Below are 109,042 nucleotides of genomic sequence, written 5' to 3' on the forward strand. Positions count from 1 at the left end.
TCCCATGAGAGTGACAGCACATGTGAAAACTACCCCAGAGCAAATCATGCCTCAGAGAAAGGGACAAATGACCTATTTGCATGTACACACGTATGCAAACAAAGGCACACAGAGAGAGACAGAGAAAGTGCAAAGCCTCACAAGTCCCAGAACGAGAGAGAGCTGGAGCTGCAGGAGAAAGCGCTACCCACGCACAGCAGGAATGACCTGCAAACTCGGAGCACAATTCACTCGGGCTGCGCTGGAGAGCAGGAGAGAGTGTGGCTGAATGAGACGAGGGAAAGGGGTGTGAGGAAGTCAGAGAGACAGACATGTGGAAATGAAGAGACACTGCGAAGGCGCCCAGGGCGGGAGCATCACTGACTCGGCAGGTGAAAGGTGTCCACTGGCTGAGGCAGGTCGGTGGGTACATGGAGATTGGAAGTCACGCAGTGAGTGAGAATCCACACAAGGAAGCAGTCCCGATAGAGAGGCACCCCTGGTGTGATCCGTGAGGAGACACACGGATACTGACGCAGTGTGACACACAGGGAGCACCACGTCAGAGTGAGCATGGAGCAACAGGGAAGGGGAGAAAAGAGCAGACTTGGACTTGGAGATCCAGGGAGGTCGATATGGGCCCAGAGGGCCAGAGGATAAGCACGGGGAACCACCCTGAACACTACATTGTATGGGAAGTCACCCTGGAAAACTAGGGGACAGAGTCCTTGGACCCTATAGGGAGCCCCCAACTCCCACAGCCCTATGCAGGCACATGGACATACAAGTCCAGGTCAGGAGAGCGTCCTCTGCCCAAGATGGACCATGAACAGTGAGCAGCGCCCTGTTCAGAGAGCAGGCGGAGCACGAAGAAGAATAACACGGAGGTGACAGGGGGTCGAGCAGGAGGCTGCAGGAGCACCTGCGAGGTGGTGACGCAGGGGCAGAGCGAAGCACACCCTGTCCTAAGAGAGTGTCCAGACGCCAAGATGGGCACCCACAGTCAGGGTCCCTGAGGGGCCAGTGGGAGATGAAGAGGCAAAGGGGGTTGTGGGATGTGGTGCAAAGGCTGGCTTGAGAATCATGGTAGGTTCAGAGTCGCTCTGGTCAGCTGCAAAGGAGGGTGGGGTAATGTGGCAACGGAAGCCATCGGAGCCAGCTCCGTCTCCGGCTCTTTCTGTGACTGAATGGGGAGAGGGGACAGGAGCCGAGGAGGAATAACAGGTCAAAAGACAAAGTCTCCCCTCAGGTTGAAGGAAAGCAAGTTTTTTTACTATTTGCTAAGAGGATCCAGGAAAGGCAGGAAAGGATGACTGTTGCCAGGGAAACCGGGGGATGGAGGGAAGAGGAAAGCAAGAAATTGTGGCATGAACATGAAGGTGGGAGACAGAGCAGACAGGGGTGGGGATGGGGGGGGGGGGGCTGGCTTTTTAGCCCTGGAGATGGAGGAAAAGCGGTGGGAGAGGATGAAGTCTTTGGTCCTGGCTTGGTAAGTCTGTGCTGCTGGTGGAATCACCAAGGAGGATTGCGAAGGGACAGTGGAGACCCAAGTCCGGGTCTTGGGTTGAGGGATCTGGGCGGGAGAACAGAAACAAGAGCGGCTTTGTGTGGACGAGGTCTCTCGAGTCCCGGCTGTGCACCAGAGAGCTCAGGAGCACGTGCGGAGGGATGAGGACAGAACCCTGGGGAGCACTGGCAGGGAAGATGGGGAGGAGGAAGAAGCTCTGAGGAAGGAGTCAGGTCAGACGCAGGCTGGTCACACACAGGTGTGGCGTGATGCTGAGGGTGTCTTTGAGACCTGGGGAGTCCCTACCACCTCGTCAGCGCACGGAGAGATCACTGAGCTTCCTCCTCCCTGGGCTCTGAGCCCCACAGGACACAGCCTGGGGTTTTGGAACTCTGGTCCTTAAGAGAACACTCAATGGGCAATGGTCAGAGGAGGAATGGACCGATGCAGTCATCCACGCATATGACGCTGTCGCACAGGATGAGGGGATGGGGGCTCTGGCAGGCCCTAGTAGGGAGAGTTGGCAGGGAGGGGGAACAGATGGTCTGCAGGTGATTAATCAGGAGGAGTCAGAGATAACTCAAGTCCTGGCTGCGACATCAGGAAGGCAGAGGCATCCACGGTAATGAAAACAGGAAAAGGGCTGGTTGATGCGTGGAGATGAGGAGATGGAGTTTGGGGCACCTGCGGAGAAGCCCGGCCAACAACAACTCCCAATGTGTGACTCAAGAGGGAGAAGGGCGGGGGCAGGAGGAGGTTGGAGGCACTGACGCAGGACAGAAGGGGGGCTTGTGCAGGCAGCAGGGACAGGTAGAGAGGAGAGGGACCAGGGAGGAGAGGAAGAGAATCAGGCAGACAGACCCTGATCCAGAGCTCAGGAGGGATGCTATGAACAGGTGATGGATAAACAGGCAGGTTCACACTGGTTTCCAAACACCCAGTGAAACTCAGACAAAGAACAAAACTCCACAAGCCCCAGAAAGACACACACACACACACACACACACACACACACACACACACACAGAGCAACAATGACGCACAAAGTCGAAGCAAAATCCAATCAGGCTCCTCTGGAGAGCAGCAGGAAGTGGAGTGGAGCGAGATGAAGCGGGAGGCCGGCAGGGCAGGGATGGTGGGGACATCAATACAAATGTTCGCAAAGGAGGAGAAGGTGGGGCCCTGGGGCGAGATGCAGGCAGATGCAGAGTACATGCGTGTGTGCCCTCAATACTCGGCTCACAGGGGACCTGGCGCCTTGGGGTGGGCGGCAAGGAGCAATGACGCATTCCAGTAGAGAGCCTACAAAGATGGGGCACAGCTGTGACCCCCACACGCGTAAACCGAGACGTGACCTACAGGGGGAGGGCCACGTTCTGGAGGGAGGCAGACCTAGAGAAGCAGCCGCATGTGCGTGCCCTGCGTGCTGTGGATAAGTTCTGGTGATCGCCCAGAGCCCGAAGGCGGCAAAGAGGGAGGCCTGCACACAGGTGCTGGCCCAGGTGCTGTGGCGGTGACGAGGAGAAACACCCCCAGCTAGAGGAAAGCCACCCCAATGCGCTCAGCGTAGAACGATCCTCTGGAACAGAGTTTAAAGCCAGGGTGCCTTCCATGGTCTGCTGACAAACGGGCCCTACAGGAGAGGGACACGTCCCTGCTTTGACCACTGCCCATGGTGTAAACTCTCCCATCCTGGCCAATTCCCAGCTGCCATCAATGAAGGCGGTGTTGGGCAGAGGTGCCCATGGTGGGCTCACAGCCGATTGCAGCACACCACCGACCATGCATCAGCTTGCTCCCAGAAAGAACTCCAAAGCCATCACTGGCTGAAAAGGCCCACTGGAGAATCTAGGCACAGGGAATGGCATTTCTGCTTAAAAACCACTCACCCACCTCCCGCTGTAGAGCTCCAACCAACTCACAGTCACCCTCCAGGACAGTGCGGAGCTGCTCCGTAGGGTTTTGGAGACTGGACCTCTTTACAAGGCCTGATAGCCTCTCATCTTTCTTCCGTGGAGGGGCTGGCGGGCTTGAACTACCAACCTGGCAGTTAGCGCTTAACTCATTGTGCCACCAGGGATCCGTTGTTTAAAAACACGCCCCTGCCACACAACAAGGGGGCAACTCGCTTTTCATCTAGACCAGAAGCTCTGTCCAGGGCATGTGGGTGAGTTCACACAGAGCGGGGCACAGTGGCTTCCCCTGGAAGAGGCCGATGGGAGCAGGGAAATGTCCGTCTTTTTTGTCAGGCAAAGACCGTGGTATTCAGCCTTTTTGTCTTTCTGCCCATCTGTTCTCCCTTCCAGTCACAACATCCCTCAGCCCTTCCTCCTCTGTTCTGACACCCCCAGAAAGCAACCCGGTCCAGGTTCTGCCCTCACGCAGCTCACGGCCTGGAGGAGGACAGAGATGCTTAGAAACAAACCTACTCCGTGCCTGGGCATGGAGGAGTCTGCACCCTACTGGGTGAGGTTCCCAGGGAGAGGCTTGGCAAAGGCTTCTTTGGGGCGAACACTGGGCATGCCCTGACCCTGCCTGACAGAGTCCTTTCTCTGAAGAGAGTGCCAGGTATGGTCAGCAAGTGGCCCTGGAAAGAGAAGACCTCCCCCGGCCAGGACAGCAGCCAGAGCGGGAACACAGATCCAGAGAGGGGGACAGAGCAGAGTTTCTTCTGCCCCAGAAACAGAAGAGGGATAGCAGAGAGTGGGAGGAAATGCAGGAGCCAAGGGAGGCGAGGAGGTCCAGAAAGCAGGGCAGACACCCCAGCTCTAGAGGCCCTTAAGGAATGAGAGGAAATGGGCTGTGGGGCTGGAAGACCTCATCCCACCACCCAAACGAGGGGTGAGGGGCTGCGTGAGTTGCGGGGGGCTGCGGGTTGGGAGGGCAGCGGCCAGAACTGAGCCTCCCTCCCAGTTGTTCCAGGGACATGGAAGCAAAATGTCTCCTCAGGTGGGAGGCGGGTGGGCTTGTCCACCTGCTGAAAGCGTCTAAGGCGGGAGGGGGGACGGAGACAGATGTTGCCAGAGCAACTAGCTTTGAAGGGGGTGAGTGGAAAAGATCAAAGGAGAGGATGAAAAGGGGGCTTTGGAAGAAGACTCCGTCTTAGATTGGAAGTGGCGGGGTTTTCTGTGCTGAATTGGGCGGGGGTGTGCAGTGGGGAATTCGTTGTTGTGGACCCTTCGTGAGGGGTACGGTTAGGTACCCGTGACTTCAGCAGAGGGGCCTGAAGTGCATGCAGAGATGCGGGAGCCTCGTGCTCACGTGCACTGCGGCAGAGCGTGATGCTCAGAGGGACAGGAAGCTGTGGGATGCACCTTACCGCCCCATGTTCCAGCTGTGAGTAATGGACCTGCTTCCTCATGGGCTCAGCTCCACGGGCGCTCAGTCTGGGTCCTCAGCAGAGCACCCAGTAGGCATTGAATGCGTGCTTATTGGACAGCGGGGAGGAAGAGAACAGGGGGGAGTAGGGGTGTGTGCGATGATCCAGGCAGGGGGTGCTGAGGGGCTGGGGGAGGGCACCTCAGCAGGAAGTGTGGAGGTGGGCTTTGTACAACAGGTGAGAGAGGAGTCAGAGAGGACTCGGGCTCCTGGATGCTGCGCCTCCGCCTCCGGAGGAGGACAGTGAAACTGAGTGTTAATGAGACCAGGAAGGGAAACGCCATGGGGTGCGAAGACCTTTTGTGAAGTTCCTGGTCTGGGCTTGTTTCAAATCTGAAGCTGCAGCAGGGGATGGGATCTAGGAGGTAGGATAGGAAGCGGGGTGTCAGCCTGAGGAGCAGGGGTCCCAGAGACCTGAGGTTTGAGGGGAGGTGGGGGAGCAGGAGTGGAGAAGATGAAAGGAGAGGGCCAGGTCGCAGCCTGGAGTGCAGGGATGACTGCGTGTGCCGATGGGGAGGTGGACAGAGAGATGACTGTTATGATCATGACCCTGACTGTGCCCTGGAGAAGTGAGTCAGCCGCACGTGCACACACACACACGTACACCGACACATGTACACACAGTGCAATCGAGATAGAGAAAATCCTGTAAGGGAGGACTCAGGATGGGTAGCAGGTCCAGGACCATGTCCATGCGTACTCACGTGTACACACGCACCCACTCACATACTTACACAGCAGAGACTTGGAGCAAAAGTCAATAAAATCCCATCTGGAGAGAGAGCTGACAACAGGGATGAGGAAGCAGGCAAGACCCTCTGGAGGACAAGCAGGGAGGAGGCACAGGTGCACAGGCCCCGAGCAGTACACACACACGCTCTCTCAAACATGGGGACACCTGAAGAGGATGGGGTGGGGGCTGGAAGGTTGCTGAAGATGATCCAGAGGGACAGAAATCCCAGATGAGGGAGGTGACCAGACATGACTGACATGTCAATGTTCCCACGGACAGAGAGACAGGCCGGAGGAACACATGCATCATGGGTCAGATGCTGGGAGCCCTCTAGCATATACTCTCCCATAGGGGAGTCCCAAGACAAGCCCGAGCGCTTGATGGTTGACAAAACTGCAGTCAGACGAAACTGAGATGTGATTAAAAGTGTAAGATGCACACAACATTTCAAGGGCCCTCACAAAGAAGAAGAAGAAGGCCAAAGGGCTCATTAAAAACTATTGACAATGATTACATGTTGAAACAATTGTGTTTCGGATATAGAGGGTTAAGTAAACTGCTGCATTAAAATGCATGTCACCTGCTGTTTTTCCTGTGACTCTGAGGATGTTTCTAGAGATACATATGGCTTGCCTCTTTGGCTGACGTGACATTCCCGGTGGATGGCACTGGCTAGGACTTAGCCGAGAGAGAGAGAGAGAGAGAGAGAGAGAGAGAGAGAGAGAGAGAGAGAGAGAGAGAGAGAGAGAGAGGCCGAGGACAAGGTGGCGGGGGGAGGGGGGCCTGGATGGCTGTGAGAGCATTATGTGCGACGGTGGGAAGGTGGAAACAATCTAAATAGCCATCAAGGAGGCAGCAGCTAAGAAAATGCTCGTGCCACTCTCCGCGGGAGAGCCCGCTGTGGATCCGAAAACTGACATGTTTCCTACCAGCTGCCTCGGAAAATGAGTGAAAACCCGTCCCAGAATAATCCACTTCCAGGAGCATTGAGAGAGAGAGAGGGGAAATCCCTAGAGAACATTCAGCTCCACAGATCCATGGAAAGGAGTGCATCGAACTCCCACCCCGCACTGATCCCTTGGGTGCCTGCTGAGAAGAAGGGCTCTTGGGGGGGCTTGGATCTGTGTACGAGCCCACAGAAACCTCCATCTTGTCTACAATATGTTGATAGGTAAAAACAAACGTGTTCCTCTGTCACTTCTGTAATGAAAAGTTAGGTTTAGGGAAAATGAAGGAGAAAGCAGAAGAGGAAGAAAAGAGACACAGCTTCTGGGTGTCCATCTGTCCGCTTGTCCTTCCTTTTGCCCAAATCAACCACAGCCTGGGGAGGGAAGTCAGGCACTGTCACAACCCTCAAAACCTCCAAATTGGGCAGGAGAAAGACCCCCCCCCCCATCCTAGTGTTTGACCCTGGGATGGGGGGATGTCACATGAGCTGGATGAGTCCCCGAGAGACTGGAGTCAGCAAAGATTTCTTCAAGAGGACGGCGTGCTCTTCCTGAGGAAACCTTGCAGGCCAGAGAGACAGGCATTCCGGGCCCAGATACGGTTTGTGTAAAAGTCCAGGGTTGGGAAACAGACGGGACTTTTTAAGAATTGCAAGGGGTTCCCTGCGGCAGTTGGGAGGCAAAGGGGCATCGCAGAGAAGGGTGAAGCCGGAAAAGTTGGCAGCACCTGATCCAGAAAGACTTTTAAGCTGACCCAGGGGCACAGACTTGCCAAGGCGGCCAGGTGTGCGCTTTAGAAAGCATGCCCAAGCACCTTACTAGAAGTTGAACAGGCGGGAGGAAGACGGGAGGCCCTGGACGAAGCTGAGGCTCCTGTTCTGGTAAAATCTTGATGGCCTGGCTGGGGGTGGCAGCCAGCAGGAGGAGAGGCTCAGTTGCCAAGGAGGCAGAGAGGCTGGGCTGCAGTGGGATTGGGGCAGCGGGTCCAGTCTATGGTTCTGACATGGGCAGTTGGGCAGAAGGGGAGGCAAGCAAGGTACCGATTTGGGAAGTGGGAGGGAAGGGACCTGTGACCATGCTGGTGTGAGAAGGTGCTCACAGATGTCCCTCAGATAGCTGGCTCTGCAGAAGAGCTGAGGAGGAATCCCTAGGCTAGTTGGTGTGCAGACAGAGCGTCACCTGGGTCAGGAAACCACTCCAAGGGATCAAGCAAAGTGGAAGCAGAGAATGAAAAGAAAGACCAGGTCCTGGAAGCAGTTATACTGAAGGGTGGGTGGAGGCAGGCAGATGCAAAGGAACCCGACCACTGTGAACTGATTTTCAGCAAGGTGTCAACGAGGAAAGCACAGTGTCTCCAACAAATAGAGCTGAGACAACTGACTACCCATGTGCAGAAGGAAGTGGGATCCCTGCCTCATGCCGTATACAAAACGTAGCTCGAATAGGTCCTAAGCCTCATCGAAGAGCTAGAACTAGGATATCTGAGAAAGCGTAGGAGTAGCTCTCCATGGCCTTGGGCTAGACAATGACTTCTCCTCTCTGACACCCAAATCACAAGCAGCACAGGGGGTGGGAGGTGGAGGGCAAAAGCAGATCAATTAGAACTCAACAACATCTTTAAATTTTGACTTCACATGACACCGTCAAGAAAGTGAACAGAAGGGGAGCATATTTTTTTGCAAATCACATTATCTGGAAAGAAACTTGTATCCAGACCATATGAGGAATTTCTACAACTCAACAGTAAAAAGGAAACCCAATTTTTTTTAATTAGGCAAAAAGTTCAGAAGAGATCTTTCCTTAAAGAAGATACACAAATGCTCAGCCAGTACCTAAAAAGATGCTTATCGTTCATTAGTCCTTGGGGAGATGCTAATCAAAACCACTGGGCGCTAGCACTGCCAACCCAGGAGGAGGCTAGGATCCCAAAGGACATGTGTTAGCAAGGATGCCGCGGAAGGGGACTCTCCGCACACTGCTGGTGGGGACATGAAAGGGTGCAGCTGCCAGAGAGGACAGTCTGGCAGTCCCTCGAAGGTTAACCCTGGAGTTACCGTGTGGCCCAGCAATTCCATGCCAGGGTGTATCCCCAAGCGTAATGACGATGGATGCTTACAGGAAAGTTTGCCCATGGACGCTGATAGCAGTACTCTCCACAATTGCCAAAGAGCGGAGGGAAAACCAATGCCTTCAACGGACAAGCGGATGAACCAAATGGAGAACAGTCGTTGTCAAGAGAGAGGAATGAGATACCAATACACACAACCACGTTGACGGGCTCTGACAGGACGCTAGGCGAACGAAGCCAGTCAGAGCCAAGTGCACTGCAGCATTTCGTGGGCATGGCGTGTCCAGAAAGGCAAATCCACGGAGACAGAAACCAGATGTCATTGCTTAGGAGTAAGGGTGGGACAGGGAACTGAGGGACGACAGTTATGGACACGGACTTTCTTCGTGGGGTGATGAAGCAGTTCTAAAACGGCATATGGTGATGGATACTCGACCCTGTAGACGCAGGACTGAGCAAATCCACGACCCTGTAAATATACGAAGGGCCCTTGAATTATACACGTTAAATGGGGGTGAGAGGTGGTGACTTATGAAGCAGTTAAAAACAAACAATCTCTGCCCGCGAGGCAGGAGGACAATCATGAACAGACATTGTCCCCAGAGGCAAGAAAGGAGAGAGCATTTAGAGGTGGGTCCTCTGGTCAGAGGCTTCTGAGGGACCGAGTGAGATGAACAGGAACCAGGCAGGTGTCTGCCAAACTGATGGTCAGGGGGTGCCTCCCCAACCCCATGGATGCAGTCAAAGCTCCTGTCCCCTCCCCAGCTTCTCTGCAGATGGGAGCAGAAGAACCAGAGTTAGGTGGACACAGGGTCAAGAACAATACAGAGTTCACGGCCTCGAGTCCCTTCCAACTCATGGCAACCTTGTGGAACTGTCCCGGTGAACTTCTGACCCTGTGACCCTGACAGGAACAGATGCTACAGGGAAGCATCTCGGGGTTTGGGGCTGCTGGCCTGGACGTTAGCTGACCAGCTCATGACCCCACTATGCCATACGGCCAAAGGGGACCATCTTATTTCCCTGGGAGAGAAGTGAGGGTGTCCATCTAGCTGGGGGTGCTGCCTTGGGGAAGGAAAAGGAATAGGGGAGAGATTTCGTGATGGGATCACCAGGAACTGGTAGAAAGATGGGAGGTGAGGAGCCACGATGATTGGAGGCGGAATCTAGGTTTGTTTGTTTGTTTACCCCAGCGATGGGGCAAGGAGGAACACGGATGAGGGAAGGAAAGAGGAAGCTCTGGTCCTACACTGGTGAGCTGGCCCTGGGGTGGGGGGTGGGGTGAGAGTAGGGGGACGAGGGAAAAGGAATGGCCAAGGGGGGCCTAGAATGGGGCCGGGCATGGCTTTGCGGCAGAGCCAGGCTGGATGGAGATGAGGCAGCCATCTGCCTGTGGAGGTCTCTGGAGGCCTGGTCCTGGGTGACATCGCCCCTGGGAGAGCTACAGAGGGAGAGGAAAGAGAAGGACACAGGCTTGGCCTGCACTGAAGCCAGGTTGTTGGTAAGAGGATGCAGGGTGCAGAGACGGGAATAGCTCCCAGACAGACAGGCAGGTCTGTCTCTGTCACTCTCTCTCCCACCCTCCTCTCATGAACCCACATTCCCACCCGCACAGACAGCAAGTACCTCAGAGAGGCAAAAGTTTGCGCCTCATCGATCATGCCTTCTCGTTGTGGGTTAACTCTCATTGTGTGATCACTGCCTTCACGTCGTGTGTTAACTGTTAAAACCTTGGGTTCTGAGGTCCGTGTTCTCAACAGAGAACTACCTCAAGGGGCGGTCAGTTGGCTTTAGAAAGAGGAGTGGGCTGGTGGATGGGTGAGGAATGGAGGGACGGGGTCCAGGCACAGGGTTCCTATAACTGGGCTGAGGCAGAGCTTAGGGGATGGAGAGGTGGACTTGACCTGACCCTTAAGAACTCTCAGACTTAAGACTGGTTGTTCCTGGCTGCAGAGGTGAGAGGGGACACACATCTGGCAGGACAGAGGCGACCCAGTGGCACTGACACCGTGCGTCAGGTCCAAGCCAAAAGTTGGCAGTCTGGGCTGCAGACCGGGCTGGGGGCTGGGTTTGCACAAAGGACGGGTGAGCGTATCCAGGGTGAGGGTGAGTGTTGAGCGAGTCCTTGTGGGCCCTGAAGTGTGAAGGCAAACGGAGGAGGCGGGGGAGCAGGGGAGGGACCACAGCGGGGCCAGACAGACAGACAGACTCCGGCACTAAGCTAGCTAAACATTTGAAGGACACAGAAGGGCAGATAGGGAAGCCAGTGAGGAGCCTCAGAGAAAAAGACTCGACCCACCTGTGTGTGTGTGTGGGGGGGGGGGCGGTGCGGGAGGGTGTCATATGTTTGAAAGGAACTTACCTGCCCCGGAAGACTCCAGGCTCACTTCGGTTTTACTTTTCCTCCTATTTTTTCCTTTTCTTCAGGCACTCAGACCAATATTTAGGCCCAAGGTTCAGGAATCGGAGGGTTGGTTTTTTGTTTTGTTTGTAAGACTGCAAGCCGTCCCTCTCGTGCTTTGCTCCTGTGCGTTGTGGTTTTCAGTTTGGTTTTTAAAGCAGCAGATTGTGCGTCCCTGCAGAGTCGGCGGGGCGCAAAGATCGGGCCTCGGTGCCGCACCGGGTGAAAGTGCTAAGTGCGGGCGGCGGTGTCGAGTTACTGGAAGGAAGACTAAAACCAGATCAAGGAGAGGCTCAGGTGTGAGCACTTTGTCAGCCATCTACCTGATAGTTGAGATTGCCTCCGCGGAAAGAGATTGGAAACCGGAATCAGGGGATGAAACCACACAGCATCTCAGGGCTTTCGAGCAACGCCACCAAAGCTCCCACCAAGGAAAGGGCCGAGGGGAAGAGCGCCAGCCCCAGCACGTGCCCCCAGCAGGAGGGACGCATGGTCTCGAGGTTCAATAAGCCTCCTCTGGAGAGAGGGTGGGCACACCGGTGAGCATGATGGAGCCAACAGCGCCGAGAGATGAGGGCAGGGAGGACGGGTGGTTTTCTCGGTGCTGCGTAGCTTTGGTGGTTGTTTCTGTGGGTATGTTTCTCAGCGGATGAACCCCAGGCTCGATAAATCTGCAGAGAGGGTCACTGGACGAATGGTTGCTTGGGGGTATGGCAGGGAGGTTGGGGGGACATGGGGAGCTAGCAGCGATGAGTACAAGACAGAAGAAAATGTTCTAAAATCGACCGGTGAGGACTGTAACACTTCCTCATATGATTGAACTATCGAATTGTACACTTAGGCGTATTATATGCCAATAAAACTTTTAAAAGTTAATAAATCATGGATTCTTTTTTTATTGTTGTTTAAATCAAAAAGATGTGGAGGTGGTAGGGAATCCAGTCTGACTGCCGGGCACATAGTCACATGTCTGTACCAACCCTCCTTAACAATAACCCTGCCTTACACATGATACCTGGGAGATTCCATTGTATATTAGCTGAATGGATGGATGACAGATGTGGATGATAGTGGTGGGTGGGTGGATGAATGGATGGATGGATGGATGGATGGATGGATGGATGGATGGATGGATGGATGGATGGATGAGGTAGCCCAGAGACTAGAAATAAAGCCTACCCCAGTGTCCAGACCTAGTGGCGTAGTGGTTATGTGGTGAGCTGCAATCTGTAAGGATGGCGGTTTGAAACCACTGACTGCCCTGCAGGAGGATGGGGCTTTCTACTCCAACAGATATGTAAGATCTCAGAAACCCACAGGGGCAATCCTACCCTGTCCTACAGGATGGGGTTTGTTTTAAGTATTCAGACCGAGAAACTCCTGGGCACCCTCCTCTCCCGCCTCCAGCTCCCCCTCGGACTTTTCCCTCCCCTCTGGGAGTTTGGTCCCACCGGCTTCCATCAGTGGCACCCCTGCCATGTGGCTTCTGATTGGGTTTGGCCAACCAGGTGCCCTGGCAGAGGAAGTAGATATCAAAGGTCAGACAGCTCCTCTCCAGGAAGCGACCTTTTTGGTGACTCTCTCTGCCTCTAGTTTCTGGTCATTCCCCACTTCTCATCCCTTAGAATGGTGGTAGGCGTGGTCAGTCTCCCAAGGACAGCAAACGGCTCAGGGTTCCTCTCCCCCCACATCTGGCAGTGTGTCGTGTTTGTCAATAAATTGTTCTTGACTGCTCCTAAAATTGAGGTGGCCCATCTCTTTCCTGTTGGAACCCGGACGAACACAAACCCACTGTGATATGAAGAGAATGCAAATAGAGAGACACAAACATTCTGTGACACGGGGTGTGAGGACACGGGGTGTGAGGACCACACCTACGACTTGGAGATCCAAGGAAACCGACGGGAGAATGCACCATCTCTGGAAGCCAAAGAACAGTGATCGGAGACGCGGGAGGAACCCAGGCGCCCTCCTGTCCCAGCAGCTGAGGGTCGACCAGGGCCCAGAAAGCAGAATGGGCCCCAGTGCCATGGTGCTTCGGGGGCAGAGGGAGATGAGAAGTGGCCTGATCCGGCTGTTTTGTCAAGGAGCAGGCTGGAGACCCTTGCTGAGAGATGACAGGGCGTTAGGGAAGGTCCTCAGTTAGAGAGGCTGGGCTGAGAAAAGGGAGAGAAATCACCATCAGCATCTCAGGTTCCTTCCCCTGCTCATCTGAAGGAGAGAGACTGGAAGACCTCTCTCTGCAGGTGGGAGTGAGGCCAGCGTGTCCACCTGCTGAGAGGTACCCGGAGGGGAGGGGAAGGGAGAGGAGAGAAGGGGAGGGGCGGGCAGCTGTGATCAGGGAGCAGTGCTGCCAGGGAGGAGGCAGAGAGCAGCATCGTGGAGACTCTGCAGTGGGTTTGAGAAGACAAGCAGGGGAAGGGAAAGGGGTGGTCAGACTTCAGGCTCCAGAAGTAAGAACCGAGGAGTGGGGAGGCTTCCTGAGTCTGCGATGCCGATGGTACAATCAAGGAGCGTTGAGGAGCAATGGGCCTTTGGGGGGACAATGAAGAGAGGCAGCATCTGTAAGGAGGGGTGTCTTTGAAGTCCCAGGGAGAGATAAGGGATCCAGGAGACCTCAATGAGGGAAAGGAGAAGCAGGAGGAGAAGCCAGGCTGAAGAAGCAGGAGGTGGGAGAAAGTTCTGGAGAAGTGGCCCAATCAGACAGCACACACACTGGGATACTCAGTGTCCCTTGGAGTTTGGGGTAGGCCCTATCACACTAGTCTGAGACCACGTGCAGTGGGTCCTGATGTCCAGGCTTGTTGATGGTAGGATGGATGAGTGATATAGTTATCAAAAAGATGATGACTAATCTGTAGCAGATTGGGTGGGGAGTGGGGCAAGGAGGGACTGCTGAGCCCCCCAAAGGAAAACTTGACAGGAAAGGAGAACAGATGGCTGGTGGGTGGCAGAGTGGAGTCAGAGATGACTCTTGCTCCTGGCTGTGCAGCCCCAGGTGGCAATGACGCTCCGTGCTAATAAGAACTGGAAAGGAATCATCCGGGGGGGCGGGGGGGGCTGGGAGGGAATGGGGAGATGGGTTTGAGGCACCTGTGTGAGGCCCAGTCCATGTGCCGAGGCTTGGTGGCAAGAGCAGGAGAGACGAAGCAGGGTCTGGGCTGGGGGTGCACAGAATGACTCTGAGCTCGCCTGGATTATGCCTAGGCCGGGAAGGTGTGCAGGAAGAAAAGACAGAACAGACAGACCCTGGCCCTGAGCTCAGTTTGGAGTCCCTGAGCAGGCGTGTGGATGGAGTCAGTGAGAACTGCAGGGAGAGTGACAGCCAAGTGGGACCCTGCCTCAGAGAGGGAAACTGACCCAAACACGTGGGCACACACGCACACACGCACAGCAGGTATGATGAACAAACCCAGGGACAAGTTAAAGAACCGCCCTCAGGAGAACGGACAAGAGCAGAGCTGAAACGTGCTCATTTGGGGGTGATCCTACGGGTATTTGAAATACCAGTGACATAGCTTCCAATGTCACAGCAACACACAAGCCACCACGGGATACTACATTAGCAGACAAGTGGTAGACATATTTGTATATCCGTAATGATTTTTTTAACAACAACAGAAAAATCATTTTCGTTTCATCCGGGGCTATATTGTTAGATCCTGGATTAAAATGAAAATTTTTGTGAAAACGTATAGGGGAAGGGTGGTCAGAAATGGAGCGAGGACTGATAAAGGACAAGAAAGAAGACAAGATCTGGAGACAGACACGCCCTCCGTCTGCCTGTCTGTTCTTTTTCCCCTGTCTGTCTGTTCTTTTTCCCCTGCAGTCACAAACACCCTTCAGCCTCTCCCTCCTCTGACCTGACATCCAGAGAAGAAACCACACACACACACACACACATGAGTCCAGCACGCAGGGCTCCCAGTCTGGTGAGCTGGGGGACCCAACCCCTGGCATGCCTGACTGTTCCCAAGGGAGATAAGCTGGAGCCCAAGGGGAAGGAGGCCCACAGGCCCCATCAAAGAGGACAGGGTGCCTTACTCTTGACGTGGGTTTGGGAGGGAAGGGAAAGAGAGCTTGCCACTAGTGAGATGAAGCCACGGTCCGTCTGCAGAACCAGCCCCCCGGTCAGGCATACGGATGCACCGCAGAAGAGGCTGTGGACCCGGCAAACAGGGAGCCCATGCCTGCGCTGCTGTGGGCATCGTGGACCGGGGCAGCGAGCACAGACCAATGGTCCCTCGTCAGGTCTTCTGAAGGGTGAGACAGACCAGGAGCGGGTGTTTCCTCACAGGATAGGGAGCTAGTGCACCAGCTGAGAGTACCCAGGAGAGAAGGGCAAGGCAGACTATTGCTAGGGGCGCCACATTGGCCGTGAACCCAAAGATAAACAAGGGGAGCGGCTGGGTGGAGAGAGATGCTGGAGGGAGCTGGCAAACATGGGACCTGGTGCTTTGGAAAGTGGCCTAATGCAGCGGCTATCAGTAGGTTGATGTTTCTCTTTGACACTAGCTTGTGTGACACAAAGGGATTTCCTGAAGCCAGCCTGGCTTTCACTCGACCTTCTTTGACCGCCCCTCAGGCCACGGTTTAGGGCGGATGGGTTACGAATCTGGAAGGGTTTTCAAGCTCTGTTGTTTGTTTAATCTTAACTTTATTTTTAAATTTTTATGTATGTATTTCCTTTTGTCTTTAGAATATAACACACGCCAAGAAAAACAAACTCTCTGGAGCTGCGTGGCTCAGCTCATGGAAACAGGGACAGTAACCCCTGTGTCCCTGGTTCTTTTGTTCTTCATCTGCCCACCCAGCCCCCAACCTTTCCTCTTTACCATCCTGTCCCTTCCTGGTTCCCCTCCACCCCCCCCCCCCACACACCACCACCCTCCCCCCAGCCCTGTCATTAAAGTCTTTTCTTTTGATGGGAAAACCATGTGTACTTTTTCCTTCAGAGTGCTGGTGTCATAAAAGATGTAGTTTTATGAGGCTGGCTACCTTTGCTGAGCATGATGCCTTCCAGTTTTGTCCATGCCATGAGGTGTTTTTAAAGGCTGCATACTATTGCATTGTGTATATGTACCCGGCTTTGTTTGTCCCTTCCTCTACAGATGGGGCGGTTTATTGTTTTCATCTTTTTACTGTGGTACACAGTTCTCCATAAACATGGGTGTGCCGGTGGCTTTTCCTGTTTGGGCCTCGATTTCTCCAGGACATCTACCAAGTAGAGAGACTGCAGGGCCATCGGGTGTTTGTGTGTGCGTTTGTTTAAGGAAACACCATGCTGATTTGCACAGTGCTTATAGACGGCTGCAATCCCACCAGCAATGTGTGAGCCTGCCGATCTCGCCACAGCCTCACCAGCATGGGTTATTTTCTGTTTTGTTTTTTTGTAATTTTGCTTAGAGTGACAGAGCATGAGGTGGTAGGTATCTCATTGTTGTTTTAATGTGTATTTCTCTTATGGCTAATGTATACAAGCGTTTCTTCTTGTGGTTATTGGCCACCTGGATGTCATCTATAATAAACTGTATATTCATGTCCTGTGCCCATTTTGTAATTGGGTTGTTTATATTTTTCTTCTTAAGGTGTTGTGGTTTTCTATAGATTTTTAAAATTAGCCCTTTATTTGATGTAGCATTGCCAAATATTTTTCCCAATCTGTGGGTTCTCTTTTCACTCTTTTGATGTAGTTTTTGGATGTTCATAACTGTCAGGTTTTTCGGAGGTCCCGTCCTGTTTGGCCTTCGATGGTGTGGGTATTTTCCATTTTGTTCGTTAGTGAGTTTACACCTTGGATCAGGGCCTTTCTACTGGTTCCCTGGTTTTTCACTGATGGTCCTGATGGTTCTTGGGTTTACAGTTCGGTCTTCACTCCACCTGGAGCTGTTTCTGGGCATGGTGTAAGGTATGGCTCTTGTTTCATTCCTTGGCAGGTGAAGATTCAATTTTTGCAGCACCATTTATTGAAAAGACTGTCTCTTCCCTATTCATGCATTTTAATCCTGTGTCAAACATCAAGCGTCTCTATAGGTGCTTGGTTGTATTTCTGAATCCTCTGTTCTAATCCATTATACATGTCTATCATTGTACCAATCCTGAGATGTTTTGAGTTAAAATTTAACACCTTATAATTTGTTCTCCCTTTCGGCCCATTTAAATTTTGTTCTAGTTTTTCTTCTTTTTGCTTTCTTTCAATTGAGGATATTCTGTATTTTATTTTGTATTGTGATTAATTTTACTTTATTTTTGTATATTTTTCTTTATATGAAACCAGTGGTCAGATTCAACCAGTTCTCACCAGTTCAGCAGAACGAATACCAAACTCTTTGTTGAGTTCAGTGAACCAGTTGTGAAATGTCACGTATGCTCAGGCTTCTCAGTAAGGCAGGTGGCTGTGCAGTGACCCAATGTGGAAACCACAAGCTTCGCAGTCCTTCCTCTCGGTTAGCACTGCCCTGCGCAATAGTGGGTTCTAAGCACCCGTAGTAGTATCCATTTCATCTATAGATATAAAAATATTAGGTGGAAATATGCTTGTACTGTTTATTTATTCATTCCATAAAACCCAGTATATTTTTGATAAAATACTACATCTTAATTCCCTGCATCAGTAAAGAAGCATACAGAGAGGAAGCGTGCCAACCAGCCAGGGGGTGATGCGCTGTCATTTGTTTCAGCCTTGCGTTACGCCCCAAATCCCCATGAAATAGTGTGAGTGAATGAGGAAATTGCTGAAAGTGTTCAAAGAGTTAGAAATAGTGTCGGAACAATTGCCATTAGTTCAGCAGCAGCAGCAGCAGCAGAATGGGGCTTTCCACAGATGAACATGTGTTCAGATGAGAGAAGTCACCTGTTTCTAATATGTCCATCTAAGTGGCTGCCTTTGGAAGGCATGGGGCCCTCCTCCTACCGTGGAAAGATGGCTGAGGACAAATTACATAGCCGATGATTCTTGGATGAAAGCAAAGAATATTACAGGCAATGATGCCAAGCAAGAAGCAATATGGAAATCTCTAAATAACAGTTTTAATGTTTTTTTCTTTTGTTGGATATTATTTAACATTTTTTCATTATATTTTAAAACTCTTATCATCTAGTTCTATGTGCCTCTTCTATTGGTCTTATCGAAGGACTATTATTTGTATGATATAAGAAGCTACCTTTGGTACTTTTATTCTTAAAATGGTCGTTAGGACAGTGAACCAGTTGTTAAATTATTTTAATTCCACCACTGTAGACAACACAGGATAGGCAAATCAATCTATAAAGACAGTACTGAATAAATAGGTTATGGCGAGGGAGGTTGGGGGAAATAAGGCACTAATAAAAATGAGTACCAGAGAGGAGGACCTATTCTACAAGGAACTGGAGTGATGGTTGCTCGACTCTTTTTAATATATTTAAACTAGTGAATTGTACGATAGATGAATATGTCAATCACCCTGTTCAAATGAAAATAAAAGAACAATTGGAGATCAAAGGGTGGAAAGAGAAAGTGGTATGGATTTCCAGTCCTGGATCTGGGGCTGGGGATATGTGGTGATGGGTGAAGATCCCAGAGTGCTGGATCCTGGCTTGCTAAGTCTAGGATTCTAGGGTACCCACGTGAGGTCGAGGAAGGGACTGTAGAGATGCACTAGGCTGTGAGCAGAGGGGCCTGGAGTGGACACAAAGGCAAGGTCGCTTCTTATGGAGAGGGCCTCTGAAGCCTTCTGCATGGACAGCAGGGTCATGGAACCTCATGGACAGAGACAACAGTCCTGGGGAGCCCCATGTCTGGAGAGTCAGAGGAGGAGGAAGGTCTGAAAAAGTGACCAAGCAAATAAGATAGGCATCTATCACCCTAAAAACACACCAAGCAATCTGGTGCTTTCAGAAGTTCCTAACACATGCCTTGCATTGCAGTGATAACTAGTCTGTCTTCCCCGTTAGGCACAGAGCCCCTGCCGGATGTAGCCGATGGTTTTGAAACTTATGTTCTCTCCAGAGATCCAGTGAGTGGTAGTTCAAGTTTGTTGGTGGATGGATGGATGGATGGATGCTGCAGTGGTCCAGGCTTCCAATTTCTAGGGCTGGACTTGGCCTGATAAGATGGGGAGGAAGGGCTGAGCAGCTTTGGGAGGAAGATTCTACAGGAAAGGGGACAGATGGGTGTGGGCGGTAGGAGAGTGAGGAGTCAGAGATGACTTGGGCTCTTGGCTGCGGACCCAGGCCGGCAATGACTCTCGGTGCTAATGAGAACAAGGAGAGAAACACGCTAAGGATCCTGAGATCATGCAGTAGGCTTGTAATACACAGAGGTACCAATGCCAGCAAGAGTTGGCTTTGAGTTTTCAAACTGTGAGCAAGAAGGGAGACCAGGCTGCAGAGACGTCCGCACCAAAGTGAGGGTGAGTGTGTATGGAGAAGGAGGTGTGGGTCATGTACAGGGACGAGGAGCCCCAAGGTGTGGGGGTAAGTGGAAGAAAGAGAGGCAGAGGACAGTGGACTCCCACATGTACACACACTCACAATGGACTAGCCCGGGTCCTGACATGGAGCAGGTGCTTAACAAACCTTTTGCGGAAGAATCAACAAGTAGACGGGCCACTGCACGGTCCTCTGCCATCCTCACGATTGTTCCTGTGCTTGAGTCCACTGTATCAGGCCGTTCTCTTTTTAGCTGCCCCTCAACTTCACCAAGCATGATGTCCTTCTCCAGGGCCTGGTCTCTCTTGGCAATAGGTCCAATGTATGTAAGATGACGTCTTAACATCCCTGCCTCTAATTAGCCTTCTGCCCTTACTTCTTCCACTACAGATCGGTGTGTCCTTTAAGCAGTCCACGGGACTTTCAATATTCTTCTCCAACACCACAATTCAAATGCATGGATTTGCTTATGGGCTTCCTTATTCAATGTCCAATTTTCTCACAAATATGAGGTGATTGAAAACACCATGGCTTGGGCCAGGTGCACCTCAGTCCTCAAAGTAACATCCTTGCTTTTCAACACTCTGGAGAGCTTGTGCAGCAGATTTACCTGATGCAACTCTTTTTTTTTTTTTTTAAGGAAAAGCCCTTTATTACAGATAGCAACTTTTTTTCCCTTTTAATAAATCATTTTATTGGGGGCTCGTACAACTCCTATCACAACCCATACACAATCCATTGTGTCAGGCACATTTGTACATCATCATTTTCAAAACATTTTCTTTCTACTTGAGCCCTTGGTATTAGCTCTTCATTTTTCCCTCCCTCCCCCATGAACCCTTGATAATTTATAGATTATTATTTTTTCATGTCTTCCACTGACCTTTACTCACTTTTCTGTTGTCCATCCCCCTGGGAGGGGGCTATGGGTAGATCATTGTGATCAGTTTCCCTTTTCTCCCCCTACCTTCCCCTCCCCACTCCTGGCATGGCTACTCTCAGGGGGTTATCTGTCCTGGATTCCCTGTGCAACAGCTCTTTCGAGCTCTTGACGGCTGCTTCCATGAGCATCGATTGCGGATCCAAGCACGACAAAATCCGGACAATTGCAACCTTTGATCTTGATGTTGCCTATTGGTCCAGTGGTGAGGATTTGGGTCTTCTTTACATTGAATTGTAATCAGTAGGACTCCTCTGTGGAAAGACAGGGGGTGTTGCTGAGCCAGATGTAGACAGAGGCAGTGAAAGAGGGGTGAAAGGCCCCTCAGGGAAACAGCTGGACGACAGGAACCTGGGTGCAAGCACACTATGCCCACACACACTCACATTCTCACTGGTGCCTTGGGTCATGAAGGGCTGAGAAGGAGAGGGGGAAGGCAGTGGATAGGGAAGGAGACAGATAGAAGGACTAACCCAGAGATGGAAACTCCAGGATGGTTCAAGGGTCGGGTTAGCCTTGGCTTCTGAGAATGTCATTGCGGATCTGGGGAAGACTGAGGAGGGACCAGGTTGCTGGAGAGGTGGGATGAGCTCAGCTTTGCACCTCTTGTGTCTGAGGTACTGGTTAGGCCTTCAAGTGAGATGCTGGAGTGGAGTTCAAAGACAGGGAGAGTTTGGACAGCTGTATGCAATACTGTGTCCAACCATCATCTCGGGTGACTGTGTTTCCCAAAGTGGGTGATACCGACCCCTCCGGGAACTGGGACGCCTAGCGGGGCTGCAATAGCAGGTGCCTATCCTGGATCCTAGATTCCACAAAGGTTTTGTTCCTGAAAATGCATTTGAGAACCTCATAGTGTAGATCAAGAGAAGCCAGCCACTGGGGCCTAGGGAAAGCAAGGGGAGCCCGGGAAAGAGCCAGGAAGGGAGACAGGCGCGTGCCATCTCATGAATGCCAAGAGAAGTGAGTGTGTAAAGATGGCCGAGTGATCCCTTGTGCCCGGCTTTGCTGCTGGTACAAGAAAGGTGAGGCTTGAGAACTGAGCGTTGGGTTTGAAAAGATGGGGGTCACTGGCCATCTGTCTAAGAGCTGTAGCCAGGAAGCAGGGAGAGACTAACTAGAGGAAGTGAAAGAAAGTGAGGGCCCTGATGGTGCCGACATCTGAGGGTTTAGCTGCTGATCCAAAGGCTGGAAATAGGAACCTAGTGGTGGAAGAAAGAGGTAGCAGTCGGCTTCCATAGAGATCACAGCCTTGAAAGTCCCATAGGGGAAATTCAACCTTGTCCCATTGGGTCGTGAAGAGGTAGGGTCTACCTGGAGGCCACAGATCTGGTTTTCACTTGTAAAGAAAGAGTGGCTGGGGGGTTGAAATCCAACATCTTGTTGAGATCCAAGGCAATAGGTGATGGCTTGGGGGACGGGGGGGGGGGGTGGTTGAAAGAGGGATTTGAGAGTTGGAGTTGTTCCTGTGTGACAAGGTCAAGGGTGTGATGGTGGCTGAGGTCAAATGGAGGATAAAAGAGTCACTCACCATTCAGGAGGTCAAAGTCATAATTTGGATGTTGAAGTTAAGAAGTATGGCCTGTTTTGAAAATGATAGACAAATGTACAAAAGTGCTTGACACAATGGATGGATGGATGGATTGTGATAAGATTTGTACAAGCCCCCAATAAAATGATTTTTTAAAAGGGGGAACCATATTCTCACTAGAAACTGCTAAATTCCATATAAAATATGGAGCACCAGTTTACAGACAATAAACATTAGCCCAAATAAGAAAAGAGGGAAGAAATAAATTAGATGAGATCTACCATATTACCTCAACTTATTTTCTTGGGTGAGAAAAAGGTTTAGTAAAAGTTAGCAGAACCTAACAATTTCCCTGTAAAGAAGTATAGGAGAAATATATAATTCAATGGAAAGAAATCAAGACATGAGAGCAATAATATAATTAGCAAGCACACTTCATAGCTGCCAGTTTGTGGAACTACTGTGGTGACTTGAACGTTCCTGTAATGCTGGAAGATCTGCCATTGGTATTTCAGGATTTCAAATACTGGATCATCCATGATAGACAGGTACCAACGGGGCTTCTAAACTAGAAAAGACTAGGAAGAAAGATTGTGCAATCCAATTCCAAAAATTAACCAATAAAAAACTTAGGATCACAATTTTTAAAAAGTAGGGTCATAAGACAGGACTAGAGCGAAGACAATGAACCAGGAAATAGTCTTATTTACTCACCCAAGGACTCCAGCAGCAGGAGTACATGTGTGTGTGGGGGGGGTGGAGGGGTTGCTATGTCCACTTTGCGACACATGGAATGGTAGGCATCTGAAACGTCTAGCAAACATCTACTCGCTCAGATCTGGATCTCAGCAAAGAAACTCAAGAGTCGACAGTACTTGAGTGGTTACTGAAACCGCAGATAAAGAGGGAGAGTAAAGAAGAAATCCAAAGGGCTAGGGCACAACCGGTGACGTGCAGATAGCACAACCTCGCTTGCTGAAAGCAAGGAGGACGTGAAGCACTTGCTGATGAAGCTGGGGGATTGGAGTCCTCAGTACGGATCATAACTCAGTGTCAAGAACACCACGGTCCTCACAGCAGGACCAATAGGCCACACCACGATAAACGGAGGAAAGACTGAAGTCGTTAAGGAGTCTGGCTTGCCTAGATCCACGGCTGATGCTCATGGAAGCAGCAGCCAAGAGACAAACGGTGCATTGCATTGGCAAACCTGCTGCACAAGACCTCTGAAGCCCAAAGAAAAATTCCTTCACTTGAATAACGGTGCTGGCAAAAACTATTGAAAATGCCAGGGACCGCCAAAAGAACAAAGACATCGGTCTTGGAAGAAGCACAGCCAGAATGCTCCTTAGAAGAAAGGATGGAAGGACTGCATTTCACGGACTTTGGACGTGCTGTCAGGAGAGACCAGTCCCTGGAGAAGGACATCATGCCACGCTTGGTAAAACGGGCATGGAAAAGAGGAAGGCCCTGGGCAAGCTGGATTGACACAGTGGCTTCAACAAGGGACTCAAATATAAAACAATTGTCAAGATGGTGCAGGACCAGTGCTTTGTTCTGTTGTGCATGAGTCAGAACTAACCGCCCACAATACCTAATAACAACAGAGCACAGCCCGGGGATGGGGCCGCGGGGGGGCAGGAGTGAGACTGGGCTTCAGGCTTGTGCAGCACAAAGGTGGAAGTTACTCCCACACAGGAAGTTTAGGTGGAAGCCAGACTTGGCACATTGAAGTCAGGGCTTATTTAGTTTGAGTTGCCCATAAACTTCTGTGGGGAGAGGTCAGATGCTTACAGACATCCTCCCCGAGGGCAGTTAGTCACCAGACTACAGGGTAGGCCAGCTCCCTGCTACTGGGGACAATAAACTATTTCTCCCTGAGGTCTGCGACCAAGCGTTCACACCCTACCAATAATGGTCTCTATCAGCTGAGCCAGGGAACAGGCCAAACTGGCTCTGTGACATCCAAAGTTAAGTTGCCATCCTAAATCTAGGATCTGCCCATCTTGTCACATGTATAACCCCAATCCCTCCTCTCCCTATTGCATGTATGTCCCTAGACCACCCCCTCTCATTACTGTATTACCTATAGCACAACCCCTTCCTGTGATGTATGTCCTCACCTGTAATTAGGGGGCTAGCATTAAAGATTCTCTCTCTCCCTCCACGTGGACCATCAAGCGGGGCTGAGGTGAGCATGCTACTATGAAACGTGTCTGACTCCATTTATTTCAATACTTCTCTTCTATCTCTCATGCTCTGTATAACTTTACTATGATCTTTACTTATTAGCACTGTACAATTGCGCCTACCGGACCCGTAATGATGTGTTAGGGGCTGGCTTCCCCTGACAAACCTCCACTCAGAGATGTCTGGGATTCAGGTGTTTGCTGTAGGTAATATCATGGAATTATCAGCATACGGCCTGCTGGATTTTCAAGTCATGCAACTGGATGAACCAATATACCCAAGTGAGTGAGGAGAGAGAGAAGATAGCGAAAAACTGAGCTCCCTGGTTCACCATCATTTCACCAAGACTCAGAAGAGGGCCCCTAGCTCATCCCTAGTGGTCAGTCTTTGAGGAAGCCGTGGAGCAGTGTGTCCTGGAGACCAAGTGATGTGGAAATGCTGCCAAGAGTTGGAGCAAGACAAAGACTTGAGATAAAAACGCCCATGAAGTTTGGCAGCAAGGAGGCCCCGATGACCTTGATCAGAGTCAAAGCAGAGAGCTGTTCCCAGTGGATGGAGGAAGTTGAGCTAGCTGTGGGCACGGGAATATGTCCCCAAAGCTCTTCTTAAAGGGAAGACAGGAATGGGGAGCACCGCCAAAATGGGAAAGGTTTGCAGCACGTGCTGGCTGGAGGGAGCTGAGACAGTTTTCAAAGGGTAGCCAGGTCTCCTCAAATGTTGGAAACGTCAAAAACCACCGAGCCAAAGGAGGTAGAGAAAGGGAGGGGACAAAGAAGAGGATGAGGATGGGGCACCCATCCGGCTGTTCGCGCATCCATTCGGAACATCGTTAACAACAGCGACCCCCTGGACCAGGGCTCACGGCTCTGGGCTGGGGAACTGGTGCACCCAGCGCTGAATAGCTTTCCAAAGACCATCTCCTCCTTGGACACCAGCTTTGTTTACAGACGAGGGGACTTGGGATGGTGACAAGTGTTTGAGTAGGGAGGGGAGGGGTGAGCATGGAGGAGGGGGCTCAGGGAGGGGGTCGTGCTGCGGGAGGGGACCCAGAGGGAGAGTCAGCAGGAGGTGGGAGCAGATGGTGGTGGGCGGAAGGAACAGGAGGAGTCCTGGATGACTGGGGCTCCTGGCTGCGGCCCGGCGGGTGGGAACACCCAGTGCTGGTAAGGATGAGAGGAAAACAGGAGTGGGGGCGGCGACTCGAGGCCTCTGTGGAGGGGCTTTGTGTGTCCATTCTTGAAGACCATGGGAAGAGACTGGGGAGAGTCAGCCCATGGGGGAGAGGAGATGCTGGCTGGGGAGAGGGTGAGGCTAAGGATGGACCGAGAGGCCCCGGCAGGGAGACGCAGACAGACTCCTATGGAAACACACGCACTCTCCCAGGGCCCTTGGGAGGGCAAGGGGAATGCTTAATACATATCCCTCTGAGAGGACGAACAACAGAAACGTGGGTGAAAGGCAACAGCAGATGGTGTAAAATATGAAAATAAAAATTTATACATTATCAAGGTTCATGAGGGTGGGAGGGTAGGGGAAAAAGAGGAGCTGATATCAAGGGCTCTGGTAGAAAGAAAACATTCTGGAAATTATGATGACAACATGTATAAATGTACTTGATACAATGGATGTATGGATTGTTATAAGAGCTGTAAGAGACCCCAATAAAATGATTTATCCAAAAAAAATCATATCCTTCTGAGAATGACTCTGGAGCCAAACTTCCTGGGTTCAAATCTCACGTCGACTACTTGCTATGCTTCCTGAGGCAAGTCCTTTCCATTCTCAGACTGCTGGTTTCCCGTGGATAGAATGGGGATGATGGCAGCATCCGTGGGAATCCCTGGGTGGTGCTAAGGCACCCGTTTGCTAATGGACAGATTAGTTCGGGTCCATCCAGGGCTCCTAGGAGGAAAGACCTGACAATCTACTTGCAAAAAAGTAACCACCAAACCCTGGTACTGGGGCACGCGTGAGGTTACCGTGAGTTGGAACAGACTCAACAGTGACCTCGGGCTTGGGGGTCGGGGGATGTGATGTCGCTAATCACAATGTCATCGGTTCAAATCCACCAGCCGCTCCAAGGGAGCATAATGAAGCTGTGTGCTTCCGTGCCAGTGTGCAGCCAGGGAAACCCCTCATCGGGTGAGTGAGAACGGACCGGGAGGCCATAGGGTCTGTTGTGCCCTTGCCCTTCAGCGCCGCGCAGGGAATTACCGCAGCCTGCATTTCAGCACCCAGCGCTGATGCTGGCACGCAGTCTGCACGGCGAGGGGACCGCCTGCTGTTTGGGGCCTCCTTGGGCGCTCTGCCTTGCGCACCCACAGCCTTCTGGAAGGCAGGCGGACAATGACGCGTCCAGAGGCTTGCTTGGCCAGCCAGGTGTACAAGAGTCCAGAGAGGAAGTCACTAACTGACGGGAGTGGGGGGTGGGAGGGAGGGAGGGGGGGGCAGAGAGGGGGGACTTTGGGTTGGAGGCCCTTGAAGGATGCAGAGAAGTTCCCCGAGTCTCCAAGGAAGGTGTGTCCATTCTTCAGCTCGCCTCCGCCTCCAGCATCCCGCGGGCCTTGCTGACAGCCAGTCAGCCTGGTGCTGGGCGGTACAGCTCAAGGCCCGAGGAGGGTCTGCGGGCCAGTCTGGCCCTGGTGTAGCAGCCAGTCCGGTGGGGGCGGCAGGCGTGGCGATAGGGCAGGACACGGGAACAGCCTCAACCAGATGTGTGCAGGGAGCCACGGGAGTCCCCGCAGTGCTCACCTACAGGGTGACAGCCAGGGCACCAGAAGGGAGAAGAAAGAGGACCACAGCCAGGGCCAAGACTGGGAGAGTGAGAAGCTCTTATGTAGTGCCCCCCCCCCATCCCCACCCCTGGCTTCCTGGCCAGCATCCCCTGGCCCCACCGCTGCTGCAGGCCTCCCTGACTGCCTTCACTGAATCGTTTGCTGACTAGCTGCCGGTGGTCCCTGAAGAAGCACCCCTTTCTACTGTCACCCAGCCCCGCCCCACCCCCACCCTCACCCTCTGCCTCTCACCATCCTCCCTCCCTCTTCACTTGCTGCCAGAACATATATTACCAAACTTCACCACTGTGGCAGGACCGCCCCCTCCCTCCACACCTTGCACTAGCAAACTGTGGCCCGTGGGGTCAAACTCAGAATTCCTTCTGGTCTCCAAAACCTGCCCCAGGGGCCACAGTGGCTCCCCTGCCCTGGCCCCACAGCCAAGATGCCCCCTCACTGGTCAGCTCTGGCCTCTGGGGACCAGAATGAGTTGAACTCATCTCTGAGTCCCCTGCTCTGAACCCAAGCTAGGTTCCAGCCCACGTGTGATGGGTGCAGGTGGGTGTCTAAGCATGTGTGTGTATTGCAGGACCTGGTACAAACTCCGATTTCTCCAGAGGCACGTACTCACCACACACACAGCACTACCACCACCACCACCCCTGCCTCTGTCTCCTCTGCCTGGCTAGCTCTCTCTCTCCCTCACCCTGGCCCTTGATGGGGCGGGTACATCCCCAGTTCCCCGCACTATCCTTGACTCTGAATCGCAGCTTCCTTCTATGTGCAGTTGATGCTGTGTGTCTGTGGTCTCTGTCTCTCTCTGCTTCTCCTTGCCTTTATGGGTCTCGGCCTTTCCTGCTATCTCTGTGTCATTTTACTGTCTGGTTTCCTCTGGCTCCCTCTGGGCATCTCTGTTCTCGCCTGGAGTCTCTCTCTTCCAGTTTGGGCCATTCCTGCTCCTTGCAGCCAGTCTGCTTCTCAGTTGGACACCAGCAGCCCCCTAGGGCAGGTGGGGGCGGGGAGGGGCCAAGGCCAGACTGTCTGCTAGGTCTGCCTGCTGAGGTCTTTCTCCCCAGAACCCCCCAGCCCACCCCCACACTTGTCTGCTCTTCACTGCTGCCGCTCTCTAAAGCCGAATTCCATTCCCTTCAGCTCCAGGGGTCAGTCCTGCTCTGTGTCGGGTGTGCAGCCACAGGTCTGCCGGCCTGGCCATCTGTCTGCTCTCATCAGGCCTACTGTCTGAGTCGTGTGACTACTAGCCAGGGGCACTTACTAAGTGCCTCTGAGGACAGGGGAATCGGAGAGGGTGACCACAGCACAGTCAAAGCGCTGATGCCCGAGCACTGACCCACCGTGTCGAGGCTCACCCTGCTGCCGCTCCAGTTCAGAGAGGAGCACACTGAGGCTGGATGGTTGAGCCCCAGCAGGAAGGAAGCTCAGAGCTGCCTGGCTCCAGCTGGAAGTCCTGCTGCTTCTGCCACCTCCCCACGCCTGCCCTGCTCTGAGAGCCAGAGCCGGGCTGGGGCCCAGAGGGAGACCAGGGCCAGCAAGAGCCCCAAGCTGCTTCTGGGTCAGGGTTGAGGAATCACATAGGTCACCTCCTCCCTCAGTCCACCGGGGAGCTGCCCAGAAAGTGGTGACAGTGTGAGGGGAGGAGGGAGGAAGCACGCAGGGGGCCGTGCTGGGTTGTGACTAATGATGGGTCCACAGGCAGGCGGCTGAGGGGCCTGGGGAGACCCCAGCTGGCTGCAGGGAAGGAGGGTATGGAGGTGCCATGCATGGAGGATGGTGGAGTCAGCAACAGGGAAGGGGGCACCTAGCCCACCCCACACAGTACCTGCAGGCAGAAGAGAAGTTATCTGTGGAATGAATGAATGGGCCCACAGAATGAAGATGCAGACTGGCTTAGTTGGAGAGGAGAGGGGCCATGGTGTCAGGAGAGGGGTCTGAGCCCATGCTGCATGCCTGGCACTATGCAAGGTGTCCTTTACCTGCGTACCCTACGCCCCACCCCCAGCAGAGTCTCACACTCTTAACACCCAGATTTGCAGGTGAAGACGCTTGGGCTTAGAGGAGGGGCACCTGCCTGGGGCCACAGTAAGAGTTGAGCCCAGGTGCGTCAGACACTAGTGGTGGAGTACTGCTAACCGCAAGGTCAGCAGTTCAAACCACCAGCAGCTCCTCCGGAGAAAGACGGGTTTTCTATTCCCATAAAGAATTCCAGTCTCAGAAATCCACAGGGGCAGTTCTACCCTCCCTATGGGGTCACCATGTGTTGGCATTGATTCATTGACAGAGAGCGTTTGCTGTCAAACTCTGAAGCTCATTTAACTGCATCCAGGTGAGAGACAAAGGGGGACAGAGACCAGCAGACATGGAGGGCCCTGGAAGGAGCGGGACCTCTGCAGAAGGAGATGGTGCAGTTGTCTGAAGAGTGGTGGGTCGTGGGTCAACTCAGGGTGAGGAAGAGGTTGTGAGGGTCCAAGCACTGAGTGGAGGGTATCGGGACCCTATGTCTTTAGATCAGACACCCTGGGACCAGGCACACCTGGATCTGAAACCTGATCCAGCCTCTTCTCCTGGTGTGATCTGGGGCAAATGCCTTCCCTTCAGGAGCCTCCGTTTCTCCCGCGTCACATGGAGCTCACCGCGCTGTGAAAACAGCCCTGGCCGTGTGGAGAGGGCTTGGTCAGCCGTCGGGTGCATTTGCTTCCAGGTTGCACACAGCTGTCTTCTGCTCTCTATGACTCCTGCTGCCACTCAGGCCAGTCTCCGCTCTGCCCCCACACGTGCGGCCACACTAGTCCTTGCGGTCAAGTTAAAATCCAACCCTATCCCTTTGGAGTGCTGGCGGTGAGGCGAGTCACATGTTGGACTGTTAACCACAAGGTCAGCAGTTCAAACCCACCAGCTGTTTTGCGGGAGGAAGATGAGGCTTTCTGCTGCCATAGAGATCCACTGTTTCGGAACCCCCAGGAGCAGTCCTAGCCTCTCTCTTGAGGGTCACTATAAATTGGAATCAACTCCACGGCAGTGAGTTTGATTTGGGGTTCGGGTCCCTCTTCTCCATCCCGGGGGAGCCCCTGCTGGGATAGAGGTTACGTATTGGGTCGTTAACTGCGAGGTCAACCGTTTGAAGCCACCAGCTACTCCCAGGGAGAAAGACAGGGCTTTCTACGCCCGAATGGGGAGCTGATGACAGTGAGTACAAGAATGAAGAAAATCTTCTAAAACTGATTGAGTGGTGCTTGAAAACTCTTCTTGGTGGGATCGAACTATTGAGTTGTATGATACGTGAATTATCTACCAATGAAACCGCTGGGGGGTGTGCAGGTAGTTACAGGCTTGGAAACCCCCTGGGGCAGTTCCACAGGGGGAACCGGCAGTGAGTTTGGTTCTGGTTCTCTGCATCCGGGGACCCTGCCCCCGACCCAGCCCCACAGCACCTACAAGGAGAAACACAGGTGAAGGCAGGTCCCTGGGCAGAGGGAGGCCGTGGTGGCTTTAGCATGGAGAGCCCCAGGGGGCAACAGTCTGCCTGTTCCCTTGCTTTATTGCACGCAACACATTGAGAAGAATGGTCACATCTGCCTCTACCCGGACCCAATGAACTTCCTGTCTGGACTGCTCTCCAGGCCTACCCAACCCCCACTCCCCCGACCTGGAACACCCACCATTTAAATTGTAGGCAGCCATCCTCGGGAGGCTCCGTGGCTTCTCCTGAGAGATTTAAATGAACCTGTTGTTTAGACACGAGACGTTCTGCAGCAGGCTTCCCGTACCTTCTTAGAGGTCACCATACCACCTTCGTCCTCTGTTTGGAATCGCCCTATAAGCTTATGTTAAACACGTCAGGTTTCCTTGTTCCAATAAGCATTTGGGGCAAATTAATTGACACGTATCAAATTTGGTTCCCTGGATGTCCCCCTGCATGGCCCGCCCCTCATCTGGAGCCGGATAAAGCCCCTCTGAGCCCAGACCTTGGGTCCTCTGTCCGCCTTCCTCACCGAAGGCCCCATCCAGAGACGGTCCAGGTTTTTCTGCTGTGTCTCCACCTGCACTGCCTTCTCCTTAGTAAGTAAGCTCTTCATCCTTAAGGGGCCCGAGGGCAAAGGGCCTGAGGACACAGGCAGGCTGGACCCAGCACATCGCTGCATTCTGGGGGAGGCGGCAGGAGGGCCGGGGGGCAGGGCGGGGAGATGGCTCCTCTTCAGCTCTCTCTCGGGGGATTTCTTTGCTGGTTCATTCTCTCTTGTTGGTCCTTTCTGTCTGTCTTCCTCTCTGTGGCTCTCTCGCATACACATAGCACCACGAGGGTCTGAGAAAGCTCCATAGAGGAGAAGGCAAGAAAGGCGAGGGAGAGGAGCCAGACACTCCGACAAGGACACGCAGGAGGGTCCCATGGAAGATCCACCGGCCATTTTGAAGGGATGAACCAGAGAGGATAGAGTGGGAACGAATCTGCAGGAAAAGACAGCCACGCTCCCCATCCCCCTCCGCCCACCCCCGAGTCCGTACACATGACGGGGAAAGATTGCGCAGAGCCCCCAAATGTGAACCGTGAGTCACTGCTCCCTGGGTGGTGGGATTACAGGAAATTTTTATTTTATATCCTTCCGCACGTTCTTGTTTTTTTCCACACCTTTTCTAGCGCGAACACTCATTACTTCTGAAGCCAGGGGGAGCACAATAAATGTCATTTCTAAGAGAAAGAAAATGTCCACAGAGGGGGACAGAGCCTGGCAGGGCTGCGGGGAGGCAGCGAGCTGCGGGGAGGTGCGTGAGCATAGGCGGACGCCTGCACGTGTACACAGGCACACACACATGCCTCAGATGCACTCACACAACACGCCACACACACGCACATGCTCTCAGGGCTCACCCCCACCCACGTCCACACACTTGGCAGGCCGGTGCTCACACATTCATACACTCTCAGCCACACACACCCCCTCAGGCTCACCCACGGCCACGCACTCACACATTCTCTGACACACCTGCACTCACACTCATTCCCATAGCACCACTCCTTAGGTTCGCAGACTGAGCCAGGAGAATGAGATCCCAGAATTCTCTGAGCAAGAAAGAGGGTAGGAGCCAGGGGCAAGTGGGGAGAGAGGCCCACAGGGAAGGCTGGAGCTGGGGGGACAGGCACGCAGGCACCCCATTGCAGCCACCCTCAGCGGGCAGGGATCTGCGTGTCTGACAGACAATCAAGAAGATGCTGTTCCATCTTCTGAATAAACAAAAGAACTTATGAATGGGAGGGACCCCCGGAGACGATGTCTGGGAGGCAGGGAAGGGGGCGGGACACACGCACACGGGCACGGGCACACAGTGGGAACACACAGAGGGGCACACACACGGCACACACAGGCAGGGACTTGTGGAGGTATGTGCGCACACTCACGGGAGGGCGGGGGGTGGGGGGGAAGTCTGCATGGCCACTCCAGCAGGCTGCAGGGAAAGCAGGTGGGAGGAAGAGGAGGCAGCGGACAGACAGGATACTGGGTGTCAGACACACAGGCGCAGGGGCACCAGCAGAGTCGGGGGCAAGAGACTGCCCCTCCCACAAGCACTCAGTGCCTGGGGCAGGCGGCTGCAGAAAGGGTCTATGCGTGAAGGAGGGAGGCTGTGGGGCACCCTGGAGTCGGAGGGGCTGAGCATGGACCCCTGGTGTGAGGAGGTGCCCCACTGGCAGGCCCAGCTCAGCCCCCTCCCAGCCCCTCCTCCGGGGAACCAGCCGGGGCTCTCCTATTGTTTTCTCAGGCTTTCCTTGGCGCACAAAGATGGATGCGCCGCTTCTGGAATGGGAGCTGGGAAGGCACGTGCCTCGAAAGAGAAAGAGCAGAGAAGGGCGACAGTGCAGGGCGATGGAGCTGAGTTGGTGGACCGCAGGCCGGCCGGCAGCGGGAGCACCAGCCATGCAACCTGGAGGGGTGGCACAGGGAGCCACGGGGAAGCGAGGAACAGGGAGGCTGTGAGCCAGGCGAGGGGAGGCTGGCTGGACCCCCAGCTCACACACTCCCAGCCCCCTAGGGTTAGGTGGGCTCCCCACTGTCCACCCAGATCTGGTGGCCGAGGAGGGACAAATCCAGGAGAGTCTGGGAGCCGGAGACCCCAGCGCAGGGCCTGGAGAGGAGGGAGCAGTTGGTCACCTACCGGGCGGGGGACAAGGGTTGGAAAGACCTGGCAGACAAGCTTTCAAGTTGGGAGAAGGAAGGGGAAGGGAAAAGCTAGACCAGAGCTCGAGGGCCCGGACACAGACAGGGGCTAAGGTTTGGGGGAGTTGCCTCAGGTCCCTGTTGGGGCAGAAGCAGGGAGCTGGTGGAGGGGCCTGCAGAGTCCTCCCAAGGCAGGGTGGGCTGGCTTGGCCTGACCAGGAGAGCTGTTCAGAGGCCAGTCCCACCACTACCACGCCGCCCCAGCCTCCTCTGGAGGCCTGACCTGGGTCCCTCGGGGGTCCTGGGACTAGTTCCCATGAGGCAAGGGGGAGTTCGGGGCTGGGGTCCTCATCAGGACACCCCAGGGGGGACGAAGACACAGCTGGGCGGGGGGGGGGGGAGCAGCAGAATGGCAAGCTCTCAAGGAAGATCGTCTGTGGGTTCCTGGGCAGGTTAGGGGCACTCTGGTGCTCACGCTCTGGCATGTGTGTGCACGCGTGTGCGCCCATATGCACACACACACACACACATACGAGAGGCTAGACTGGGACCGGGAGAGGAGGAGAGGAGGGTGAAATCCATGTCATGAGACAGAGGAAAGCAGGGGCACATCCTGGAAAATCACAGAGAGGGAGAGAGAGAGTGGGCATGGGGATGGGGTCAGGGAGAGACAGAGACATGAATGGTGATGGGACGAGAGAGACAGTTAAGAAGAGTTGGTAATAGACAAAGAGAAGGAGAGCCAGAGGCAGACCACTAGAGAGAGAGAGAGAGAGAGAGAGAGAGAGAGAGAGAGAGAGAGAGAGAGAGAGCAAGCAGGATGCAGGGGCTATGCACAAAGCCAGTGCTGATTTCTGTAGCACCTTAGAGATAGAGAAAGAGCGGGCTGAAAGCGGAGGGCGGGGGAGGCGGGAGGTAGAGCGCCACACCACTCTCTCTCTCCCTCAGCCCAGCACGCTGGAAAGGCTCAGGGGGTGTTGATTGAATGGCGAGATGAATGTGCCAGTGACTCACAGAACCAACTCCAAAGTGAGACCCAGCAGAGGGGCGGGGGCGGGGAACAGGCAGGGGGCCGTTCTCTCTCTGTGTGTGTCCACACGTTCTGAGAATGACAGTGACCCCAAGGTCCCAAGAAAGAGAAAGTGAGAAGTGTAGTGGGCTTCGACAGACAGACAGACAAACATCGACAGACAGGCAGGCTGTGTGTGACGCAGTGAAGGACACCCGGCACTACAGGGTTTGGTGTTCCCAAAGAGCACACCCAGAGCTGACAGTAAGACACGACAGACAATCAGAAGGACCAACAGACACACACCCACAGGCTGGGAGGACACAGAAAGACAGCTGGAGGGGCAGGAGGAAAGGCCAGGACACACATGACCTGACCGGGCCTCCCTCTCTTCTTCCCTCCCTCCTGTCATCACCCATGGGTTCCCCACAAACACACACCTGCCTGGTCCTAGGGCCGACCCACTCATAGCTAGGCCCCCAAGAGGGCTCTGGACTGGCCGACGGACAGGTGGACGCCAGCAGCACACACTGGGGCAGGAGGTATTCTGGAAGCCCTTCCTGGCCCAGAGGGAGAAATGGCCAATAGACTTGGGGGGTGGGAGAGGTGAGGGGTGGCTGGGGGGCAGGGGAAGCCCTGGGGAAGGAAGGCTGGGGCTGGAGGCCACAGCACAGAGGGCAGGTTGGGTCAGGAAAGAGCACTTCCAGCAGTGGAAGTAGCACATGTAGATGCCCAGAGAGGAGAATGTCAGGGAGGCGTGGGGGTGACCTGGGTGGCAGGTATGTGGGAGAGAGCAGGGACCAGGCTCCAAGGTGAGGTGATGAGGTGTGAAGGGACCTCTGTCCAGGGCTGAGGCCTGGACTGCACCTCAGGGTGGAGGCCGGGGGGCTGGGTCCCAGGGAGGGACTGAACCAAGGCATGACAGTCGTGTGTGTGTGTGTGTGTGTGTGTGTGTGTGTGTGTGTGAGAGAGAGAGAGAGAGAGAGAGAGAGAGAGAGAGAGAGAGAGAGAGAGAGAGAGAGAGAGAGAGGAAGGGGCTGCTTCTGAAGACAAGTGACCTGGACGAGGGGAGTGGGTGGAGGCAGCACAGAGGTGACCTTGGCAGGTAGCTCAAGAGAGAGGCAAGAGAAGCGTGCCAGGGTTCCACGCCATTCCCAAGGGTGGCCGAGAGCGTCCCAGGGACATGGGCCCAGAGAAGACAGCACAGCTCTCGGGGGAGGGGGTGTTGGATGCACAGGAGATGGCTCTGCAAGCCCAGGAGAGGAGCGGGGCTCTTCTGGGCAGCAGGGAGGATCCATGGATGCAAAGGTATAGACCAGGCGTCCTCAAACTATGGCCTGAGGGCCACATGTGGCCCACCAAGGACATTTATCTGGCCCACTGGGTGTTCTTGCCCCCTTTGCTTTTTTACTTCAAAATAATGTGCAGGGTGCATAGAAATTTGTTCATAGTTTTTTTTAAAACTATAGTCTGGCCCTCCAATGGGTCTGAGGGACAGTGAACTGGCCCTGTTTGAGGGCCCCTGGTATAAGCACATGAAGGCATGCAGGGTGGCAGGTGTGCTGGGGCAGGGCTCGGGGGCTTAGAAGCAGCAGGGCTGAGGGCAGCGAGGACTGTCGTGGAGAGAACACAGGGAGCTGTAAAGGAGAGTGTCCCTTCAGAGGGCCACTCCTGTCGCAATAAATGAGTCCTCATGCCACCTCAGGCTGCTATCCACAAAATCTATAGTTCAAACCCACCAGCTGCTTCTCCACAGAAAGGTGAGGCTGTGCGCTCCTGTAAAGAGTTCCAGTCTCGGAAACCCTACAGAGCAGCTCTGGCCTATCGTGGCAGTTGTGTGGTTGTCATAGGACATCCATGTCCACAGCCTGAGGCACCTAGGGGTGCAGAGGGGAGGCAGAGTCCTCCAAGTTGGAGCCTCTGAGGTGATGGAAGTGGGGGGCTGGGGGTAGAGGGACAACTCAAGGGAGGTCTGGTGGCCAAGGCCTCAGGAGGTGGGAACCTGTCAGTCCCAGGGGCGAGTAGGTGGGGATGGTGCCCTGAGGGCTGGTAGACAAGAGAAGTCCCTTCCCTGCGTCTTGGCAGATGAGACTGTGGTTCCGCACCCATCAGGCCTCGGCAATTAGATCGTTCCTCCAGTCAGTCACCGAGTGAGCACCTACTATGTGCCAGGCTCTGTACTAGGAGCTGGGGACACAGCCCCTGCCCTCCAAGGCTTCCAGCATGCAAGGCCGAGGATAAAGCAGTAAGCCAACACATTCGGGGATGACAAGGAGAAGCCATGCTATGGTGGCCAAGCTCTAGGGGCAGAATCACGACGCATCGGCTGCTAACCGCAAGGTCCAAAGTTGGAACCCACCAGCTTGCTACTCCCGTAGAGTGCCCATTGCAGAAACCGACAGGGGCATTCTACCCTGACAGATAGGGTCACTGGGAGTCAGCCCCACTCCACGGCAGTGAGTCTGGCTTTGTTGCTGTTGGCATCGTTCTAGAGCTGCAGTTCTCAACCTGTGGGTCTCGACCCCTTTGGGAGGGCGAATGATCCTATCACAGGGGTCGCCTGATTCATAGTAGCAAAATGACTGTGATGAAGTAGCAACGAAAATAATGTGATGGTTGGAGGGTCCCCACCACATGAGGCACTGTATGAAAGGGTCGCGGCATGAGGACGGTTGAGAACCGCTCTTCTGGACAGAGTGGCCTGGGGAGGTCTCTGTGAAGAGAGGCCCTGGAGCTGGTGAGGGAGAGGGCGGGCACCTCAGGCAGAGCCAACAGCAAGTGCAAAGGCCCTGCGGTGGGAACAGCATGTTGGCCTAGGAACAGTAAGGGCAGCGTGACTGGAGTGAACCGGATACAAGGAGTGGGTGGGAGAAGGATGAGGAGGTCCTCATGGCACTTGCTTTGGGTTTGGTCCTACGATGGGCCCCCCTGGTGGGAATGGACCCCCTAGTCAGGCCCAGGGAGAGGAAAAACTAAGGGCCCCTCAGGCCCAGCCTGGCCCCTGCAGGACTTGCTGACAGAGGAACCCGATAAACCTTGGACGTTCTTCCCCCGCTGCCCCCCCAACTCTGCAGCAGAGAGGCTGCAGGAGGGGCGAGAGTCAGGAGATTTTACAGAAACAGACGCAGGTCTGACGCATGAATCAAGAAGGAGAAAGCCCCAGAGAAGCTCCGGGGAAGGGGGTGGGGGTGTCAGGGAGCGCGGGCGCGGCGAGGCGAGACCCTCACACCACCAGAGGCTCTGATGACGTGCAGTATGTACACACGCACACGCCAGCCCACGCGGGACAGCCGTGTTGGCCACGCTTCACGGGAAGTGTGACGCAGGGCTCTGCTGGCTGGCAGGAGAGGCCTGGGGCACGGGTGATGGGAAGACCCCGACAAAGAGAAGGGGGGTAGGGGAGATGTGCAGCAGCAGGCCAAGCGATGAGCCTGAGACCCCTTCAGAATCATAGAGAAAGAAGGACGGGCACCTGGACAGAATCACCCAGATAGACACAGATCCCCTCACACAGGTGGGGCTGACCAACACTACACACGTACCCACACGCACCGGGACAGACACACAAAGAGACCTGTGGACAGACACCTTGCCACACAGCCAGAGCCGAGAGACCAACAGACGCCAGCACTCACAGGGACAGAAGCAGGCAGCCGGAGCTGCAGCCACAGAGACCGCCAGTCACACAGATCAACTGCCACACTGCCGGACCTGGTCAGGGAGGCAGACCCTCACTCTGAGACAGATGAAAATGCACAGGCAGACACACACACACACGCACACAGAGACAGGTGGGGGGCGGGTGGGAAGGCAGACAGACACACACAAGGATGAGGGAAGGACAGGGTCCCAGGAGTGTGGGCAACCCTGTGCCTGTTCGCAGAGTGGCCAGCAAGCTGACTCAGTGTGTGTCCCCACCTCACTAGGGGCACAGGCAGGGGGCTAGCCCAGTGGGTCAGTATTGACCAGATGGCCTGGGCAGGGGGTGGGGTGGGACAGGCAGGTGCAGGCCAGAACAGTGCCGAGGGAGCCGGGACTCTGGAACATGCCCCACGGAGGGCGTCAAGAAGGGGTAGGAGGACTCTCAGGGGACACTGAGGTGGGGGGTGGTACCTATGGAAGACCAGGAGGTTCAGCCAAAGGACTGAGTAGGTGGTCCACACCGTGGGATGTGAGACCCCAGGCTGAGCTTGCCAGGCTTGGTGGGAAAGGAGAGATGGATCATTAGGAGCCTGAGCTACCGAGAAGGAGCCAGCTGAGAGGTTGAGGGGTGTGGAGGGGGTGTGGAGGGTGTGCCTCAGGGGAAGTGGTGTCGCTGAGGCATCTGCCCAGGAGCAGAGGTTCAGAGTCGGGTGCTGAGACTCTGAGGATGCTGACAACAGGTCACGCCTGTGGGGTGATGGGCTGAGAGTCACTGGGGGACAGGGGTGGGAGGGTAGGGGCAATATTATTGGGATGAGGGCTTGGAGGCGGGAGCGGGGAGCCAGTTCTAATCAGAGCGAGGCTATTGTGGTGAGGGGGGCTGGGGGCGGGAGTGTTAACGGGGAGAGAGAGGCCCCAGAGGGTCAGCAGGCCTGGGGCTCTGCCACAAGATGCTGGCTGTCTGTAGATCAAGGTGTTTGCACAGGGCCAGGATCGATACGGACAGGGGCCAGGAGGGGGGAGGCAGGGTGAGCAGGGGCGCCTGGAATGAGAAGTAGCCCTCAGCCACCCGTGAGGCAGCGGGGAGAGGGGGAGGCATGGGGAGGGAGAGAAAGAGAGGCAGGCTCACCAGGAAAAATCTAGATGGAGCCCCCAGGAGCAGGAGAAGAAAGAGGCAGAGGGGGGAGGAAGCAGAGAGCGAGGGGGAAGAGGTGGGCGATGGGCGCGCGTACACACACACACACACACACACACACACTCACACACCCCCTACACTTGAGCAGTGACGCACAGAATGAAGGCAGAATTCAATAACAACTTGGAGAAGGAGCCGGGAGCCGGGAGCGGGGGAGAGAGGCGGACAGAGAGGTGTGGGGAGCCGATTGTCCTCCGAGGAGCTCAGTAATTGCTGACTGAATGAAGGGGCACAAAGACCCTGGCAGCAGGGGGAGGGGCAACGGCTGATACACTTCTAAGTGAGACAGACAGAATGTCACAAGGCAGAGAGAGAGAACACAAACCCCCCAGCAAGCTCTGGCTTTACAACCATGGTGGGGGAAGGGGCAGAATGGGAAGAACAGTTTGCAGTGTGGCCCCCAGGGGCCGGGCAGCCTGCTGGGTACTGCAGGTGCTGTGTTTCTTTGCTCTGGGTGGTGAAGCCACAGGTGTAGACACAGGTACAAGCCACTGAAATGTGCAATGAAGAGTTACAGTGTGTAAACCATATGTCCACGAGCCTCTTAATGAGAGAAAGAATAAAAGAGGGAAAGGAAGATCTATGTGTCAGGCAGGAACACACACACACACACACACACACACACACCACCCACCCCACCCCACCCCCCAAACCCAGGACAGAACCAACTCAAGGACAGTCTCGGGGAAACGGAAATCTAAAGGTGATGCAGAGAAAGACAGGCTCCTGAGCCCTCCCCCAGGAAGGGAGAGCTGGGGGAAACAAGGGGGGCTGAGTCTGGAGTGGCGGGCCACCACAGGGCAGAAAGGAAATCACCCACATAAGCCCCTTGCACAGAGGGGCCCTAGAAGGGTGCCGGAGCAGGTGTCCAGCTGTGGGGGTCATGGCCACGCAACAGGCGAGCCTGTTGGAGGGCGGGAGTCAGGGAGAGTGCGCCCCAGGGGAGGAGGCAGGAGGTGCAGAGTCTCGGCGGGGGCTAGGAGGAATGTAGGGGTACCCGGTGCTGTAAAGGACTCCGGGGGCAGCTGTGGGCAGGGGTCTAGAGTTCACAACTGGGGGGGGGGGGTGGCAGGAGACTGAGGCAGGTGTGGCACTGAGATGGCCCAAGAGGAGTGGCAAAAGGAGCTAGTCGAGGAAGTGACCCTCCGAAGAAAAGGCGGATGGGCAAACACAGCGACAGACGAACACATTGCTCGCCTGCCGGCCGCCGCCCATCAACTACAGAACAACTGAACTGCGGAGCAGGCTGGGAGTCGGCCGTGGAGAGAGAGGAGCGACTTCAGGGGCGTGGGAAAGAGACTGAGAACATCTGGACAGATCCAGATGCACCTGGGGCGGGTGGTGAGCAGAGGGTGCACCCCCACTCCAGGGAGGCCCTCTTTGCCCGGCCACCAAAACAACCATAGAAGAAATCACCCCCCGAGGGAGTGCAGAGCATCAAGGTAAGTGGCAGGCCGACAGGCAGCTTGTCACACTCCTGCTCATGTGTCCACACACGAGCTCTGTGAATGCTGCTGCGTGCAGAGGCAGGGCAGATTTCAGAACCGCCTTAGAGACAGGGAGAGAGCAGGCAGGCAGGCAGGAGGAGTGGCAGAGAGTCTCACACACGGACACACGTGCAAACACACAAGCACACACAGAGCCCGGCACAGGCGAGAGGCCACAGAGGGCAGGGACTCGCAGAATGAACACACATGCTGAGAGCCCCTCAGAGAGGGACACACACACATACACACACACACAAACACCCCTCCCATAGCCCCACCCCTAGCGAGAGGGACCGGAAGAAACAGCTGCTCCACTCTGAGTGTTTTAGCAAGAGCCAGGATCATGAAGGTGGCAAAGCCCCCAGATAATGGCAGTGACCCCCAAAGCCGGAGCAAGGGGAGACAGTGGCTGCCCACAGAGACAGGGAGACCTAGGGACAAAGAGGGACACAGACACATGCCTGAGTGGCCTGGACAAGTGCCCGAAGGGGCTTCACAAATGAGTGGGGGCTGGTCCTTGAAGTGGTGGCTGAGACGCAGGGCCGTGCGGGGCACAGGCAGGGTTGCCCACGAGCTGCCCGTCTCGTCCTGATGAAGGACATGGGTGGATGAGAGGACACAGAAAGGCTAGCGCTCAGAGACAGAAAAGCCAGAGAATCAAAACCCCAGGAAGAAATAGACACAGAACAGAGACAAAGAGAGCCAGGAGAACAAAGACTGAGAGATAGAGAAGGAGGGGGAGAGAGAGAGAGAGAGGGGGGAGGAGGGAGGGAGGGAGGGAGGGAGAGAGACAGAGAGACAGAGAAAGAGAAGGGGAGAAAGAAGGGGGGAGAGAGAACAAGAGAAGTGGCTGACACACACAACTGCAAGAGAAACATGGACGTCTAAGACAAACCGGCAGAGAGCCCCTGAGAGGGGGGCTGATGTGACAGAGAGGAGCAGGCAGAGCCACTGAGTGGGGGACGAAATCCCCACACCACCCTGGGCTGCTTCCTAAGACAAGGGCTGATTGGGATTTTATGAAAGAACAGACACATGAATGGAAGCGGCCGCTTGGCGGGGCGGAAGGAGGCTGAGGCAGCGGCTGGCATTCCGGCAACAGCAAGGGAGGCAGGCGGCCATGCCACACGCCACACACATCGTATCCCACGTGCCACACACATGAGGCATCGCAGGTCCCACCACACACACACACACACACACACACACACACACACACACACAGGAAACCCGTACCAGATACGCCCCACATACACCATTCACACCAAACATGCATACACACCACCCACACGACACGCACGCTGTGCCAAATGCACCACCTAAATACACACCATGTTATAGGCACGCTACCTGCGTGCCATCTACATATCACATGGACCATACACACACAGCAGCCATACAACCATGCAACACACACACACGCACGCACACACACACAAAGATAAAAAAATTAAGTCCCAGGAAGAAGAGGGGAGGAGAGAAATAGGGCATAAACATAGGAAAGAGGGGACCCGTGTGCACCTCTTTCTCTCTGTCTTACAGACACATGCAAGCATCACATCCCCCAGAAAAGGCCAGAAGGGGGAGGCAGAGCAATAGGATGTGCGGTAGGATGCCCTGCCCTGTAGGGGCCCATCCTGCTGTGCTGGTGCTCCATCTACCCTGCTGTTGCTCCCCCTGCCTTGCTCTCTCCCACCTCCCCACTGCTTCTTGTGCCTCGGTTCAGCATCTCCTCCAAAGGACAGCCCTCCCTGGCCTCGGACAAGCTCAGGAACCCTGCCTCGGCTCCTGAAACCAGGACCTTCCTACATCGATTCTGTTCCTGGGGCACTGAGGGACATGACTGGGTAACACGCGTACACACACACACACACACACACACACACACACACACACACACACACACCCCAGGGCAGGGTCAGAGCTCACAGGTGCAATGGCGTTTCAAGGTCTGCGTAAAAGCCCAACTGGCAAGCTTCAAGGATCTGTGTGAAAGGAGCGAGCCGGGAGGGGAGTGGAGGGAAGGCGAGGGGCAGGAGGGAGGGAGAAATGGAAAAAGCACATCCGGATCATCCAGATGGTGGTGTGAGGGGCAGGCAGAGCACGGGGCAGGCAATGAAGCACCCGGGCCGTGTACACTCACACACACTGAGTAGACACCCCTCTGAGTAGACACAAGCCTGTACACACACAGCCAGCGCACAGGCTGCGGGACAAGGACAACACAGGTGGGCAGGATGGATGCCCTAGTGACAGGTAAAGGTGGGTGGGATGGAGAAGGGACATGAGCAGGTGCACACACAGCCCAGCCCAGAGCAGAGGCTCAGGAGGTATTGACTGACCAGGAAAAATAAGCATGGTTCATAGTGAGAGGGCCAGGAAAACACACACACACAAACACACACACGCACGCACATGCACACACGATCAGCTGCTGAGTGTTCAAGCAAAACCCAGGATGAAAAACAAAAGACGCCAGAGCTGCAGAAAGCCGACAGGCCGGGAGGGGGCAGTGAGGAGCACAGGCTGGCGCCGCCACATGCCTGCCGCCAGCAGAGGGCAAGAGGCGCAGACCCCATACAAGAAGCCGGACCACCTCACCTCCCTCGCAACACACAGGCATAAAGACCAAAAGGTGTCTGGGTGTGTGAATGAGTGAATCCGATCATCCAAGAGGGAGTGAGAATGAATGAGCGGGTAGGGTTCCAGAGAAGTGGAAAATCCTGCTGGCGTGGATGAAGATGGACAGAGCAAGAGCCGGAAAGAGGGGATGAGACACAGATGCACGCCCACGTGCTCACATGAAGAAGAGAGACCCCGGGAGGGCAGAAGGGGCAGAGGACACACAGCTGCTGGAGGAGCATTCGCCCAGCCTGGCACGGACAGGTGCTCAGCACAGCTGCTGCCCAGAAGCCTTTCAGGAGCCCATGGCAATGATTTAACATCTCCTAACATGAGAAGGGCAAAGAGGGCTTTCAGCTAAAAGAAACTGCTTTCATAGGTAGTACTAATAAATTCATCTGTACACTCCTGCAGCCGTAGAATATCCTTCTGGTGTACATCCCCCCACACACACACACACAACATGCCACACAGACCACACACATGTGAGGTGCAACACTGGGGGCAGAAACCAATGTAATTGTGGAGAAAGGAGGAGGAAGGAGGTTGTGGAAACAGACGGACCTGGGACAGAGGGACAGGCAGTTACTCAAGCAAGTGTGCCGACACAGGTACATGGGTCTATTGCAGTCTCTTTAAGGAGACTTGACTGCACGAATGGATCCAGGTCTCACAGGCTGGCATCCCAGAGGGTAAGTGGGTGAATGAAGGTCCAGCAGAGACAGACAGAGGCCAGGGGAGGCACAGAGCAAGCAACAAACAGATGCCCACTTCCTACCTCATGGCCCAGTCCCTGAGTCACGGAAGAACACCTTTTTTTCAACAATGAACTCATGCCTAGAAACCAGAATTGGAAGGCGAGGGGGCTGCAGACACCAGACAGAGGATAGGGCCCAAGCTGTCTTGTCTGCAGGAAGGGACGAGGGCCCAAGTGTGTGGGCAGCTCTGGCTTCTGTCCTTGAACCAAGGCCCAGCGTGAGGAGTCACAAGACGAGGAGCCACGGGTGTTTTGAAGAGTCAGGAGGAGTCTGCCAGGCTGCAGTGAGGGCACCAAGGGCATTCCCAGGTGCGGGAACAGCCTGGGCAAAGGCACAGAGGTGTGGGAGGCCCAGTGAGTGCAGACTCCAACCTGCAGGCAAGGATCGGATTAAGGAAGACCTGGGAGTCAACTTGGAAGGGGTCCCCTGGATTCCTCCTGAGCCAGTAGGCAGCCGTAGCAGGGTCCTGAGCTGAACAGTGCCCAATGGCTGTATGAACAAGGATATGGTGGCGGGAGGGGAATAAAGACCTTCCGCCCCAGCAGGCTATTAGCCAGAGGCACTGAGCCCAAGCCAGCAGCAGCACCAAGGCAGGTGAGGAGGGCACCTCAGCTGTTGGGGATCAGCTGGTACAGCTGGGGTACGAAGATTCAGCTGGTAAAGATGAAATGGGGAGGGGGAGTGGGAAGGGACGGGGACAAGCAGGGCTGGGGCAGGAACAGGTATCCCTAACACAGAGAAAAAGGGGAGAGGGACAGGAAGAGAGAGAAGAGACTGACCGAGGGAAGGCTGGAGAGGTACAGATAGGTATAAATGAGCACACCCAGATGGGCTGAAAAGCGGACACGGGATCGGAGGGCAATTGGCCAGGGATGCAGCCTCTCTCCCAAGCCACTCGGAGAGTATTGTCCGGGGAATGCAGACTCGACCCTGGGACTTGGCGTCTGTGCAGCACTCCCAGCCACCTCGGCCATACAGGTCAACAGTGGGAGCCCGTGGGGGCTGGGCTGGTGTGCACGGCTTGCTCCACTGAGTCCCTGCACACGTGGGCCCAGTTGGAATGGTCAGCGTCGTGTCCACACAGACATACATGCTGCCAACACATGTGCCCACATGAACCCACACACATTGGTGCTTGACAGTCCCAGGAGACCCATGAATACCCATACCTCCTCCACCTACCCCACCCTCCAAGGGCAAACCTGAGACATGTCACCGACTCACATAGCCACCTGCTGGACCCATGCACACGCACGGGGTCTGGAGGCCACGCCCGCCCGGACATGGTGGTCTTGTGAAAATGATCCTGAACTCAGAAGCATCAGTTGGTAAGGAAGCAGCGCTGTTCGGGCGGGAGCCGACTTGGACAGTGTGTGTGATTTGATGTAAAATTAAGGTGGGGCTTACCCCGCTGCTGTCAGGTTGATACCGACTCACAGTAACCCAATTGGACCCCACAGAACTGTCCCACAGCGTCGTCAAAAGCTGTGGCCTTACCTCTTCCTCCCAGGCAGTCACTGCATGGCCAGGGAGCCTTCCTTTACCTCTAAACCCACCGCCGCCAAGGGGTCACCATAACCCGACATGGGCATTCTGAGACAGAATCTTTCCGGAGCAGACCCCTCACCTTGCTCTTCAGAAGCAGCTGGTGGGCTTGAACCACCAACCCTGAGATTAGGGACCCAGCATTTAGCCCACAGAACCTCCAGGGCTACTTCAGCCATAATTCATACCCTCAATCCATGATCTCCATGCCGGCCTGGCAGTGCTGCTGGGTCACACAGTGTCAAGAGCCTCTCCTAGTCCCCTCCTGTGCGCTAGGGGTCTTGGGTTTAACCTGCTGGGTCTGGCGTACAAGCAAGGCTGGGCATGGGCTATGCTCACTCCCCCACACAAGCACAGGCATGTACACATGGCCCCATGCTGGTGTTGTCACCATCATCTGGGGAGCCCTCCAGCATGGGACAGCCAGGACACAGAGCCTGCTCCTTCCCTCCCGGCACACAGTATGTGCTCAATGAACCACCGGCCAACCACTGAGGTCTGTTCGTGTTTAATCAGACAATATGCAAAGTATTTACAACAGATCCTAGGTCCTTCCCCGCCACCCAAGCCTGGGCCATGGAATGTGGGACCCCAAAGTCTTGCCCAGAGCTGGGGGGCGTCCCCCAGGCCTCTGCATAGTCATCTGAAATCTACAAAACACTGTTGTTTTTTTAAAAAAAGAAAAGATCAATATTAAGACACCTTGAACCAAGGGCCTTGGGCAGTAGTGGGGGCAGGGGGTGTTGGAGAGCACGCTGGGGTGAGCGCACCCAGATTGGACTAGGACGGATGGGAGAGGACTTGGTAATCAACACGTAGAAGAGGAGAAGTCAAAATTTCATAGGCAGGCACTGCTTGGCCTCCCTTCCCCACTGGAGGGCCTGGCTGGCTCAAGAAGCCCAGGCAGCGGGAGTGTTATTGCTATGGTGGGGGCCGTGGTGAAATGTACATGTCAGGGCGACTGCGTAGGGGCATTTTCACATGTTAAATATGGACACACATGGAGGCACACGCACATACACACACACACACACACACAGGGGCCCTGGCAAGATGCCCACACACTGTCAGCCAACCCTTTTACAAAGGGGCACATCAAGGACCCAGGAAAGGCCACCGCAGATGCTGAACAGCAGAGCCATGGCCAAGACAGTCTCCAGATGGCCCTAGGGCTGGACTCGCTCCGAGCTAGGTGCCGGGCAATCGTGAGGTCATGGTCACATGATAAGGGGCAGACACTGCAGCCCCAAGAGAGGTGGGGGTGGCCTGAGATCACACAGCCAGGCCTGGTGCCCGGCAGTGGGCAGCCTCATCCCCTGGGTCCAGCCTGGCCCTCCTTTCCCTACAAGGGTGTTCAGGGGTGCCAGCTGGGAGAGAACAGAGCCTGGCCTTGAAATGCCATAGGACAAACTGGAGAAAGAACCCCAGGGATCACCCTCCAACCAGGTTAGGGCCTCCCCATCTCTTGGCTCTTCTATATTCTGCTTGATTGCCTCTGGAACCTGAGAGTTCACTACCTCTCTTGGCCAACTAGCTGCAAAGGTCAACCACCACCCACATTCTGATGGAAGGCTCCCTCTCCCTGCATTCTGAGCACATCTCCTCCACTCTCCACCCGAGATGCCCCGCTGAGACCCGCAGCAGGTAATGGCAACACCATTCTCTCTCTGTCGGGCTCCTTGAGTGCCCCCACTGTGTCCAAGAGGCCTCCAGGGACAAAGCTCGTGGTTCCTGAGGAAGACAGCGGGAGTACCAGGTTCTAATCCCACCTCAAGCCTGAATTGCTCTGTGGGCTGGGGCAAGTCACAGACCCCCTTTCTGGACTCAGTTTCCCCATAGGGGCAAGAACTTAGTGGTGATCTCTAAGGGCTCCTCCAGCCTAAACAGGTCAGGATAGAAAGGAGGTAACCACACTACTTGGCATCCACAAGTCCAGCTGAACCTTGGCTGTCCAGCCAGGGTGCAGAAGGGAGAGGGGTGTGGACCCATGGCCCCCACCAACAGATGTCCCAGACACTGGTGGTAGGAAGAGGGGGTGGGGGCAGGCAGAGTTCAGAGGCCCGTCACTCCTTTTTGGAAAGGGTCTTGGGTAGCTCTTGAGACAGAACTGGGTGGGCATGGTAAGTGGAGAAGGGGTCAGAGGTGTGGAGCAGGCAGAGGCTGGGAAAGGGGCCCTTGCCCCAGTCCTTCCAGTTCCTCCTGCCGATACCCTAGAGCTCACGGAGGGAGTGCCGAGAGGAGATGTGGGGCGACAGTCACGGTGCCAGCCCCCAGCCACCTCAAGGGCTGCCCCAGGATCCTACGCCCTTCCAGCCACAAGGAGAGAAGGGGCCTTGTCCAGGGCAATTCAGCCCCACCAAGGGAGCACAGGTGGGTGGAGGGCAGCGGTGGGAAGCAAGACCCTGTGGGAGGTACTGCCCGCCCAGGATCCCAGCTGAGAGTCCAGTCTGGCCCCGGGGGCCTGCTCCCTATAGGTTCTCGCCGGGCTGGTACTGGGGCTCGGTGGACGTGAAGTAGTCCTCCAGGAAAGCCTGCAGGTACTCGAAGGTGTGCCGCTCCTCAGGCTCCTTTCGCCAGCACTGGCACATGAGGTCATGCAGAGACTCGGGGCACTCGGGTGGACAGGGCATCCGGTAGCCCCGCTCTACCTGGTCCAGCACCTCGCGGTTCACCATCCCTGGGGGCAAAGGGAGGCATGAGGAGTTTGGCTTCGGTGAGGAAGGTGTGGGGAGAGCAGATGAGACAAGGACGAGGCTTCCCCTGTTCGGACAGGGCCCTAAGATTGAAAGCACTGACCACAGAGAGAGCCTACAGCCCAAGGCTCAATCTCTTCTGCTGTGCAAGTGGCTGGGAGGAGGTGGCGTCTCCAAGGTGACCCAGGCAGAGGGGTGCTACAGGTACCAAAGACAGGCTCTGGGGCTCCCCTCTTACCAGGGTAGGGCACCCGTCCCTTGGTTGTAAGCTCCGTCAGCAGGATCCCAAAGGACCACACGTCAGACTTGATGGTGAACCGGCCGTACAGGGCGGCTTCGGGAGCCGTCCACTTGATGGGGAATTTGGCACCTAGGGAGAGAGGGAGAGACCAGGATGGCTCATCAGATCCACAGCATCATTCCCCTGTGACAGAGAAAGCAGGTAACGTGCCCAGGGCCTCTCGGGCACCCCTGTCCCCACGCCCCCCTGACCTGCCCACCTTGCCGGGCCGTGTACTCGTTGTCTTCAATGAGGCGAGCCAGCCCGAAGTCAGCCACTTTGCACACCAGGTTCTCGCCCACCAGGATGTTGGCAGCACGGAGGTCCCTGTGGACGTAGTTCATCCTCTCCACGTACGCCATGCCCGAGGCGATCTACAGGTGAACCCAGAGCCTGGCTCAGAGACCACCCCATGCCCCTGCCAGAGGCATATCGTATAGTCAGGGTGGGGAGATCGCCCCCGAGAATGGAGAACCGCACCCCTGCCCACCACACTTCCCCAGGCAGGGAAGGCAGTGTGCTCGCAATGCCGGTGGCATAAAAATCGGCCCTGCGCTCAACAGGAAGAAGCAGCACAGCAGGGTGAAGAGCAGGCACAGGACGAGACGTCGACAGGGCGGTGGGTGGCACGGATGTCTGCCAGGTCCTGCCTGCCACTCTTCTCGGAGCCTCGGTTTCCCAATCTGTCAAATGGGGATGACGGCTGTCCCTCCCCTTCCTTCCCCAGGTTGCGTGAAGACTGAATGAGCCATGCCTACAGGGCACTGCCCACCACAGGCACGCATTCATGTCTGCCGGGCGGCTGGAGGATCTTCACGGAGAAGAAAATCGAGGCCTTGAATCTACAGGGAGTCAGGAACTCCCGATTCCCAGGGGAGGGTTCCTCCCCCTGCACACACGCCCCCAGGAAAGCTGCAGAGCAGCAGCGAGCACCACCGAGCACCGGAGACACCAGGCAGGCTTCCTGGAGGAGAAGCTCAGGAGGCGGGGCCAGGATGAGAGCTGGGACCTGGGGTCTCACAGGCTAAAGGTCTGGGGTAGTGGGAGGGGCTGACTCACCTGAGCAGCCATGTCCACCAGCTGAGGCAGCCGCAAGTACTTGCCTGTCTCCCCCTTGAGAAAGTCCAACAGGCTCCCTAGGCAGAGAGAAATCGCTCCAGCCCCTGCCCCCACTGCCCTCCCCAGGCCTGCCTCCATCAGCAGGCACAGCAGAGAGCCATCTGTGAATAAGGGCCCTCACTCAGAATGGGGAACCGCCTAGGTGACCCTCTACAAGTGGATGAACAAGCAGACAGGGCCCCTCATGCAGTGGGGTTCTGTCACTGGACATCTTCAAGTTGATTACAACCCAGAGCCGCACCACATACAGACAGAGTAGGTCTGGCCCCGAGGGTGTCCCTTGCCATCCATCTACCCATCTTTCTGGTTGGCAGCCAGGTGCTTAAATATTGTGCCACCAAACTCCTATTACAACAGACTAAGGTGCCAGCAATAAACAGAGTGATACCCACCACCACGTGTGGGGTTTGTCGCTGTGAAAAAAAAGTTACGTGTACGAAGCTCTACAATAGATAGAACCCAAACCAACCCACCACCATGACGTCGATTCTGACTCAGAGGCTTTCTGAGGCTGTAAATCGTTCCGGGAGCAGACAGCCTCGTCTTCCCGCCCAAGGAGAGGCTGGTGGACGTGAACTGCTGACCTTACGGTTAGCAGTCCAGCTCTTACCCAGCAGCGCCACCAGGGCACAGCACATCTGAAAAATTGGTCGTGATGCGACTGGCCTATTGAATTGTATAATATGTGGGTTATGTGCCAATAAATCTGGTTTTTGAAATAATAAAAGAGAAATGAAAAGTGGGTCAGCGGTGGGCTGGGGGTGGGGGCTGCAAAGAGGCACAAGGAAGCCCTCAGGGTGACGGAGAAGGCCACACCTGCACTGTAACCAGGGGTACACGAACGTTCACCCGCTAGCACGCATTAAACAGCCTTGCCTGCCGATTAGACCTCAGAGCCGAGTGGAATTCCACCAGCTAATTGACTCGTTTAAACAAAAGCTGAAGGTCAAGGGAGAGACTCCACCTGGACGTGACCGGCCTGGAGGCTTGGAGTCCATCATCTCCGGGACCCAGAATTGACCGACCACTTCAGAAAACCAGCAAACTAGGGACGGCCTAGGATTACAACGGAGAAGGGGGCCATCCTGGCTGGGTTGGACAGGAGCGGACGGGAGAATCTGATTCTACGAAGGTGAATGTTCTGTGTGGGAGAAGCCGTCCCACGGACCCGCCACTGTGCCGACCGCCGCCGGGCCTCTCACCCTTGCTCATGTACTCGGTCACAATGTAGATGGGTTCCTCAGACACCACTGCGTACAGTTGCACCAGCTTCTCATGCCTCAGTTTCTTCATGACCTGGGCCTCCTGCAGGAAGGCCTCTGGCGACATCGTGCCCGGCTTCAGGGTTTTGATGGCCACCCTGGTGGTGCCGTTCCAGGTCCCTGTGGGGAGGGGCACCGGCAGGTTCGCACCAGCCCCCCAGCCCTGTCCCAGAGGCGCCCAGACGCACCCATCTAGGTACCAACAGCTGGTTTGTGACTAGACAAGCCAGAGCCCCACTGTTTGCGGCCACCCCTCAGTGGCTTCTCCGTAAAACAGACATGAGCTCAGCATGCTCCTGAGAGGACTGCTATGCCGGGGTTCAAGGAGTCTCGGACACGTGCTCGAGCCGCACGGCTGCTGTGGGGACTGTGGTGAGGAATGTTCTGGAAAGCAGTGCGCTCAGCCCACAAGATGCGAGGCCGTGGCTTTCGTGGGGCACTTAGTGGTCTCAGGGCCTCTTGACTCTCGGCTCGTCATCAAAGGTGTGTCATGCACTGGCAAAATGACGTGGGACCTGGGTGAGATGCTGAGGGAGGCCTGCAGAACCAGACGTCTCCCGGGAGCCTGCACCCCACAAAGACTAAGGTCTGACCAGCAAGAGTTTAACCTCCTCCTGGGTCTTGATAAACAGGTGCTGGGGTCTGCAGGGGAGCGGGCTAAGGTGAGTCCCATCTAATGCGGCTCGGGCCCTGTTGTCACGGAGATGGATAGACATCCACCTGGCTCTCAGGCCCTGGTTTCCCTGAGGGGTAAGGCGGCAGGGGCAGGGCCTTACCCATCCAGACCTCCCCGAAGCAGCCCTGGCCGAGCTTGACCTCCAGCCGCAGCGACTCGCGGGGGATCTCCCAGGCATCCTTGGCCAGGCCCTGGGTCTGCGGCTTGGACGTGGGGCACACTGTGATGAGGCGGTGGCAAAGGCCATCGGCGTGTTCTGAGGACAGAGGCAGGGACGTGGCGTTCCAGTAAGGCTTCCGATCACACGGCATGTGCAGGACTCACCACGTGCACACACCGGCTGCCCTCAAGGCCAGGCACCTACACCATGCTCACACACACCACACCTCACACAGACCCTTGCAGCCTCGGCGGGCGCACTGACCGAGTCCTGCCTGCCTGCCTTCACCCATTCACCGGGTGTGAAGTGGTGGCCACCTCAGCTGGGGCTGGGAACCCAGGAGGGGAGGAGTCAGGAGCGGCAGGTGTCCAGGTTCCTGTAACTACCTTCCAAGACCACCAGTGTGGCCGATGAGAGTGCAGGTGGGCTTGACAGAGTCCCGGCAGGCTCTCCAGAGGGAGACACTTCACACAGAGGGTAGGTACAGCCTGTGCCGAGGCCCTGGGCGTGGGTCAGGAGTGGTGGGAGGTGCCCGTTCAGACCTCACCCAAGATTTCAAAGTAGCCCGGGGAAGGCTTTCATCAGGGGGTACGGAGTGAACCCTGTGATGTGACCAAATGGGTACAGAGGCCGGGGGACCTGGTGACAGAGTGGGGAGAAGGCGTCTCGCACACCCCGCAGACACACGCCATATAGACACCCCGCATGTGCCCCACACATGGGCCCGGTATACATCTTGCACCTGTGCCCCCCTACACAACCCCCCATGTGCCCCTCATACAACACATCATGCACACACATGGACATGACACACACATACTCCACACACAGGTCCCCAGCACAGGCCCTACACATACACACACACACCCCACACCACAAGCTCCTTCTGCTGCAGTCGGCCCAGACGCCCCTCTCTCCTCCTCCCAGACCAGCCCTGGTGCTGCAGAGACAAGCGACCCCAGCCTCTGCCAGCCCCTTCTCAGCGCTGATGCTCCCATGGTACAGCCGCCCTGAAGCTGGTAGGGGAGAGGGAGGCCAGGGGACAGGGGAGAAGAAGGGGGGCAGCAAGGAGACCCCGTGTGTTCAGAGGGTGCCCCCGCCAGCACACTCACTGGAGTAGTAAGCGACGAGCTGCTGTAGGCTGTTGAACTGGGTGCGGGAGGTGATGTAGAAGCCACCGCTGTCCAGCTTCCGGATCTTGTAGTGCTTCACGTTGAGGCCCTTGGCATTGTCGAAGTCAGACACGGAGAGGCAGTAGGCGCCTGCAGGGCCCGAGGGGAGAGTGACTCCCATGCCGCCACACCGACACCCCCCTCAAGAGCACTGTGCATGGCTGGGCTGCCTTAGCTGCAAGCCTCTTAGCCCCAGCTCAGGGACACACAGACACTGGATGAGAGCCGATGGCCAGAGCCCCTCGCCTTGACCCCCAGGCTCCGGTGAGACCTCTGGACCCTGCGTGTGACTCCAACACATCAACTGCCCTCTCTGGGCCGCAGTTCACCCCTTTGCACAACGTGGGAACTGCCAGGACCTTTGGGGGAGCTCAGTGAGACCACAGAGAAGAGAGAGGTTCAATCAGGGTTTGCTGGGAGTTCTGTGATTACCCCAAGTGGCCGTGTACCCCTGGCCTAACTGCTCTCTTCTCGGTGTCTACCTGTTGGGACACTGTCCCTGCCCCAGCCCCTCATGCAGCTCAGTCCAGGTTTAGGCAAGAGTCAGTAGATGATGAAGGCTGGTGACTAGATGTGAACCAAGGACTTTGAAGGCTGAGCTGGGCCCTGGGGGCGCCTCCCTGCTCCCCTTAAGCCTACGGAAGCTTTGGGCTGGAAGTGTTTGCTGGCGTCCAGCAGGCCTGGCTAGGAGCCTCTGCTGCCCTGAGCCTGAGGTGGCTGGGAGCAGCTGGGAATAAGTGGGACTGGGCCCCAGAGTTGGGGAAGTGGGAGAGGCCCGGCAGCGAGAGAGGGCCTTCCTAGAAGCCTGGCCCGGCAGCCAGAGAGGCCCTTCCTGGAAGCCTGGCCCAGCCTCTTGACCCACAGGCCTTCTTTCTGGACAGCTCCCAGGCAGGAAATCTGATTCATGCTGGGTACATGGAGGCCCACAGAGAGAAAGTGGCTGGTGTCCTGTCACCCAGAATGTCAGGCACAGAGCTAGGACTTGAGCCCATCCCCTGGGGCTCCAAAGGCCATGCCTGAGTAACCGCACTACGTGAGCACACACATGTCATAACCCTGTGCACACGTGCAGGAATTCTGTATCACACAGGGACCTCTCCCAGTCACAATCCACTCCACACAGAAACACACAGACACACACACACACACTCCCCCAGACCTGTCTGTGTGGCATACACACATTCCCATTTCTGCTCCCTTGAGCCCCAGGTCCACAGGAAGCACGCTGGCTTCATCACCATGGCAACAGGGCACCTGTGACCCATTCTCTGTGGGGCTAGAGAGGACCAGGGCCTGCATTCTCCATCTGGGGGCAGGACAGGCGGGGAGTAGAGGCCAGGGCAGCTGGGAGAAGAGCCAAGCCAGGTGCCAGCATCCAGTCTCAGCTCCAGAGGCTCCCGAGGAAGGGGCGGGGAGGGTCTTCTGGACCAGCACCCACCCTGAGCCTCGTGTTGTGTGACCTCAACAAACTGATCACCGTCCCCCATTCCTCACCTCAAGAAACTCAGGCCTCGTGAAAGACCAAGCCTCACCTTCAGCTACACCTCTGCTGCCCCAGATGCCACCCGAACCAAGCACACTCCCTGCCACCCAGGCGAGTGTCACTCACAGCCACCCTACAGGGCACAAGAGAACGGCTCCTTTGGGCTGCCAAGACTTTACATCTTTGCAGGAGTACACAGCCTCCTTCTTTCTCCTGCAGAGCAGCACGTAGGTTTGTACTGCTGACCTTGTGGCTAGCAGACCGATACCTAACCCACTGTGCCACCAGGGATCCTTCCAGATAAACAAAACCGCAAAACCAAACTCACTGCCACAGAGTCGATGCTGACGCACATGGCCCGGCGGGTGGGGCCGAGCTGCCCCTGTGCGTTTCTGCGGCTGTAACTCTGGCAGGAGGGAAAGCCGTCTTTCTCACAGCGGCTGGTGGTCTGGAATTCTGGCCTTGTGGGCCGCAGCACAATGGGGTGGCCAATGTGGCCGCCACTGTGTCCCCGGGCCCCTGCCAAGTAACACCGTATTCCTCAAATGTCCCCCTGCCTTCAAGCCCAGGAGCCCTGGCACATGGTGGCTTCCGCAGTCCGCAAGATCTGCAGTTAGGAACCACCAGGTGCTCTGAGGGAGGAAGACGGGGCCATTCTACTTGTGCCAACAGTTAGGGTCTCAGAAACTGAGGGGCCACGCTAGCCCGCCCGAGAGGGACATTAAGAGTCAGCAACAGCTCAGCGGCAGCGCATCTGTGTGGTCTGGGGTTTGGCGTTTTGTTTTGGCCTGAATCCAGCTGGTAGTGCCATGCGGGAGGCTCGTCCCACGCCGCACCACACAGCAAGCTCCTATGTACCCCACGAGCCCCAGCCCCCGTAGTCCCCAGAAGACCTACCTTTCGTGGTCTCGCTTTCACGCACCAAGAAGGTCCCTCTCGGGTTCTCCACGTTGAGCAACAGCCTCTCTGACTCCCGTCTGGTGATCTTACCGAAGTACCACCTGGGGGGAGTTGGGGGGATGGTGGCAGTGTTGGCAGCCTTGGCTTGCCCTGCCCATGGCACCTCTCCCTGGGGTACCCCGGGGGGCCCAGGGGCAGCTCAGCCGAGATGGTGGAGGGCCAGCGACCAGCACAGGTACTCACTCCTCGGCCTGGATGGAGTCGGAGGGCGCCACGTAGTTGCTGGGGATGTAGCCCGTCTGCCCTGTGCTCAACGAGTGGGCCAGCCACCAGTCTCCCTCTCTGCGTGGGGGCGGGGAGGAAGCACAAGAGAGGGGGCCTTCAGCAATCTTCCTGGGTGCACCCTGCAGGCCCAGGTGGAGCTGGCCCTGAGCTCTGCCCCTCCCTGTCCCAGACACCTCCAGGCCAAAGCCTGCTGTGGACATCGCCAGGCCCGAGACCCCCAACCACAGAGACAGAGTCCCGGGCAAGGAAGGAGTCTGCTTCCCTCCAGGCGGAAGCCCCTGGGCAAGCCAGGAGCCGTTTCGGGCAGAGGCGGGGAGCGCCATCTCTGGGGGCAAGCAGGCCATGGCCGGAGAGAAGGCTCTGGCCTGAGACAGAGGACAGGTCAGGCTTTCCAGGCCTGAGGGCTGGTGGGACCCAGAAAGAGCCAGGGTGACCCTGCTAGGATCGGTGGCCATCCAGGTCCCAGCCCTGAAAACTGCTCCAATGCTTGCTTCAGGGACAGATCACGGGACCCCTCAGCTGGGCACCGTAAGCCGCCTCCTGCAGCTGCCCATCTGCAGGGGGAAACTGAGGTCGGGGTGAGGGCCTGCCCAAAGTCACACAGCTCGCCATGTCGGAGGGGCTCAAGCGGAAGAGGCTCTCTCGCCCAGGGCACTACTACACTGACTGCCCTGTGAGCAGGAGGAGGAGGTGATGGGGACAGGAGGAACTTCCTGCCGTGTGCGGGTCCCCTGGGCCTGGGTGGGAGTGGGGAGGGGGCAGAAGTACCTTTGCAGCCATCTGAATGTGAACCAGGTCTGGCTGGAGCGGGGGTCCAGAGACAGAGGAGGGAGGAGAGAGTGAGAGCCCATCGGGAGAGAAGAGGCAGAGATGGGGGTGATGAGAGGCAGAAAGTTCGAGGGGAGAGGAAGAGAGCCAGGCGGGACTGGGGGTAGGGGGGACACAGGGTGGGCAGCCGGCAGAGGCCTCACATCCAAAGCAGCCCAAGGGGACGGGGAGGAGGGGGGCACCTGTGGGGAATGAGGGACATCACGGCAGGGCAATAGCACCGAACCACCTCCCATACCCACTGTACAGATGGGAAGGCTGAGGCCCGAGAAGCACAGGCCCTTCTTCAAAGTCACACAGCCTGACTCGGGCTCCTGACCCCAGACAAAAGGAATGCAGGTGGGGCTTTCCTGAGCTGTCTTAACCCAAAGCAGCCTTTCTGTCTCTCGCTGGCTGTAAGAAATCAGGCAGGCAAAACAGCCCCTGCCTGCCCCCCAGGCCAGGGACAGAAAGCCCTTGTCCATGTCACACAGTCAGAGGGCAACCCTGAGTCTCTGGCTCCCAGCTCTTCTGAGCCGCCCCTGGCCAGAGGCCTCAGACCAGTACCCAAGGCCCACGAGCAAGTGGCCACACAGCCTGGGTCCTCACTAGTTCCCAAGCCCAGACGCCGGAGGCCCATGGACTGCGGTGCGAGAGCCTGCCCAAGGAAGGGCTTGTGGGGGAGGTTCTGAAGCATGGGGGGGACCCTAACCCGTGGTGGGTGGATAAGCTGGGGTCCCCAGGCCAAGGGGGCAGGAGACAGCTGCAGGGTTACTGCCCAGCAGTGTCCACCAGAGAGCATGCCCAAAGACGCTTCTGGAACGTGGGAAAAGGAGAGACCGCTCTGGACAAACGTGGACATTCACTGCCATCACGTGGATGTCTGCTCATAGTGACCCTCCAGGACAGGGGGGGCACTGCTGCTGAGAGGTTCCAAGACTGTAACTCCTTTCCTCTGGAGCAGCAGCTGAGGGTTTCAAACCGCTGACCTTGCAGTTAGCAGCCCAACCCATCACCACTGTGCCACCAGGGCTCCAGAGGCAAACCTCAGGGGCCCCGACTCCCAGGGACTTGGATGCCAGGTCAGACCTCAGGCTCAGGAGACGGAGGCCCAGAGCTAGTCAGCACGGAGCTCCGGGGGGTCAGGTGCCAGGCCTGCCAATGCGAGGACCCCGCCCAGCCAGTGCTTGTGACTCTACTTCTCCACCTCCCTCCATCCCAATCCAGGCCCATGGGGGCCGGGCTTCCCAGGCTAGACACCAAAAGCCTCTCCCTCATACAGGGCGCCTGGGGGTGGGCCTAGGCCGTAATGAGCTCTGAGCCATGGGGGTGGGCAGGTGGGCAGACAAGCAGGGTAATGCCTGGGGGAGCTATGAGGCCCCGACACCTCCAATGTGAGTGGCCACTAAACCTCCTGGGACCCCTCTTCCTACAAAGGCAGCCCCCGCGCTCCACCCCGACCCACCTCAGCAGGCAAAGACCAGTTGAGTGCTGTGCAAGAGACAGGGCTCCCACCCGACCCCTTGTCCCCCAAATCAGGAGCAACCCACAAAGGAAGCCCAATACATCCAGCTTCTCTGGCAGCTCCAAGCCCATCTATGCTCCCCCAGCCCACCCAGAGGGCAGGAAGATGGAAGGGAAGGGTGGATGGGATGGGCAGGGCAGGGGGGCTACCCTGACGCCAGCGGAAAGAGACAGAATGAGAGGTCTGTGGCTCCACACTTCACCTCGAGCTATGACCCCCACCCCTCGGGGCCCTTCCCACCACGCTGGCGGTGTCTCCCTGCCCCACGGAGACACCGAGCCCTCCTACAAGGGCCAGGGCCCAAACGCCTGCCGCGCCCTCCCAGCTCCGCCACACTTGCTGGGTAACCTTGGGCAAGTCTTTGCACCTCTCCAGGCCTCAGTGTCCTCATCTGTAGCACGGCGTGTGGAGACGCATGCATGAAGTACCGTGAGGCGCGGGGCCAACCACAGGACCCCGCCCGGACAGGCCATGAAGTGTGGTCTGATCACTGGCCGTGCGTCCCGTCCACCAACCGCAGTTGAGGACCCCGCCTTTCCCTGACCCGGCGCACACGCCTGCGCAGAGCGACTAGGGACATGGGAACAGAGAGCGCGGCAGATCCCAGAGCTGCCCTCGGGGAGCCCGTCCCGGGCGGGGAGGAACACGGAAGCAGCTGGTGGCAAGGGCTCTGACACGCGAGAGAATGGAAGGGCGGAGAAGTCGCCCCCCGACCAGAAACAGCCAGTTTGAGGGCAGGCAGGGGGCTTCCAAACCGAGTTCCACCCCTGCTGGGCGGCTGTGTGACCTGGGGCCAGTGCCTTCACCTCTCTGAGCCTCAGTTTCCTCATGTGCAAAATGGAGACAGCCCTCTCCCCCATCCCTACACCTGGGTGTGGAGGGGGGGACTGTCATGAGGAGCAGATGCAAGGATGTGGGTGAAAACACCCGGCGCCTCTTTCTCCCCTCTATTCGCCCAGAGAAGGGGCCCCTGAGCTGGGCCTGAGGGATGAATCGGAGTTTGCCAGGCGGGGAGGGGAGCCGAGGGTGAGCATGCACCACGGGAGAGGAGGCAGGGAGGCCACCGTGGTCTGGGGCAGCGATGTCCTGCTCCTTCCTTAGCCAGGCCCCTGAGGAGACTTGAATGGACTCTGCTCTGCCCTCCCAGTCTCCTTGCTTTCCATAGCACCCCCTCCATCCCCACATCCTTCTGCAAGTGGCCCCTCCTGCCACAGGGGGCACACACACAGCAGGGGGTCTCCACATGGCTGAGCCAAGCCCAGCCTCTGCCTGCCTGCCCCTCAGCCTGCTCTGGGACGCCCATGCTGGACTCTGGACATACTGGGCCCAGGACCGTGGACAAGCCCTTCTTCACCCAAGCCTCTATATGGGGGCAGCTCTGGAAAGGGGCATGACAGGGAAACCTGCCCACCCCCTCAGCCTGGGGCTGGGGACTGGTCCCATGGGTGTCTGGAGCAAGCAAGGTGAAGCTGGGGAGGGTAGGAGATGCAGCCAGGGAGCCAGACAGCAGGCGGGGTCACCGGGCATGAAGCACATGCAGGCCAGCAGTCCCCCCTCCTCCCCACAGAGCCCTGACCCAGCCCATGGCCCCCACAGTGCGTACACACCTGACATCCACCTTCCTCCTAGGGGCCAGCGAGAGAGAAGCAGAGCAGAGAGAGGAGAGGCTGAGAGGAGACTGAAGAGAGCAAGCATGGGACAGGGGGTGGGAGGGGGCCTGCAGGGAGTCCCCTGCAGAGGGGGCAGCAGGGACACTGGGGGTGGGGCTCTGCCCACCTCTCCTGGTGACCCCACCCCTGCGCCGGGCATAGTGCTCAAAGCCTCGGTCACCCCCCCAAGGCATCGGGGCTCCCTTCCTTCCCGTGACTCTAGTCTAGGAGGCCACGCAGAAGAAACGGGGTGGGAGAGGCAGTGGGGGTGGGGGAAAGAACCCTTACCCAAGAGCTGGAGCCCCACACCCCTCCTGGCCTCACTCCTTGCTCCCAGGGACCTCTGGCCTTGGCAGGAGGCTGCCAGGCTCCCCTGGGTCAGCAGGCTCTAGTCTGCGCCCCATGGCCAGAGTCCCACCCTCCCACAGTGCCCCCCACATCTCACACCCATGTCCAATCCCGACCCCTCTTGGATTGGCTCTTTTGTCTCCAACCTTCCCAATGTAAGCCCCCCACCCACAGCTGGAAACTGCTGTGCCCCTTCCCAAAGCACACATACCCCCCCAAACTGCCCCCAGCCCTGTCACCAATAAGGGCACAATTCTGCCCTGACCAAGTCCCTCTGGAGGGTCTGAGGCTTGGGGTGACAATTCCCTGCCCTATCCCCCACTTCTAGTTCTCGGACCCCAATACCCACCTGCCCAGAGCCCTAGGTCAATAAGCACCGCTGACGGTACCTCTCCAGCAGGCCCACCCTCTGTCCCTCAGCCTCTGGCCTCAGCAGGGCCTATAGGCCCACTCAGAGGAGTCTCTGGACCCACGTCAGGGGTGGGAGGGAGGGTGTGGAGCGACGGGGGGGGCGGGGCGGGGGGGCACTCACGTGTTGTTGACAATCTGGAGCCGCTCGCCCTTCTTGAAGGACAGGTCGGTCTCTGTTCTTGACTCATAGTCATAGAGGGCCACAAAGGTGGTCACGCCACCTGTGGGGTTGGGGGGGGGGGGTGTCAGAGGAAAGAGCCCACACTGAGGGAGAGGGGAGCCTCACACTGGGAAAGAGTGGGGAGGGGCCTGCTTCCCGTACTGCTGTATCCCCAGTGTCAGTGTCCTGGCACATAGGAGGGGATCCAGTGTCTGTGGATCTTTGTGTCCGTGTGTCCCAGAGCGTGCACCAGTCTGTGGTCAATCTACTGACTGTACGTCGGTATCCTGGCGGATGTGTGTTGTGGTTCTGTACACCTGCCCTCGAATGTGCTCACCCCATGTCGCCCCAAGTGTGTGTCTGGGTGACAGAGAGACAGACGGACAGAGGGTACCCGTGGCTGAGAGGGATTCAGTGCTGTAAGGGTGTCTTTGATAAGTTGTTGACAGTGTGTGCAACCACGTGGGTGTGGCTCTGAGTGTGTGCACATGTCTGTGTGAATCTCTTTGTCTCGTGTCTTGGGGACCCCCCCCCCAATCTCCCTGGTAGTGTGCGCCTCTAAGCCTGCCATACCAGGCAATGCCAGCAGAGGGCGCAGGGGCGCATCTCAGCAGCCAGGACCAGGCCTCCTGGTCCCATCCCTTCTCCCCTGCAGGGCCCAGGTTGTCCTCAGGCCCCTGCCACACACACTGGCTGCCCGACCTGATGCTGTGTCCTTTGGTCAAAACCAATCCTCCTCTCTGGGTCTCAGTTTCCTCCATCTGGTATGACCATGCACTCCTGCTTCTCTGGACTTCCATTCTCTACCTTTTATGCACCCTCACGGTGACGAATGTAAATGCACACCACCACCACCACCCCCCACCACCCCGCCCCGACATACACACACTCCATGGATACCACCCTGGGCAGTGCATAGAGCCGCCCACCCCCACCGCCTCCAGGAAACCCCCACCACCCCCACCACCAAAGATCCCCAGGGCAAGTAACTCTTCCCCTTCCATAACAGGGCAGGCTGCCCCAGGCCAGGCAGGGCGGGGCATCCCAGGCCCACTGACCAGCCAGTGGTCCCGCCCTCTGCGGGGAGGTGACCGTGTCCGATGAGTTGAAGCCTCCAAACAGCTTGGGTTCAGCCGCTGCCTGGACAAAGGCCGAGCTGGGGCCGCGGTGGCTGTCGGCGGAGGCCGGCTTGCTGGGGGTCTGTGAGGTGGGGAAGGCCCCCCCGCTACCGCCGTGGGCATTCTCTGTGGGCTCCAGGCTGCGGCGCCGCTGGCTGGCATCTTTAGGCTTGCTCTTATTGCTGCCCATGCTCCTGGCTGGTGAAAGGAGAAGACCCGGTGGAGGGGAGCCTCCTGGACCCCTTCAATGGCGTCACCCCCTCCCAGTCGACAGATGGCAAACCTGAAGGCCAGAAAGGATGCTGTGGGACCATGGGGAAAGGGTGAGGTAGGGAGAGGGTAAGGTAGGCTGGTGGAGGCTCAGTATGTTCTACTGTAAAATGGGTGAGGGATGATGGCATCTGATGAAGCCCTAGGCTCCCCTGCTCCCCTCAAGGCAGTGTTTCCATCCTTCCCTCATGGGCATAAGGAGCCTGGCAGCAGCGTGTTTGCACATTGGGCTGCAATCCCAAAGGTCTGCAGTTCGAAACCACCAGCCGCTCCTTGGGAGAAAGATGGGGCTCGGAAACCTACAGGGGCGGTGCTACCCTGTCCTACAGGGTGACTTGGAGTCAGGCAGTGAGCTGCTTGTTGGTTTGTTTAGTTTTGTCATGCCCATGTCCCCAGCACCTGGCAGTCAGGAGAGGGCTCACTGAAGCTGTTTGATGAATGTGGGGTGGACTGAAATTGCTTAGCACCGGGGAAGGAGATAGAAGTGGCCTCCCAGGGAGCGAGCCAGATGAAAGGTCCTAAAGTAGTGATTCTCAATCTGTGGGTCACGGCCCCTTTGGGGGTCGAACGACCCTTTCACAGGGGTCTCCTAAAACCATACTTCTGATAGTCTTAGGAGCCGAGACACCGCTCCTCTATCCATCTCCAGGAGGGTTTGCCCAGTGTAGGTATGCCTGCAAACGGGGTCACCACAGCCAACGTGAGGAGCTATACGAAAGAGCCACCGCATCAGGAAGCTGGAGAACCACTGCTCAAAGCAAGCCCTGCAGGGAGTACAATGCAGCTACAGGCCCTTTGCACCTGCTCCTCCCTCTACCTTGACCACATCGCCAGGCCTCCACAGCCACTTCCTCTTGGCTCCATAATTCTCAGCTCAAAAGGGCCAGCTCTGGACTCCTTTGATCGGGTCAAATCTCTCCAACGTTCATGTCACTCCTTGATAGCATGTGTGTGTGTGGGGGGGGTGTTGTTGCTTATTGTTGTTTCCTTAGTACATGTGAGTATGTAATTACTGCTGTAGGAGTCTGTCTGTGTTTTGTCCACTACTGTGTTCCCAGCCTGGCCAAGCACCAGGTGGGGCAGACAGTAGGTGCTCAATCAACAGTCGAATGAACCGGTGACCGTGCAAGAGTTCAGAGATGAGCCAGAGGCCTGGGAGGCCCAGAGACTGGAAAAACAGAGAGAACCCTGCGGAAAATTATCTCCTGACATCCACGGTCCTGGCAGCTCCTCCTGCCGCCTCTGCCTCCCTCATTCACAGCACCTGACTCACGGCGGTTCCTGCCAAGCCCGACTGGGGTCTCCCACCGGTCACGCTGCCTCTCCCAGCTCCACACCCCACCCCACCCCACCACTTCTCAGTAGGCCTGACTAGGTCATCACCTTACCTTGTGGAAGGCAGGGGCTGTCCCAGAGGACCTGGGAGGCAGCCTGAGGTCTCAGCAGCAAGACGAGGTGTGAAATCAGGGGTCTTGGGATGAGAAGCTCACTGTGCAAGCCTGGGCAAGTCACTTCCCCTCTCTGGGCCTCAGCGTCTTCATCTGCAAAGAAAAGACATGGCGGGCTTCTCAGACTATTGTGTGGACATGGACAAGAAGCTCTGTAAGGGTTCTCACTCCTCGGGCACCGATTCTGGCAGCCCTCAAACGCAAACTCACCACCACCAGGTCGAATCCGACACGGTGGGAGGGTGACCTGTGTTGCTGTGTATAGTTTCACCCAAAATACAAGTCGATTTTTAAAAAACAAAAACTTAAGAGTTTAAGGCTGGGCCTGTACTTTGGATAAGGGTTGGCTCTGGAGCCAGACGCCCCAGCCCCATCAGGCCGCTAGGGGGCAGGTGACTCTCTGTGGCCGTGGTGTCATCAATGGAAGGGAAGACCCAGTCCCGGCCACATCAGCTGGGGCTGATATTGTGTAGTTCTGGAAGAGAGATCCACCAGGGAGGCGGATTCCTATTCTTCCCAAGAGGATGCTGAAGGCTCTGGGATTGGTCTAGAATCTCCTCCGAGAACCGATGACTGATGACAAGTCCCCTGCCTTGGGTGAGACTGTTTCCCGAGTGCCAGCCCTGTCCTGCCGCCCCCTCCCCCACCAGGTGAGCCTTAGTCTGCAGTCTCAGGGCCTCAGGACTCCTGGTTGCCCTGCGCAGGAGTGACCGCAGGATTCCTGAAGCCCGTCCCGCTCAAAGGACACAGGAGGCCCTAGAAAGACCTGTTTAACAACCCAAGGGATAGATCAAGGGACCTGGGGGACCAGGAAGGCTTGTTTCTATGGCAACCCACTCCACAGAGCCCCCAGTGCCCACATGGGGTTGGTTCCCAGGTACCTGATGACCAGTTACCCGCAGCTCCAAGGGGATTGAATTCCACCACCATGCCATCAGCAGATACAGCACCTACTGTGCACGCAGGCCCTCTGCTAGTCTCACCCAGGGGACAGAAGAATGGTCAGGCCCTGCCTCAGAGGGCACCCAGGCTAGCAGGGACCCTGTTTGTGGGATCTTGCGAATAACAATTTTGTGTGGTTTAAATAAATGTAACAAACTACTTGCTACTCCAATGTTTCTTATGCACACAGTTCAGCGATGTTACTGGCTCTCATCATGTTTGGGGGGTTTGAATGCCAGGGCCATGGAGCGCCGACTTTGAAACACTGTCCTGGAACCCAAGCTTCCGTTAGAACAGCGGTTCTCAACCTGTGGGTCGCGACCCCTTTGGGAGTCGAACGACCCTTTCACAGAAGTCACCCAATTCAGAACAGTAGCAAAAGGACAGTGATGAAGTAGCAACGAAAATAATGTTATGGTTAGGCATCACCACCACATAAGGAACGGTATGAAAGGGCCATGGCCATAGGAAGGTTCGAGAACCACTGCTTTAGAATGAACTAGCAACTTGGGATGAGGAGTGACCTCCGGCCCTTGGAAGTCATCAAGAAGAGGGGGTGAATAACGATGTGTCCTGTAAGGAGAGGAAGAGCCAGGGGGTGTACAACGTGTCCTGGGACAGGGGGCTGGTGGGGAGACATGGCTTCTGACCCCAAAGTTCCTACACAAGAAGACAGACCCCACTGCGACCTCCAAGACCACAGTCTCTGTGGTGGACTCTGAGTCTACATGCATAACATGTGTGTGCAGGGAGGCAGGCCGAGTAGAGGTTACGAGTCAGAGCGGGAGCCAACTACCTATGTCTGAATCCTACCCCTACCCCCCCACCCGCCCCCATTCAACTTTGTTTTTTTTAATCATTTTATTAGAGGCTTACGCAACTCTTATCACAATCCATACATACATCAATTGTGTAAAGCACATCTGTACATTCATTGCCCTCATCATTCTCAAAACATTTGCTCTCCCCTTAAGCCCCTGGCATCAGCTCCTCATTTCCCCCCATCCTCCCATTCAACTTCAGATGACACAAGCACTCATAATATCACAGAGCTGTTGGGCGACCTGGGTGACCAGTTCCCGCCTAGGGCAGGGAAGGGCTCTCTGCCAGACTTGATAACGTCCTAAATTCTGACACACAGATCCTTTGGGCACCACAAAATGATACAAAGGAAAAAAGTAAACTCCCTTTCATCCTGGCCGGAGGACAAGCGCCTGGGCTTCACAGGGGTTTCCCCCCCCCCCCGGCACTGTGGGAGGGGACTTGAAGGATGGGCTCCCTGTGGGAAGGGGCAGGTCATCCCCACATGCCCAGGGAGAGGGCAGCTTGGCCAGGATCCCGGGGAACATGAAGCACCCAGGTCTGTAAAAACAGAGTGGGCGGAGAGAAGACAGGCTCAGATAGGGGTCCCCTGGTTCTGGGACCCAAACGCTAAGTCACCGTGAGTCACCATTTGAGAAGGGCCAACCCCCCACATCTTTTCCGCCACTGCCAGACTCTGAATTAGAGATAGGTCCTTGGAGGGGCTGAGAGGAAATGGCGGGGGCGATGGATCCCACCACATGACTAAGGGCGTGCAACAGAACACCAAGGGGAACAGAGCAACAAAGTCCCCAAGGAATACCAAAAATAAACTTTGGGGCCAGGGCTTAGCACCCCATCAGACTCAACTGGAAAACACTCCTAAAGGCCAACAAACAGTCCTTGAACTAACTACAAGCTTTTCTTTTTTGTTGTGCTGTTTTGGTTTTTGGGTTTATTTGTTTTGAGGTTTTTTTGTCATTGGCTTTTTGTTGTTGTTTTGTTTTCTTTTGTTGGTTGGTTTTGCTCTGTCTTGTTTTTGTGCATGTTATTATATCCGCAGGTCTGTCTAAATCAGACAGGCTGAATAAACAATTTGGAGGAGAAAACAACTGGACCAACAGTTCCGGGGGTGGGGGGGCAGCATGGGAGAGGGGAAGGTGGAGGGAAAGGAAGTGGTGTTAACAAACCCAGGGAGATAAGGGATCAATAAGTGATCCAAATTGGTGGTGAGGAGGGTGTAGGAGGCCTGGTAGGGTGTGACCAAGGGTAATGTAACTGAGAGGAATTACTGAAACCCAAATGAAGGCTGAGCATGATAGTGGGGCAAGAGGAAAGTCAAAGGAAATAGAGGAAAGAGATGGGAGGCAATGGGCATTTATAGAGGTCTTAAAAAAGCGTGTACACATATAAACATATTTATATATGAGGGTGGGGAAATAGATCTGTGTGCATATATGTATAGGTTTAGTATTAAGGTAGCAGATGGGCATTGGGCCTCCACTCAAGTACTCCCTCAAAGCAAGAATACTTTGTTCTATTAAACTGCCATTCTATGATGCTCACCTTCTCAACACAATCGCTGAAGACAAAGCAGGTGCATAAGAAAATGTGGTGAAGAAAGCTGATGGAGTCCGGCTATCAAAAGATATACCGTCTAGGGAAGGCGTCCTCAAACTACAGCCCACGGTCTCATGTGGCCCACCAAGGACAATTATCCGGCCCACCAGGTGTCTTTGCCCCATTTGTTTGTTTTTTACTTCAAAATAAGATATGTGAGTTTGCATAGGAATTTTTTCAGTTATCAGGCTTCAAAGAACAAAAAAATCATATCTTTGGATGCACACCTCCATGATATGATCGCTGAAGACAAATGGGTGCATAAGCAAATGTGTCCAAGAAAACTGATGGTGCCCAGCTATCAAAAGGTACAGCGTCTGGGGTCTTAAACACTTGCAGGTAAACAAATGGCCATCTAGCTCAGAAGCAGCAAAGCCCACATGGAAGAAGCACACAAGCCTGTGCGATCACAAGGTGTCGAAGGGGTCAGGTATAAGGCATCATCAGAACAAAAAATCTTACCATAGTGAATGAAGGGGAAAGTGCAGAGTGAAGACACAAAGCCCATTTATCGGACACTGGACATCCCCTTGCAGAGGGGTCTAGGGGAGGAGATGAACCAGTCAAGGTGCGATGTAGCAACGATGAAAATATAACTTTCCTCTAGTTCCTAAATGCTTCCCCTTCCCTACTATCATGATCCCAATTCTACCTTGCAAGTCTAACTAGACCAAAGAATGTATACTGGTACAGATAGGAACTGGAAACACAGGTAACCCAGGGCAGATGATCCCTTCAGGACCAGTGGTGAGAATGGAGATAGCAGGAGGGTGGAGGGAGGGTGGGGTGGAAAGGGGGAACTGATTACAGGGATCTACATATAACCTCCTTCTTGAGTGACAAACAATAGAAAAGTGGGTGAAGGGAGACATCGGACAGTGTAAGATATGACAAAATTATAATTTATAAATTATCAAGGATTCATGAGGGAGGGGGCAGTGGGGAAGGAAGGGGTAAAAATGAGGAGCTGATGCCAAAGACTTAAGTAGAGAGCAAATGTTTTGAGAATGATGAGGGCAACAAATGTACAAATGTGCTTTACACGACTGATGTATGGATTGTGATAAGAGTTGTATGAGCCCCAATAAAATGATATACTTGTAAAAAGAAGACATGGAGTTGAAACAAATGACCCACTATCAGGAAACAAAATTGTATCTTGATCCTCACTCTTTATGCCAATAAGTCCCGATTAATCATATTTAAACCAGGGGGTGAGGGGGTAATTTCTAAGAAAGTGGATTAATTTTCTAGTCTTAGAATAAGGAAAGCATTTCTAAATATGATACAAAACCTAGAAATCATTCAAAAGTGATCAATCAAGCTATATAAAAATCTACAATGGCTACATGATCCCAATTCAGAAGACAATAAAATCAAGAAAAATGATTGCAATTCATATGATGAATAAGGGTTTTCCCCATTCTTACACAAGGAACAACCATGAAATATGAAACCTAGCTCACAGAAATAGCAAACTAAAAGGCTCTTAAACCAAGCAAGAAGCTAACCATCGCTCATAAATGAAATGCAATTAAAACGCTCATCACCCAACATCGGGAGAATACACGTTCTTCTCAAGTTCACACCGAACATTCTCCAGGGCAGACCATAGGCTTGGCCATAAAACAAACCTCAGTACATTTAAAAACCTCAATAAAATTAAAGCCTCAATAAATTGAAAGCATACAGACTATGTTCTCGACCATGGAATGAAATTAGAAATCAATAGCAGAAAGAAATGCATAAAACTCAACTATGTGGAAAAACTGAACAAACTGCTAAATAACTAATGGGTCAGAGAAATGGGACAGAAGAAATTATAAATGCGTTGGGACGAGTGAAAGTGAAATGCAATGTGTGACAACTTACAGTCTGCAACTGAAGGGGTGCTTATCAGGAAACGTCCATCTGTGATGCCTAGCTCTCTAGTCCAGGACCTCACCGTCTACCTCGAGGCACTGGGAAAATAAGAGTGGACTAAACTTTAAGCATGTAAAAGGAAGGCAATAATAAATATTAGTTTTTTTAAAAAAGGAATGAAATGGACGCTAGAGAAAAATCTATGAACTCAAAAGTTGGTTCCTTGAAAAGATCAACTAAGTTGGCAAACCTTGACTAGCTAAGGAAATGGAAAGGAAATGGGGGTGGGGTGGGGGGGTGGATTCACAAATTACAAAAATTGGGAATAAAAGAAAAGACATCACTACATTCAGGGAAGATATTAACCACATTAACAAAAGATGAATTATGGCTTACAGAAATAAAAAGGATTTAAAAGATATATTATGAGGAATCATCCATGAACAAATTAGATAATGTGGGAACAAATTCCTAGAAACACAAATTATCAAAACTGGCTCAAGAAGAAAGTGGAAAATCTGAATAGATTAATAACAAAAAATTTGAAGAGATGGGGGTGGGGGGTGAATCCAAGTGGTTTCACTGATTTTACCAGTCATGTAAAGAAAAACCAGTACTAATTTGTCACTGGAGAACACATCCCAATTCATCCTAAGCCAAGTATCACCATGATACCTAAACCAGAGAAGGACACCGTAAGAAGACTACAGACCAGTGTCCCTGGAACACATGGACGTAAAAATCATCAACAAAATGCTAGCAAGTGGAATCCAGCAGATTAAAAGGATTATATTTCACGACAAATTGAGACTTATGCCAGGAGTACAAGGTTAGTTTAGCATCTGAAAACCAATTCGTGTTATATACTGTATCAAAAGACAATGGATCAAAACCGTATGATAATCTCAATAGATGCCCAAAAAAACCATTGTTGGGTAAAACCCAACAACTCATTATGAGTAAAAAAAAAATAATAATTCAACTAACTAGGACTAGAAAGGAATTTCTTTCTCAACCTGATAAAAAGACCTCATGGCAGAGTAGTTAAAGCATTCCGCTGCTGACCAAAAGGTCTGAAGTTCAAGCCCACCAGCAGTTCCACAGGAGAAAAACAAAATTCCAAGATTACAACCTTGGAAACCCTACATGGCAGTTCTGTTACACATCAGAAGCAATTTAATGACATGAAAACAAAAAAGCATATCTAACATCATACCTAATGGGGAAAGACTAGATGACTTTCACCAAAATCAGGAGCAAGACAGGATGCCCACTCTGGTCACGTCTCTCCAAGACTGTACTGGAGGCTCTAGGCAGTGCAATTAGATGGGGGTCGGGGGAGTATCCAGATTGCTAAAATGTAAAAACCAAGTCTGAGGGGATGCTGTGACCTGACATATAGGAAAACCTAAGGATTCCACTGGAATCATTCAAACTATTAGAAGGAATGAACAAATTTCAGCAAGGTTGCAAGACACACCATTAATACATGTGACCCCAGAGTTACGTCCAAGCTCCAATACGATTGCTCCATCATTTATTGGTTCTGCCTTAAGGTGAACACATTATTGTGGTAATTATGTAATCTGGTGTCAATTTGGGTCTTGAGGATTAAGAGTGAAAGGGTGGGGTCTAGAATGTCAGTCGGGCCATAGCCAATAAGGTCTCTGTGTGGGCATGGCCTTCCCCTGAGGATTCTGGGAACTCCTGTATTTCCTCCTCAGAAGCAGGAGACAGGTCTCTCTCCCTGAGAGAGGCTCTACTAACAAGACCCATGGCACTATGCTGACAGACCCCCTGTGCCCTGGGAACTGGAGGAGCCACGTGGAGACCCGTCAGCACTGAAATGCTTCTCCCGCCACTGGATCCACAAGACTTTGCACCCATTGGTCTGTGATCTTCCTGCATTCGGCATCATTGCATGTGTTCTGTGAGTCTGAAAAGGACTTTATAGATTGTTATTGGACATATGGGCTACTATTGGACTTATGGACTTGATCTGGACTGTACTAGAATGTTTTCTCAATAATCAATTGCTCTTGTACATTAAGCTCTTTCCTATACACATATGAGTGTATTTGTTTCTCTAGTCTACCCAGACTCACACAATTATTTTTAAAGCATTTTCATTATTACTGCCTTTGTTTCAGTATCTTCATGAATACAATTTGTCTTTGGGGTTTGCAAATATTACATATAAATCTCCATATGTAATTTAACACTGCATATAGTATATATTCCTAGTGATAACATGCACCCACCAAAAAACAAACAAAGTCATAAATGAGGTTTGTCCTAACTCAAATACGTCCTAAATCAGAGCCCAGCTATATATAAAAATCTATTTTGTTTCAATACATTTCCAAAAAACCCAAAACTCACTGCCATCAAGTTGATGCCAACTCATAGAGACTCTGTAGGTCAGGCTAAAACTGCCTCGTGGGTTTCTGAGACTAACTCTTAACAAAGTAGAAAGTCTCGCTTTCTCCCTTCTACACATTAGACATGAAACGAAGACAGCAATTCCATCCGTATGAGCACCAAAGAGAATAAAATGCTTACAAATAAAAATGACCGACGTGCAAAGTTCACACTCTCAAAACAACAGAAATTGTACAACGAAACGAATGTGCACCTAAAAACAGAGGGAGCATCCCCTGTCCATGGCCCGGAAGACTCAATATTCCCCAACCTGATGTAATTCCCATCAAGATCCTAGCTGGCGCCTTTACCAATATTGATCAGCTGATCTTAAAATGCATGTGGGAAACTCAAGGGACCTAGAATAGGGTAATCTTGGGAAAGAACAGCATTTGAGGACGCACATTTTTCAATTACAGAATTCATCATTGTGGTGCAAATAACATGCATGCCTTTCTATGCCTGTTCGTTGACGGGCCCTGTGCCACCCTGTCCCCGGGTAGTTTGTAAACATGCTACGCTACTTGCTGTATGTGAAATAAATGAGCATGGCAGCTGTGGCGAAAATAGTTGGTGGGGAGTGGTTGACCAAAATACATACAGAGCTACACGGACGTGTTATTTGGATAGAAATGCCGTACTACAGCGCTATAGCAGTTAAGACGAGATAATACTGGTAGAAGAACAGACAGGTAAGCCATTAGGACGGAACTGAGAGCGCAGACAAAAGCTCTCATTTTTCTGGCCCTTTGATCTTTACCAAGGGCCCCAAGACAATTCAGTGGAATCAGAAACAGCTGGATCTCTACATGCAGACACGGGTACACCTTCCTGACACGTGAGAAACTGAGCTCAAAGTGGACTACACGCCCAAACCTAGACAAAAACAGGGGGAATCTTTATGGCTTTGGGTTTGGCGGTGGTTTCTTGGGTAAGGCACCAAAAACACACAGCCAATGACAAAATAAACAAACTGGGCTTATCAAAATTAAAAATGTTGTGCATGCAAAGACACTAGAGAGAGAATGAAGACAGTCCACAGAACCGGAACAAATATTTGTAAATCACACGAGGGGGACTTCAAAAAAGTTCATGGCAAAATGGAATGGAGAGATCCACAAGCCTTTTGGGGTCCCTTTGTCTGTCTCATGAAGGAACTAAAACAAAACCCGCTGCCATCCAACTCGGCCTCGTTCGACTCAGTGGGCATCCCTACAGGACAGAGCGCAGCCCCACGGGGTTTCAAGGTGACCCATCCCTATGGACAAAGTTGCCACATCTTTCAAATTGCTAACCACTGAACCAGGCAGGCCTCCTTAGACTATCTGAAGAACTCCTAAAACTCAACTAAAATTGAAAAAACGTTCATGGACAAAGGACTTGAGGAGATATTTCTGCCTTCCCCCCACAATACACACACACACACACACACACACACAAATGACCAATCAGCATGTGAACAGATGTTCAATATCATTAGTCAGCAAGCCAATGCAAATCAAAACCACAATGAGTTGCTACATCACACCCACTGGGATGACCACCATCTAAAGCACAGGCAAGGACAGAGAACAGAGTTTATTAATGGGTCTGCAGTTCGAAACCACTAGCCACTGTGCAGGAGAAATGTGAACTTTCTCCTCCATAAAGAGTTACGTAGTAGTGACACCAGGAGGGTAGGGGGAAGGTGGGGAGAGGAGGGGAGAGGGGGTTGGGGGAAGGGCGAACCGATCGCAACGATGACACATAATCCCACGTACACACCCCTAAGGAGCAAACAACAGAAAGTACCATGGGGGAAGGGAAACAGCAGTCAGTGTAAGATATGAAAATAAAAACATAACTTAGCAAGGGGTCGCTAGAGGTGGGGAGGGAAAACAGAGGCGCTGATAGCAAGGGCTCAAACAGAAAGTAAATGTTTAGAAAATAATGATGGCAACCTATGTACAAATATGCTTGATACATTTGATGTATGGATTGTTATAAGAGCTGTAAGAGACCCCAATAAAATGAACTTAAAAAGAAGAAAATGCTTAGAAATTTTAAAAAAAGAAAGAATTGCTTATGGTCTTGGACACCCCCAGGTAGAGGGCAGTTCTACCTGTCCTCCAAGGCCACGGTGAGCTGGAGTCCACCCGATGGCAGTGACTGGCTTGGTTGTGGTGAGGGGCAGGAGGGAGGGAGGGGAAAGCAAGGCTTGTGGCTCTGGGCACATTGTGCTTCTGTCCTTGGTGATGGACACAGTGGTGAAGGATGAAGACAACGAATGCCAATCAACTAGAAAGGCAAAATGCTTGGTCATGCCTGCAAAACACCAAAACCAAACTCACTGTCACCCCGTCAACTTCGACTCATAGGTAGAACTGCCCCTGTGGGTTTCCAAGATGGTGACTGTTCACAGCAATAGAAAGCCTCGTCTTCCTCCTATGGAGTGAGGGGTGGATTCAAACTGCTGACCTGATGATTATCAACCCAACTTACCCCCCCTATGCCACCCCCTCCCCCAAGAAATGGATAATAAGTTTTCGTGAAATGGGAAGACATGGAAAGGCTCGTGGGAATGTAAATGATCCTTCGGATGTAAGACAGCAGTTTCTCCGAGGTCACACGTCAAGTGACACCAGGTCAAGGCCAAGGTCGATGAGAAACGTCCATCTGAAAACTTGTGAGGGACTGTTCCCAACAACAATATTCCCGAGAGCCAGCAAGTAGACATCCCCAAGCCAAGCTGCTGAAGACTACACACGCGAAACGTGGGATGGCCATGCAACATCATCTGGCAATCAAAACATCATCAAGTCCTGACTAATGCCAAGACCTGATGAACTGTAAAACATAATGCCAAAATAAAACCAGATGCCCAGGGGCCCGTAGTACATGATCCAATTTGGATGGAATGTCCACAACAGGCAAACAGAGAAACAGAAAGCGAGTGAGCAGTGGCCTCGGGCTGGGGGGAAGGCGAGGGCGGGGGGAGGGAAGGGACTGCTGAGGGGCGCAGGCTGAATGATGAAATTGTTCTACCGCTGATTGCACAACTCTGTACAGACACCGTTCTCAACGTCACTGGGCGACATGTCTTCCGTGGGTGAATCGCAGGGGTGTGAACGAGTCCCTAAGTCACTCGCTGGACTCTAACTGAAAGGTCCTCCACCCACCTCCACCCACAGAGGACCTCAGAAGAAAGGCATGGCCATCTAGTCCCCGCCCTCCCCAGAAAATCTGCCCTGGAGTCAAAGTCGACTCATAGCAACTGTTTGGAAGGAGGGAGGGAGGGAGAAGGGAGGGAGGGGGGAGGGGAAGAGGGAGAGGGAGAGAGAGAGTGTGTGTGTGTATGTATGTGTTGGGGGGGGGTGGTTTTTAACGATGAGATATTATAAAGGAAAAATTAAGCCGGTCCCAGAGGCCACCCTCCTCCTACTGGATTGGCAAAGGTCCCACCAGTCACTCACTGCCTGTTGGTGACAGTGAGCGGGTATGGTGCTCGCCTACTTCAGGCCGCGCGCCTGACGGCTTCGCTCGGCATGACAAGCTGCACGCACCCACGGACTCGGCGATTTGGAACAAATCCTGCAGGTACCTCAGACGGGAGCACAAGGCGTGTTGACTGAAGACACACGTGGCAGAATTGCCGATACTCACCAAAGGACTACACAACACAGACCCTCCACTGCGCCAAAGAAAGCGCACCTCTGTCCAAGAGCTGGAGTACGCTGCAGTCATGAAAAAGGTCAGAGATGCAGTGCCCGCTGGGTCTGAGGCTCGCTGTTAAAAGAGGCAGCTGCAGAAACGGCGCTTTACACGCGTGTTTCTATGGGCCTGGATCTCTCCAGTAGGGCACGCAGGGAAAACCTTTCCAGAGGCTGCCTCTGGCGAGGAGGCCCGGCTGTGAGGGAGACTTCCTTTACCCTGTCGTGTGTGTGTGTGTGTGTGTGTGTGTGTGTGCTCTTTTCTCTTCTTCTCAAGAATAAACATAGGCTTACCGGGTTCAAATCCTGGCTCGCTCTCTCATAGCTGGGCCTTGGTGTTCTGCTCTGTGAAGGGAGAGATAATATTAATATGCACTTTGCAAAGCTGTTTCGTAAATCTAAGCACGGTGTGAATATGGTCCTTACCAGTTAATGATCTTAGTTACTGAACTCGGTGCAGTGAGGTGGGTTAGAACAGTTACCACCAGAGAGCAGGGCCAAGCAGTCCCCTCGGGCTGGGGAGACCTGGGCTTCCTGGAGGTGACGGAAGGGTATTAAAGGGCTGGAAGCAGGAATACCCTGGGGTGCACTTCATTGTTGGCCTATTCCTTTGTTCTTCAACAGGCTTCCTCAGAGCCTCCTATACACCAGGCACTGTAGGGGGGGGGGGGACCAAACTCTAAAGCCCAGGGCCAGCGAGTCAAGTCCAAGTCCTAGCAACCCTACAGGACAGGGCAGAGGGGCAGAGCTATCCCTTCGGGTTTCTGAGATTTCAAATCTAGACAAGAGCAGACAGCCTCAGCTTTCTCGCACAGAGCAGCTGATTGGCTCAAACCATGGAATCATCATTCTGCCAGCAAAGTCAAGCCCACTGCCACAGGCCCTTCCAACCCATAGAGACCCTATATAGGGATTGGGAGGCTCAATTCTTTACAGGAACAAATAGCCTCATCTTCCTCCTGAGGAGTGGCTGGGGGGTGAACCACCGACCTTGTAGTCAGCAGTCCCCGTGCCCACCAGCGGCATGGAGACTCCTTAAAAGACAATCAAAAGCCAGATGGGTAAATCTGCCAAGGGATGAATCAATCACAAGCGTGCAGTAGTGGGGACCACAGAGGGTCTGGGACAGAGCTTCACCCAGGTCCGAGTGCTCGCAGAGCCAGAAATGGAAGCTCCAAGAGGGCGTGGGCCTGTCCGAGTCCACACCCAGCCGGCGCCCTCCTCCTGACTCTCCTCCGCTCACAACCACAGGCCAAGGCTAGAGACAGTTCACGGGGGTCCTTCCTGATGTTCCGTCTAAACTGGAGGGCCCACAGAACGGAAGGACAACTGGGGGTCAGATAACCACTGCCGGTCGATTGGCCATGAGCCCTGGTGGCCCTGTGGGTTAAGCATGGGCGTCAGATCCAACAGGCGCTCTACAGAACAAACATGCACCTCCCTGCTCTGCTAAAGGTTCACAGCCTCGGAAACCCCGGGGAGCAGTGCTACTCTGTCCCAACGGTCGCCAAGAGCTGGGGTTGCCTCCAAGGCAGTAATGGGCAGGGACCCCCATGAGTCAGGTGGCCTGCAAAGAACGCTCTATCTACACCAGGGGAGGCGAAGGTCGGGCCCGAGCATCATCAGTGCCAGCTAACATCACGAAAGAGAAGCCGCTCCAGCCGTCCAGTCAGGGGTGAGTTAATTAAATGGCCAAATGCAGCTAATTTTCAAGCCAATACGATTGTAAGGGCTGTGAAAGATGTTGTAAGCAACCATATGGCCCTTAGCAGAAAAATCATTCCCCGGCCTTGATCTGCAGGCATGAGCCAGTGGGGATCCTGACACCACTCTGTGTGGTGCCCTGACTGGCAGATGAGCAAACAGAGGCACAGAGAGGTCAAACTGCTGGCCTAATGAGATAGCACTGGGGCCAAACCAGCTGGCCTGGGTCTGCAGCCTCATGTCACGGGCCCATCGGTGGGAGGTTCCAGCCTCTATGAGCCCAAGTGAGACCCTTCTGAGGGCCATTCTCTTGCCCAGGAATGTCCCTTGATAACAGTGGCCCCGGGCAGGGGAGGCAGCAACCCTGCAGGGAGTGTACAGAGGGTGGGGGGAAGGGATCAGCCAGCTGGTAGCCATTCCTTTAGCCAGTGGAGGGAGGGAGGATTGCCGGATAGTTAAGGGGGGACCTGTCCAGCCTCCCTGGGCCCCAGGGGACACTTGGATGCCACAGGGACACCCATAGTCACTCTTCCCCAGGCAGCTTCCACGGCCAAGTACAAGCATCACTCAGGGGCCATGCTTGGTCAAAGACAGCCAACTATTCCTGTCATGCCAGCACTTACTGTCACTGCTGCTTCTGAGCTCCCCGATCATCTAGGGGAGGGCGCACGGAGAGACTCGTTAGAGAAGCCAGGTCAGGGGCTCGGGTCATCATCCAAGGTGACACTCCTGCCCCCAGGCCACTGGTCCCACTGGACCAGGACCCTCAGAGTTGAGCAGGGCCCCTTGGTAGGGGCAGTGGCTGGGCTAGTGCCACCCAGCAGGCATGGGTAAGGCGGGGCCGGGCCTCAGGCCTCCATAGTGCCAAACACCGCACACTCTCACCCTGTGAGAGCGCCGAGGCCCCAGAATGGCAGTGCTGGGGTGGCTGAGGCTCCCCAGCTGGGTCCTAACGCCTTCTCCAAACAGCCCGCAGGCACAGGTACCCCAGCCTGGCCCACCCTCGGGGGTGGGTGCTGAGGCTAGAGGACATGGCAGACTACCAGCTGTGCTCCCATTTCACAGATGGCACTGCGTCCCCTGCACTCCACCGCCTCTCATCCTGTTTCCCTAGGGCCATGGTCTCCACCTCCCTCATGCTGCGACCCTCTCATATGGTGCCTCATGTGGTGGTGACCCCCCAACCGTAACATTATATTCCTTGCTACCTCATCACTGCCATTTTGCTACTGTGATGAATCGGGAGACCCCTGTAAAAGGGTCGTTCAACCCCCCAAAGAGGTCGAGACCCAGAGGTTGTGAACCGCTGCCCTAGGGCCTCCTGAAGGACAGGGGGGTCCTTTGCCCAACACCCTGTGCTCCCTGCAGACTTTCAGAGGGGTCACCTGTTCATCCCAAGTGCTTTCCACGTGTCACTTTGGTGCAGACCAAGCACCGACCGACTGCAGCCAAGGCGTCAGGGATGGCCATCGCCATCGGAGCATCTGCTGGCTGCCTGTTCTGCAGATGAGGAACCTGGGCCCAGACTCGTTAGTGATGGGTCTACGGCCCCACTTCCTAGCAAGCTAGTAGGTTCTGCCCTTCTCTCTGAGCCTGCCCCCCCTCCCAGTGGGGGCTGCCACTCGGGGCTAAGGGGACAGGCTAGAAGAAGGAAGGGGATCCTGGGGCTGGGCTCTTCTCAGTCACCTCGACCAGCTGAGTGAAGGATGGCATGGGCCTTGGGGGAAGGGGACCCTCAAAGACGCACAGCCTCCATCCTGGGGTCACCTACCCCTTCCATGCTCACAAGAGTCCCGGAGGGAACTGGACCACCGGGAGGCTGCCCGAGTCAGGAAGCAGAGAGCTAGGTTCCAACTCAGAGCAGAGGGGCCCCCAACCTAGCTGGCCACTCGCCACTGAGCCTCTGAGGAGGTGTGAGAAGGGGAGTGGGGTGGAAGGATGGACAACGGAGGATCTTTGCTTACCTGAGTAGCAGCTGGCTCCTAAGTCAAGTGTCAGGGGGTCTAGGTGAGGTTTCAAGGGAGGCGTGGCCAGCAAGTCAGGTCAGGAAGGCCTGAAAGAGGAGAGGACATGAAGGTTTTCTCCGGTCCGAGAGGATCAGGAGGGCAAGGGGCTGAGGCGCCATCCCATAGTCACTCTGTCAGGGCCCAACATTCCCCAGCTTCTGGGGCATGAGCAGACCCCTAAAGGACTGTGGGCTTCTTCTAGAAGCGTCCAAGATCGGGCAGTCGGTGATGAGAGGTGGGGGGCATGACCCAGACAGGGGGACACAGCCTGGACCAAGGTTCAGAGGTCGGACATCCGGAGGAAGGCCAGGAGCCAGGTCATCGATGTCACCCAGCCTCAGTTTCCTCAGCTGCAAAATTAGGTGAAAGACAGGGACACAGGGTGGCTCCACCACCCCTGAACCCCTCCCCCACCTCCCCTTCCCCCAAGGCCCATGCCCAAGAACAAATGCCTTACAGAGGGTACAGTCTCGTCCTCTGCCCTGGGGGGCGTCTGAGGGTTGGAGAGGTCAGAGGGGTTGGGACCTCCCTTCCATGGCCTCACCGGTCGGGTGGGCCTTGGGGGACAGCTGCCAGGCGGCCCCTGCCCACGGCGCCTGCTGTTCCCTGCAGGCGGCTGGAGCTGCGTCTCCGCTCTGGGAACATGCAGTGCCCCCTCCTCCCCGCCCACACCCAGGCAGCATCTCCCTTGGGGACACTAGTGGGCAGGAACACTTGTGGCCAGCACCCCCAAGAGCCCGCAGATGGCCTCAGGAAGGCCCAGCCCTCCCTTCACTCGCATGAAGATGGGGTGGATGGCAAGAGCACACTGGTGCCTGAGGGCGGGGGACAGCGGTCCACAAGATGGCCACGATCACAGGACCCAGGCCCAACAGGGGACGGGTCTGTATGCTCCCTGCTCCCAGCTCTCCTCCAGCTCCAGGCTCAACACGTGCTGTCTCCACCCCCAGAACCCCCCTGCCCACCTTCCTGCTCTCCCCACTGAACTGCAGTACACCCCTCTGTCCCGCCCTCCAGGCTGAGGGAAACACCCCTGTTTCTCAGGCTCACACAGAGATGAAGAGGGCCTCAGCTCTCTCCCTCCCCCTCCTAGCTCTGACCTTGAGAAAGTTACTTCACCTTTCTGTGCCAGAGTTTCCATCTCACACACACACACACACAAATTCAGACTCACAGAGACCCTATGTCAAATTTCTCTGGCTATAGATCTTTACGGGAGCAGACTCACTGCCACCGAGATGATTCTGGCTCGTGGCAACTCTAAGCAACAGAGAACCTCCCCTCTGGGTTTCAGAGACCTTAACTCCTATTTTAAGAATAAACGGCCTCGTCATTCGCCTGTGGGATGACTTGAACTGCTGACTCTGTGACTCCCAGCCCAAAGTGTAACCCACTACACCACCAGAGCTCCCTACGGGAGCAACAAGCCTCCTCTTTTTCCCGAGGAGCGGCTGGTGAGTTTGAACCACCAGCCTTGGGGTTAGCAGTCTGCCATATACCCCAGAGAGACACCAGGGCTCCTTTCCCGCCTATAAAAAGCAGTGAATGTAACAGCCACCTCAAAGGATGGTGGTGAGGATTAAATGAAGGTCAAGTTTCTTGGAGCAGGGCTGGGTGCTAACCTAATATGTGACACACCTGCCTGCCGACTGACTGTATGCACAAGCTGCCTCAACCATCGCACAACAGCCTGGGAAGGGAGTCCTAGAGGCACCGGCCCCGCCATCAGAACCCTGGTGTAACAGGGAGGGTCCCTACGAGTCAAGGCTAACTTGATGGCGGTTGAGTTTGGTTTGGGGACTTTTCAGAAATAATCCCTGTTCAGCAGTGAAACAGGCGAGTTGAAACAAGAGGGATGTGAATCGCCGAACATACAAACATGATCTGCTCTGTCGACCTTCACCTAATTCATACTAGAAAGTTGGTTGTTTTTTTAAACATCACTGTTGAGCGCTTTCAGACGTGATTATAGCCCTGTGGGCTGTTTGTGGTGGTTTGTTTTTTAAGCGTGAGCCTGTACTTCAGAGATATGCATTGAAATATTTCACATGAAAGGGGATGCCCGAGATGTGTTACAATGGCCTGGGGAAGGGGCAGGTATGGCAGGCCCGCTGGTGTGCTTGGGGCTCAGCAATCGCTCATAGTAAGCTGACTACTCGAACACCACTCCATCATACAGAGAGAAAAGGATGATTGAAACCATGCCCCCAAGAAAGAAGTCTGACCCCTGGCTCTCCTCTTTCCAGTCAGGGGCAAATCAGCATCCCCTTCCACAGCAGGCACCCCACTGACCCACCTCCCTCCACCCCGTCGGTCCACCCACCCACTGCCATCGACTCCAATCCGGCTCAGAGAACCCTCGGGGACAGAGCAGACCCGTTCCACACAGGGTTTCCAAGACTGAACACCTGCACTGGAGCAGAAAGCCTCACCGCTCTCTGTGGAGAAGCTGGCGGGTTTGAACCACCGACCTCAGCGGTAACCACCCACTGTACCGCCCCAGGGCTCTGTCCTCAAAGCAGCCAGGTGCACGCCCCTCCCATTTCAACATTTTAAGGATTGTGAGGTGCTCCCTGACCTGGCCCCCTCTCGGTCTTCATTGCTTTTTTTTTTTTTTTGTCTTCATTGCTTTTGACTCTCCCCTTCCCTTACTCTGTTCCCAGAACCCAAACCAAACTTCCTGCTATAAAGCCAGTTCCAACTCCAACCGTCCAGGACAGGGGAGAACCGCCCACGGAGTTGAACAGCTGAGCCTGCAGTTGGCAGCCCAACAGATAAGCCCAGAATACCTCCAGGCTTCCTCAAGCACCCCGAACTCCTGGCTGTCCCTCGGTGCCCCAGGGCCTTTGCACTGGCCCTTCACCTCCTGGAGGCTTTTCTTCCAGTCATGGCCCGCAGCCCCACCTGCTTACAAAGGATGCACCCTTTCTCCTGGTGGACTGCGAGCTTTGTGTCTCCCCAACGAGAATGTCAGCTCCTGGACAGTGGAGATGCTTGTCTGCTGGGTTCTGGGCTGTATCCCCAGCTGCTAGAACACTGTCTGGCATGTAGTACATGCTCAATAAATACTGCTGGACCCTGCTCAAGGCCCTCGGGGTAAAGAGGTGGTAGGCCTTGGTCCGAGTCTCTCTGGCTCCATGGCCTTATGCCCTCCACCAATACACTCTCCTGCCACCTGCCTACCCTGCCCCTACGGCAGAACCTCTGACCACACGACTCAAGGCCACGTGCAAGCCAGAAATTCCTCCAGGCCCCCAGCCCCACCCAGCACGGGCCCAGGTCCAGGGAATGTCTGCTGAGTGAGCAAGGAATGAGCGAGGAGTGAGCGAGGGGCCGTCTGCGGGCCAGGGGAGCTAGAACGTGTCTGGTCCCGCATTCACCGAGCAAACATGCTCAGGGCTGCAGGCCACAAACCGGTTCTGCCAGTGTGGCTGGGGAGGGGCCGGTGCAGGCTCGGGCTGGCACTGGCAGAGATGGAGGGTGACACAGGTGACAGGCTCTGCAGCCCCAGGAGGGTCTAGTAAGTAGGCCATGGAGTTCCCACTCACTCCCAGCCCCGTGGGGGAAAACTCAATGTCCCCTGTTCTCCAGCTTCCCTGGGGCAAGAGGCGAGCCCCCACTCCATAACCAGCAGCTGCCCTGCTCTGGACAAGTCAGGATCCCTTCCACTGGGGCCATCCAGGGCCTGGAAGGCCTGGAGGGGAACCAGGTGAGTGGAGGTCTGGGGCTGGGCCACAGGTAAAACCCAGCCCTGTCCTCAAGCTGCTATAGCACCTCAAACAAGTCCTTGTGCCCTTCTGGACTCAGATTCCTGCATGGAACATGATGGGCACGAAGCCCAGAGTCCTGCAACCCAGAGGAGCAGAGTTATCTGAGGAGGCCACTCGGTCACTCCAGGCCCCACCCCACAGGCCCAAGTAAGGTGGACACACCCAGGGCCTGAGCTCACAGGGCAATAAAAGGACTCACTAATTACTGACCAGGAGGCCTGAAGGCACAGTGCAAAACACCACACTTGAGCTTCTAACCACCTGGTAGGCAGTTTGAAACTACCAGCTGCTCCCTGGGAGAGAGATGAGGCTTTCTAGTGTCGTCAAGAGTTAGTCTTGGAAACTCTCCAGGAGCAGTTCTACCCTGTACTCCAGAGTCATTATGAATCAGCATTGACTCAGTGGCAGGGAGTGTGAGTTTATTACTGACTGGTTCCTGTATTCTTCATACAAGGGTTCAGCACCTGACATACTCTGACCCTGACTGTACCTATTTCCCAGCAAGGAAACTGAGGCCCAGTCCGCACGGGCATGTTGGGATCCAGACCCTCTGGCTCTGTTCCCTAAACCCTGGCAGCCTCTAGCTCCCCAAGGCAATCCAGGGATGATGGTGGCTAGAATTTGGGGGTCTGTATTCCCCAAACTCATTGGCAGTCAAACCCCAATCCTGCAGGACTATCAGGGGAGGGGTCATCAGGCTGGGCCCCAGTCTTGTCATTTATCCAATGGATGTGGCCCGTTTCACCTAAGGGACTGCCCATGTTCAGAGCTACAGGGGCTGGAGGGCTCAGTCCAGCCCAGGGGTAAGGCAGGGAGGTCAGAGTCTGTGTGTCTCTAATTGGATTAGGGAGGGAGGCTGAACATGATTGAGTGCCCTGCTAGAGACTCAACTTCTCAGTATCACCATCCTCACCCTTGAACCGGGAGCCCAAGAAAGGAAGGACAGCTGGTCCTTTTCTCACCTGCCCCCTAACTTCCTATGTCAAGCCCAGTTGATCTCACCTCCAAACCACTTCCCAAATCCCCTTCCTGCCCTCCCAAGACCACATGCCCCTCACCCGCTTACCACCCCACACGCCCAAGACAAAGAACAAAGTCTTGGCCAGTCGGACCCTCCCAGTCATACCGCCTTCACCTACCCTGTGCCATCCACACTGGTCTCTCCCCCTTTCCTGGTGAGCCCCATGCACCACGGCCTCAGAGTCTTTGCACATGCCTTCCCACCTGCCCTGGGCCTACTTCGCCCAGATATCAACACACCTCCCACCCTCCCTCTCCCCAGGTCTTTTCTCAAAGGTCACTTGCTGAGAAAGGCCTTTCCTGAAAACCCTACTTAAATTATGGCAACTCTCCCGATCAACTTGGCTCCTCCTGGATGACCTTCGCCCCCCACCCCGACCCCGGCTTCAACTTCTCCTTCCAAAAGGACCACAACTTGATGACGTCACTGGCCATATGAGTACACAGCTCATGAGGCGGGGTCATGTCCATCTCAGTTACGGCTACATGCTCTGCGGTCTAAGATGCACAACAGCCCACAGCTGGTGTCTGGGCACCACCAGGACAGGCGCTGACCACAGCACAGGGCCTGGCACGGAGCGGGTTCTGAGTAATCAGGGAATGAGTGAATGTGGAGGGGTGCCGCAAGCCCTGAGAAGGTGGCCCAGAGATGATTAGAGTCTGCCAAGGCTGCCCCCTCCCACCCCCTCCCCCCCACCAGTGTTGACCCAAACCTCTGCAGATGGCCCTCTCTCCTGCACTTGACATGTCTCCTATCCTCTCAGTCTCAGGAAGCTCCTCCCCACCCCAGGGGAACAGGGTAAGGAGGGGCTAGCAGCCCCCTGGGTCCCTAAGGGGGGAAGGGGGGCTCACAAGCTCCATCTGTCTCTCCACAAAGGGGCTTTGTCTTCAGTGCTGAAAGCCTCGGGAAGACCGGAAGCCACCCCTCTGCACCCCAGAAGGTCCTGATGTGGCAGCAGGGGGAGGTGCGAGCAATGCTGAAGCTGGACCCCAGGGACTGACACAGGGGTGGGCACAGCCCTCCCAAACCTCAGTCCACGAGCCCTCGGAGACCCCCATTTCTGCAGATGGGCAAACACCTTGCACATGGTCTTGTTGGCAGCAAGCATGAGGCTGGGCTCATACCTGGGCCCATCTGGCAGGAGTCGGCAGCCAGGGCTCCCAACCTGCCCCCGGGAGGAAGGGCCCCTGAGTGCAAGAGGGCGAAGGGCCTCCACAAAGGCACGAAGGGCCATGCCTGGCCTCCCGTCAATCAGAAGCCCTCGCCCTGGTAAGGACTGTCCAATGAGGGGAAGAAACCAGGATCAGGCCCTGAACCAAGAGCCCTTGCCCCAAGCCTAGCCCATGCTGCCCTCAAAAACGAAAAGGGAAAAAAATGCACTGCCCCTGAGTCCGTGCCAACCCCTAACAGCCCCTGGAGGACCGGGTAGAATTGCCCCTGTGAGTTCCCGAGACGGTGTAGAAAGCCCCATCTTTTACCCCTGGAATAGTTGGTGGTTTCAAACTACCGACCTTTGGGTTAGCAGCCCAACCCACAACCACTATACCACCGGAGCTCCCCTCCGGAGCTCCTGTAGGTCCTTTGAAATCTACCAGCCGGCCCTATCACTTCCCACGGAGCTCTGGGGAGAAAGCCTGCACAGGGAGGCAGGGCAGGCTGCTCCCAGCAATTCCAGGCCGGCCCACTTGTCACAGCTCTCCTCTCCCCAGGCCACCGGGAGGTCCTGACTGACACCACACTGCCAAGGGGCCTGGCCCCCTCCCCTGATGTCGGAGTACAGCGTGGAAACCAGCTGGGGCCCTCCCTCCTCTGATTGGCACCAATCAGCCTTTGGAGTAAACACTCCAGGTGAGTAGCATGGACCTCTTCCTCCAGGAAGTCCTCGCTGACCCACTTCCTCAGGGGTCCTCGACAAGCCCCAAGCTGCCAGACCAGGTAGGGGTTCTTGGCCTCTACCTCGCCCTCTGGCCACTGTGGGCTGCCTTCTCTTGGCCAACAGTCACGAGCATGGAAGCCAGCCTGGTCCTCCTTTCCATCCTTCCTCCTGTACCAAAGCCCAGCCACACTGGCCAAGGTCTGAGGCACTCCCTGGTCAACCTCCCTGCCACCTTGCATGTGACTGGCCTCTCTCCCTCCCGCCTCCCCAACGAAACACACATACACAAACACAGTTTTCTACCTCTGGTCCTTTGCACATGCTGTCCTTGCTCCTGGCATGTCCTCACCCTTCTCTTCCTCGTAAACTCATCCCCTTTAAGACCCAAATCATTTCTTGCTGCCTCCAGGAAGCCCTCCTGGCCCTGTGCTGTGCATCCAGCATCCCTCTGGCACCTCCTCCTAAATAGGGCAGCCAGCGCTCAAGGTCTGCTTGAGGTTCCTGCAGAGTTCAAGTTGCTTGCACCGTGCATTGCTGGGGCCCCTGGCACCCCACACAAGCCCCAGTTTTCACCAGTGGGAGGCCACGAGCCTAGAGGCCAAGGGCCATTCTACGTGGCAGCACTGAGCCAAGTCTGCCTGCACTGCCTACACACCTAGGTGCAGGCACGGGGTGGGCAGGGGCTTTTCGCAAATGGCCAACTAGTAACCAAACCCACATCGTTTCTAAAACCAGGGCACAAGAGCGAAACGGGAACAGTAGAATTGTCCCCAAATAGAACTGTGGTTCATCCGGTTCTGGGGCCTTCGGGAACACCTGGCGGGGTGGGGGCTGGGAGAGCTAGCAACTGCTCCCAAGGCTTTGATAGAAACTCTAACAGTGGGAGGGCCGGGGCAGCATGCTCCAACCGGCAAGACCAGTCCAATCTTGGGGTGAGGGTCCTCATCCACTCACTCACCCCACCTTGCTCCAGGGCACTTTGCCCAAGCTGCCTCACTCGTGAGCTCTGCTCACCATGGTCATTCATTCAGACTCCTGCCAGACAGACGCCTGCCCACCCTAAAAACTGATGGCTGATATTCTGTCAGCCTGGCACTCTGGGGGACCATGTTGGTCGAGTCTTCCAACCGCCCTATGAGGTCAAAGCTCCTGCCCCCATCTCCAAGTCAAGTAAACCGAGGCTCAAAGAGAGAAGCCATCTGCCTAGGGCACAAAGCAGAGGCAGGTGGGCCAGGTGAGGAGATGAGATGTTGGTATGGGCAGCCATGGAACACCTGGAAGGCCTGGCTTGACCTGCTCAGCCTCCTGTCCAAGCCCAGCCTTGGGGACATGGTTCACCTGAGGGACAAAATCCACGGGGCACAACCCCATCCACTCGTGCAGGACAGGCGTCCCTACCTGACCCCAGAATGGCTGTTGAGAGCTTGAGGGGCCACAATAGTGGGGCTGGTGGAACTGTCTGCCCACCATATGCACAGACCTATTGCACAGGTGGGAAAACTGCATCCCGAAATGAGGCAGGAGCTGGTTCCCTGCAGCTTTGTGCCAAGTGCTAACACTGGGCCAGGCCTGGGGCAACATGCTTTAGAGAGATGATCACACCCCCATTTTTCAGATCAAAGGAGTCCTGGCAGTGCTGGCTGCGAACCTCAAGGTTAGGGGTTCAAGCCCACCAGCCTCTCAGGAGAGAGCCGAGGCTGCCTGCCCCCATACAGCAGTGCAGCCTCAGAAATCCTGTGCAGGGTCACTGTGCATCAGACTGGCTCCGAGGCAGTGGGAGGGCTTCCCCAGACAAGAATCCAAAGCTCAGTGGGAGAGAACAGCCTGCCCAGGAGCCCAGAGCAAGAAAGCAGCCCAGGGCAAGTTCAACCCTCTCTGAAGGGGCGCACACACGCACACACACACACACACACACACACACACACACACACACACAAAGGATCTTGATATCTTGATTGTATACCTGCCCAAGTTCTAAGCTTCCATTCCCCATCTGGAAAAACTGATGTGCCTCAGTGCTTTCTGATTGTGCGAAAGCCTAAAAAATCATCATCGTCGTCATCAAACTCACGGCCATGGAGGCAACTCCGACTCACAGGGGCCCTCCTACTGGACAGGCTAGAACTGCTTGTGGGTGTCCGAGACTGGAAATCTATGGAAGGGGCAGAAAGCCTCCTCTTTCTCCCATGGAGTCACTGGTGGATTCGAACTGCTGACCTTGCAGTTAAGCAGCCCAACACCACCAGGCCTGGTGGGAGCGATTCCCTTTCTCTGAGTCCAGTCTTTTCTTGTGGAGAATGTTGTCATTCCTGCCGCCCCCCCCGCCCCCCACTGGGTGCACATGACAAGAACACCTAATATGTGGAGTCTGCATGCCAGCCTGGCTCAGCGAGCACCAGGCACAACCATCTCACTTGACCCTGAGAACAAACACGGGGTGTGGGTAGTGCCATTGTTCAGACAGGAAAGCTGAGGCACAGGTGCAGAGCCATGAGCCAACTCCCCCAGGATCACAGCTAGTGGGTGGCAGCAGCTGGGGTTAAGGCACAGTCCCTGGAGCTGGGGACAGGGCAGATTACCAGAGGGGTCCCCTGGTCTTCAAGCTGCCCTCCAAAGGCACACAGAGGGGCCAGAAGGGCTGGTTGGCCTGGATGAGGCAGGTCTAGGCCTACAGTGCTCAGGTTGTCTTGGTTCAATAACCTGACCAGGGTGATCAAGGGCAAGTCCTTCTTCTCTGGGCCTGTTTCCTCTTTGGTAAGTGGGCCAGTACCGCTACCTCACAGCAAAGCCATGAGAATGAGGGAGGTTATGGAGGCAGGGCACAGGCCTAGGGCCCTAGTACAGCTGAAAGGACTCTGAGGGCTGGCCAACCTGGGATTCAAGGTCTCGGGCAGGTCTGCTTCTCCTGGTCGTGCGACCTCAGGCAAGACACCTCTTTGGGCTTCCAAAATCCTCCTCTTGACACCAGGGAGAGGGACTAGGTGCCAAGGGGCAGGGAACGAAAAGAGTATCCAGGTCCACCGGGCGCCCAATCAGAGAGAGCACTCAGTTTGACCCTGGCCCAAGACCTCAGTTTCCTCAACAGCTAAATTCAGACCAGGACAGCACCAGTTCCCACCCCACCCTGCTGCAGGTGTTCAGGGTTTCTGCTAAAAGAGCCTTGGGTGTAGGGGGGGAGGTAATGCTGATTATCTCTGGGTACTCCTTCAAGGACAAAAAGAGCCCCCAGGACTTGCCATCTGTGGAAGGCAGAATGTGCTGGAGCCCGACGGGAGGCAGGGGGAGGGATTTAGGCAGGGCAGGGAGGGCAGTCAGCAAAGGTTTTGAAAAGCAGAGTGCGTCTGCCATTGGAGAGGTTCTGAGGAAAAGGACATGGTGGGCAGTGGGGTCTGCAAAGGGCAAGGCGTGGAGGCCGGATAACCCAAGCCAGCAGGAAGATGGCCAGTGATTCCCCTTGGGGGGAGGAAAGGTGGGAGACACCCTGGGTAGGGAAGAGGGAGGAGCATCTGTCCCCAGGAGTCCTCCTGTGAGTCCTCTGGCCAAGCTGCCTCTCTCTGAACCTCAGCTGCCTCCCCAGAAAAAGAAGGCCACACTGGTAAGAATGCCAAGCACCCAGTGCCCAAATGGCGGTACTCTTTGGAGAGAAGGGTCAATGCCAGGCGGGCCATCAGGGCATTGGGAAGCCTTGCTGGACCTAAAAGAAGGTGGGGCTGGGGCTGGGGCTGGCGCCTTCCCATCGATCCACCCTCCAAGCTTGTCTGCCTCCACCCTAGGGATTCCCCAGACCAATAGGGCCTGGAATTACCTCCCAGAGATGACCTCAATCCCTACAGCAGGGAATTACCTTCATGCAAAGGACTTGCCTGCCTAATCACAGGCTCACAGTGTTAAGCACCTACTGTGAGCCATCCCTGAGCCATGCACTCGGCCCGTGTTAGCTCATCTCATCCCCATACCCCCTCCTCAAAGCTGGCACTCACCTCCTCATCCCTATTTCACAAAGCAGGCAACCGAGGCTCAGAGCAGGGCAGTCGCTGCACCACCACAAACAAGTAGCAGAGTCAGACTCCAAACCCAGGACCAACAAGTAGCAGAGTCAGACTCCAAACCCAGGACCAACAAGTAGCAGAGTCAGACTCCAAACCCAGGACCAACGGGCTCCAAAGGCAGTACCCATTCTACAACTCGCATCCCCTGGTGCCAGGAGCATCTACCAGGGCCCCTGCCACTGCCTTGGGTCCACGTGGCAGGACCCAGAGAGTCAGGGATCACCTGTCCCCAGCGTACATTCCCAGCTAGATGGACGCTCAGCAGGACTCAGGCACCCAAAAATCCCTTGAAGCCAGGCGCCTAAGATCACACCTCATTATGCTGGGTGACTGGGACTGGTCCCATCGCTCCCAGGATGGGAGGGGGTTGGTAAGGAGACCACCTTGTTAATGGCTCCCTCAGGAGGGCAGCGAAGCGACATCAGACAAAGTAAAAGTCAGGGCCCTAAATTTGGACAAGTTGATTCTAGGACCGGGTAGAACTGCCCTGTGGATTTCCAAGACTGGAATTTGTTGTGGAAGTAGAAAAGCCTCACCTTTCTCCCTCGGTGTGGCTGATGTTTTTGAACCGCTGACCTTGTGGGTTAGCAGCCCAATATATAACCACTATGCCACCAGGGTTCCTCAAGTGGGAGGAGCCAGCCCAACTCAGATCATCAGATCAGTCCTGCTTGCTAGCACCACCCACTCCCAACGCTGGGATTCACTTCTACTGGTCTCCCCGCCCAGCTGGCCCCAAGACTCAGAAGGGTCCATTCCCAGTCTCTCAACAACTCCACAGGCCCCACCCACCTACGGGAGCCAAGTGGACACTGAGGCGGCCAGGCCTGCCGGTGAACTCCCCTACAGGAAGCCCCATGGCAGAGGGCGGGCAAGAGAAGAACCCGCATAGCACAGATGGGAGCCAGAAGGGACCTGGCTAGGCTCCCCGGGCTTCCCTTTCAACGGGAATTCTCTGGTTAGTTGTAGGGCTCGGGGTAGGAATTCAGGCCCAGTCTGGGAAGAAGTCACTGCCTAAGGTCCCAAAGGATAGGGGTTGGACGTCCAGCTCTAGACCTCCGGAGTCATCCATCGCTTGCCTCGGCCCCACCCAGGCTAGGCTGTGGGAAGGTTCAGAAGAGCACTAGATCAGAAGACAAGAGAGACATCTTTTGTTTTTTCTGAGCTTGGATGATTTACTGGGTGACCCTGGGTCTTTTTGACCTCAATTTCCCTATCTGTGAAACCAGAAGGTGAGAACAGAACAGGAATGCCAAAAATATGGTTTTATAGCCCCTGCCCATGGCAGACATTGCTAGTCAAACACAACACAACAAGACATTGCTAATCAAACACAACGCAACATGAAGCCAAGGCTGGGCATCAGAATGCTACCTAACATAGCACTCCATGTCCAGAAGATGTGGGCACTGGATCAAGCCCAGACTGGACATCTGAATCTTCATGAGGAACAGAAAGGGGGAAAGCAAGCATACTATTTACTGAACTCCCAATAGATTCGAGGCATTAAAAGGATGTTAGCTGAGTCCTAAACCTTATCAAGGAAGGGAGAACAGGCTGGGGCTCAGAAAGGACCAGTGACTTGCCTCTGTGCATACCCTGGAGATTAAGGGTTTGGACAAAGGAAAGGCGACTCCTGGGCCTGGAAACAGTGATACAGAGCCAGACACCAGCTGCAGAGGCTTGAGTCACGGAGCAGGGGATCAGATGCCTTGAACCAGTCTCTGGTCCTTCCCAACTCCCATGTGTGGAGCAGCTAAGGTGGCCAAGCCCTGTATTTCTGTCCTCGTGGCCACTCCGGCCACCACGACTTTTCTTATCCCGCTGCACAGATGAGGACATGGAGGCTCCCCAGAGGAAGTGCACTCCCACTAGGGCTCCACTGGAAACCAAAGTGGTTTCCCAGGGAGATAGGCGGTGGGAGCAACGAGTGGAGGGGAAATGAAGGGCTGCAGGGACCCATGGGGAGAAGGGCAGGAAATGTGGTTGTGGTCAAAGGGCCCATGGCAGGGCAGTGGCGGGTCTTGGAAGTGGCCCTCAGCCTGCAGAGAGCTGGGAGGCCCCTGGCGGAGCCAAGTCCTGAACTAGGAGTCCCTGCCCAGGCCTGTCGTCACTTGGTGAATAGGAGACCTGAGGCAAGTGATGTCTTCCCACTGGGTCTCAGGGTTTGTATCCAGAAATGGGGACCTGTGGTCCCCAGTCTCACCTTCAGTAGGCTTTCAAGAAGCGTGCTGGCCTAGACCAGCGGTTCTCAACCTGTGGGTCGTGACCCCTTTGGATGTCAATGACCCTTGCACAGGGGTCACCTAAGACCGTCGGAAAATACACTGCTCCTCTATCTGTCTCCAGGCGGATCCGCCCCACATGCAGATAAGTCCACATACAAGTGCCAGATGTGAAGATTGTTACACCATACCATGCTACACCATACACATGCTACAAAGACAAACTTTCATTTATCTGTCATTAGAAATAAAAATTTCACAATATAGAACTACATATTGTTTTTGTGATTAGTCACTATGCTTTAATGATGTTCAATTTGTAACAATGAAAATATATCCTGTTTATCAGATATTTACATGACGATTCATAGCAGTAGCAAAATGACTGTGATGGAGTAGCAACGAAAATAATGTTATGGTTGGGGGTCACCACCACATGAGGAACTGTATTAAAGGGTCGCAGCATGAGGAAGGTTGAGAACCACTGGCCTAGACTCATGGCACTCACCCCAGTTCAGCCTCCTTGCACACAGAGAAGGCACAGGGAGGGTCCCAAGACCACTCAGCACATGAGTGACCTTGACTGCAATATCCTCTCCTAGGCCAGCCTTGCCCAGACTGTCACCTTTAGACTCAGCATCCACACAAAGCCTTCATCACACACTTGGGGAATACAGGACCAGAGATAGTAGCCACCTTGTTCAATGTCACACAGTACAAGGCCAGTCCCATTTCCTGAGTCCCCACAGTGACGTGCACCAGACATGTAGCCCCCCCACAGACACACAACAAGTAGAAGCACCTAGGCCTTCTGACTCCTGGCTCCTTGTCACACCTCCAGGCTCCATCTCCCCAGCTGACCCTCTCCTGCTCCTCCAGCTCACCTCCCAGGGTCCAGCCAACCTACCCTGCACTGCTCCTACCCCGGATTCTCACCCTCCCCTGCCTTCCTGTGAGTACACGCAACCTTCAAGCCTAGCCTCAAAGGCAGCCTCCTCTTCTCACTGGATCTACACCCCTCACAAAATACCTGGCAGCCAAGGAGCCCTACCCACATATCTGGCTTCAAGCCCCCTGGGCCTCGAGCCTGGAGCAGTGCCTACAGAAGACACCCAATACCCTCTGTGTGAAGATGAAGGCCAAACTCTGCCCCCAAGACCTACAACTCCCTGCATGGCCCAGCCCTGCTGATAACACCCTGGACTTCACCTCTGGCCACTCCCCCTCACTCTCTGGGCTCCAGCCTCACAGGCTTTTCCATTGTTCCTCTGCAGTCACACAACCCCCCTACCGCAGGACCTTTGCACATGCAGTGCCCCTGCCTGGTCAAGCCTCCTCCTCCTCCACACCCCCCAGCCTCACACTCTGAATCCTTATCTGCTGCAACTTGTTTGCTACTTGGCCTCAGCTCCAGATTCAAATTCCTCTCCATATCCCTCAGTAAGTATACCACTCCCATCGTCTTGGGGGAAGGGGCAGGAAATGGCGCCCTGAGCAATGTCTGAAGAGTAGGGGAAAGAAACCCTGCCCCCTTTCCCTTCTTTGTTGAGTAACTGAGGGTTCTCCCTCAGCTCAGGCACCGCCACCCCTGGGAAACCCCCATCCCCATGACGCCCATGGCTCCTGCTGCTCACCCCAGGACAGCACTAGCGCCAGGCATCGCAGCTGACTTGAACACCTTCCACATAGCAGCTGCTCAGTGCGGACCCGTGGGCGCTCGTATCTGCGCAAGTTAGAGTAAAGGAGTTGCTCCCTGATGAAAAGGTTAGAAAAGTCGACCGGCGGGGACCTCACCGCAGCTCTCTGTTCCCACCTGGGCAGGGCTCAACCCCAGAAAGCCAGACCCTCAGGTGGCGATCGATCAAGGAACAAGCCAAGATGCGGGGCTGTACTCTGAGGACAGCACAGACTGAGAGGACCGAGCTGGGCGAGGGGGGGCCTTAAGCTAAGCACTGAAGAGACTGCAGATGAGCAACACAGTCCAGGAACCACAGCGGAGGGCCTGGGCAGGCAGTCAGCTGAGGGAGGTGACACATGGGACATAAGTTCTCAGGGCGGAAAGACACAATCACACAAGGCAGACCCCGAGGGGCATCGTGACTTCCATTCAGTCACCCATCGATAGTCTTTATTCCACAGGGCTGGCTGCCTGGCTCCAGGCTGGGCCCCCATCACAAAGAGGCGCAAGGCAGCCAGCCGTGGTCTCTGAGTCCTGGGTTCTAATCCCAGCTCCAAGCTGTGTGGCTTTGGCCCACCAATTCCCCTCTCTATGTCTCAAGTGTCCCCACCCCCAAATTGGGGGGAAACAAGAGAACCTACTCGGCTGTTATTCGCACCCACCTTGACTGTGGGCTCTTGTCACACGGGCAAAATCAAAACCAAGGTCCCAAAGTGCCCATGGGCGCACGGCTACCGTGTGGCTGGACCAAGTTGGGGCTGCTGCTTTCTCAAGCGGGTCGAAGACCTTCTAGGCACAAGGGGATGAGCCCCACTTGAGCCAGCAACCTATTCCCCACCTATTTTCCTCAGGTAGGGAAGTATGTGTTTATTGAATAGCTACTTACTACCTGCCTAGTCCCTGTCTCGCTGCATCCCTGTCTCGCTGCACCTCAGCATGGCAGTCCCTTGGCCAGGTCACTTGAGAAGAAGCCTAGGTGTAATCTCCAGCCTGGGCTTCCCCATGAGGGCACAGGAAGTAAAAGGTGAGGGACAGGACCAGGCAGGCCCACCAGCAAGCTAAGACGGGTCTCAGCTACATTGTTGCTGGACCAGGACTTACCCCGGGGGTAACCCAGGAACCACTGGTCCATTGTAAAGAAAGAACCCCTACACGCAGGAACCCCTGCCCGGGGCCACACACACCATGCCCACTGTCACAGGGGAGTCCCTTCTGTTGGTCTCCATCCATCCTCTCCACCAGCCCTGCAAAGCCCACTCAGGCCCACCTGCCACTGCCAAGGGCTCAGGCTCAGAGAGGGCAGGGAGTTGCGGGAAGGGTCAGCAGGACAATTGCAGGCCCAGCCTGGCCTCAAACCCACCCACCCCCAGCCCCATCCCAAACAGGCAGGTGGACCCACCAGGCAGCAGACACCCAAAACTTTTGCCAACTTCTCAGCAGGCAGCGCGGGGCCTGCCCAGGAGCAAGGCTGTGGGCAGCGGGGACCAAGCCCGGACAGGCTCAGCCCCTTATTCCTCGCAGGTCACCACCAGGCCCGACTTGAGGCGCCATGAGCACCAGAAGCTCCTGGCGCCCCGCACTGGGGCTCCCTTCCCAGCGCCCCCCCCCCCCCCGCCCGTCTGGCCCGCCCCTCCACCCCACCGCCTACCCCGGCTGGGGGCACTGAGCTGGGGCAGTAGCGGCTGGAGGCGGCGCCGACTGACTCAGATTTCAGATTTGGCCTAGACCCGGCCAGGGGGGTGGTCTCGGGCTGGCTCGCTGGCATCTCTGGGGGCTTCACAGCGGGGAGGGTTGCGCTGGAGGGGCCCCTGAACCTCTAGGGCTCCAACGGCCCGGTCCTGCCCCCTTTCCCCCTCCTCCCCCCTTCCCCCCCCACACGGCATCACAACAAAAGGCCGCCCGGCGGGTCCCTGCGCCCTCTGCGATCTCCGGGATCCAGCAAACGGGGGCTGGAGGGCTGGGGACAGGGGTGGGGGGGTAGCAGGAGCCCAGCAGCCCTGCGATCCGACGCTGGGGTGGTCCGGGCGGGGGTGGGGTGGGGGTCTCCTTCACCCGCGCGACTACGGGCCCGGCGGAGGGGCGGGGGGCACTCACCTGAGACAGCTGGCCGGCGGACAGACGCACAGAAGGGCGGACCGCTGGACGCCCGGGTCAGGCAGACAGTGGCCTGGCCACTCCGGCTCCCAGGCCGGAATGGATTCCCGACCGACCCGGAGAGACAGACCGAGAGAAAGGGAGGAGGAGGCGGCGGCGGCTTGGGGAGGGGAGGGGGAAGGAGGGAGCGCAAGCGGGAGGAGGGGCCGCGGGCGGTGGGGAGGAGGAGGAGGAGGAGGAGGAGGAAGGAGGAAGCGTGTGGGGACTCACTCCTCACCGGTGACCTGGGAGACCGATGCTGGCCCTCCGGAGCCAAGGGTCTGGGCGGGGCAGGCTGGCGGGACCCAGAACAGAGGCCCCGCCTCCCACTCCGGCCCAGCCCAGAGACCCCCACCCGTTCCCAGGCCAAAAGAGCCTCCCTACTCCCGCCACCCACTCATCACGTATTTACCCCTGCTGCTGCTGCGATTATTAGTCAGAATTATCACATGGACCCGAGTGAGCGCTTGCCCCTTAGCCGGCGCCATAGTAAGTAGCTCGGGTCCATGTGAGGATCTAATCCTGCAATGATCCGGTCTGGGTGGCACTGTGACTGTCCCCATTGCACAGATGAGGAAACAAACGGAGATGCTGGGAAGGCAGGGATTACCTAGCAGGAGCCCGGCCACCGAGGACTGCTGGCAGCCTTGACTGGAGTTCCCCGAAGTGGGAGCTGGGGCACTGGAGGCTTTGTGTGTGTCAACAGTACTGACATGTTCAATGGATTGTGCATGAGACAAAAATCAACATCACCTAGCCCTGGTTATGTAGTCGGTTACCAGGAACCACAATTGTCGGCTGTTCAAACCACCAGCTTGCTCCTTGGAAGAAAGAGAGGCTCTTTGCTCCCATCCAGATTTATAGCCTTGGAAACCCTAAACAGAGAACCCTGTGTGATGGATTCAGCTCTATAGCAGCGGGGTTTGGGGGTACAGAAGGTCAAAAGGTGCCCAGACTGCACTGGGGGTTGGCTGCTAGCCACAAGGTTGGCTGTTCAAACCACCTGCCACTCTGCTGGAGAAAGATGAGGCTGTACTTGTAAAGGAGCCCTGCTGGTGTGGTGATTCCTCATTGGACTGTAATCCTCCGATCACCAGATTCCACTTTCATACACGGTTCACAGTATCAGGGGTCGCTGTGAGTCAGCATTGACTCAATGGCAGTGCGAGGAGACCCCTGTCTAGATGTACCGTCTCAGATACCCTGGGGATATTTCCACTGTCCTGTATCACCAGGCGTCAGAATCAACTCAATGGCAGGGGCTTTGTTGTTGTTTTGCCTCTGATCTCCCAATCAGACCCTAAATAGAAGACCTTCCTGCTGGGGGAGTAGGGGTGTGCAGAAGCTAGTGTTTAAGTAGCAATGACATTTTCCAGTCACCAAAGAGCTAAGCACTTCTGGACACAGGCAGGACATATAAGAAAAGTGGCGGGGGTAGATGAGTGGAAGGGAGTAACATTGAGGAAATGCTGCTTTATGCCACAAACCCCTCAAATCCTCTTGTCTGAGCCCAGCAGATCCCCACCCCAAGATCCAGAACTGCCCCATTGGAGGTAGAGCTCCCCACCTTGACTCCTCCCCCTGGCCTCTCTGGGGAATCGCCCGAATCCAGCTTTAAGTACCACCACCTGCCTCCACGGTCCTCCTCTGGAAGCTCTCCCATTTCACAAATGGGGAACAAGGACCCAGTCAGATGAAAGAGAAACCAGGGTTGGGCTGGTGCCCCCCTCCCTGCTAACCCCCCCTCAATCTCCTCACTTGTCAAACGGGAGGAGAGTGGCCCCCAGAGGGCACCTAGGAAGGTTAGGACTGACAGGTATGAAGGTGACCCACGGTGTTGTGCTCACTGAAGGGTAGCATTTGTGGTTGGTAAACTGAGGCCGGAGGTGGGAGGGGCTGCCAGAAGGTCCACAGCAGACTGGCAATAGAGCAGTCCCACATGCCAGCCTGGCCTGGCAAGATGGCGGCACTTGCTTGCAAGGCTGGCTTAAAGATTAACCCAGGCCCCTGGCTGGGGGAGATTTCTTTCCCTGCCCTTACTCTCTGTGTTTCTGAAGGCTTTCCTTGACTGCCACATGGCTAGGCCTGGGCTCCATAGGGGGTGGGGGGGGCAGGGGGTGTCAGGACTGACTACTACCTGCTCACAGAGCTACCCATGTAGCTCTCCTCAGCTCGGTGTTCGCTGATGGCCTGGTACCAGCCTCGGTGAAAAGTGCTGACATCCTGGGAATCAGCAAATGCCACACATCATACTGTTGTTTTGTTTTAACCCCCACCCCAGCCCCCTGAGCCCATTGCTAAACATTTACCAGTGTATTCTTAAGTATCCGGCATAATGCATGCAAGCCATTCGTTGTCATTAACAGACCTAAGCCATGTATTAATCACTGACTGTATACACAGTCCAGCCCGGCACACCAACTAGGGTAATTCCCCAGCCCAGAGCTCCCAGCAGCTGACAGATGTTGCCAATGTCGACACTGCTCACTGCTAACAGGGTGAGCCGGGGTGGTACGCAGCCCGGGGTCTCGGGACGCCTCCTCTGCCCCCCCCTTTTCCCCTGTGCTTGGGGGTCAAAGTCATGCCAAGGGTAGGGTGGAGAGTATGGGGTGAAGCCCAACCTCAGGCAGTTGGCTGTGGACTCACAGGCCAGAGCCTTCCCATGGTGTGAGATCAGGGGCCCCACCCACATCCCACCCAGGGTCCTGGCTCAATGGTGGCCTATCTGCTGCACCCCCTACCCCCCCCCCCCCCCAGCTCATCCTTAGAGCAGCTACTGGGAGGCTGGACCCATCACAGGCACTCAGCGGGAAATTCCAGACCAGCCCTGTCATTCCCCAAATGGTTTACTGGGAGTCCTCTGTCTGAAGCCAGTAGACTCAAGACTGTGGGGGGGAGGAGCTGGGGGGGGGGAGGGCGGGCAGTGGGGGCGGGACTGAAGCTATGGACTAGGCTTGGCGCCACCTGAGGCGCTGTGCTTTAGTGGACAATCAAATTCCTCAGAGTTGCAGCCCAGTCTGGACGCTGACAACCCCCTCCACAAACCCCTGCTTTGTAGGCCCTGGTCGCCTTCCCCCCTCTGTCAAGCCTACCTCCTGGCCCATTCACAGTGGAGTTTTTCCCCCCTACACCCCCCCACCCCCGCCTTGAGGATGAGGATTTCACAGTTGCTGGTCCCTCTGCCTGGAATGCTCTCCACTCTCCAAGGTCTCCCCTCTCCCCAAAGCCTTCACACTGTCATCGAGTCACTGCCAACTCATAGTGAGCCTGCACAACAGGGTAGAAAGGCCCCTGTGACTTTCCGGGGGTAGGAAGTCCCATCTTTCTCCTGAGGAACAACTGCTAGTTTCAAACTGATGACCCTGCAGTTAGCAGCCCAACGTATCCCCCATGATGCCACCAGGGCTCCTTTGGCTAAGCCTTAGGCTTCCTTTATCTGGTCAGTTTTTATTGAGCACCTACTATGCACTAAGATGTGAGCTAGATTCAAGGAAGACAGCAATAAATAAACCTGGCCTGGCTGGTGCCCCGGGGGAGCTCACAGCCTGGAGGAGCTGGGACAGGTGACCCTGGGATAGGCACAGCGGTGGGGGCTGAGGACCCTGAAGAAGACCCCCCGCCCCGTGCAAGACACATGTGGGAGGCTGGTGGAAGGAGGTCATGGGAGAGGGCAGAAGTCTGCAGAGAAGGCTACCAGGCGAAAAGGGAACAGAGGAAGCAGCCTGAACAGACCCGGGACCGAGAAGCACTGCTGTGCCTGGAACCAGGTGTGGAGCCCAGGATGGTGGGCGGGCTGCCAGTGAGGAGAAGCAAGGCAGGAAGATGAACCCCGCTCCGCCCTCCCAGGGTCCTTGACAGCCAGACTGGACTCCTGACCTGGAAGCAGTGGGGAGCCCCGGAGAGATGGCAGAGGTCACTACCCGGTAGAGGAAGGGATGTGAGGAGGGGGGCAATCAGGAGCCCTCACTAACCCCAAGGAGAGTCCGGAGGAATGAGGAGTGGGTGGCACATTCTCCCTCAGGCCAGCCACCGTGCCTGCACCTGCTGGCCGGTGTCCACCTCAGGGGCCAGACCTGAGTGACCACGTATCCATGACAGTGCTAACCACTGAGCACTGCCCTGCTCCACCTCAAATCTTCATGGCCTGCCCTTCTCTCCTGACTGTAGGGCCAGGAAATCGGAGGCCCAAGCACTTCTCCACCCAGCTTGGGTCTGGAGACAGAGTGGAGGCCTTCCAGAAAAGACCCACACATCTGAAAAGGGGGGCAAATGCCTTCCCACCCCCCTGAGAATCCCCCTCCCCCCAAGACTGGTGTCAAAGCCAAGTGCCAAGAAAGCCTAGCCACTCATCTTGTCAACTTCTCAGGCCACAGTAGAGGCTTAAAGAGGGACAGGCACTCCCCCAGGTCACACACAGGAGGCAGGCAGAGCCATTCTCCCCCTCCCCCCATGTCCCACCCTCCCCCGGGCCCAGCCCTCTTTCCTCCACATCCCAGAATGTTTGAGAGAAAAAAAAAATGGAAGGAGCAGGGGGCCCTTGATCTGCCCGGCAGGAGGGGGGGGGCCCGGAAATCTGAAGCCAGAGCCTGACCCCACAGACAAGAAGGGTTAGGAGGAACCTTCTGCCTAGCAGAGAGGAGAGAGTTGGCTGCAGGGCTTGAACGGCTCTTCAAAGACTCATGGTCGCAGTTCAGTTCCGTGGGGCGCCCTGTGCAGGGTCCTGTTGTGTGGGCTCTGTGGGGTGTTCGTTCTCCACACACTGCTTGGCACCCCCGTCCCAGAGTCCCAGAGAAGAGACGACCGACTCTGAGGTCACAGTGAGGGAGGGCTCTGCCCTCCCTGCCATCGAGTCGATGCCGACTCACAGCGACCCTATAGGACAGAGTAGAACTGTCCCCGTGCGTTTCCAAGACTGACTCTTTACGGGAGTAGAAGTTGCTTACCTCGCTCCCTCCCTCGGAGCAGCTGGTGGTTTCAAACTGCTGACCTTATGGTTAGCAGCCTAACGTGTGATCACCAGGCTCCTTTGAAAGAGAGCAAGGCAAGGCCTCGCATTCGAACCCAAAGCAGAATCCGAGCCCTGTTGAATCAAGAGCTCAAACCCACCGGACTTTCTGTGAGACTCGGATTTCAGAGTCTAACCCAGAGCTTAGGCCCCAGGGGGCTGACCAGGAACCACTGTCTCTCTCTGAGCCTCACTGTCCTGTCACTTGAATCCTCCTCCATTCCCCAGGCCTGCCTGTTGGGACGACAGGCTGTAGCGACGCTTTGTAGGAGTACTTTGAAATGCTGATACTAAAGTACAAAAACCAAGTTAATACCTGCCGCTGCTGTGCTCTCCAGGAGCGGAATGTAACTCTGGACTCGTTCGCTGTGGGCTAACTGTTACATGGCAACTTTGTCCTGAAAAGGACATTCTGGAAAGGGCCGTGGAGAACCGAGGTCGATGTTAACTGTGAAAAAGCATGTGACTTTATGTAATAAACGTCACTTGAAAAAATGACACGTTACCTCTCTGCTTTTCAAAGCAAACCCCCTGATCATCAGTCTGGCCAGGAGAAACAGAGCAGGCAAACCCGATAGAGAAGCATCTTACAGCATAACTGACCAGCACGCCTTTGAAGAAAAGGCCTGGGGCCACAGCTGACCTCCCCTGGCTCCCAAGGCTAATAGCCACAGGCAGGAGTCAGACATGTCCACATTCTCCATCCTTCAGAATCCCGTTCTGACATCAGCCACCACCAGCCCCATCCCCCCAGCACTCTGCTTTCTGCACATGTTACTCTCCTGCTGGGCTCTTTAATTCACTTCAATGGCCACACAGAACTCACGCACAGTTATGGGGTTTATTTGGGAAATTAATTATGTGCTCAGAATTCATGTGAGAAATGCTCAGAATACACTTGTTCACTCAGGACAGTTTCTTCACTGCCAAGCACAGAGGCAGGCCTCCCGCTGGCCCTCAGCCTCTTGGCCTGGCCTCTGTCCTGCTCAGGCTCTGTGACAAGGCTCTTTTAGGGCTGCCAATACATGCCCAAAGGGCATGCCACTCTGCTGTAAACCTCAGCCCAAAGGCACTCAGTTCTAGTCTCGTGGGTCAGCAAACCCAGCTCCCCTATATCCTCCGGTATAAGCCAAGTCTTTTTCAGCACATTTTTCATGCAGTTTTTGCGGTAACATTAGGTACCTTGGCTGATATTCGGGTCAGCTTATACTCAAGTGTATACAGTAAGTGCCCAGAGGCAAGCCAGCCTCCTGCCCCAGAGCACTCAGCTTTACCTGCTCTGTGGGCTGGGAGGTCCACGCTCTGTCTTATGTTCTGGCTCCTGCTGCTGCCACTACTGCCCTGATGACCACGCTGTCTCCTAGAAGGTTCAATGTGCAGGGGATCTCAAAGTCCAAAGGACTTGTTCCACTCCTGCCTCTTCTTTTCTGCTGGTTGGGAATTTCTCCACACCTCCCCACTTCCCCATTGACTAATTTGATGCCCAGCAGAATGGCAATCAGAATTAGCCCAAATTAACATTCATGCACAGGTGAATCACATAAGCCAATCAACATATCCCTTCCTTGTCTCACCCCGGACCATTAGGAAAACAAATGTTGTTTAGGAGGAGTGAAAGAGGCTCTGGTTGGAAGAGTCAGATCAAACTCATGGCATTGAATCCTCAAAACTGCCAAGGCCATCAATCAAAGACCAAGAATGCCTGAGAAACTTCCACATCCAAGAGAAGCCTAAAGAGACGGGAACCTGAATGTAATCCGGTGGACCCGGTTAGGATCCTAGAACAGAAAAAAAAAGAACATTCGTCAAAAAGTTAAGAAACCTGAATAAACTATCAGCTTTAGTTAATAATACAGGAGCCCTGGCGATGCTGTGAGATAGGCACTGAGCAGTTCAAACCACCAGCCATTCCCTGAGAGAAAAATGAGGCTGTCTGCTCCCATTAAGATTTACAATTTCAGCGAATGAAAGGGGAAGTGCAGAGTGGAGACCCAAAGTCCATTTGTCGGCCAATGGAGATCCCCTCACAGAGGGGTCTAGGGGAGGAGATGAGTCAGTCAGGGTGCGACTTAGAACCGATGAAGAATACAACTTTCCTCCAGTTCCTGAATGCTTCCTCTCCTCCCCCCCACCCCGACCCCCACCCTCCACGACCATGATCCAAATTCTACCTTGCAAGTCTGGATAGAGCAGAGGTTGTACACTGGTGCAGATAGGAGCTGGAGGCACAGGGAATCCAGGGTGGATGATACCTTCAGGACCAGGGGTGTGAGGGGCGATACTGGGAGGGTAGAGGGTGAGTGGGTTGGAAAGGGGGAACCGATTACAAGGATCTACATGTGACCTCCTCCCTGGAGGAGGACAACAGAAAAGGGGGTGAAGGGAGACGCTGGACAGGGAAAGATATGACAAAATAATTTATAAATTATCAAGGGCTCATGAGAGGGGGGAGGGGGAGCGGGGAGGGAGGGGAAAAAAGAGGACTTGATGCAAAGGGCTTAAGTGGAGAGCAAATGCTTTGAAAATAATGAGGGCAAAGAATGTACAGATGTGCTTTATACAATTGATGTATGTATATGTATGGATTGTGATAAGAGTTGTATGAGCCCCTAATAAAATGTTTAAAAAAAAAAAAGTAAAGAACCCCTGTGAGGATGACACAGGAAAAAAAATTACAATTTCATGCAGCTCCGGGAGAGGGACGTGTCTGCTCAGAGCACAGGGGAGCAGATGAAGGGGGAGGAGGAGAGAGGAGCACATCCTGGCCCACCAAGCCTTGAGGATGAGATTCCCGCTCAGAGCAGCCAAACCACAGAGAAGACCACATGGCCGGCCCCATTATGAGACACGGCATCCCTCACTGACCCATAGCCCTACAGGGGACAGCACTGGAGACACAGTGTGGGAATTTTGCCCAATCTGATCCCACTACACCGAGGCAAAACACTAAGGGCGTGGAACAGAATAGCAAGGGGAAGAGAACAATGAAGTCCCCAGGGAATACCAAAAATAGGCTTTGGGGCTAGGGCTTAGGGCCCCATCAGACTCGACCAGAAAACACTCCTAAAGGTCAACAAACAGTCCTTGAACTAACTACAAGCTTTTCTTTCTTGTTATTGTGTTTTCTTTTTTGTCATTGTTTTTGTTGTTTTGTTTTATTTTGTTGCTTGCCTTTGCTCTGTCTTGTTTTTGTGCGTGTTATTATCTCCGCAGGTCTGTCTAAATAAGAGAGACAGGATGAACAATCTGGAGGAGAAAACAACAGGACTGACAGTTTCCGGAGGGGGCCATGGGAGAGAGGGAGGTGGGGAAAAAGAAATGGGTTAACAAACCCAGGGACAAGGGAACCACAAGTGATCCAAATTGGTGGTGAGGAGGATGTAGGAGGCCTAGTAGGTTGTGACCAAGGGTAATGTAACCAAGAGGAATTACTGAAACCCTAATGAAGGCTGAACATGATAGTGGGACAAGAGAAAGTAAAAGGAAATAGAGGAAAGAAGTAGGAGGTAAAGGGCATTTATAGAGGTCTAAATACAGGCATGTACATATGTATTTATTTATATATGAGGATGTGGAAATAGATCTATGTGCATATACGTATACAGTTAGTATTAAGGTAGCAGATGGACATTGGGCATCCACTCAAGTACTCCCTCAATTCAAGAATACTTTGTTCTATTAAACTGGCATTTCATGATGCTCACCTTCCCAACACAATAGCTTAAGACAGAGCGGGTGAATAAGCCAATGTGGTGAAGAAAGCTGATGGTGCCCGGATATTAAAAGATATAGTGTCTGGGGTCTTAAAGCCTTGAAGGTAAGGAAGTGGTCATCTAGCTGAGAAGCAACAAAGGCCACATGGAAGAAGCACACCAGCCTGCGTGCTCACGAGGTGCCGTATGGATCAGTTATTAGGCATCAAAGAACAAAAAATCATAACATTATGGGCTCACCTGTCTGATATGATCACTGAAGGCAAATGTGTGCATGAGCAAATGTGGCAAAGAAAGTTGATGGTGCACAGCTATCAAAAGATATAGCGTATGTGGTTTTAAAGGCTTGAAGACAAACAAGCGGTCATCTAGCTCAAAAGCAACAAAGCCCACATAGAAGAAGCACACAGGCCTGTGGACTACGAAGTGTCCAAGGGATGAGGTATCAGGCATCATCAGAACAAAAAATCATATCATTGTGAATGAGGGGAAGTACAGAGTGGAGACCCAAAGCTCATCTGTAGGCAATAGGACATCCCCTTACGGAAGGGTCACAGGGAGGAGATGAGCCAGTCAGGGTGTAGTGTAGCAACGATGAAACATACAACTTTCCTCTAGTTCCTAAATGCTTCCCGTCCCTCCCCCTCCCCCCCCCGTACTATCATGACACCAATTCTACTCTACAAATCTGGCTAGACCAGAGAATGGACATTGGTACAGATAGGAACTGGAAACACAGGGAATCCAGGGCAGATGATCCTTTCAGGACCAGTGGTGAGAGTGGTGATACCGGGAGGGTAGAGGGAGGGTTGAGTGGAAAGGGGGGAACCGATTATAAGGATCTACATATAACCTCCTCCCTGGGGGACGGACAACAGAAAAGTGGGTGAGGGGAGACATCAGACAGTGCAAGATATGACAAAATAATAATTTATAAATTATCAAGGGTTCATGAGGGAGGGGGGAGCGGGCACAGAGGGGAAAAATGAGAAGCTGATGCAAAGGGCTTAAGTGGAGAGCAAATGTTTTGAGAATGATGAGGGCAGTGGATGTACAAATGTGCTTTACACAATTGATGTATGTATGGATTGTGATAAAAGTTGTATGAGCCCCTAATAAAATGACTTTTTAAAAAAGGAGACAAAGGACAATGTAAGACATGAAATAACAATAATAATATATAAATGATCGAGGATTCATGAGGGTGGGAGGGGGGAAGGGAGGGGAAAAGAGAGAAGCTGATACCAAGGGCTCAAGTAGAAAGAAAATATTCTGGAAATGTTGGTGGCAGCATGTGTACAAGTGTGCTTCATACAATTGAGTGATGGATTATCATAAGGTTAGTAAGAGCCCCCCAATAAAATGATTCATTAAACATTTTTTACAATTTCAGAGCTCCCATACAGGGTCATTATACATCAGAATGGACTGAATGGCGCGCATTGTAATGAATAATACTGTATCAACATCGGCTCATGAATGATCACAAAGTATCTAGTACTACTATCACAGAAATCCATTACATTGGGTGGATTTAACAAACAGAAATGTCTGGTGGTTCAGGAGACTAGAAGTCTGAATTGAGGGCACCGACTCCACGGGAAGGTTCCCTCTATCCATTGGGCTCTGGAGGAAGGCTTCTGGTCTCTTGGAGTTCCTGCCCCTGCTTGATCCTTAGAGGGGGGGGGGGCATCTTCTCTCATCTCTGCTTCTCTTGCTTAAATGATTGACTCCAAAGATCCTTGACACTAATCCTGTTCTATTAGCATAACAAAAAACATTCTAAATGGGCTTATAACCATATGCATCAAATTCAGCACTTACAAGCATAATTTAGGGCAGTGGTTCTCAACCTGTTGGTTGTGACCCCTTTGGGGGTCAAATGACCCTTTCACAGGCGTTGCCCAATTCATAACAGTAGCGAAATGACAGTTATGAAGTAGCAACAGAAATCATTTTATGGTTGGGGGGGTCACCACACATGAGGAACTGTATGAAAGAGTTGTGGCATGAGGAAGGTTGAGAACCACTGATTTAGGGGAACACATGACATTCTACCTCTGAATTTAGATCCTTGCCATAGTCAAAACACATTCACCCATTATATCACTGCCCCCAAAGTCTTAAATCAACTTCATGCTAAAACAAAAAACAAAAAAAACCTCATCTTCTGAATCATCTAAATTTAATGGAGGCGAGATTGTAGGCATTTTCAATCCTGGGGCAAAGTTTGTCTTCACCTGGGAGCCTGTGAAATCTAAATGACAAGTTATGTGTTTCCAAAGTATAGGAAAGGCATGCACTAGGTATTTCTATCACGAATGGGAGAGGCTGGCGGGAAAGATGAGATCATGAGCGCACATTAGCTCTCAAGCCTGGAAAATAAGCCTCTGTCTCTGAGACCATTCGGGCCAAGACCTGCCCTCCAGATTCAGAGAGTGGGCCATGTGCTCTGGATTCTGGACCCTTGGCCCTGGGCTTTAGCTCTGCCTTCCAGGCCCACGGGGATGGCTATGCTGCCCCAGTCTCCTATTCTAAGTGCCAGCTCATCCTCTCGGTCCCGCAGTCCCATTCTTGTGCCCTCTGTTGCGAGTGGTGGTCCTCTCCCCCTGGTACACCTTCACAGGAGCCCCACCCTCTGGACCCGGGGTGGTGAAGATCCAACTCTGTAAAACCTAGCAGGCTAGGAGCAGTTCTACCGTCCTGTAGGGTCGCTGTGAGTCGGCTTCGACTCCATGGCAGTGAGTGCCGTCTCTGTCGATGGGTTTTCTGCTGTGGTCGGTGGTTACATCCAGCAGTCACAGGCTTAATCTCTAACAAAAGATTGTGTAGAGCCATGTGCTTCTTGAAACTCCAGGACACGTGTCCTTAGGGTGTAGCACAGAATCTCCCAAATGCTTACATTGTTTTGATTTTGCAAGGCTCATTTTTATACCCATCTCTTTCCTCTCACAGTTGACTCTAAATGGTAGGGAGACACCACCCGATCCCGCTAAGATCTGGCTTCGAAATCTCTTCATCTAAATCACGTCTAAGCTCGACCTCCCACCAAACAGTGAACATCGTTCAGAGAAGGGCTTTGCCACGACATAGAAAGGGTTGCCATTCTTCGGTTTTCTGAAAACATGCTCATCATGTTCTTTTCATGCCTCGCCAGAGCCCAGGTAGTCTCCCTCGCATGTCTAGCCCCATTCTGTGGTCTGCGCCAGATGTGTGCTCCAAGACGACGGAGACTGTAGCCCTGTTCCTTTCTTCCTGAGACCTCAACAGAACTGGCTTTGCCATCCACGGGTCTACCAACAATCTCTTCAAGAAAAGCGAGGCTTCCACTGGCAGACACCCTAAAACGCTCCCAGCCTCTATCCATTACCCAATTGCAAACCAGTTCCACATTTAGCTATCTGGCAGGCCCACACCCCACTCTGTCGGTACTCCATTCTGACTGAGTTTTCTAGCATTGCTCCGACAGAAATACAGCAGGCGGGTGGCTTGAACAGACAAGGAATTATTTTCTCCCAGTTTAGGAGCCTACAAGCCTGACTTCAGCGTGTTGGCTCTCAGGGAAGGTTTTCTCCCTGTGTCGACTCTGGAGGGAAGTCCCTGTTCCTCAGTTTCTGCTTCCTGGTTCTTTGAGATCTCTGTGGGGCTTGGCATCTATCCATCTCCTCCCATTCCTGCTCCACTTGTTTGTCTGATTTTTTTTAAATAAATCAAAAGTTATTGACTCAAGATATTGACCCTGTACTAGTCGTGGCTGATTAACACAACAAGCACAACCCATTCCCAAGTGGGACTATAATGGAGGGCACGGAGGTTGGGATTTACAGCATGTACTGCGAGGGAGTCGAAGTTCAATGACGTTAATAATGGGGAACTTGACGCAGGGCTTTAGGAGCTCTCTTCTCAATGTTCTGTAAATAAAACTGTGCTAAGAAATAAAGATCTTTTTAAAAAAATCATTTTACTGGGGGCCCGTACAACTCTGATCACAATCCATCCACCCTTCCATTGTGTCAAGCACCTTTGCACATTTGTTGCCCTCATCCTTCTCAAAACATTTGCTTTCTAGCGAGTGCCTTCGTCTACATCAGCAGTTCGCAACCTGTGGGTCGTGACCCCTTTGGGGGGAGGGGGTCGAACGACCCTTTCACAGGGGTCGCCTGATTCCTAACAGTAGCAAAACGACAGTGATGAAGTAGCAACGACAATAATGTTATGGTTGGGGGGTCACCTCAACATGAGGAGCTGTCTGAAAGGATGGCGGCGTTGGGAAGGTTGAGACCCACAGGTCTCCGCGCGGTGAGTGACGGAGAATGTGATCGGACGATGTGTAGCAAGGGCTTTAACATATATCTGCTTTATCCCAACTGCTGGGAATTTGTCGGAAGGAAGTAAACAGGCATGATGAACTCGAGGATTGTTCCGAGGCGATTCCTCTGGGCACTGTTGATCAGAAGAAAAAGCTCAGAACAAGCCCAGCGCCCAGCAATGGAGGACTTTGAAGTTAGACCCTGATCCAAGCACAAAAGGGAATAGTGAAGCTATTTCCGGCCCGTGGACCGTTGCTAAGGGGAAAAGGCAGGAAGCTAGCCAGCAGCCTTTACAGAATGATCCCTTTTCCAAACTCACGAGAACACCGTCATGCTTGCAAAGAAATATCCAGATGAGCTTTGGGCTCCTCGGGGTGGTGGGGATCCGGTGATATCTAATAGTTTATCTTTTGATCATGTGTGGTTTCGAACGACTCTATCACGCACCCGCTTCACTGGGAATGACAGCAGATGGGATGTATTGACTCTTTGCTAGGGTTTGGAGTTTAGGGGACAGAATCTAACTTCTCGGAACCCGGTGTTAGTAACTCCAAGTCCCATCTGGATGACCCTGGACAAGTTCCTCCCTTCTCAGTTTCCTTCATCTGGAAAATGGGAAGAATTACAACCGCTAGACTGCCAGGGTTACTGATACCTGACCACATTGACCCTGACTGAACCCACAGATGAGTAACCGAGGGGTAAATAGCAAGATGGAAGCCATTCGTGGACGTAGGTGGTGAGTCTAGAAGTAGACCGTGCTGGCTTTCTGGAGGATTCAGATGGAGACAGCCTTCTGGGCTGGGGAACCACAGAAGCAGAGGTGTGAGACTGAGCCCGGGAGGTATGCACGTGGTGGGACCGGCTTCGTGGGAAGCTACAAGTTGGAGCTGTATACGCAGGGCTGGTGACTGGATGTGTCCAAATCCCTGACCAAGGAGCTCATACACAGAGAATGGAGAACCGTGTACTGTTCCAGGGCGAAGGACAAAGAAAAGGCCGAGACGGCCGGCTCCCAACATTTTCTTCTACAGCTAGGGCAACGGAGGGCCGGAGAAGGGATGTGACTGGCTCACCCACGGTCACACTGCACAATCCTGAGGGAGTCTGGACTAGGATCAAGGTTTCTCAGTATCCTCGGAGTTTATTAAGTGTCTACTGTATCCAA

The 109,042-nt window shown here is 54.7% G+C and overlaps 1 protein-coding gene across 6 annotated transcripts; it reads right to left on the bottom strand.

Moving 5' to 3' along the window:
- Positions 1 to 45,774: 45,774 nt before the first annotated feature.
- On the bottom strand, positions 45,775 to 95,012 carry SRC (SRC proto-oncogene, non-receptor tyrosine kinase). Of its 6 annotated transcripts, XM_075528779.1 has the most exons (17): positions 94,808 to 95,012; positions 78,053 to 78,141; positions 76,712 to 76,742; positions 74,679 to 74,729; positions 68,284 to 68,372; positions 62,989 to 63,141; positions 61,271 to 61,528; positions 60,174 to 60,273; positions 55,271 to 55,369; positions 55,025 to 55,128; positions 52,585 to 52,734; positions 51,413 to 51,568; positions 50,577 to 50,756; positions 49,315 to 49,391; positions 48,476 to 48,629; positions 48,214 to 48,345; positions 45,775 to 47,959 (listed from the first exon to the last, which is right to left on the bottom strand). In XM_075528779.1, the coding sequence occupies exons 7-17, from the start codon at positions 61,518 to 61,520 to the stop codon at positions 47,751 to 47,753; spliced, it is 1,611 nt and encodes a 536-aa protein (XP_075384894.1). In that variant the 5' UTR covers positions 61,521 to 61,528; positions 62,989 to 63,141; positions 68,284 to 68,372; positions 74,679 to 74,729; positions 76,712 to 76,742; positions 78,053 to 78,141; positions 94,808 to 95,012; the 3' UTR covers positions 45,775 to 47,750. The 6 variants fall into 6 exon arrangements, with proteins under 6 accessions (XP_075384894.1, XP_075384890.1, XP_075384891.1 ...); XM_075528775.1 differs by lacking the exon at positions 76,712 to 76,742; XM_075528776.1 differs by lacking the exon at positions 68,284 to 68,372.
- Between the last annotated feature and the right edge of the window lie 14,030 nt (positions 95,013 to 109,042).

Source organism: Tenrec ecaudatus, chromosome 12 (genome assembly GCF_050624435.1).
Source record: "Tenrec ecaudatus isolate mTenEca1 chromosome 12, mTenEca1.hap1, whole genome shotgun sequence".
Lineage (NCBI taxonomy): Eukaryota > Metazoa > Chordata > Mammalia > Afrosoricida > Tenrecidae > Tenrec > Tenrec ecaudatus.

Bases quoted from the DNA above. Each gene is read 5' to 3' on its own strand.
- SRC (XM_075528780.1), bottom strand. From the start codon at position 61,520: ATGGGCAGCAATAAGAGCAAGCCTAAAGATGCCAGCCAGCGGCGCCGC. The intron at 51,569-52,584 runs GTGAGTGTGCTG...CTCTGTCCTCAG, and splicing joins GCTCGTCGCTTACTACTCCA to AACACGCCGATGGCCTTTGC. The intron at 47,960-48,213 runs GTAAGAGGGGAG...CTTTGCCCCCAG, and splicing joins GGGACGGGTGCCCTACCCTG to GGATGGTGAACCGCGAGGTG.